General features: G+C 49.2%; 7 protein-coding genes, 3 long non-coding RNA genes and 1 other non-coding gene across 11 annotated transcripts; 2 read left to right on the top strand and 9 right to left on the bottom strand.

The window, feature by feature from the left end:
• Positions 1-485: 485 nt before the first annotated feature.
• On the bottom strand, positions 486-4,421 carry HOXB5 (homeobox B5). The gene is made up of 2 exons (XM_081576013.1): positions 2,393-4,421; positions 486-1,709 (listed from the first exon to the last, which is right to left on the bottom strand). Exons 1-2 carry the CDS (start codon positions 2,952-2,954, stop codon positions 1,462-1,464), a joined length of 810 nt encoding a protein of 269 aa, XP_081432139.1. The 5' UTR covers positions 2,955-4,421; the 3' UTR covers positions 486-1,461.
• Positions 4,422-4,986: 565 nt separating this feature from the next.
• Positions 4,987-10,252, bottom strand: HOXB6 (homeobox B6). The gene is made up of 2 exons (XM_081582446.1): positions 6,898-10,252; positions 4,987-5,867 (listed from the first exon to the last, which is right to left on the bottom strand). The coding sequence occupies exons 1-2, from the start codon at positions 7,310-7,312 to the stop codon at positions 5,608-5,610; spliced, it is 675 nt and encodes a 224-aa protein (XP_081438572.1). The 5' UTR covers positions 7,313-10,252; the 3' UTR covers positions 4,987-5,607.
• Positions 10,253-16,260: 6,008 nt separating this feature from the next.
• Positions 16,261-19,398, bottom strand: HOXB7 (homeobox B7). The gene is made up of 2 exons (XM_081582449.1): positions 18,866-19,398; positions 16,261-17,113 (listed from the first exon to the last, which is right to left on the bottom strand). Exons 1-2 carry the CDS (start codon positions 19,263-19,265, stop codon positions 16,860-16,862), a joined length of 654 nt encoding a protein of 217 aa, XP_081438575.1. The 5' UTR covers positions 19,266-19,398; the 3' UTR covers positions 16,261-16,859.
• Positions 19,399-19,730: 332 nt separating this feature from the next.
• Positions 19,731-27,609, bottom strand: HOXB8 (homeobox B8). Its single transcript, XM_081582448.1, has 6 exons — positions 26,977-27,609; positions 26,609-26,878; positions 26,160-26,323; positions 25,779-25,837; positions 22,638-23,109; positions 19,731-21,854 (listed from the first exon to the last, which is right to left on the bottom strand). The coding sequence occupies exons 5-6, from the start codon at positions 23,059-23,061 to the stop codon at positions 21,547-21,549; spliced, it is 732 nt and encodes a 243-aa protein (XP_081438574.1). The 5' UTR covers positions 23,062-23,109; positions 25,779-25,837; positions 26,160-26,323; positions 26,609-26,878; positions 26,977-27,609; the 3' UTR covers positions 19,731-21,546.
• Positions 27,610-27,797: 188 nt separating this feature from the next.
• Positions 27,798-30,432, top strand: LOC145542825 (uncharacterized). The gene is made up of 5 exons (XR_014080163.1): positions 27,798-27,906; positions 28,092-28,487; positions 28,563-28,749; positions 29,305-29,482; positions 29,879-30,432. It is a non-coding gene; the product is annotated as an uncharacterized LOC145542825 (long non-coding RNA).
• A 765-nt stretch (positions 30,433-31,197) lies between these two features.
• HOXB9 (homeobox B9) lies at positions 31,198-35,294 on the bottom strand. The gene is made up of 2 exons (XM_081582447.1): positions 34,089-35,294; positions 31,198-31,452 (listed from the first exon to the last, which is right to left on the bottom strand). Exons 1-2 carry the CDS (start codon positions 34,603-34,605, stop codon positions 31,217-31,219), a joined length of 753 nt encoding a protein of 250 aa, XP_081438573.1. The 5' UTR covers positions 34,606-35,294; the 3' UTR covers positions 31,198-31,216.
• Positions 35,071-41,900, top strand: LOC145542827 (uncharacterized). The gene is made up of 7 exons (XR_014080164.1): positions 35,071-35,854; positions 37,376-37,475; positions 39,158-39,280; positions 39,458-39,553; positions 40,241-40,316; positions 40,896-41,378; positions 41,474-41,900. It is a non-coding gene; the product is annotated as an uncharacterized LOC145542827 (long non-coding RNA).
• A 1,418-nt stretch (positions 41,901-43,318) lies between these two features.
• Positions 43,319-57,455, bottom strand: LOC145540387 (uncharacterized). The gene is made up of 4 exons (XM_081574956.1): positions 57,427-57,455; positions 55,349-55,456; positions 54,516-54,930; positions 43,319-44,462 (listed from the first exon to the last, which is right to left on the bottom strand). The coding sequence occupies exons 1-4, from the start codon at positions 57,453-57,455 to the stop codon at positions 44,169-44,171; spliced, it is 846 nt and encodes a 281-aa protein (XP_081431082.1). The 3' UTR covers positions 43,319-44,168.
• A 4,768-nt stretch (positions 57,456-62,223) lies between these two features.
• Positions 62,224-62,296, bottom strand: TRNAE-CUC (transfer RNA glutamic acid (anticodon CUC)). Its single transcript has one exon. It is a non-coding gene; the product is annotated as a tRNA-Glu (tRNA).
• A 21,849-nt stretch (positions 62,297-84,145) lies between these two features.
• Positions 84,146-105,203, bottom strand: LOC145540821 (uncharacterized). Its single transcript, XR_014078567.1, has 2 exons — positions 104,756-105,203; positions 84,146-87,203 (listed from the first exon to the last, which is right to left on the bottom strand). It is a non-coding gene; the product is annotated as an uncharacterized LOC145540821 (long non-coding RNA).
• Positions 105,204-109,574: 4,371 nt separating this feature from the next.
• Positions 109,575-111,326, bottom strand: HOXB13 (homeobox B13). The gene is made up of 2 exons (XM_081574957.1): positions 110,735-111,326; positions 109,575-109,828 (listed from the first exon to the last, which is right to left on the bottom strand). The coding sequence occupies exons 1-2, from the start codon at positions 111,324-111,326 to the stop codon at positions 109,575-109,577; spliced, it is 846 nt and encodes a 281-aa protein (XP_081431083.1).
• Positions 111,327-116,360: the final 5,034 nt, after the last annotated feature.

The raw sequence follows: 116,360 nt of genomic DNA on the forward strand, positions 1-116,360 counted from the left end.
ACGGAGGGTGAGAGGAAACCTTTGAAATTGAGCTGATTTTTTTTGGAGGGGGGGTTGCCTACTGGGTGACAGGGTTGAACTGGGATTTAGACTAGGGGACAAGGGGGCTGGGCAGGCCTGTATCTCTTCCAAAAGACCAGGAGCCTCCTGCTCAGGGCTTAGGCCCAAATTACTTTTCCTGAAGAGGTTTCCAGAGACTTTTCTGGCCAGCTGGTGGAAGGCTAGGGTAGAGTCCAGCTCAGCCTTTCCCTCATCCCTTGCTCCAGCTTCAGGTGGGATTTCTGGGCCTCTCAGTCCCCCAGGCATGAAAGCCTGTCCCCTGGCTCAAGTACTGCTGAGTAAGCAGAGACTTAGGAGGCTGAGAGGGGCTGCTGGGGAGCATCCTGCTCTCCCCTCCCCACACCCCAGATCTATCAAGAATGGTCTAGGGTGTGCCTGGTGATGGGAGAGGCAGGCCCCCAGAGAAAAGACAAGTGGAAGGGCAGTGGAGGAGGGGAGACATTTATTTGACTTCAAGGAAAGCTACAAACAAATACCAAAAGCGAATCACTGAGACAGGCCCGGCAAAGACAGATATCACACGTAGCACAGCGTTCACTCGCTCACTACAAATGGTCTTGGAATCGAAATGGGTAGGGAAGAGGGGATAGGTCTGACCCGGACTATCCCCATATTTACAAGCTTTGGGCCCTCTGTGCCAGACCCATGGATTCACAGAGAAATACACAAGACGTTTTACACTGAGGATTATTTTGTTTTCCGAGGCTCCCAGACCAGGCCTTGTGGGGCCTACCCAGGCGGCAGGAACTTAAATCTCACTCTGTACCTTCCCTCTTTTCAACATCACCCCTTTGGTCCCCCTTAGCCCCCTCCCACCTCAGGACCAAGCCTTGGGAGACTTGGGCTTGGGAGTGGGGAGGGAGGAGGAAGAGGAAGGAGGAAAGAGACACAGTCATGGACTCCCGGTCTCCGAGGCCAGCTCAGCTGGGCCCGGCGCTGCGGCACTGTTCCACCTCAACTGCTGCCCCTTTTAGAGAAGTTTCCAGCTGAAACTCAAAATACAGCGATCATCCTTTTATAAATAAGTTATAACACAGATGGGGAGGGGAAAGTTCACATTAAACATGCGAGTTTCTTTTTTTCCTGGGGGAAGGAGTGCAACCACAGACACGAACATTCAGAAACACTGGCGGGTTGGGGGTGAGCGCAGGGGAGTGGGGAGCATGGAGGGAAAATAATAATTATCATTATTATTACAATAATAACAAGATTAACCAGTCCAGGAGAGAGGGAGCCACAGGAAGACCTAAGACCAAACGAAAAATCGTAACACAAGGCCCGGGCTGAGGCAGGCTCGTGGGAACCGGTTCCCAGCGGGCGGCGGCAGGGCGAGGAGGCTTGGAGGGGCCAGGGCTGGGGGAGGCATGAACTCTTGGGCCGCCCGGGCTCCTCCCGGCGGGCTCAGGGCTGGAAGGCGCTGCCGGCTGTAGCCAGGCTCATACTTTTCAGTTTGTTGTCTTTCTTCCACTTCATGCGCCGGTTCTGGAACCAGATCTTGATCTGGCGCTCGGACAGGCAGAGCGCGTGGGCGATCTCGATGCGCCGCCGCCGCGTCAGGTAGCGGTTGAAGTGGAACTCCTTCTCCAGCTCCAGGGTCTGGTAGCGGGTGTACGCGGTTCGGGCCCTTTTCCCGTCCGGCCCGGTCATGTCTGGAGCAGACAGAGCAGAGCGGCGAGGCCGCGTTATTCTGGTTAAGGGAGGGGGCACTGGGTGGGAGGGGGGCGTGGAGCAGGACCCAGGCGTCCCCGGCACCCAGCTCACCGCAGCTCCGATCCTCCCCACCCCAGATGCCCGCATCCGAGCTTGCTTTCTGATGCCCCCTTCTCCTACAGCCCCCACTTCTGCCCGCAGCGAATGCGCCCGGCTTTGTCTCTTGCTCCCTCCCTGTGCCTCACCCTTGGCTGGGCTCAGGCGGCCGCTCACCCCGGGAGGGAGGAGAGCGGTTGCACTTTTGCCCTGGAAAGCTCGTTTTACTGCTCGCCCCTCCTCTGCTAAAAGCAGTCTCAAAATTTCGGGGGCAAGCAGGACCCTTCCCCGTGTTACATAAACCCCATCCTTCATCCTAAAGCTAGTACAGCTGGGCAAATAAAACCCAAGGCGAATCTGGGAACAAATTATTAAAAATACTCCTCTTCAACCCCCCAGCTAAGCCCTCTTTTGGCTCTGTCCCCCCCCCCCAGCTGTGAAGACCCTCTTAGAGTCTTATCCCCCTCCGAAAAAAAGAAATCTATATTTGAGGAAAAGCCAAGCTCTCCTCGCCGACTCCCCCCACCCCCAAACGCGGAGAAGGAAAAGCCGAGAAGACAAAAAGGGGAGCGAGAGCTAGAATTACCATGGCTGATGTGAAGCTTCCTCATCCAGGGGAATATCTGCGGAGTCTGCCCTTCGGGCGCGGCTGTGGAGGTGGCCATGGGCTCTGGCTGCGCCCGAGCTAGGCTTGGGCTGCTTAGCTGGCTCGCCGCTTCCTCAGGCTCCGAGGACGCGCTGGCCTCGTCTATTTCGGTGAAATTGGCGCTGGAGCTGGCCGGGGTAGCCTGGTCGGAGGGGGACGAAGCAGAGGGCTTGGTGCCGTGGCTGTCGCCGTTGGTGCAGGGCAAGGACTCGGGCGAGGATAGGGAGCAGCTCGACGCCGCTTGCCTGAAGCGGGGCTCCTGGGCGGGCGCGGGGAAGGCGCGCGAGCTCTCACCCACCGCCCCAAAGTGGCTGGAGGAGGCCGAGGAGCGGTTGACGCTGAGGTCCATCCCATTGTAATTGTAGCCGTAAGAGCCGGTGTGCATGGCAGCGGGATCCCTGTAAGAGCCGCTCAGAGAGCTGCCACTGCCATAATTTAGCAACTGATAGTCCGGGCCATTTGGATAACGCCCCGAGAAGGAGTTTACAAAGTACGAGCTCATTTGGGTGATTTTGGAGGGCTTGATTTGTGGATCGTGGTCGTTATAACCCTGTGCTTCACGATTTATGATGTATTAATGAATTATAGCGATGCACTGTACTTCGTTTTGCTATGTATGCGGCCAAATATGGGGGGGGTTGGAAGGGGGTGGGGGGGCGTTAGGGAATCACGTGCTTTTGTTGACCAGTCGTAAATTCTCGCTGATGACCTCAAGAGGTAATTCATGCTCTATGGTTACAAATAATGACGATCCGAGAATCGTTAGGGCCGATTCAATGCGAGCCTCCGAGAGAGGGGGAAAAAGGAGAAGGGGGAGAAACAGGGAGAAGGTTGGCGGCGGCCTCTGAGCAGAGCGCGCCACCTCCCGGCGAACGGCGGGAGCGCGGGCCGCCGACCGCCATGGCGGCGACGACTGCCTCCCTGCTGGCTCCGTGCAACAGCCGGGCTAGAAAGAAACCCGGCCTAGGCTCACCCGAAGGGTTGAATCTTTTAGAGGAGAAACCCGATTAAGCCTTTACCCACTTTCTCGTAAGTGGAGTTTGTCTATCGTTCGGTACATCTCCCTGGAGTCGTCGTTATTATTATTTTAACTCAGGATAAGGTGACCAAAGGTTGATTTGCTCTTCCTTTACTCGGGCCTTGCAAGTCTCCGAGTTGGGGGCAGAAATGGGGGAGAGGTTGGAAAATGTGTGTGAAAAACAATTATTGCAAAGGGTTTCCCCTGTGAGCTCGGCCTGGTCTGCTTCCTGACCCGGCTGCAGTGGTCCATCCACAGCATCCAGGCCAAGCCCTTGGGGCAAAGCCGAGGGTTCGAAGGAGAAACTTTCGCTTCTCCTGGTCCCCTTAGAGGTTTGAAATCCTCTTCCTCATCCTTAGCCCAGGACAGAAGGACAGCAGAACAGAATAGGGACCCTAAAGGAAGAGCCCAGCTGGGGCTAAGTGGCTTAGATGGGAGAAAAACGATAGAGGCCACTGCATCAGGGACTGGGGTTTGGCTGTAAACGTGGTCCTGAGATTCTGGGATCAAGGAAGAATCCTTTCCCTTTCTCACCAACTGGCTGCTATTGCCTTGGGAAGCCCTACTTGAGATCCCTTGCTGGCATCTGGGTAGTTTCAGAATTTGCCGGGTGGCTCACGCCTTCCCGGGAAAGGAGTTCGGAGGACCAGCAGCGCCTTGCTGAGCGCGCTTGGCGGCCAGAGACCGCCACAGCTGGGCCCCCTCTGCCAGACGGCTATTTTCTTTAAAAATAAAAAAGGGAAAGGGAGGGAGGAGGAAGAAAGGAAAACAGTCTCATCTTGTCGCCTGGGTGAGGGTGGGGTGGAGTGGGGTGGGGTGGGGTGGGGACAGAATGGATCCGTTATAGTTGATGGGATGTGACCAAACTGCCCCATCACCTGGCTTCCTGCCCTCAGGTCTCCAAAGAGCAGGGGAAAGTCTTGCTCTTCGCCCAGGCGCCTGCCGGCGGCTTCACATCCCCCTACTTGTCTCTGAGCCACTACTTGAGGCAGGAAGGGACGCCTGGAGACTGCAGCTGTGGGCAGGGAGACAGACACCCGGTGGCCCCAATTTAGGCCAGGAGCTGAGGGCCAAGGCCGGCGGAAATCAGGCCATGTGGGCAGGCCAAAGATCACCAGCCTCGGGGATCCTGCGGACAGAACCCAGCGCTGAGGCACTGAAACCCGCCTGGCTCAGTCTCTGCAGGAGCTCCCGGCAAGGGGGCCTCGGTGGCGTTCCCTCCTGCCACGGACAAACGAAGAAAAGCTAGAGAATAATAGGGGAACGACTCTTCTCCGTCCCCCAATTCTGCACCAGAAGAGGCCGTTGTGAGCCTCAGCACCGGCGAGGCGCGGCGTTGGAGCCTGGGCCGGACCGCTGCTGCAGCCTTTATCTCAACTGTAACTTCCGAGTCGCGTCTGGCCCTCTGGGGCCGACGAGAGCTCCGGCCTTCGCTGCAGAGTTTCCGGCACCGGGACGCAGGGGTGGCGGTGGGGGTGGGGGAGTGGCAGGGGAGGAGCAGAGGTGACTGAGCAGCGAGGTTTTATGTCTTTATTATTATTATTAATAATATTAATATTACCGAAGTATTTCACGTCCAGAGCTAAGACACGACTACAAACACAACACATAGAAAATTAATAAAATAGAACTTTGTTTTCTTCTGAGGCTCCTCTTCTTACTTCTAGGTAGTATGTGCTCCTTCCAGTGGCTTTGGGGAGGGGCTGGGAGAGAGGTCTGGGGTCAGGGAGTCTTCGAGGCCCCCGCTGAGGGGACTGCGAATCTACCATTGAACCGTGCACGGGCGACATGGACGAAATGAGACGCGACACGGACAAGAGCATTTTGCTCTGCTTCCAGGAAACATCAAGTGAGTCCGGTCCTCAGTTCTCACGCGGGAGCCTGTTCGGGCTGAGGCGGTTCTGCGGGCATGGAGGCGGCGCTGGGGTGCCGGCTGGGCTCAAGCAGCACGGCCTCCCAGCGCCCAGCGAGCGCTCTGCGGGCGGGGGCGTCCAGGAGAGCGCGGGGCCCCGCCTGTCGCGCTCTGGAGAGCAGGTCCCCAGGCTCCCCCGCCCGCAGAGCCTTCCCCGGAGCTCTCCGCTGCCCTCCGTTCCCCGCAGGCCTCTCCCTTCGCGTCCCCCCGCCCCTTCCAGCGCCTTCATTCGGCCGGTTTTTCTTCTTCCTCCTCGGCACTGAGCTGAGACGCGCTGAGCAGTTTGCTCTCCTTTTTCCACTTCATGCGCCGGTTCTGGAACCAGATCTTGATCTGCCGTTCCGTCAGGCACAGGGCGTGCGCGATCTCAATGCGCCGCCGCCGCGTCAGGTAGCGATTGTAGTGAAACTCCTTCTCCAGCTCCAGCGTCTGGTAGCGCGTGTAGGTCTGGCGGCCGCGCCGGCCGCTGGGGCCAAAGGAGGAACCTGTTACGCAGAGAGGAGATCTTCAGGCCTGGGGTCACCAAGGCCAGAACCTCCCTCCCCCATTCGACCCTCAAACGGGGACTCTAGCCTGTCCCGGGATGCCCTCCACTCTCCCTGGTTCCCTGCCCCCCCCTTTCCTCACTCCTCCAGCGCCCCCTCCAGATTCCCTCCGGGTCTCCTAGGCTTTTGCCTTCTGTCTAGATTCTTGGTGGGGGGATGGGAGGAGCAGTTTTAAATCCCACCTGAGCCTAGGGGGAGGGGCGGGAGAAGCACTGGCCAGGTGTGTCTCTTCCTAGAAGCAGCTTTTCTTTCCATCTGGCTCCCCCACCACCCCGTGATAGATTCCGGCCCTTAATCTGTAATGACGTGGATCGATCCGTAGTCAGCATTAAGGGCTCCTCACTTTCGTGTCCCGTTAATGGACATCAATTTGGGATTTAAGACCGACAAATAATCCAACCCGAGACCCCGGCGCCTGCTTCTCCCTCTCTCCGACTCCGCCCGCTCCCTCTCTTTCTTCCCCTTATTCTCCCCCCCCCTCTGATTACCACCCCTTTCCGGGTGCCTCCTCTTTCCCCAGCCCCTGACCCCCAGGGAAAACCAGTCCGGGACAGACTCAACTCTCCCTCGCCAGCGTCACGCCGCCCCCCTTCCCATGACGTACTCCGTTTTTAATGAACAGTCTTGGGGTGGGGGACCGGGCCAGAGCTGGGGGCGCCAGGGAGAGCCCAGCCAGTGGCTGCGCAGGCTCTGCTTGCCTCCCTGACCCGGATCTCGGCTGCGGCCTGGCCCTCGCAGAGAACCCACTCGCTCCCCCTGGCTCGGAGTGCATCTGGGACTTTGCAAACTTTGCAACTCCTGAGGGCGAGAGGGCAGCGCGGGAGATCGAGGCAGGCGCCCAATCTTCCCTACTCTCCAACCCTAGAGGCTCTCTCCGTGGAAGAAGTGGAGGGGGGGGACTCTCTAGTTCTGACTCTGGGGGAGGGGGGAGCCCGCGGGGGTCGCGGCGGCCGCAACAATTCTCACTCACTGTTGCATGAATTCATCCGTTGCATCCAGGGGTAGACCGGGGTGGAGCACTTCTGCTCCTCGGCCTCGCCGAACACGCTCTTGTCCTGCGCGCAGTCGGACTTCCGCGGCTCCGGGTGGAACGGGGGCGGCTCGTCGGCGCCCGAGAGCGCGCAGGCCGACTCCTTCTCGCGGTAGAAGGCCGGCGCCGGCCCGTAGTCGCAGGGCGCCGCCCGGCCGTAACCGCCGCCGGCCGGTGGGTAATAGGAGGAAGCGGCAAAGCCCTTGTCCTGGCCGGGCCCGGGCCCGTAGGGCGCGGGGTAGTGCCTCAGAGGGTCCGCATAGCCCGACGAGTAGAGCGGGAGCTGGCCCAGGAAGGACTCCTGCCCGCTGGCCAGAGTGACGGGGAAGGTGGAGTTCACGAAATAGGAACTCATTGGGAGGGGAGGCGCGCGCGGCCGCTGCTGCTCCGCCGGGTTTATGATTTGTTGTGTTTTATAGTCCGAGCGCCGCGCCTATTAGTAGTATATCTGAGATTGGGTTTTAGCTGAGGGGGGATGGCGAGGTGCCAGTGAGGGCCAGAAGGAAATACAACCATCTGATCCAACACTGACCAATGGCAGAGGCAGGAATTGTCAAATAGCACCCAGGAGGAGCGCAGCCCGCGCGAGGGACCCGCGCACAAACCTATCAACCTTTTTTTCCTCCTTCTTCTCCTTCTGCTTTCTCTCTCTCTCTCTCCCCAACAGCACAACGCGTCCCCGTTCCACCTACGTAGGATCTGCGAAAGAGGCGTCTGTGCCTTTGAGGGAGGAGGGAGCGCTTGGATTGAGACCACCCCATCCTCCAGTGATTAAATAAATATATCCCTCCCCTCCCCACGCAGAATAGGAAAAAGTTAATTGTGTTTTCAGAAAAGTTAACCCCTGACTTGCTTGAGCCCCATTCCCTCAAGGGAAGGTGAATAAATATCTCCGAATCTCGAATCTCAGTCTCCCTAGAAGAGAACTAAAGGAGAAGGCTGGTTTCTCCGGTTTTGTGTTGGTAGGAGGAGAGAAGAGTTTTCCGTTGATTAGCATCGCTTTCAGAAACCAAGAAGCAAAAGAAGAAACCGTCTCCTTCTCAGGTTTTGAAAACCGTTTTTCCTGTTTCTCAGACCTACTCTGTCTCCTCCAAGCCTGGGCTTATTATTCCTGCTTCTCTACAGCTCTTGTAGTCTGAAATGCAGGCCAGAGGACCCAGAAGACTGGAAATTGGGAGGAGGTTCTGAGCCTAAAAGCTTCTCCCTTTTGCTGTGCGGCTAGGCTAGGAGCTCCTTGGAAGGCTACTGCTACCGCTGCCCAAGATATCTTGCCTGGTTCTAGTATGTACTGCTTGCTCTTGGCACAAGAAGGGGCACTGGGAAGAGGGGGGATCGGGAGAGGAGGGGTGAGAGGCTTGTCTGATCCCTATCCTGCCTGCAACCCTCCCTCCACCCGACTTCTACCCCAAAAGACATTAGAATATCCTGGGCTACAAATTCTTAGGTATCAAAGGTGTCTCAGTAAGTACAGGGAAGAAAATTGTTCCTCCTCCAGTTTCAGGTCCTCAAACCCTCCTGATTTTGGAGACAATCAGAAACCACTGGGAAGAGAGGAGCCATCGTTCCTTTTCCAGGTCTCTCCAGAAGCTGGCAGTTCTTTTTTAATTAATTCTTTCTCAAGACGGTTTTGTTTCGTTTTATAAAGGGGAGGGTTGGGTCCTCCTGGGGCCGCAGCAGGCAGCTTACCACTATCATTCCGTAACCCCTCTCCAGATGCTCACTACCCTTCTGTCTCTCAGCATCTCTACAATCCCTCCCACCTCTCATATTTGTATCACCAGCCTGCTGCCTACAAGCTTTGGTGTGAGAGAGTGTGTACATCTCTGACTTATTTTAGGAAAATGAGCATTGGAACCAGTCTGGAAGACTGAGCCACAGTGTATTTTCAACATTCTAATGTGCATAAAGGATGACAAGCTTTGGACCTGGGGCCAGGAATGGGCCAGAATGTGGGACAAAACCTGATGATGAAGGGACCAGGCTGACCCTTCTCTGACTTGTTCTTTGGACTCCTTTTTGTGGGCCAAATCTGCCCACTGAAGATGGCACAAGACACTAGGAAAAGTGGTAAAGGATTGAGGTTAGTGATCAGGGATGGAACTTGGTTGTTGTAAAGTGGCCCATAGAGCTCCCTGAACTTAGGACAACTTCTTGGCTGTGCCTTCATGGTTAAGTGGCTATTCCTGGCTGGCCCATCAACCACTTCCTAGCCCCTCTTTGGGGGGGGTTTGTTAAGATTTTATAAAATAAACTCTAGCCTCCTAATGATGCAGAGTCATAAGTGCTCAAATCCAGCTATGATTAGGCCAACTCCTGGAAAGGAATGGAGAACATTTGGGCTGGAGGAGCAAGGTGGGGAGAGTGCCTTATGTACCTCCCTCCTCCTTGCTATTGAGGCTGGGCCTTGGGCCTCAGCCTTCCCTGCCTCCTTTCTGGTCACAGTATCCTCAAACTAGGACTGTTTGGTGTGGGCTTTCCCATGAAGCCTGGATAACATAAGACTCAGTGAGAGATGAAGACTTCCCCTATGATAGAAGCACAAAAACAATCGCCTTATCCTTAAGAGTCATAGCCCCAAATTAACCTCACCTCTGCAGGTTGCCTGTCGTGAGATGGAGCCACAAAGGCAGGGCCTGGGCGCCTGGAGTCGGGCATGAAAGGAAATAGCGCCTCATCGCTCTTATCTAAGCCCAGAGGTATTTATGAGCGTTTATTCGTCTGATCCGTTTGTTTGGGAGAAAGAGCAGGCAGGGCTGGGCCTGAGGCTGCCTGACTTCTGGAGTCAGATCTCTATGAATCTGTCTGTGGTTGCATCCACCGTCGTCGGTCTGTCTCCAAAAGGGAACATATAAATACACAATGGGCACAGCCATCTGCTGGTCTGGGGTGTCTCTCCCTGCTCAAGAAGGAGGTGTGTGTACGGAGAGGTGGATGTAAATGTGTCCTAAGTCTTGAGTACACAACAGAAGGATTGTATAGAAATCCCATTGGCAGGACTTATAATTGTAATTTCCTGAGCTGTGAATCTGTGGTCCTGTGGACATACACACATTCCAGCTCCTCGGTTAATGTCGAAGTTGTGTTCAGCTTCAGAGTAGAATTCTCCTGCACGGGTAATCTCAGGGAGGATATTTGCCAGTAGGTGTTTGGAGGGGAGGGGGATTGAGACATTGTCCAGGCTTCCCACTTCCTCTTAGCTGCAAAGCTCCCCCCCACCCCCGGCTCTTAAGAGTTGTGGGCAACTTCCCCCACCCCAATCTGAACTCGGATTGGGGTGGAGTGAATTCAAACATCTCAACCCAATTCTTCCTCTAGATTCCATGATTCTCTGGGTTTGGGGAACATGTATGTTCCCAGAGGAGCAGTGTGGCCTCTCCCAATCTTTGAGAGCAGTTTACAGGGTACACTGCCTTAAAATTGGCTCCTCCAAAGCAAGGTACAAAGACATTTCCATTATGCAAATGAATGGCATCTTCTCTGTTGGAGGGAGGAGCAGTGGCCCTCAGCTCCCTCTCCCCAGGCCCATGGGCACCCTAAGAGCCCTTAAAGGTTTCAACCCACTGTACAGCTGCCTTCCCCTCTCCATCTGTCCTTCCCACTGTCCACAAGAAAAACCTCCGAAGGGCCCAAGACTTTCAGGGAGCACTCCCTTAGGGGCTCCTGCACTGGGCCGGGCATTACAGCCGCCAGAAAGTCACTCTCTGCTGAAGAGCTGAAAGGGCTGCTCCTGCGATGCAGATTCGCAAGGCGCCAGAGGCTCTGGCCGCAGAGACCCCGCGTTTGCCCCTAATACCGCTGGGCCCCTCGACTTCAGCAGCTCCTCCAGCTCCAGACCCCGTAACACCGAGGCCTGCCTGGCACCGGAGGCAATTTCCTGGAGCCCCCTGCCCAGGAACTGAGGCCACAGCACCTTGAAAGGAGCGGCCAGAGCTTCCTCCTGCGGCTTGAAAGCCCGAGCTAATCAGTAACCCGTGAGACGGGCCAATATTCAAACTCGGCGGCAGCGGCGCGTACCCTCGCCCTCGCCACCCCCTCCTGGGAAAGCAGTCAGCTTCAGCGGGTGTGAGGAGTCAGGCAGGAACGGAAATTACAATGGTTTGCTTCCTTAATGATTGATCCCCACTCCCCGCTTTTTCCCAAAGCATGTTTGTGTCGATTTCGCTTGAAATGATCGGGAATGGGGAAGGGGACACACACTTGCAGACACCAACAATTTCCAGAAAGCTCGGAAAAGTCCTTTCACCATACACTGAACCGGCCAAGGAACTGGCAAGACCCACCAGTCAACCCGGAGAATACAGACTCGGTTTGTCTTTTGACAACCGAGTGGAACTGCCCGGGCCGGCGCCTCCCCTGCGGGACCCCTCCCTTGGCCGAAAAGAAAACCAAATAAACCTTGAACAGCCTTGGCCTCGGGTGGATCTCCCTAGCGGCCCTGGTGATCCCCTCTTGAGTTTGGCGGGGACGTCGGGGAGAGGGCTCTCGACTCTGATCCCCCAACCCTTTGATTCAGGGTCCCGTGCCCGCCAGAGGCAGTATTAGTCCTTTTAAAATACGCCCTAGAAAAAAGCCGCTTCCCCCAGCTAGCCGCCAGGTTTGGAGCTGGGATGGGCCTGACGAGAGAGAGGGGATCCTCGTTCTCCAATCCACATGTGGGCAAGCTGGAACCAAGATCCAGCGGAAGGTGATAATCTAGGCCGAAAGTCCCCAGAATCCCGCCGAACCTGAGCGGCTGGGGGCTCCGGGCGTGGGGTCGGGTTCAGGCAGCGTCGCCGGGCTTGCGACGCCGAAGCCGCATGTCTCCAAACGGACGGTAGATGGCAGCAAACCGCATAATTTGGGTCAGAGCGAACTGTCTAAGGGATGATTTATACCCCGCCAAGACTACAGGAGAAAAAGACCTTTAGTCTGGGTAGGTTTGGGAAATTTTTCCTTTGAGAATAGGCTCCGAGTGCCGCGGGTGCTGGCCGAGAACTTCTCTGGCTTTGCAGCCGAGGGGTCCCTTCAGGCACCCATACTGGGCCTGCTTCGAGGGCATCTACCTGTGCCACCACGGGCCCCCGCCCGCGCCACAAGTGGCTCTGTCTGTCTCTTCTCAGCCGAGTATTGAGAAGGCCAATATTCCCCGATGCGAATCCAGACCCTGCAATCCGTGGGCCACCAGAGACCCGAGATTGAAATCTCTGCATCTAGTCCTTAAAAAGAGGAAAGCAATCACCTATTCCTGCAAACCAAACTAAATCACAGTCTCTCCTGCTCTCCGCGCCCTAAGTCCCTTATCTCTCAGCTGGCAGCTTCCCCAGAACCCCTCTCTATTTTTAAGTCTTCACCTAGCGACTGGCGCCTTCTTCAACCAGCTACTCTAGGAATCTCGGCCTCCCGCCCCACGGTTCTTCTCTCGGCTCCCCCCACCCCCCACCCCCCACCCAGGCCTGGCTCGGGAATGGAATCAGGCGCCGCAGGGACAAGACTAGCTGTCTGAGCTCAGTGCCAGGCAGCTTTCTAGTCCAGACACCATCAAATCCCCTAATGGGAATTTCTTTTAATTTTCTTCTCTTTATTTTTCTTTTTTGTTTCCATGCTTAAAACAACAACGTGTTAAGCAGCTTCTTCACAATCACCACATTTGGATCCAGGAAAGTTTGAAACGTTTCCACATCAGACACACATGGCAATTTTCTCCTCCACAGAAATCCACACACCCCGTACCAATAAAACACAAGGTACAGAACCAGTATTACACAGAAGCCAACACGCTGTAACCTACCGCGTTAAAAACCACAAAATTGTCTCCCTGCAGAGCAAGCCTCCCTCCTGCGGGAGTGGCCAACGATCTGAGCATTTTCAGGCAGGCTTCTTGGCAGGAGGGGGTCTCCCTCAATTTGGGTGCCTCCACCCACAGCCCTTTAATTTCAGAAATGTTTCCGAAGGAGATAATAAGTATTTCTCTGTGAATTGTTCTTTCTGTATCTCTCTAGCCGCCTGCTCGCCCTCGCTGGCCTCAGCGGAGATTCCAGGCCCTCCAGAGACCAGGACGTCTCTCAGCGCCACCGCCCCTCGTGCCAACGCTGCTTGCCGGAAAGCCACGGATACCCGTACCCTCACCGGGCAAGAGAACTGCGCCGGGGCAATTGGGGGAGGCCGGAACAAGGGAGAGACGGTGGGAGGGGGAGGGGGCGCAAACCCACAGAGGCCGTAGCAACCGGCTTTATGCCGGCACCCCAAGCCCAGACACCCCCTATCCTTTCTTTCACAGCCCTCTAGCTTAAACCTCTTCTCCCAGCTTAAAAAGGCCACTTAGAGCTCGCCTCCGTGGCCCCTTTTGGTTCCTCCGACCTTCTTCCCTGCCTTGCTTCTCCTCCAGGAAGCAACCACCCCTCTCTCAGCCACCGAATTTCCTAGGCAGCCTCTCCCTGCAGCGCCCAGAGGTGGGGTTCAGCCTTGTCTTGGAAGAGGGGGGAGAGAGACAAACCCAAGCCCCACCCCCTACAAAAACCGATGCAAAAGAATAAGAAGAAAATTGTAGACTCTCCCTTACCTTTGCAGACCTTGGGGTTTCTTTCCTCCGATTGATAGGGGTGAGAGAAAGGGGGGGAAAAAAAGAGCGTTCGGTTTCTTCTTCATCTTCCAGATAATATTGTCCCAACCTGAGAGCCGTTGCTTCCCCTTCTCTGACTTGGGAGAAAGGGTGTTTCGCTTTTCTGATATTTGCATAGAAAATGGAGTAAGTTCTGGCTTTGAAAAATGGTATCAGGCTGCAGTCCTGGGCAGATTGTCCATTTACTCTCCATGATGACTAAAATCCCAGATCAGCAAGCAAATTAACTTAGAAATTAAAATTATTTTTGGTTCTCTCTTTTGTGTAATTCCCACCCCTCCTTCTCTCTCTCTCCTGCTCTCTCTTCTTTTCTCTCCCTCTCCGTTTCCCTCTCTCTCTTTTGCTTTATCGAGCTGATACTGAAGTATAAAAATATCAAGAGGCTGGAGCCCTGAAGGACGACAGTGCTCCGACCTAGGTGTGGTGTCCAAAAGAATGCTGCATTATAACCACCAGGGAAATGATAAAAAGTTCATGTTCACGATCGCCCGGCCACATGACCGGCGCTGGCCAATCGCTGGATTCAACCACTCATAAACTTCTATCACAAAGTTGTAAATTTTCATAAAACAACAAGGAATTTATTGCATTTCTTCATGGCTGCTCCACCAGCAACCCTTTTCTCAGTCGCCATCTTCTTTTCTTCTCCTTCTCGATTTTTGGGGAAACCCCAGTCTGAGAAGGTGTGAGATTTGGGGTGTGGGGAATCAGATAGAAGAAGCGCAAGCATCCATCTGGGAAGGGGGTTCTTTTTGGAACCTCCCTATTCTCACTGGAGCTCTGTCCTTCTTTTCTAGTAAAAATTCACCCCAAAACCTCCACACAGAGTCTTTTCTAAGGCAATTTGGGGGTGAGTTGGGAGCAACAGCCAATGTCCAGAGCTGCCACTAGCCTCTGGGCAAAATGAAAGCGTCAAAGCCCCCTTTCCCCCTCTGAATGCCCCCCTCACTCCCAGCCCTATAGATGGCAGGACCCCACCTGTGAGGGCTTGTAGCACTGCGGGTGTGGGGGCTCTAGATCCCCTAGGGCCTAGCTTTTGCCCCAAGTAAGGTGGCCCTAATGGAGGCCAAGGCAGACACTCTAGCCACCGAATGATTGCCTCTGCACCCCAGGAATTGGAGGAGAGCAAAGCGGGACCGGACACTTGGCTCTCTCGCCCAAACGTGCACTTGCCCAGGTTCCCAAGGACAACTCGCCCTGCTCTCTGCGGGGTGGGGGGGGTGGGGGTGGTGGTCTGCGGTCCTTAATGTGGGTACCGCAGATTTAGGAGCCTTTTACTTACAAATTTAGAATAAACAGATTCTCCTAAACCGTGCTTCCTTCCAATCCTCTTCCCCTTTCAGTCCCCGATGCCTGTTTTTTTAATTTAAATAAGCCAGGATTTATAATCGAATAAATACTAAAAATAAGCTCCGAAGGTCTAGACGGCGTCCTCCGGTATTTCTCTCTCAATCAAGGGGATGTTTTGGAGCCAAACAACCCAAATTCACCCCGTGTTTCCCAGGTCCCCTGATACACGCCAGTATTTTGAATTGAGCTACCAGCACCCAAATTCAGGAAAGGAAATAACCTCCCTCGCAAAATGTTTTTCTTTTTCTCTTTCTCTGTACCCCGGAGAAGGTTTCCAGGTTGTCGGCAACGCGGACAGCGGGCAGAAAAGCGCGGAGGCAGCCGGCGGAGCCCGGGCGGCCCGGCGGCCCGCCGGCCGGGCTCAGAGCGGCCGGGATACGGCCACAAGCAGCCGGGTAACTCGCACTGCTCAGCCTCTCGCCCCCCGGCGCTCATTTTTTTCTCCCCCAATTTTAAGTTTTACTTGGGCCCGTGGGTCAATTTAGAATGAGGTAAATTAAATGAAAGTAAAATAAATTGAAATAAAATAACCGAATAGCTCTTGCGGAAAATATTTGCGGGCTGAGCGGAAAGCCGGGAGCATCTCGAGGTTGGAGGCCTGTCTGGGCAGCCGGGAGGTTTCTGCTTGCCCACCCGGCCTGTGCCCAATGCCGCCTGCCCACCCACCCGCCGGCCGGAGAAGGAGTGGATTTGGGTGGTCACCTTCCCTTTCCTTATGCTCTTCCTTAGCTTGGGGCCTACCACTTTGGGTTTCAGCTCTGTATGTTTGTGCCCCATGGCGGTGCCGAGCCACAGCCTGGTGTGAAGGCTTGGATGAGGAAGGGTCTGTGGAACTCTCGGGTTTGGTTTGGCTTAGTTTTGTGAATGTGTGTGACTGAGCATGTAGACTCAAGGACGTGTTTACTTGGGGGCAAATGTGAGTCTGTGTGTTTATAAGCCAATGTGTGAGTGTTACCCTGGTATGTATAAATGTGTCTGTGAGTGTGAATGTAGGTTTACTTGTGTGAGTGAATGTGAATGCATGTGTTCTGGAAAGGGTTTGGAATGTGTGAATGCTTGTATATTTACTTGTGAACATAATGAATATGGGTGTTTGTGACTCTGTATGACAAGGTATATATTTATCTGCAATGTCAGCCTGAAAATAGGTGTGATTGTGTGTGTGTCAATGTGTGTAAAAAAAAAAAGTAAAGGGACTACATATGTGTGGTATCTGGCCAGAGCAAGGGACACAAGGAAAAAAAGAGCAGATACCAGCACATTAAGAAACAAGCTGCAGCAGAAGTTGGGCACCGGTATGCATGACTATCTCTCACCCACTCCCAGCCTTAGAGAGACAGAAAATAGGACATATGTTTATTTTTAATTTCTTTTATTTCTCCATCTTTCAGATATACATAGAACGGAAAGAGGATCACAGGGCTGGCAGGAGCAAGGAGCAGTGGGAAGACCAGGTGCACAGAGGGGACACTTGAGCTAGTTGGTGGGTCCTTGGGGCTCCCTAAGGCCCCTTCAGTGCCACTACTGGGAAGGCAGGGGGCTCAGAAAGGCAGGGAACCACACACAGTCCAGACCCACAGACCACAAAGACAGCATCCAAGAGGGGGCTTACAAAACAACAAGATTTTACCAAAGACCTTACAATTAGCGACATAAAAAAAGGGGAGGCAAATTCCAGAAAGCTACATAACAGGTAGATGATGTCCTTTCCATATTGTACAAAACAAACCCGACGGACTTTCCTATAGGTAGTATTTTTTTCAGTGTTAAGAAACCAAAATTTCACCTTCTCGCCTTAAAAAAATTTTAACTGCTTTCCATTTAAATAGTTTTGTTGTTTTTTGTTTTTTTTTCTATTTGACTTGAGTTTCCTGGTTCAGTTCCCAGAGCTGAGCTTCTCTGTCTCTTTCTTTCTCTCCCTTTCTCTTCTCTTCCTCTGCCCTTTCTCTGTCCCTCACTCTTCCTCATCCTCCTCCACCTCGGTCTTGTCCTGGCTGGCAGCCCCGGGGCCTGAGGTCTTGTTCTCTTTTTTCCACTTCATACGGCGGTTCTGGAACCAGATCTTGATCTGTCTTTCTGTGAGGCAGAGCGCGTGCGCGATCTCGATGCGCCGCCGCCTCGTCAGGTAGCGATTGTAGTGAAACTCCTTCTCCAGCTCCAGGGTCTGATAGCGGGTGTAGGTCTGGCGTCCTCGCTTGCGGTCGGTTCCTGCGCAGAGTATTTATGGGAGAAAAATCAGTGCGTGCAGAACAAGCCATAACAACGAAAACCATGCAAGTGACCCTGGAGTGCCACTCTAGGCCTGGCTTAAGGGCTTTTCGAAAAAAGAAAAGGAGACAAACCGCCTTACAGGTCCAGTCTACCCCCTCCCCCATCCTGTTATGGAATGAGGAGGAGGTTAGAATTTGCAGATATCCTTGGCGCAGTGGAGTTGGTCTGAGAGCAGTTGCCCTCTGATAACTATTTTCCAATGAGTGGCTGAGGTTCAGGCTGTCCTGCCTGCCTACCTGCCCAGACAACTCAGCCCTCCAAAGCAATCTTTGGGCCTCCGGGAAGGCACAGGGGGAGAGGAGAGACAGAAGCCTGGTTTGGGGTGGAACACTCAGTACCTGGCTGGTGGGGGCAGACGGGCAGGGGAGAGCTTCCCAGGTTAGGCCCCAAACCCTGAGGAGGCTGGAGGGAGGTTGTGCTGGGGGAGGTGCTGGTGCCAGCCCTCCTAGGAAGGAGACTGTGGGAGGAGGGGTTGGGGGCCTAATTTCAAGTCAGATAAAAGCCAAGCTGAAATGTTTATGAGCAGAAAAATTTGGGCTTTAATAAATTAGCTGGAAAGGCAGTTGAATTATGGAGCAGATAATGGGGACTGTGACCACTAATACTGATGGAATAAGAGCTGGGCTTCTCTTGGCCCTCAACCCTGGCTGGACTGGGAGCCTCTGACCACGTATCTTGGGTCTCCTGGATCTTGAGAGAGGCCTCGGAGTCCAGGGCAACACAAAGAAGGCTGTCTGGGACAGCTTGTCAGGAGACCCCCACAGAGCCTCTAGTCTCTTGGGGTTCCTGCAGTAGCTGCCTCAGGGGCCTGCACTCTCTAACTCTTGATTTGACTTCTTGGAGTCCTCCTTTCTCCCCCAAGAGGACATCCATCCTTCTGGAAGGACACTTGCAAACTTGTTGGCCAGTTCTCCAGGGGTGCTAGGAAGGGCACCTGAGGAAGTCAGCTGGCCCTCCCATGAGGCCTCTGCTCCTTTCTCTAGTTCTCCTGCCTCCCCTTCCCAAGTTCACTGGGGGGGTCAGAAGCCTCTCTCTTTTGGCCTCAGTCCCCCTCTCTCCACCTGCCTCTGTGTCCCTGACTGAATTCTCATCTCCTCTCACACCCCCTCCTCCCGCCAGGCCTCTAGAGCCCACCTCTAATCGTCCAGAAGGGAATAATGGGGGAGCGGGTTGGCTGGGAGGAAAGGGGGAGGGGAGAACTGCTCAGAGCTACAGCCCCCTCCCCCATACCTTATCCAAGCTGGGGCTGAGGGGACACACCCAGAGATGAGATCCCCGGCGGGGGAAGGGAGAAGGGAGGGGGGAGACCCTAATGGCTATTCTCTGCAAACCCCAGCCTTCCTCCGCCAAGACAAACGGCCTCGTCTCCAGCCCGTGCCGGCGCGGCTGATAAATATTTAAAGCTAAAAGGCCGGGAGGAAGGGTTGGGGGTGGGCTGGGGGCTCAGAGCGCCGCGGCGTCGGCGAAGAGGGATCCGCCAGGGAAGCAGAGCGAGCCTGAGAGCACCAAGCAAAAATGGGAGGGGGGCGGCGCGCCGTGTCGCGGCTCAGGGGGGGCCGCGTCCCCAGGGCCGATCTCCTACCAGGAGCACTCTGGACGCGAAGAGGGGCGGTTGGCCGGGAAGGGGGCCCCTTCCGGGATATGTGCCCGGGCCACTGCGGCTCGAGACGGCTCGGTGCGCGGCGTTACCTGAGCTTCGCATCCAGGGGTAGATCCGGAAGTTACTCTCGGCCGCCAAGTCCGAGTCCCTCTGCTCCTTGGCACCCGCCGCCTTGGCAGAGTCGCCGGGACACACCCCGGAGAGGTTCTGCTCAAAGGGCGCGCAGTGCATGTTGAAGGAACTCGGCTCGAGCCCGTAGCCGGCCGCGTAGACACCGGCTGCGCTCTGGCCCGCCATGCCCCCCCCGCCGGGGTACAAGCCCTGCATCGAGGCGGCGAAGGAAGCGCCCGAACCGGCTCCATAGCCCGGGCGCTGGGGGTTGGAAGCAAACGCACAAGAAGTTTGTTCGGGGAAGGCTCCGGTAGCGAAAACCGAACTTGCGGCAGGATATTTAGAAAATAAAGCATTCGCATAATACAATGAACTCATAATTTGGCCGGATGATTTGTAGGCAGGGACGTTTTAGTGTCGGTTTTACGAGATTCCTTGATATATTACAGAATTAGAGTCCAGATTTACACCAAAAAGGACCCCCTTTTTCCTCTCTGGACCACGTGACCCCGCCCACGTGACGTCCCCTCAGCCAATGGCCGAGCAGCCTCCCCACGGCTCCCGGTAATGTGGAAAAAATTGTGTGGCGTTGGATTTATAAAATATGATCAATAATGAATGGGAAAGCCAGGCCCTGTGGATTGGGGCTGGGGGGCTCCAGGGCCGCTGTCGACCCCCGTGGGCTGGAGGCAGCTTGCAGGCGAGATTTGGGGGAGGAAGGGATTGAGTGGAAGGGAAAATAAATAACCTCTGAGAGGGATCCGAGTTGTCACCCACCCCCCCACCCCACCCCCAGCCCGTTACCCAGCCAGAAACAAACGCAGGGATTGCACACAACCGGTGGATGGGGGCGGGCAGGCCAGGTCTTTATTAATCTGGAGCGATTCAGCCTGGCTGGCCCTTTGGGGAAACTTGGTCCGGACCTGGTCCGTTTCTCCTGAGGTGAGGCGCAAGGTGAGCCTGGCCTCACGCTTTCTCTGTGTGCGGCCCAGACAGAATGGGCAGGGATGCAGCGAGGTTTCGTGGGTGCTCCCAGCGGTGCGGGATCCAGCCCCAGGGGCGTTGGATGCAGCAGTTTCTGGTGGCTTAAAAAAAAAAAAAACGTTTGAAAATAAAAAAAGGAAGAAGGTGGGGTGGGTGGGAAGAGAAAGGAAGGGAGGAGGGCGGCCCGGTATGCTGCTCTGGTTCTGGGAGGCGGATGCCTCAGTCAAGCGTGGCTGCTGGAGAAGCAGAACGAGAAAAGGAAGGAAGGCGGCGAGCCACCACCTCGGCGCTGGGCGAAGGTAGCCAAGTCCCAGAAAGGGAGAGGCAGGGAAGAGCATCTCCCTTCTCCATCTCCCCCCACCAGAGTACGAGAAAAATACAAATATAAGCCAGTTTAGCAGCTCGGTACTGCACCTCTACCCCTGCGCGCGCGCGCGCACACGCACGCACACACACACACACACACACAGAAGAGAGAAGACGCAAAAACAAAGGGGGAGGTGCGGGAGTTGGGGTGGGATAAAGTCAACAGCCCAGGCGCATCTCTCCAGAGTGGCCTGGGCGCGAGGGTCTCCGGGCCCGCAGCCTCGGAACGCGAAGGGAGGGGGTTTCTCTCGGCTCCCCTCCCTCGTTTCTCTCTCCTCCAATCGCGCGCAGCCGCCTCCCTCACCCCCTGCGCCCCTGGGCCAAGGGACTGCACCACCTGCCTCCAGCCTCCGCCCCCTCCTCTGCGCGGCCGCGCCTGGAGGGCGCTAGAGCCGGTAGATCGGCTCCCCCCGCAAATCTGCAAGGCGCTGGGAGCAAATGAGAAGCGCGGGTCCGGCCAGTCTCGGGTTCTCGCTTGTAAACTTTATTGTAACTCTTCCGCCCTTTTCAGGCGCAGACAACAGAACAAAGTATAGAGGAACAACAAAATATATAATTAGCCCTCCCTCCCCCCCAATAAAGCAATTCACGGATACAGGATACATTCTCTTCACAGTAAACCTAAGAACACTTTTAACAATTGCCCACAGCGCGCATGCTAACTAAAGTAACCTCTTTTGAGAAACACTTAAGACGAAATTGTCAAACCAAAGCGGCGGGCGGGGGGGGGGGGGTGGAGTGGAGGAAAAGAGAGAAGCCAGAGAAAAAGCCAGCGAGCTAGGAAGGACAGCGGGGGGGAGGGGTGGAGTGGGAGGGGAAATGAGGACCAGGCGAGAGAGAGAAAGAGAGAGAAAAGAGAGGGAGGGAGACAGAAAGAATTACGGCGTGAATAGGCAGTTTCATGTTGTTGGGAGAACTTAGCAGAAATCGGTACCTCGGTCATTACAAAGAAGCACGTTCAAAGGAAAAAAAGACCATTGCACAAGGAGGCTTTTTACACGGGGCGGGGGCGTGGGGGGATGCTCAGCCAGGCCGCAGCCGCTCACCCTCGCAGGGCGAGGGAGTCCATGCTTAAAATCCTTTTCTTTCCCCCTGGCCCCCAAGAAAAGGGAAGGAGATCCACGGTAGCTCACACACAGAAGCTATTACGAGATACTACCACTAGCGGGGACTGGCGCGGCGGGGACGCTGCGGTGGGAGGCCAGGCTCCGGGCCCCGCTCGCGGGGCCAGAGCTCTCTCGGCGGGGGCGGGCGACGGTGGCGCGGTCGGGGGACCGGCGGCCGCGGCCCTGGCAGTCCCAGCTGGAGCCTACTTCTTGTCGCCCTTCTGCGCGTCGCCCTCGTCCGCCGCCTCCGGGGCCCGCTCCAGCTTCTGTTTCTCCAGCTCCTCCTGCTCGCATTTGCTGCTGGGGAACTTGTCTTTGTTGTTCTCTTTTTTCCACTTCATCCTCCGGTTCTGGAACCAAATTTTGACCTGTCTCTCTGTCAGTCCCAGCGCATGCGATACCTCGATCCGCCGCTTGCGAGTCAGATAGGGATTAAATAGGAACTCCTTCTCCAGCTCCAGGGTCTGGTAGCGGCTGTAGGTCTGTCGGCCTCGCCTGCGTCCGGCGGCTGCTGGGAATAGGGGAAAGGGCGAGACAGAGGGGAGGGGAGGGTGGGGGAGGGGGCAGAGACGGAGAAGGTTGGAAGATTCGTGAACCAGCCTAGGAGACCAGTATAATAAGGGCAGGGGACCTTCTACCCCGCGCAGGGGCGGGGGCGCTGGGAGGCCGCGGTCAGTGGAGGGGGGGGTGAGGGAGATCAGACACCACTGAATCTAAGGGAGCCAGAAAGGGGTCCCCCCTCCCCTGGTAACCAGCTCCAGAGAGTTGGGCGGGGGTGGTTGAATCTATTAAAAGTGCCATAAACTTTAGAAGGAAGGATGTGAAGGAGGGGGAAAAATAAGAATAAAAAAAGCTGGGATGGGGACGAATGGACCCACCTTGAAAAGCCCCCAGAGCCTCTGCCCCAGAAGAAAAGTTTCTTCAGGGTAATTAAACTATAAAGCAATTGAGAAGTGCAAAAGTTGAGCGCCCCCACTCCCACCACCCTTTCTCCACTACCCCCCATAAAACAGTAAAAGGGGAAAAAAGGAGGGGAAGAAGAAAAGTCAGGCAGGGTGAGGGGTTTATGGATTCAGGAAATGTCGCTTAGCGACCTCCTTCAAGAGAAACAAAAAGAAGAAAAGGAAGGAAAGGGAGGAAGGAAGGAAAGAAGGGGGAGGCTATCTGAAACGGAGCGAGCACGTCTTCCAGGAGCTGGGGACACCGCTGCCCGGCCTGCCCGGCCCCCTGCCCGTCCTGGGCCCCGGGTCTCCCTTCCTCCCCCGCCCCCCGCCGGCCCCCGACGCGAGCTCACCTTGCGGGCGCATCCAGGGGAAGAGCTGTGTGGGCGACGGGCTCTGCTCGGACCCCTCGGCCTCCTCTCCCAGGCCGCTGGCTGCGGCGAGCTTGCAGTCGGCGTACTGCACCAGGTCTGGATCCTGCGCACCGAACAGGCTCTGCCGCTGCAGCGGGTCGTAGCCGTAGAAGTTGCCCGGGTCCCCGTGGCACGCCACAGCGCACGGGTTCTGCTGGTAGGGAGCCGTGGACAGCGAAGACGGCCCGTGGTAGAACTCCTGGATTTGCGACGGGTGCTGGAAGCTACCGCCGCTGCTGGGACCGTACACCACGGTGGGTCGGCCGCCCAGGTCCTGGGCGAAGCCGCAGTCATAATAATTGGGGCGCAGGGACTCCCCGGTTTTGTATTTGGAGAACAGTGAGTTGACGAAATAAGAGCTCATTTTATTGAATTTTGAGGCGGCGGCGGCGGCGGCGGCTGTAGTTGGGGGCTGTTGGGGAGGGGGTGGGGAGGGGGAAAGGGAGGGAGAGAGAGAGAAAAAAACGCGGATTCGCCGGCTCCTAGTCACCCTCGCCAGGAAAGGAGACGGGAAGGGAGGAGGTGGGGGAAAGAAAAGAAAGAAAAGGCGAAGAAGATCTCGAAGCCACCACACTTTTTGTGATTTCCAGGAATAGAAAAGGACAGCGAAGCCTCCAAAAGTCTAAGCTTGCATGGCAGCCGCGGCTTGCTCGCCCTCCCCCCACCCCCCACCCCCCACACAAAAATATACCGCCACTTAAAGAGGTCCTCGCTTTACATTTCGAAGAAGGGATGCCAGTTCATAAACAGTTTTCGGTGATTTACTTCCCTGCAAATGAGTTGTTTCATATTTTGCACTGTCTTTTCATGATCATTTGCATCCATTAGAGACCCCGCATCCTATTGGCTTCTCCGTACTCCTCCCGGACAGAACGCAGAGCGAGGGTGAGAGCGAGAGAGAGCGAGCGAGAGAGAGAGCGAGAGCAGAGAGCGCCAGGGAGTGAGGAGAGAGCGGAAAAAAAAAAAAGGAGGGGAAGAAAAAAAAAACACCCAGGGAGAGAGAGGGGGAGAGGGGGAGAGAGGGGGGAAGGAGAGGGGGGGAGAGAATGAATACGGATTAAATCTGTTTAACTACCTACATTAATGAGATATCTCTTGCCTCACAACAAATCAAATACCTTCGCAGACCACCCCCAAAGACTGATGTGGGGGAGTCACGGAAAAAAACACGCACACACACACACACAACGCGCCAGGCGTAGGCACGCTGTTAATTTCGCGATTTTAACGAGGCAGTTGGAGTCTTTTTAAATGTCAGGGTCGCTTCGGAAAAATGTAAAAGAACACGGTTTAATTGCGCCGAGTTTTAAAAGGTCCTATAAATGTAATTGGTATTTTAATACAAGTTATCAAATCATACAGCTTCCTCTCCTAAACATATTTTCAAACAAACGAGGTAGTCATATTTAAAGCTTTAATGATCAATTTCCTTATTATTGATAAAGGTTTAACTATCGTGTGGAGGGAATTGGCTGGGTAACCGGCCCCCAAAAAAACGGCTGTAAACTCTTTAACAAACTATAAAACGCAATAAAGCCGAGTCTGTTGTTGTTTATGCCGCAGCGCATAAAAGCTGTTAGCATTTTACGAGTTCTTTCCTCTACAGCTATAAAACTGCAGCTTCGATCGCCCCCGCCGCCCGATTGCAGCACGGTGGGGGTGACAAAGCCGAAATGAGAATGATTATGAGGTTTTTTTTTTTTCGGCGCAAACGGTGACTTTTCTGAGATTTTCCACCTCCTTCAGCTGTGGGAGCACCTGCCCCCACTCCCTCTCTGCCCCACCCAGGCCACTCACCAACTTTCCTTCATTAAACAAACAAGGTTTTTCTTTGGAGAAGGGATCCAGGAGGGCTTGAGGAGGCATCTGGAGGAAGAGCTGAAACTTTCTGGCTAATGGGCAGTGGAGAAATCCTGAACAAAGCTCACCCCGCAACTCATTCTGCAGTTTAACACAACCTTGGGTGGCCTGGGAAGGAGGTGCTAGAATGAGGAGGGGGTCTCTAGAAGGCACTGGGGCCCAGTAAGCAAGCCTTTAGGAGACCAACTCTGTGATGGGAGAGGGTCCTGATGCCACCAGCAGGATAACACCAGCTGGGCTGCCCTAGTCCTGCACCCAGGCCTTGGGACCCAGTAACCAAACCCAACTGGCTCCCAACCTTCTCAGGCCAGTTCACTCCACCTTCCACATCACCACTAGGTGAGAGGGCACCACCAGGCCCATCAGCACATCAGAGGGAGGGAAGAGCAACTGAGGCTGCTGTCCTGGGGTCTGGCCTTGGTGCCTGCTGCCCTGTGCCTTCCTTCCTCTGCCCTGGGCAGTGACTGCAGAGGGTGTATGGGGAGGGGCACCTTTTAGCTTTCACTGTCCTTTCAGCCACTGTCACTGCCTCACCTGACCGTGGGGTGGAGGGATTTGGATAGAGCAAGGCCAGAGTCCCCCATGTTCTCTCCTTTCCCCTTGGGCGCCTCTAGTTAAACCTGGCTCTCCCTCCAGACCTAAGGACCTAGGGCCTGAAACACAGAGTGCAGAACCCAGCTGACTGGATGCCACCCTGTCTTGCCAGTTGCCTTTGCCGGCCTACTGGGCCTAGTGACAGTGGTGGCCAAGCTTTAGAAGGCCCCAAGCTGAGGATCCAAACCAATGGCTTCCTAAAGAGGCTCCCTGACCAAGGAAAGCAAAGAAGGAAGGAAGGGAGATAGAAAGACATTTTCTAGTAACAAAGGTGGAGGCTTTACAAATACATTCAGTCTATTGTTTATTCATGAGAGAGTAGCTTGCTTTTGGAGGGGTGTTTTGTGGGGTTCCATTCATCCCCCCTTTGTAAAAAATGAAACCTATTACCTCTTCTAAGGGGAAGGTACCAGTGAGGCCACTTGATCCTTCAAAAGCAAATCTGAAGACTGGAAAGGGGCTGATAGAGAAAGGGAGAAAGGAGAAAGGAAGAGCAAACCAGGGTCTTGAATGTTCAGTGCCAGGCTGAGGGGGTGGTGAGGCAGCGGGAGGCAGAGTTAAGTTGTTGCCGAAGTGAACATTTTTATCAAATGCAGGGGATTTTATGGTCATGATTTGAGGACTCACCGGTGAGGTAGAAATTCAATGGCTTGTTCTAAATCATCCCTACGCCGTGCCAGAAATTCCTGATGGAAGGAAAATGTTTCTATTATAAGAAAAAACGAGAAAGAGCGAGGAGATAATTTATAAACACCCAACGGAGCGCAGATTTATTAGAGAAACTCAAGTTGAGAAACTCCGCTTTCCCCTTCGCACCCGGTCCAGGGGGAGGAGAGGCGAGGCTGCAGAGTGGCTAATTTTAAGGAGAAGGGGGGCATCTATTTCTCGCGCAGGTTTGTCCGAAATGGGGTGCAAGGATCGGGCCGGGCCGGGCCGGGCCGGGTGGAGAGGAAATGGGAGATTTGGAATCTAAGGGGCTACGGCAGGGGCTGACAGCGTGCGGCTCACCGAACGAAAAACGCCTGGAATCCAGGCCTCCAGCTGCTAACTTGAGAAGGGACCGGTGCTCTCCAGGTCTGCCTGGGGCCGGGGCCAGGGCGCACGGAGCCGGAGCTCTCACCTGGAAACCACGGGACTCGGGGAGAACCGAGCCCCTGCTTCCTGCACTGCGCCTGTCCCCACAGCCATGCAGAAAACGCACTCTTTTCTGGCGGCCCAACTTGGCCCAGAACTACTCAGGAAATACCCTAGCCTTTCACACCTCGCCGTCCTGGGGAGCCCCTGCCCCAGCCTGGGTCGCCCGGCGCCGCCCCGCCCAGCCCCGGCCACATACAAAGGCTCTGGAGCCTCGGTCCTCGCCGAGCCGCACCGCTGGCTCTGGGCACCTCCGAATCCCCGCCAAAGCCACGGATCCATTCCCCCCCTAGTGCCCCTATTCCCAACCCGGCCTGGCTCACCCGGTTCCCTCTCCCGCCGATCTTGCAGCAGCCTGGGGCGGCTTCCTCTCCATCCGACCTGCTTCTGCCGGCTCGCCCCTCTCACCTGACCTGCTCACCCGCAACCGCAGGCATTCCTCTCGCCCCCATCCCGGAAAATCTCATTTTTCTGAACCAATCCTCCTCTTTTATTTGGACCCACTGGTCCTATAATTACTATCATTCCCCATTTTCATGCATTTGTTGTCCCACGGAAGATAGAAACTGGGTGAGAAGACCTGAGTCCTCCTTCTAGGGGAAATCAAAAAAAAAAATCATTTGAGGAGAGGAGGTCAATCAACATCACTATATCTGAAATCTATAAAATGGGGGAAACGGCCATAATGTACCCTATTTTTATTCAGGGCAAATAATTCATGACTTTTGGTAGCGCTCAATTCATAGATTTCAGGGCCGACCGAGGTGCGAGGTGCAGCCGCGGGCGCCCGAAGGCGCTGCACCGGGGATTTTCACGTGGAGCAAGGATGCCATCTAGCGGCCGTATTGAGGAAAGGCGCCGCCCTCCTGCCTCTCTGAGAGTCAGCCACCGCGCCAGCAACCCGGAGAAACTTTCAATGTTAGCCTAAAAGGGGAGGAAAACGAGAGCGGGCGAAGGGGAAGGCATCGGAAATCAGGAAATGGTTCATGAAATTGTGCAGTTAAGTTACATATTTAAAAAAGAGAGAGAGGAACAAAGAGAGAGAGGATGGCAAGGGAAAAATAAGTCAGCTTTTCTCTCTCTCACCCCCCCACCTCAAGCCCTTAATTTCGGGCGGAGGCGGCCGAGCAGTGCGCCTTGTATGGCCCCTAAAAGGGGGAGCCGAACACTTTTCAAACCCAAAACGATTGTTTCAAATTCTGAGGGAAAACAATTGGGCTTTCTATGGGGGGAGAGGAGGCCCGAGAGGGTGGGACAAGACTGTAAAAGGATCAAGAGGCTGCTCGCGCCCAGACGTCTGGCCCCGCCGGACCTGCGTGTGTGTGTCTATGTGTATGTCCGCGCGCGTGTGCAGGGGGCTTCTCTTTATGACGCCCGATGGGGGGGGCGCTTACGAAGAACAAAGACTAGAGTCTCAATTGCATTCTGTGAAGCGTTTGCGACAACAAAGTGTTCTTCCCTCGCCCCTCCCTCCTCGCCCCTCTTTGCCCCCTGGGGCCCCCCGGAAACCCCGCGCCCCGCGCTCCGGGCGGGTGTGGGTGGGGGCGGCCGAGCCAGGCCCACCCATTCGCCAGCCAGGCCCGGAGCCCAGGCCCAGCTGTGGCTCTCTCAGCTCCGGAAGGTTTCCCCTCACTGTTTGCTTTGCTGCTGTTTAGTTTCTTAACCTTCAGAAATTTATACGCTATAAACTTTTATAGCGGTCATATTCTTTTATTGCTGCGCACACGGCATTGAATTCCTCTCCCGGCTTCTCTCTGGCTCGCACTCTCCCGGTCCCCCTCTCTGAATCTCTCTCTTTTATTACAGCAGATTTCCCCATCTCCGGCTTCCGAGCCTCTGCATCTTCGCCTTTGTTTGTCTTTAAAGAAGCCACCCGGGGCTGGGGACCCAGACGCTGCCGCCGGAGGCTTCCCGGGGCTCCCTCGCCCCCCTATCCGGCAGCATTCCGTTCAGTTCCTGCCTCACTTTTTGGCGTTTCCTTTTGGCGGAATCTGGCCTTCTCGGCTCCGTCTCTGCTCAGGCTGGCTCCTGGGAGCCCAGGATGGGGAGGGAGCCTAGTCTACGCAAGCTCTAAAGGCAGATTCAGTTGATATACAGACTGGAACCCTCGGAGGAGGAGGCGGGTTGGGGCCCCGGCATACCAGGAGCTTCGCGTTCTCCTGCTTCCGGCTGTCTCTCCGAACTTGCATTCGCTGGAGAGGGGTAGGCCTGGCCTTTTTGCTTCCAGGCCGCTTTCACAAGGGCCAGGCTTTGTCCCCACCTCTATCCCAACCTCAGGGTCTCCGCGGACTGCAGCGCCGCTGGGTGGGCCCGGTGGGAGGCCCCGGCAGGAGTCCGGCGCCCAAGAGCCAGCCCGGCAGAAGCGGAATCCCAGCGCCTGGATGAGAACAGCCTGGCGGCCGACAACAGCGCTCCTCATCTGAGGCTCTGGTGGTGGACGCCGCAGTCTGAGAGGGACAGAAAGGTGCCTTTTGAAACCGAATTTAGATTTGGGGTCCGATTGGGGAAGAGATTCCCATCCCACCCCCACCCCCACCTCCACCTCAACCATTTCTGTTCCACACTCAACTGTCTCTCCCAGCCTGTAGGAGCTCCCTCCCCAGGCCCCCACTACCAAACTCCACCCGCATTACACCAAGGCTGCTACCCCAAGGCTCAGATTGGAGCCTCAGACTCCAGGTGGGGATTGAAAGCCTGGTGTTCACTCTTTTTGAGGGGTGGAAGAAAGGACAGCCTGGCCTTGTGGAGGCCTCTATTTACATCCTGTCCCTCTGCTGCAGGGAACAGCAGAAAGAAGTTACTGCTCTCTTCACTTGCGTGACATTTTAAAGTGGCCAAACCAAGGTGCCTTTCTCAGCCAGCTGAGAGAGGACCTGCTTCCAGGCAGGGCAGGGCAACTTTGCCTTTCCTCTGGCTCTGGAGGTGGTGGGGAAGTCTTCAGTGTAACTTAAGAGGAAGGTCTCATTGCTCCTTGCAGACCCAGACCCCATCGCTAATCTTTCTTTTTCTTTCCCTCCAGTCTCCCAGCCCTCCTGTTGGAAGGTTCTCAGTTTAAGCAGAGGTCTTGGGTCCAGACCAGCTCTCAGCTCCTGCAGGAAGCCCACCCTACAAGGTCTAAGAAGAAATCTCTTGGGCACAGGACTTTCTCTTTTTTTCCAAGCCACCCTCTTGGAACTAGCACCTCTACTTCTGGCCAGGTGAGGAGAGCCAACACAGAATGACACACGAGAGGCTTATTGTCTAGAGTGATATATATTTTTTGTTCTTTTTCTTTTTTTTTTTCTTCCAAAACAATCAGAGCTCTAAGCCCCTCACCCTCCCCACTCCCACCCACAACCCTCCCTTGTAAGCGACAACTGAAAACAGGCGAAACAATCACCCCCAAAGAAATCACAAAACACAGCACAATTTCACGACTGCCACCGACGAAGCAAAAAAAGTTCTACTGAAATGTCCCCTTGCAGGGTCGGGAGAAGCAGGAGCCAGAGTCTGAATTGAGGGGGATTGGTAAGGTGGGGGAGCAGGGAGAGGAAAGGAAGCAGAGAGTAAGCCCTAGTCTAATGCTTAGGTGCGATTTCGGCCTCTTTCCTTAGCAAGCGGGACTGCTCCCCAGAAGCGTGCGCGCGCAGGTCGCCATCCAGGCGGGTCTCTGCGCTTCTGCGCTGAAGCGGCAGCTGCCAAGCCCGAGGCTCCTCCGCAGGGGTCAGACTGGGCAGGACTGAAGGAATAAGTCAAGCTCCGCGAGCCCAGAGTTTTTGCTCCTCCCTGTCCTCCACGACTTGCTCTGGAGAGGAGCCCAGGAATCGATGCACAATAAATTCTCCATCGGGTTCTCCTGACCTGGCTTTCCCGCCTAAGGAGGAGTAGAGCTAGCAAAGGATGGAGGGTGGAGGGGGGGTTTCTACGGGGGCGGCTTGACTCGCTGGTGCAAGGTGGACTGGCCGACCAGAGTTGATTTCAGAGCTGGGGAGGATGCAGAAGAATGCAGCAGGGCCGGTGTCAAGCAAGAGAAGCCACAGTCTCTGTCAAGCAGGGCACAGATGAACGGGAGGATGACATTGTCAAGGCTTATGACCCTCGATCTGACCTCCTTTTGTTGGAAGGATAGGAAAACAACATGCAGAATTAAACATTTCCTGCAGCAAAACGTGTGTATGTGGACTACTTTCATAAAACCTAAGAGACTCTCATAAGACCACCGCTGCCTTTCCTTGCCCTTTCTAGCCCACCAGCTGGGGAACTGAGTTTATCCCATTTGGCCTTGAGTCCATGCCTGGGGATAGTTAAGGATTCCGTGGGGGTGGTGTTGTGATGCTGGGCCCCTTGAACTGCAGTACCTCATTCTGGAATGTGTCTCAAGACATCTTCTTGGTGTGTATTGCATTAGGGGTAGACCCTGGACTTTCCTGATGGTCTAGGGGCTATTCTGCCAGATGCGGGGTGTGATGGCACTTGGGGTGTCACTTTGAGTGTTGACTGTGGGCTTTTCCCATTGTTACTGTGAGCTCCAGGCTTTATGCAGGCGGGTATCTGTTGGGCTGTGTGCAGTTGGAGTGTCCCCGGGTGACTTTGGGATAGGTGTGTGGGAAGGAACAGGCAGGTTGGAAGTGAGGAACTGGGGTTGCCCAGAAAAATTAGGAGGGTTACTAGGGACTCTACTAGGGGTTGTCTTTCCTTGCAGCCCATCACCTTCTTAGGAATCAACTACATCTACCTTCTAAATCAATAAAAACTCCTCCTGAGACCCAGGGAGAAGAGAAGGACAGGTGAGGGCAAAGGAAAGGAGAGAGCCTCTAGATACAGAAAAGGACTTTGAAGAGAAGATCCCCTTCCCCATTCACTTGAGTACATCCCAGACAGCACTGGCTCTGCAGCCATCACTTATAAATAAGTGTGAGATGGAGAAGGGGTGGGGTGGGCTAGGGGAATCTTTACTCTTTGCCCTGTTCCTTATTCATTTTCTTCATTTTCATCCGCCGGTTCTGAAACCAGATTTTGACTTGTCTCTCACTCAGATTGAGGAGTCTGGCCACTTCGTGCCTACGGTCCCTGGTGAGGTACATATTGAACAGAAACTCCTTCTCTAGCTCCAGCGTCTGGTATTTGGTGTAGGGACAGCGCTTTTTCCGGGAAGAGCGAGCGTGCAGCCAGTTGGCGGAGGGGTTGGCTGAAAGAGAAGCAGCGATAGAATCAAAGAAAGGAAAGGGGGTGAAGGGCCCCTGTGTTCTCCTTCCAAGAGGGTGCCCCTTTGGTGTCCACTCCCCATTTTGCGTTAGAGAAAGGGCCACCTGGGCCTTCAGCTCCCAGAAAGGGTCTCAGAGATGGGCCAGGAGTTGCTATAGATACCTCCAGGTGAGAGATTTTTGGACAGGATAGAGCCAAACCTGTGCCAGGCACCCCACAACTTCCAAAGCTTTGCCTGCCCCAGGTCCTCTCTCAGTCTCTTTCTCGGCTTGGGTCAGAACTGGTTAGGGTTCAGGTCAGAGCCCAGCCTGGCTAAAGCCCCCTCCCTACCAGCTCTACAAGACTAACTAGAGGTGACTGGCTGACTGAAGAGTACTGGCTCTAAGTCTGAGGGGTAAGAGAAAAACTGAGCTGGGGGAGAGGAGTGGCTTCTGCTCAGCCAAACTGAGGGACCTCCTGGCCCTCCAGTTGAGTGCACCCTCCTGTCTTGATCACAAGCTTGGGTCTCTTGGCCACATGGCAGCAGGCATATGTGTCTATGTGATATCTCGCCACCCCCCCCAACACCACACACCACAAATATGGTTTGCATTTAGAGACGCAAACATTCAGCACACTCCAATTCACATGCAACCCAATTACAACCATTTATCACCTCCAGCCTGTGGACAAGAGAGCGCTGGGGGCTCACAGATAACTTATGGTTGCAATAGTCTCCGTTTCCGCTCCTGCTCATCTCGCAGTTTGGTTAAAGCAAGTTCAGGGAAATTGGGAAGCAAGATTGCTCCAGTCCCAAGGTGGGGAGCCACGGATCATGTGGGGGTAACAGAAGTCCATCACAGCACACCTAAATCCAACTGGCTCCACCCGGTGAGAGGGAACAGAGAAAGGGGTGATTGAGGGGAAGTGGGGGATAAACAGGAAACAAAATATATACAGACTTCTCTTCTCCTTACCCCTGAACTCAGAAAAGTTGCCAAATAAAGCAGAGTTAATTAAAAATAGCAGCCACCCTCGGCTAGATTCCTTCACCCCAAATGAAAAGCACTGAATATTTTTTTTAAAAGTAGTAATAATCTGGTTCATCCTACACTAAGTACCCTGTCTTACCAATTTGCAGTGCTATTTCCTTAATGTGATTGCCTGGGATGGGACCCGGAGCCACATTAAATATGAAAGAGGAAAAAAAAAAACTGTTAATAATTGATCCTAGCCAAACTGCTGCCTTGCAATAATGGACTTTCCAGGCAGAGTTTGGGGGCCTGGGGTGGGGGGTCTGCTTGGATGTGAGCACGGAGGCTTTGGGAAGAGCCGTGTGTTACCCAGATGTCAGCTCTTGTGATCCCACCTGGCAGGTTGGAAGGGGTGACCTGAGGGAGTAGGGCAGCTCTCTTCCCTCCAGCAGGCAATACACCCCCCAAGGACCTGTGGGCCACTCTGTTGGTGGGAAATCCGGCAGGGAGAGCAGAGACTTAAAAAATCTGACCCTCATTCTTGAAAAAGAGTAAGGGGTGAGGACTTGTCCCCACCAGCCTGCAGGTTATTGTTTGGGGCCTAAGAGCTCCGACCAACTTGCCCTTCTCAGCCTTAAGAAACGAAAAATCCGAGACTCTTTCCGATCCCCTTAGGGAGCAGCACCTCCTGGAAATCAGTCAGACTGGGGTGTCTGGAGGGGGTGCATTTGGAGGGGTTGGAGACTACCTTCCGAGGATAAAGTTCTCCGCCTCTCCGCAAGCCTCTCTTCCCCCCACCCTTCCTCTCCCCAGGGTCCTTTCGGGATCTCTCTCCACGCCGCGGGTCGGCCCTGAAGTTCGGAAGCGATTCCTCGACTCCCCGCGAGGCGGACAGCCCCGGCTGGGGCTAGGGAGCCCTGTGGAGAGCAGCGGGAACCGCAGGAAAGGAAGCGGCAACCCGGGCGAGGATGCCAAAGGAGGGGAGGGGGCGACCGGAGGGAAGGCTCCTGGGGAGGGGCCGGCGCATCCCGGGAGGGGGCTCAGTCTCTGGGTCCGGGGCTTCCCCCGCCCCTCCCGGCGCCGGCTGCGGACCCTGAGCGGCTACTGAGCGAGATCTGCTAGGAACTATCCTCCGCCAAGCTGTTGCATCGCAAATAAAATCCTAATGAGCCCCCTCCCACTTCCCCTTGGCCGGCTTTTACGGTGTGCGCGTGGCGCGGGGAGCCCTGCCAGCCGTGCAGGGCCCGGCTTCCCGGCGCGCTCCCGCCCTGGCCCGCGCGGGCTCTCGGCCTCGCCGGCCGCCTCCCCGGCCCCGCCAGCTCCTCTCCCAGCCGGCGGTCGTCGGCCTCTTCCCGGGCTTTCGGCCTGAGCCTCCGGGGGCGTGGGGGAAGGGAGGCCGAGAGAACCGCGAGCTGGTCCCCGGCTCCCCGGGTTCCCTCTGGACTTGACGGAGACGGAGTGGGGTGGCGCGCCTCCGGCGGCCTCAGTCTCCCTTTCTGGGGCACCCAGCTGCCTCCCTTCCTTCCTCCGTCTTCCCTCCGCCCTCGCCTGCTCTCCGGCCATCGCCGCGGTTTCCCTTCACATTGTCCGCAGTTTATTGCCTCTTCCCTCCCCTCCCCCTCGCCTGGCCTTCGGCCTGGGTATTTCCTTACTTTTTATAACTTACTTTGATCCGGCCTCTCTTTGTCCTCGCTTCCTTCGCAAATTTTATTGTCCCCGTAGCCGGGTCTTTGATTAGACAGGACGGCCTCCCTGCCCGCCGAAGTTTCCAAACTGTACTCGGGCGTGCCCTGCTTGAGCAGCTCCCCAGGCGCGCCCAGCAGCGGCTCCGCCTTCACAGCCGCCTGGCCCTGCCCCGGAGCAGCTTCGCCGCGCGGCGCCGGCTCCAGCCAGGTGCGGAGGTACCTGCTCTCGGCCGGCGGGACGCCCTGGGGCTGGATGTAGGGGTGGTAGACGGACGGCAGGCTTCCGGACGCGTGCGGGCTCAGCGGCGCCCAGGATGCGCCGAACACCGGCGCTTTGGGCTGGAAGCTGCACGAGGGGAACTCCAGGTGCTCCGCGTGGCCCGGCTGCCGGGGGCTCGCGTACTGGCCGGAAGGAAACTTGGCTGGAGGCGCGTCCTCACTCTCGTGACTTATGATCGAGTCGACATAATAGCTGCTAAGCGTCCCAGAAATGGACATTCTCAGACATTATCCGGGCGCTCGCAGGGGGAAGGGAAACGCTCGCGCGCGGCGCTCAAGCAGGGAGAGGTGGCACCCGGACCGGTGTGAGGGCTTTCGGACGCGACCCCCCCCAGCCCCCCACCCTCCCACCCCCACCCCCTGCTCAACTTCTCAGCCAACAAAGTACAGTGGAGCAGCCCGGCTCAGCGCTCCTTGCAAAATGATTGGTCAAAGTTTTTCCGACTGCCTGATAAAGCGTCAGCTCCGACATAAATCAATCGGGCGAGGGGGCTGCGCTCTCGCTGTCATACGTCCGCACCGCATTCCATATCGAGGATGGATTGTTTTATGCTGATGCAATGTGCTATCACGTCAGGGCTCCGGCGGCCACGTAACCTCAGCCCAAGCTGCCGGCCGCCCGCCCCCCACCAACCCCCCGCCCCCCACCAACCCCCCCCTTTTGCAGGAAGGGGGGCAGTTCTCGACGTGGGGCGGCGGGGGCGGAGGAGAGGCGGAGGGAAAGCAGCGGGCTGCCTCGGGAGGGACGCTGGCTGTGGAGCCCTCTCCCCAGGCGGGTCCGAGAGGGAGCGCAGGACACAGGGAGGGAGAGAGCCCCAGCCAGGGGAGCGGCCCGAGAGACCCGGGGCATAATTAAAGAGAGAGGAGGTGGTCCCGGCCCCTTCACAAACACACCTCCACTCCACCCCGCCGGCCCTCGTTTCCTCTCCTCAGTCCCTTGACGCAATATGTTTATTAAACAATAGCGGGCAGCAAGCCACTGGAAATGAAGGAAAGGGGATGGGGGAGAAGTTGGGATTTTATAGGAGGGGACTCTGTAACTAGTTTGGGAGGTTTGTAGGCCTGGGACTTTCTCCTGACCCCTCAGTAGCCGAGGGAGGAGAGAAGGGAATAAAAAGGCCTGAGTGTCCAAAGATCCTGTCCTAAAATCTAGCTGTCTTGAAAGTAGAGCCCGTGTGAGGTTAAAGGGATTCATCAGGCAGGCCCTGGAAAGTTGAGCCTCTGAAAGAGTCTAGTACAACTAGTCAAAGCTCCTTTAAATTTCTTGGGCCTCTCTCTGGCCTTGGTCAGAGGAAAGGGAGGTGCACAGCCCTTTCTCTTTTCCTCCACTGAATAACAGACCCTTCACATTGCCCAGGGGGGAGCCGAACGGGAGAAAGGGTTAAGGGAAGTTCCCTAAGGCGTCAGCAGAGCAGAGCTGTGAGAAGGGGTCCAGAGTTATCTCCCCTTCCACCCAGTGGGGAAGGAGGTGAGTCCGGGAGTTTTCGCCTCTCCTGACCGCTCTTCCCCAGCATTGCCCGCTCCAAAGGATTTTCAAACACGCTGTATTGGGCACCAGCATAGACTGGGAACCTGCGGGGTCAGTCTCCCGCCCTCCCGCTGCTTTTCCTCCTGCAGACTCTTGCAAGGAGCTACCAAATAGCCCACTTGATTGGTATCTACTCAGCGGCCCTGCGCCGGGGCTCCCCCGGGGCCACCGGCTGGCTTCCTGGCCCATCTCCAGCCGTCGCTCCTCCGGCTTCTGCCCTCGGTGCTGTTGCTTCTGGTGGTGTGGTCGCTCAGGGAGGGGCGGCCCCTGGACAGACCCAGACCCGCTTCTCTCCGGTCGGGTTTCAGGCAGGCTGGGGCCGATTTTCTTAGCATTCTCCGACCCTGGGCCCTTGTAAGACAGGCTGTCTCAGTCCTGTCGTTTTAACAAAAGCGGGACCATTCTAATTTGCGGTTTTATCTTTTTGGCCATGCACCCTTCTGCCATGCAGAAGGCTGCGGATCACCTCCACACACGCACAGACACACTCCCGCCCGCTTTTCTTTCCAAATGAAGCCATCTCGTGTCATTACGTGTGAAATACGAGGGCAAAGCGCCATATTTCTTCACATTATGGCGATTTCAAAATGATTTTTTAAAGATCAATGCCGGCGCCCAGCCGGCCCCCTCCTTTTCCACCCGAGCTCTCTGAGGGCGACAGCCCAGCAGATCCGGAACCAAACAGCGTGAAGATCTGCTTTTTCCATGGGACCCAAGTGGGAAAACAGAAATTCGATGCAAATTCTTCTAAGTAGCGTTTGGACGCGTGGGAAAGTCCAGGGAGCTCCCCAGACTCGCTAGCGAAAAAGCTGGGCACGGGGCGAATGAATCAGTTATGGAAAAGCACCTGTTCTCCATTTGCCAGACCTATGCCGTCTGCTGTTGGCTTTACCTGTAATACAGATATTCTTCAGAAAGGGGAAAAAAAAACAAAAAACTCCTCTCCTACTATAAATAATGGTGTTATGAAGCATGGCGGGCTGAGTATATGACTTTCCGTAATATATAAATTAGGGCCCAAAGGACATGAGGGCTCTGGCCAGGGACTTTTTTATTTATGGCAAAGCCACAGCACACTGGGCTGTTCTTAAGACCCAGGCCGTGCCGACGCTGGGCTCTCGCCCTTCTGGTTGCCATTCTGTCCCTGGCTTTGCCGCTGCCTCTCTTTGTGACAAGAGAGAAGTTGAGAGAGTCATTTAGTTTAGGGAAGAAGTTTGAGGAAGAAGAACATTTAGGCTCATGACCTGTGCCCTACAAGGGTGGAGTGTCCCAGCAGACAGGTTGGTGGACTGCTGTCTGTCTGGTGAGTTGCCCCTAACCCCTGGTGGCTCCAGGGTGCTGGGTGAGGAGGGGACTCAGACCTCTTTTCTGAGACGAAAACTTAGCATTTGCTCACAAACAAGCTGGAGGGTGGGAATAATTCCAAAGTGACAGGTTTTGGAGGTCTTGTCATCTTCTCAGGAGAGGTGACTCTGGAGGGAAGAGAATGAACCAGCACTCAAGCCCTGGAGTCTGCACCCCAGCTCGTCTCCTCCAAGTGGGGATCCAGATACACCCAGCAGTAAGTCTCACTTCAGCTAGGCTTTCTAGAAAGCACTCCTGCTCCAAATTGGAGCTCAATTTCAGCTCAGGCAAACGATTAAAGGGTCAGCTGAGAGGAAGCTCCTTGTCTGGGTGCTCTGAGGGCCTGTGAACCGCCCCCCAAAACCTCGTTTTCTCTCCCAGACAATGATACCCACCATGAAGGAGAGAAGCAAATAGGATTGCGGCCCCTGGAGCCCAGCTTCTAGTGCTGCTTAATAAAGTGTTGCTTGAGTGGGGGGTCAGTTCGCCCTGAGAGACCAAACTGCTCCCCACCTCCCCCCAACCCTAAAGAGAAAGAAGGAAAACCCTCTCGAAGCCTCTTGCCATTCCCTGCACTGGAGCTGTGCCTGAACACAGCTGGGGCCAGTAGCTGATAGTTCCGGGAAGGGCAGGGAGGGAAGAGCTGCAGCTTCTGCCCACAGTGGGGCCCAGAGCAGCCAAGAACCAAGAAGGAGGCCGAGGTGAGAAGATGAGAGGCCAACCATGGCCAGGACCAGCCGGTGAGTGCCTGTGGTTTAAGGGCTGTTTTAGAAGGGCCCTTCACTCTGAGAGAGAGAGAAAATCTAGACAGAGGGAAGGAAATAAAAGCAAGGAGAAAAACAAAAAAGAAAAACAGTAAGTGGAAAAGGGGGAAAGTTTTTAATCAATAAGCTAAGCTGAAATCTATGCATGCGTATTTGAATAGATGTGTTTCCTGTACCTATATTTCAAATCAGTATTTCCATATGGGGAACCCAGCGTGCAAATGTGTTGTGCTCTATGCTGTGTACAGAATATGCAATAAATAGATCTGCCCAACTATAATACTAAATGTGCTTGGGCATTTGTATATAAGATCTAATGGTGCATATGTAGATGTGTGTATGATATGGGTTTACAATTCTGCTCACATAAAAAGATCTATAACCCTAAAGCTTGTGTGTACATTTTTATAACCATGACACACTTATAGATAGGGCAAAAGCTTGAGTATTTGTATACTTGAATTGTGACTGTAAAACATTAGCTGATTCAGAAGCTTCACTATATTCAAGCAAAATATCCACAAACATGTGTGACCTAAGTCTGGATTCTTTTACAACTCCATTCTAAAATATTTCTCTGAGAGGTGAAGGAAATGCCTCAAATTGGCCCAGGGCAGGTTGTGAAATTTTGTGACTTTTTTGTCTGACCATGAAATCCTTTACTGCATCTCTTACCCAAAAACCAACAGGGAGAGTGTACATCCTGTGATGCTTATTTCATGGTAGTGATGGACATGGGGATGAAGGCGCAGTTCCTTGTGCACAAGTGTGTCTCACACAAGTGTGAATCTGACCAGTGGTCAGAGATGAGTTGAATGTGAAAGCTCTCAGGTAACTGTAAAGGTCACACAAAAGTACTGCTGTGTACAATGAAATTAGGAAAGTCCTCATGGCACCTGGAGTTTATTTCATCTGACCCACGATCAGAGTCCAGCCCCACTGTTGGAAAGAATGAGGTGTGGGGACACTTGCTCCAGGGGGTGAAATCAAGAACCTTCACCCTTTACACACAACAGCCTCCAAAAGGAGCTGCATCCGATCTGCAAACATGGGTTCAACCCTTAGTGCTTCCACACCCTCCAAGTGGGGATTTTAATTGTAAAGTAACGAAATCTTCTCCCTAACCTCCCTCCAGGTTGTCAGAGGTGAAAAGAAGGACAGACAAAGAGGTCAGTGGCCCAATCACATCCCAGGAATTTCTAACCAGCTACCAGCCACCAGGAACACGGAAGGCCATGGGGTGGCTGACTCTTTGGGAGTGCGTATCCAGGAGGCCAAACGGGGTGGGCGGCAGGCGGGGCGGAAAGGAGTTGAGCAGGTAGAAGGTTATTACGGAATTGCTTCCATAAAACCCGCGACTGTTGTAAAACTCTCTGCTTTCCAAAGACTTTATTTCCTCCTTTCTCTCTAACATCCCCCTTTTTTCTTTTTACAGCACTGTTCCTGGGAGGGGGAGGCCAAGGGACACCAAGGGATGGAAGACAGTTAGGCTCTGAGTGGCTGGGCATGTTCCTGAGAGGCTGAGAAGAAGGTAAGGCAACAGGATGCTCTAGACCATCTTCACCCAGACCCGAGGACGAGGAAATGTCAGGACAGTGGGCTGCATTTCCTCCCAGGCTGAGGGCGGGTCTCCCAAGGACCTCCTCCACCCTAGCAGGGGCCCCTTATTCAGAGACACCCTTCGCCCTCCAAGTCAGCCCGGCGCCAGAGCCCCATCCGGTCGGGGCTCTTCCCCAGACCCCCTTCAGCCTTTCCTCTGCCTCAAGCAGGAGGTATAAAGTTTGGGAACAAAAGTTAGCTTATGCTTTGGACCGTCCCCCTCCTTCCACCAGCACTCGCAGTCACTCCTTTCCTGGGCAGAGAGCCAGCAGCCTGGAGAGGGCTGGGGTCAAAGAGGGTATCACAGCTTTGCCCCTGCCCCCTCCCCATCTCCTGTCACTCCATCAATATGGGCTGAACTGTCCAACAGTCTGGGGTCCCCACTAGCCTGCAAAACAGGCCCCTCTCGGTAGGGGTGGCCCTCCAGACTTGAGATACCCATAGCCCAGCCCAAGGGTCTACAGGGGAGCCCTGGCCACTCAGTGGGAAGAGGCCAGCTGAGGGCCAGGGAAAGGGAAGACTGTTTTGGACACACCTCTGTCTCACTCGGGGGAGGCTAGAAAGGACCCTGGGAGCCTGGAGGCTGAGACTGCAAGAGATCCTGATGTTTCCCTTTCAGAATAGGATAGGCTGAGCCCTATTTAAGGACACCTGAAGCCTCCTGTGGAAGTGGAGCCCTGTCCACCCGGCAAAAGGTTAGAGAGACCTCAAGGTCATCCTGTGTCTCTGTTGAAATCAAGTGCTTGCCAAGTTGGGGAGACTTTCTTTGGAAAGTCTGAATGTAGCCCAAGCAGTTAGTTTGAAGCCCCGACTCAGATCCTTCTGGCTCTGTAGAAGAGCCCAGAAAGGTGCCTTTGGAGAGTGGAACACTCTTCAGTGCCTCTTCCCCTTCCAACACACGTATAAACGAATACATAAGTGGGAAGATACCCTAGGGCAGCCCAGATCTCCTCTCTGGGGAACATTCTTGCTGCTCCTGGATTAGGGACATCATACCTGTTCACGTGTTGCAAGGGTGAGACTAGTTCTGAGTCTGCTTCCCCACCCACCCTCTACTCCTCCAGCTAAGCGAGGAGCAGTAACTGCCGTGAGTCGGGTGGTTTAATGTCGTTGTGTTCAGAAATCCAGGCCCAACAACATGAAACTACCTAATTCACTCAGCAGTTCCAGTTCACGCTCCAGGTCAAGGGCTCACTGGGGACAGGCCCCTGCAGCCATTTTTGTGGGCCCAAAGGGCTGACCAGCTAACTAACTTTTTCTCCACCTCTTCCCAGACAGAACACAGTTGCTAGTAAACAACAAGTCCAGAGAACTGGAGGCAGGACTCCAGGCAAAATCTCTGGAGCTGGTTCTGGCAGCTCAGATTCCAGGAACTTTTGTTCCCTCTCAGGAGCTCTAGTCAGAGGGGACCCTGGGCCCAGCCTGGGCAGGGCCGTGCGGATATACCTGCTTGGTCACTGCCTCTCAGCCTCTGTCTCTGAAGCTGGAGGTCTCCACAGCCAAAAAGATTTCTCTCTCAACTTCAAACTGCTATCAAGGTATGTGTGCGGTCACCATCTGTCTAGCGCCTATCCTCCAGGGTCACCCAAGCTAGCTCTAAGAAGCCGAATCGTCAGGCCCTACATCAGACCCCAACTTTGAAACCGGCACAGACAAGACAGTGGAGAAAAACTGACAGTCGGAGCGGGAGCGGAAAAGCAGAGCGTGAGAACGTCTCAGGAAGACTAGGGCGCAAACACAAGCCCAGGACTGGAAAGGCAAGGGGGTTGACCTGAGCAGCCTCCAGGAAGTTACCCTGCCCGTCTCCGCAGAGGCAGAGCTGTCCCAGGTAAAACCCATTCTGAATTCACAGATGAAACCGGGAAATTCGCTCCTTCCTTCTGGACCTTCAGCCTGGACCCTTCTCTCCCCGGCCCCCACCGATGTCCCCTGCTGCCACTTCCGTCCCTCCGGACCCCGCGCCCTCACAGGTGCCCGGGCGCACACGCCGCACCCGGCGGCGGCCGCGCGGGCCGAGCGGCGGACTTACCTGGGCGGCGGCGGTGGCGGCGGCGGGAGCGGCCGTCGGAAGGGGCGGCAGGCGCGGAGCCAGCGGTCCTGTCCCGCCCGGCCCGGCTCCCTCCCGGCCTCGTCCGGGAGGCCAGGGTCCCGCGGCCACGTGTCAGACGGGGAAGTCCGAGGGGGCGCAGGAGTCTGCGGGGCCGCCCGCTCCCCCTCCTGGGTATAAATCTTGGGGACCGGAAATACAATAAAACTTCACCGTGTTGATGAACTTCAAATGGTTTACATCCCCTCCTGTCCTGAAAAGAAAGACGGCCGGGGGCGGGTTAAAGGAAGGGGAAACAAATTTACGAGCCGCGGAACACCCGCTCGGCCCCTTTCTTTCGCCCGGCGGCCGGTGTCCGCGTGGAGAGAAGCGGTCTGGCCTCGGACTTGGCCCGCGGTCCCCGCCGCCCCGCTCGGCGCTCACGGGGTCTGGAGGCCACCTTCCGCCCGGAAAACGCACCGAGGCCTCCGCTCGCCTCCCCGCTCCTCGCGAGCAGAGCTAGGCGCCGGGCCTCCTGGCTACGGCTCTGACTGCCAGCCACGGCCTGACCTCGGTTCTTTGCATCTTTCCGCCGAAAGCGGGTTTTTTTCCCTTTTTTCGGTCTAGCCGTCAGATCTTTGCCCTGCCCCTCCCTGTTTATTGCCAGGAACTTGCTGGAAAGGAGAAGAGAGTCAGAAGGTCTGAGGGGCTGAGTCGGCAAGGGTACCCAGAGGAGAAACCGAGGGGCCGGTCTTCGCCGGAGTGGCAGTGACGGCCAGCGGCTAATAGTGTCCCAAATCATCTCCTCTCTGGTTTTCTAAAATACTCAAAATCAAACAAAAATGACCACTACCCAGCCCGCCACTAATCCTCTGCACAGTTCTTTTCTGCCCTGGGCCATTTTTTTTGTTTTGTTTTTACAAACTTTGTGGAATCCGGATTTGGAATGGCAGTTCGGCAGTTTGTGAACCAAAACTGAGAAAAATCCCTTTCGCCTTGGGCTCCAGATAACCGGGAGTGAAGTTACTGATTTCTTGCTCACTTTGTCTGATGAAGGGGTCTGGTTAGGTGCGCTTCAGGGTGGGAGAGCAAAGGAATTCTAGCGTGCCCCACTAGTTATTCACAAAACAAAACAAGAGAAAACCACCCAGGATTCGGTTCTAACAGGCTCTGGAGAGGTTTGTGTACCGGATTGAGGCCTGGCTGCAGACGCAGGTGGGGTCTGGTGCACTAATGCTCACCTTCTGGCACAGACACACAGCTGTGACCCTGCATGATCCACCACCTACCCCTTCAGGAAAAGGCCTCAAAGCATTACTGGGGATTTTAAAAAATGGATTAAAGGTGGCATGGACGGGGAAAATATGAGGCCGTGGCTTACAGTTTCCAAATTTTCTGAAAGGCCAACTCTGCTTCAGGCAGTCCCACTCTGCCTCAGCTGGCAAGGGGTGGGGAATGCCCTCTGGCCCCTTCCCCTTCACCAAGAAGGAGGAAGCTGGGAGCTCATTAACAGCTGGAAGACAGGAAGTAACTTGTTTCTATCCCAACATTCATATTCCAGGATATGCATCGGGCGGCCCCTCCACCATGGGCCCCACTTCCCTCTTTTCACTCTTCCTCTTGCTGTACTTTTTTTTTTTTTTTGGCTAAATAATCACTCCTTCTATCAGAGAGGATTTGCCTCTGAGCATTATTAGTGACAGAAGAAGGGCAGACCTGAGGGGCAGTAGTTTCCACACCATTCTAGAGTGGTGTTGCCCACCCCAACCCTCCTAGGTTGTGGGAGTGAGGGGGGGTAGAGACAGGTCAGTGTGCTGGCTCCCTGCCCATTGCTGACCTCAGTCTCTGTGGAATCTGGAAAAACGGAAGGGACCACAGCCTTAGAATGACATACCTGAGCACACACTAATTTTGCACACACTTTTCAGGGGCTTTCTGGTTTCCCTTTACCCCATCCCAGGAACCCAGGCTGTGCATTTCAGTTTAAAAATTAAACTCTGCATGGGGCCTCCAGCACTTAAAACCTTAGATGCTGGGCAGCCTTTTTCATCCCGAGGTCACCTGGCCCCAGAGTCAACTTTCAAATGCTCACCACAGATACCCAGCAACAGGGGAGCTGGTGCCAACAAGCAACCTCCTGAATGTCTCTCATACACTAGTTGATGGTCACTGAGGGAGTAAAGGCCACTTAGGCAATGTTTCTTTTCACCCTCAACAGTTTTCCAAAAGCACGTCCATTTCCAAGTTATTATGAAAGTTGAAAATGTAGATGATCAAGCTGTTAGATTTGGGGGAGACTTTTTCCTACTCCAGTCCCTCCTGGAAGATAAAGCAGAGTTCTAGCATAATTGGTGGAGAGTGGACAATTTGGATGGCGAGATGAGACAGTGTAGACGAGATGCCCAACACCGGATCCTCAAAGGAACAGAAATTGAGACACCACCGCCCCCTCCCATTTAGTGAGAATTACAAGAATAAATATTTTGGGGCCTTCCAGGTCCGCGTGCCTTCCTAGGGTTCATTAAGCGGGGGCTGTCTCAGACAAGTCAAAGGTGCCAGAGGCCGTGCTCCTGAAACCCGAGCTGAATTCGCTCCCTGCCCACCCCAATTTCTGGGTCGGCTGCGGAAGCAGCTCTGAGGTCGCCGGCGGATGGGGCTGTGGCCGCTGCCGACCTCTAGGCGGCGGCCTGGCGTTGAGTCCGCGCTGAAGAAGATCCTCCTCCCGCAGCTTTGTGTCCCGCGCCGGCTTAAGGGGCCTGCAGACGCACTGGGCTTGGCCTGGAGCTGGCCGCCGGCGTGTCGCCTTTGGCGCCCTCTGCCAAGCAAAAGAAACACGATTAAACGAGTGAGGGCTGGGAAAGGAATACACAGCTAATCATGGCTCCATCCGCTCCCAACCCCCTACCCCATCCCCGACTCTAGGGAGCCTTCTACAGCCCAAATCTCCTTTGATCTCTCCGGAAGCCGGCTCAGGGGCAGCGCCAGAAGCTTTAACCCCCTCTCATAACTTGCAAAAGAAGTCACTGAGGCCCGAAGAAATTAAGTGGTTAACCCCAAATCAGAGCAGCTATTTAGAATGGCGAAGGAGGGTTGGAGGACATGTCCTCTACTCCGAATATAATGTTTTTATTCCAAATTATGATGGCCCCAGCAAAAATGTCTTTCTTGTAAGCAAAGTTCATCTCCAGAATAACAGACTTTGGAAGTTGTCTATATTGGAAGTTTGGTATTTCCTGGATTTAAGATTTGGGGGGACACATAGGGAATTGGAGACAGACATAGGAGTGACTCAGCTAGGATCAGAAGCCAAGACAGGTCCTGCCCCTTCTCTTCCAGGACTGGTCAGCTCAAAACTGCTGTCACTTCCCTAGCTGTGTGTGATCATGGGCAAGCGCTTTCAAAGGCCTGGATGAAAATGACCTACTAGACAGGGATATTGTAAGGTATGATCATGTTGTAAAAGAGACCCCATGACTAAGAGAAGATGCCTGATATAAGACTGTCCCATAAACCCCAAAGAGACGGGCTTTCAGAGTAGGCAGTTGGGCCACTCTCCTTGGCTTGAATGGGACCAGTTATAGGGAGTAAGGGAAAAGAGGGGCTTCCCTCATAGCTCAGTTGGTAAAGAATCTGCCTGCAATCCAGGAGACCCTGGTTCGATTTCTGGGCCAGGAAGATTTGCTGGAGAAGGGATAGGCTACCCACTTCAGTATTCTTGGGCTTCCTTTGTGGCTCAGCTGGTAAAGAATCTGCCTGCAATGCAGGAGACCTGGGTTTGATCCCTGGATTGGGAAGATCCCTTGGAGAAGGCAAAGGCTATCCACTCCGGTACTCTGGCCTGGAGAATTCCATAGACTGTATAGTCCATGGGGTCACAAAGAGTTGGACCCGGACCCGACTGAGCGACTTTCACTTACACTTAAACGAAAAGAAGCCTGTTCAGGATCCAGTCCCTCTGAGCCTGAGTTCAGAGACATCCAGAACCTGAGAAGAGGAGCTTGGGAGGAACTGGGGTTGCTCTCTCCCAAAGCAGAGATATCATTTTATACTGCAGAGCCGTCTAAGAGAAGATTCTCCAAAGTTAGTTTTCGGACAGAATTCCCAGAGACTCCCCTGTGGGAAAGGGAGGGAAGAAGAGAGGCGAGGGGGCTGCTGGGGCCACAGCAGCAAAGGGCACTCGCTACCATGGAAGAGACTGCGGGATGCAGCGCCTGCCCAGGTCTGGGCCCAGGGGGACGCTGCTCTCCCAGACAGGCAGGGGTTCTCGCGGACGCCTAATTACTGAGCGCACATCTGGAGCAGCTGCGCCCCACTCAGCCTCGGGCACATTATTCTGCTCCAAATTCTATTTTCATTCCTGAGGCTGAGTCATAAAAGACTCCGGAGGCAGGATAAAGTCGGGTCTGTGTGTGTCAGCATTCGTGTGTCTGTGAGTGTGTGTGTGTGAGTCTGTGCGGGTAGCGTCTGTGCATCTCACTGTGATTGCCCAATCGATTTGCAAAAGTTGGGGGGGGAAATAGAGCAACATCAGGCAAATTCAACTGCGAACATACTGTGGGCCTCATTATCCGCCCATTTCAAGGGGAAGCATTTGGGGCTCGGAATTAGCCAGTTAATTGCAGCACTCCTTTGTTCATTTTAGGGCAGGAGGAACTGCGTTCTATGAAAATATTCCAAGTTTCAAAAACTTTTAAGATCTTTTCATTGTCAGTGTTCTTTATTTCCATCCTCATTATGCCACTTGAGCATTCAGATCTGCCAGTACCACATCAACATTATTTTGCACACACACACACATGCACACGCACACACTTCATGCCTGGAAAAGTAACTCAGTTTCTTTGCATCAGCAAAATCTGGAAGTCTTAACTCTTTGGATTGTTGTAAGGTTTAATTAATGCACAACATGTCTAGGATTTAGCACAATGCCTAATGAAGAAGGAGTAAAGAGGAACTGTTAATAACAGGAGGAAGAGGGAAAGAGGTGGAGGAGAGAGGAACCAGGGAAAGAGGAGGAAGTCTGCTTTGTTCTCAGAGAACCGGTCTAGGTTGGAGGGTGTGCGTCTCAGCCTGTATATGTATAATGTATTCTTTTGACTTACAGCCATGTCCATAAAAGTGAGGCCCCTTGAACCCCTTGGCCTGTAACTACCTCTTCAATAAGGAACAGAGAATTGGGGCAATTATCTGGCTCATTTCAGGTTCAAACTCTTTTTAGCTTGAAGTATCTGGATCTGGTGGGGGAAAGGTCTGGGGAGTGGTGGTATATTCTCATCTGACTTCTCAATGAGCCTTTTCCCGTTGCTGCAGTGAGCAAGACCTACCCTAGAGAATGGGTAGAAAAGAAATAGAGGCCCCAGAAAGCTGAAATTAAAACAGAACATCTGAGAAATGCTTGAGAAAAACCAAGTCTTGCTTGTTTCCTGGGCAGCCAGGAGGCCTTGGAGCTCTCTGATGAACCAGCCTCAGAGGCTCCCCAGACAAGCCACAGACCTTTGCCTGGTGGGAACTTTCATTCCATGTTCAACAAACATTTTCTGAGTGCCCACTGTGTGCCCAGCTCTGGGCTGAGCTCTGGGGCTCCAGTGGGAGCTGCCCCCCAGCAGTTAGCCTTGCTGACTTGCAGCCATCCAGAAGCCTCTGCTCCCAGAAACTAGTCCAGAGGCCTGGAAAGGGGGACGACCCTGCTGGGCAAGAACTTCTGGCCAATGATAGCATTGCCTTTTCAGAGCCAAAGTCCCCATGCAAGGGAGGAGCCGAAGGTCTGGGCATCCCCCTCCCATTGTCTGTCAGAAAGAGGCCAACTCCACGGTGGGGATGGCCTTGTGGGGGGAGGGGTGGGGCAGAGGGGCGTGAAGAGGGGAGGAGAGGAGAGATGACTACAGGCTTCTGACCCTCAGTTGGAAGTTTTTAAGAACACCAATTAGCTTTTTTAATTAGTAAAGGAGAGAACAAAAAGGCATATATTTCTTCTGCTCTGATTAAAAGCATTTAGGTCAGGTGTTCACAGCCAGAATTATTCAGTTTAAGTTGTCCCAAGCAGAAAATGGTTTATTTTTTCTTTTATTTTCAGGCAGGGGTCTGAATACTATTAGCCAACCATTGGCTTCTTGTTCCAGCCCAGAACTGCTGGGCTGGTAGGTGGTGGTTGTGCCATCTCAGAGAGGGGCAACCAGGAGTGGGTTGGGATCTTTCCTGCCCACAGTCACATTTGCTTGAAATGTGTAGGCAGTTGAGGGGTGGAGTGTGTGTGTAGCGGGAGGGTGCAATAAAGTCAATAATTTCCAGTTGCCTTAATTTGTCTGAACATCGTCCAAGAAGGAGGAAGTTTCTTCACCTCCCAGACTCCAAAGAAACCTGAGTTTTCTTCTGGGAGGTATGGTTTGGTCAACTGAAAGGAGTGAAGAGAAGGCCAGGAAGCTTTTACTATTAATAGACTGGAGAGAGAGAATAAAGTCTAAACAAGTCTCAAACATCTATTGAGTTTAGATGAAACTAGGAGGTCTCTGAGGCTTGTCAGGGGCCACCTGCTGCTTGGCTCCTACTAAGGATTACAAAAATATTTGGGAGCAAATGTCTTCCCCTTTTAGCTCAGTGTCCAGTATCCACCACCGGCCTCCCCACCCCCGGCTTCTAACCTTGGCTGTCTCCAGCCCCACAAAGAGTTGGGATATCCAACAAAACCGAATAGGTAGATCAGTAAGGGACACAAAAGGACATTTGCTGGGCTCACAGACAGCATTATCTAGGGGGTTGTTATCAAACAGCCTTCCCTTCCCAGGAGTTCCAGCCTGTTTCTTATTCCCTGGGAGGCTGCTCAAGCCCGGTATCCCTCCAGCAGTTGGTCCCACTCTTGGGGGGTCCAAGATCTGCTTCGCCCCAGCACCCCACCAAAGTTTCTCCACACTTTCTCAAGCATACAGATCCAGGGAGGGAAGAAAGACCAGCTATACTGGGAACCCAGACCCCACCAGTAGTGGTGGGGAGAGAAGCACTGCTGCACGGGTGTTCTTAAAGGTGAAGGCTGGCCTGGAAAACACCAAGACAGCGCCACAGGGGGAAGTGAAGACCTGAGTTAACTGACCGTATTTGGCCTCAGTATTTTCCAGACACTAGCTTCTTTAACTGATCTAAATAGGAGTTCATAACCTGGGGTCCAAAGGGTCTGAAACCCTCTGAAATTGTGGGGTTTGGTGAGTACTACATCAGTGCATTTTTTTCCCGTGGAGAGAAGGAAAGCAACAGCTTTTTTTTTTTTTTTAATCAGATTTTAAAGTATGGGCAAGTGATCCCCAAAATGCTAGGAACTTTTTACTCACTTGTGCTTGTGCTAAATCTCTCAGTCATGTCCAACACTTTGCGATCCATTGGACTTTAGCCCACCAGGCTCCTCTGTCCATGGGATTTTTCAGGCAAGACTACTGGAGTGGCTTGCCATTTCCTTTACTATTCACATACAAATATCACAAATACGATGCTGAGGGATGCAGTGAAATAGACTTGAGTATCTTACAAGATAAATTAAAGGAGCCGACAAACAATTGTGTGTACCAAGGTCACGTGGATAGCCTTCCACAAGAGGTACCTGCTCACAGGGGTTGAGGACCTCAGGACTGAGACAGGCAGCCCACAAGACCCAGTCCCCACCTCTTGTGTGCACCCTTGCCCACGTAGAAGGATGTGCAAGGTCTGTGTGTCTATAATAAAAATGTAATGGAGCTTTACTCCTCTGGAGCCTGGATCTTCAGCCGTTTGCTGCCTTGTCCACACCGAAAGAGAGCCGAAAGTTTCAGGATCTGTTTTCCCTCCACAAATGCCCTCCTCTTGGGGGGATGGGGTCGGGGAGGGGAATATTGTTCAGATCTCCAGCTCCCTCAGCTCCAGCCAGGCCTATAGTGCCCCGTCTGAGACCGGGGAGCCTACACTGCCAGCCCAGCCGCTAGCCGGGGCCACTCGCCATGACCTTAAAGTTCTCTTGGTCCAGGCTGGGCGCGGAGAAGGGCGCGAGATTCAGAAGGACAGGTAGACAGAAGCAGACACAAAGAAAGGGGCCTCGTCTCCTGCATTGCAGGCGGATTCCTTATTGTCTGAGCCACTAGGGAAGGGCCAGAGAGAAGATGGAGAATCACAAAGAGCGAAGTGAAGCAGCCGGGTAGGAAAGCGGGAGCTAGAGCGCGGCGCGCAGGTGGAGAGGCCGAAACCCGGGTGCTGAGAAGGACCCAGAGGGGCCTCGGAGGCGGCCGGGCGCGACTTCTTCCCATCTTTACAGGGAGGTTAATGAGCGGCCCCTCGTTCTAAACCGCCTCTTACAACTCCTAGACCTCCTTAAGGCTCTGATTAATTAATCAGCCGGCTCGAGAGGAGAGAGGTGCCCCTCCGCTGGGACCCGGCAGGTTTCGCAAGTTCGTTTACTAATTGTGGTGAGGAAGGGCAGGGGAGGGGAAATCCCGGGCCAGGAAATAGGGGCAAGTGGCGCGGGCGGCCGGGAGGGAGCAAATGGACTGTTCCTGAGGGGCGGCTGAGCGCGGGGACACAGAGACTAGGACCCACGCCCCCTCGGAGCAGGAGAGCGAGAACACCACTCTCCCTCGGAAAGGGCGCCCCGCCCCAGCCTCCGTCCGTGCGGTCTCCAACAGTCCTCTTAGGGCGAGTCGCTCCCTGAGATGGAGGCTGGACGGAGCCCCCATCCCACCGCGTCTCCTCTCCTTACACCGCGGAGGTTGTGCACCTACAGGCCCTTGGCGTTGCGGCGTCCCGGGGAAGAGGGGGTCATCTTGTAATTGCGACCTCCCTTCGCTCCGAAAATGCCATTTCCGGACGCTTCAGCCGGGTTTGAAAGCCTCATTTCTAATCCTTCAGCCAGGCTCCCGCCTCCAGAGGGTCGAGGCTCGGTGCTAGACCCTCCCAGGATTCCAGATCCCACCCCAGCGGCGCCAACCTGCGACTGGGCGGTCGGCGATGCGCCTGGAGGCGCGCGGAATCCCGAGGTGCCCCTGACCCTCCTCCGGACGCCAACTCTGCGGCTCCGGCTCGGCCGCCTCCCGGCCTGGCGACCTTCCTGTCCTCCTGCCCACAACCGGGCCAGCGCCCTGCACTGAGAGCTCCACCCCGCGCGCAGCCGAGAGGCGAAGGTGCTGATCCCCAGCCGAACACCGCGGGATGCGCGCCGTCGGGGGCCGCCGCGCTGGCCCAGCGCCAGGGAGCCCTAGCTAGGACTTGGTGCGTTCCGCGCAGCCCCAAATACGTTTGGAGTCGGGACCGAGGTGCGTAACGGAGGCAAATCCTTGCACCACGACTTCTCCATCCACCCCAGTCCCCCGGAGACCTGGTCCCACTACAGTGCGCATTCTCTCCCTGGAGCCGCGGCAACTTGTGGAGCCTCATTCCCCCTGGTTCACGTCAGAGTTCAGGATCCAGGCTCACCGGGGCCAAGGAGCTAACGGATTGACGAAGAGGTAAGAGGTTTAACGAGTAGAAATTTGGACCCTCTTCCTTTTTATTGTTTCAAAGGACAAGGTTCCTGGATATTGACTCCTCGCTCCAGAAGAGTTTCGGGCATTCTGACCAGTCCTTTCGAGTCCAATGGGGCGGGGGCTTCCACCGTAGGTTAAGGAGGAACTTTCCAGGATGGTAGAGGCTCAGGAGTTCATGGTTATTTTTCTCATTATTGTTACTTAATATCCAGTTAATTTGGGATTAAGCCCTCACCTCCACTCCTGCAGAGGCAGCCTTGCACAGTAGCCCGAAATGAAAAGGGGGTGACACAGAGCCGCCCCAAGATGCGATGGGGTGGAGGTGCTTTGGCCTTAATTACCCCTGCAAGGTAGAGGCTGTTTTCCTGTAACTCGGGCTGAGGCAGGGACAGAAGGAGGAAGAATGGAAAGTGGGCTGAGGGCAGCCACTTTGGCATCTTCCTAAGAAAGCCCCACTGCCCTTCGTCCTACTCCTTACAGACAGTGGTGAGAGAGGAGCACTAACCTGGGTACTTTCACGGGAGGTGGACCTAGTAAGCACCCAGTTATACGTGAAGACCTAACTGACCATATTTGGTCTCAGAATTTTCCAGATACTAAATTCTCCGATGAGTCCAAATAGGAGTTGTTAACATGATGGTCAAGGACTCTGAAATCCCCTGAAATTGTGGGATTTCACGGCTCTACAAGGAAGCCTTCTCCTGAGAATCTCTGAGAGGAGAAGAATCATGGGGGGCATGGGGAAAGGAGGTGAGAGGCCCCACCCTGCAGTCTAGTGTCCTAGACACTGAGCTCTGGACACCCACCCACATATTGCCAAAACGGAGCATGCAAATTTGCCAGTCAGCCACACAGGCAGATTTTCTTCACTGCTTTCAGGACAGGTCCGGGTGCCTAAGCAGATTACAAATCCGGATGTTTTCCTTTCAGTCATTCTTGGTTTGGGAGCTCTGGGGCCCTTAGGGCAGTAAAGCAGAAGAATTTGTCCCCTAATCTCACCTCCACCTGGTGAACAGTCCAGCATCCCCTGCCAGCTGGGTCAGGGGTCAAACCTGCCCCCACCGTCTCAGTCTGTGTCAGGCTTGGCCCCTCAACCCTCTCAGCTCTGAGGACTCACTTCTCTGTGAGTCCAGGTCTGCTGCCTCCACACCTGGCCACCTGAATAACTACAGCAATTTTCCTTCTTCTTCCTATTTTTTGAAAACTGCAGAAGCCCCAAATCCTTAGTGCCTCTTAAGGAAGATGGTGCCTTTGGATCTTGGGATGAAGGGCACTGTGGAATCAAATTAACCTCCAAAGCATTGCAGGGCAGGGTCTCCTATGAGGACTTGGTGCTTCGGATCAGTTCTGGGTGCTGCCTGGATGGGTCAAATAGTCCCTCTGAGTTCAGAAAACCTATGGATTCTTCTGTTTTTTATGTTTGAGAAGAAAGAGAAGACAAAACTCAAGAGTAAGAGAGTGATGAGGGAGGAGAAAATGAGGGAGAGATTCCAACAGATTAAAATAATCAACCTCTCTTTCTAATCCAACAGCATCTGAAGCCTGATGCTTGTTTTAATCAGGCCAGGAAGAGAAGTTGGAGGCAGGGTGAGTGAGAGACTAAATTCTCAGCTGACTGAGTCATGGGGTCAGTGCCTCTGAGACAGTGAGAAGGCAGGACCACCCTCTGCGGATGGTAGGGGTAGGGGTCTGGGTCTCCTCAACTGCAGTGTGGAAGAGTGTGTGGCTCTTAAGGGTCTCCAAGGTCTCCTGTGGTGCCTTGCCTGGGTCTAGTAGTCTTTCCTTGCATTTCCTCTGCGGCATACTGCTTGTTTGTGGGGTATGGGTGTATTGAGGTAGTGGCTCTAAACCCTGGCAGATAGCTAAGAGCAACTGCCTCCCTGGGAGCCCAGGGCGATATGATTGAGAGTAGAAAGAGGCTTCATTTTTCTAGGCTGAGGGAGTGAGGAAGCCTCTCTGGACTTGGAGCCAAGTGCTCCAGAGTCTAAGGAAATGGAGGAGCTACAGCTCCAAAGGGGGATTTAGAGGAAAGGTCATATCAGGAAAAGCTCTGAACTCCCTATTGACTACAGTGTTATAAAGGAGTTTCCACCAAACTCCCTTCCTCCAAGAATCCGGACTTTCTCTAAGGGAACAACTCCTCCCCATTATTGGTCTTTGTGCTTCTACTAATACTGGAAAGTACGATTCTGTGTCATATGTTTCCACATTTAACATACTTGGAATATGTGAAATATACTGTGTACCATTCTTTTTTGAAGGGGAGGCAAAAATATGAATTTCCTGTCTGCTACCTTTATTGCTGAGCACAGTTGGGAAAACATAATTTCCTGTCTCTTTTGCATGTTTTCATGAATCGTCTATCCTCAACCTTTACAGGATGGCTTAATACTCTGAGAGCACAGCTGCCCTGACCCAGGATTGCTCTCTGACTCCTAAGAGTTACCAATTTCTAGAAGACCTTGAAATACCCACCATGCAGCCCCTTTATGCCTGCTTCTCTCTACATGCCTTTTCAGAGGCGAGTAATTTTGTATTGGTCCAGTCCATACAGATTGAGGTCCTTTCTCTGACTTCTGCCCCCTCCCATAAACAACAAGCCCCCGAACAAAAATGCACACGCATCATTTTGTGAGTGTGAATTTCTAGTAAGATGGCGGCGCCTGGCATCCCTTCATATTCAGACACAGGCTCTCCCAGGCAGAAGGCCCTGGGAGCCTCAGCACAGTCCGGAGAGCAACGAAATCTTGGTCTCCTCCCTACGTGGAAAGAGAGTCTGAAGCAAGACTCTCCCCAAACATTCTCCCTTCATCCCTTCTAGGGGGCTGCTGGAGTGAGAGCTGAGTCTGCATCTTGAGGGCCTGGAGGCTCCCAACCGAAAGCAGCGTTTCAGGCCAATTTCTAATTTCTGTGGAGAAAGAATAACCACTGTCCCTTTCCCAGCGACCCCCACCCACAAGACCGGTCGGGGTCACAGGTCCCTGACTCTGTCTCTCTCCTCTTGGAATCCGGGACTCTGCACCGGGAGACCCCGCGGAGAGGGCCCAAGGCTGCACTCAGCACCCGGCAGCGGGGAGCCGGCTGCGCGCGGGAAGAACGGGAGGCGATTCTCTGCCCCCTTTCACACATCTTTGCCTCGAGAACGAGTCGGGTGGGAGCCAGCGGGGGTTGGGAAGCAGGCGTTGCGGGTACGCCCCAGACCTCACCGGGAGGCTGGATCGGTCCAGAGCTCAAGGTGAGCTGGTGGCCCCGGGTAATCTACCCCCGCCGCGGCCTCTCGGCCTTCAAAGTGCGGCCGGGGGCTGCCCATCCCCAGAGGGCTCTTTGCGCCGCCGCTCCGAGCTGCGTGATCCCGGCCCCCGGCGGCCGGTGGGAGGCGAGGAGCGTCTACCTACCTCTCCGGACTGCGCCGTCCTCCGCGCGTCTTCCAGGGCTGCAGGAACCCGGGACGTGGCCACGACCGAGCCTGGGGACGGAGGTGACGGCGCCGGGGCCTGGGGTGAGGGTGCTGCCAGTCGCCGCCCCCTCCCCCGCCCTGGGAGGCCTCTGGGAGCAGCGTCTAGGTTTGGGGCGGCGGCGCCGACGGCGCGGGGACGCGAAGGGACCCGTGCGTTCTGGTTCCCCTGGCGCCAGCGAGTGTAGCCGGGGTGCGGTGGGGGGCGGCGAGGACGGGGCCGGGGCGGCGGGTCCGCGCGGGTGCCACCTTCCTCCGCGTCCGCCCGGGCCGGGCTCCCGCTGGTCTCACCTGCCCCTCCCTGGGGCGCCGTCGGATCGCAGTGCGGCGGTTCCCAGAATGGGCCTTGCCTGCTTCTGGAAGGGCAGGGCCTCAGAGGAAAGGCGACGAGATGGCCGGCAGAGAAAAGAGAGGGTGTGAGAGTGTGTGTGTGTGTGTGTGTGTGTATGTGTGTGGAGAGAGAGAGGGAGGCAAAGGCGAGGTGGGGCTGGGGGGTGGGGAGCGTATTACAGACTATAGGGAAGAGAATTCGAGGAAAGCTTCCCAGAGAAGCGGTCAAACGCAGAAATAGACAAAAGAAGTGAGAGAAAGCAAAGTCGGGGGGACAGAAAGAAGCCCTGGGCTTCTGAAGTGAGCGACAAGTTGTCTTAGGGAGTTGGGAATGTGAGCGGGAGGGGCGAGGCCGGAGGAGTCTGAGAAGAGGAGGGGGCGCCCTGATCTCGGCAGGAGGCGACAGACACAGGCGGAGGACCCCTCCTCCGACCCCACCCCCACCTCACCCAGTCCCTCGCCAGGTTGCAGCGCTTCTCTCGCTGGTGCGGTGGCCGGGGCGACTTCCCGCGCTCCCCTCCTGCGGCTTCGGCCGCCTGGGGCTCAGACCGCCTGGGGGTCGGCACCAGACTGAGTGCTGCCCTTCTACCCGCCTTCTTTCTTCAGTTCCCTGGGCCTTAAATGGGACCTTCCCCCATTGAATGAACGGGACAGGCGAGGCCAGAGGGAACGACCTTGGCCAAGGTCAAAGGAAGAGCTTGTAAGTTTCACTTTCCATCCCAGCCCTTAGGACTCCTTTGTGTTTAGTTCTTTCGGGTTGCTGAAGCGCCTTCCTGAAACCACAGGCTCTTTTTATTTTTCTCTCAGACCCCAGTAGAGGTTTCAACTTAACCTATTCTCTGTGAAAACTGCCACAATTTGAGTTCTAACCTTCCTAACTCCCAATTGGTTGGTCTCCAAGAACTGCCCTTGTTTGCCAGGCCTCAGACTGTAAGCCTTCCTCCACAGCCAGCATGGGGCTGGTTAGTTAGTGTTAGTCGTCGCTCAGTCATGTCTGACTCTGCGACCCCATGGACTGTAGCCTGCCAGCCTTTTCTGTCTGTGAAATTCTCCAGGCAAAAATACTGGAATGGGTTGCCATTCCCTTCTCCAGGGGATCTTTCTGACCCAGGGATTGAACCCCTGGTCTCCTGCATTACAGGCAGATAGTTTACTCTCTGAACCACCAGGGAAGCATGGGGGCTAGGGATCCAGTCAGAATCCAGCCTCTTCTGCAAATGGTTGGTGGTGGAGGGCAGGTATGATGCACCTCAGATCTGAGTTCTAGGCCTGGCCTCTGCCACTAACTTAAGCCCTTGCCACCTACTCCACTTTGGACTCAGTTTGTTTCCCTGTAAAATGGGGGAGCAGGCGAGATGAATTGTTTTGCCTCTGCCTTTCCACTGGTTCACAGGTTCTGGTTAGCTTATACTGAAAAGGCATCCAAATGATGATTTTATTCTGAAGCCACTTAAATATGAGCATAGAAATATGACAACATTTAAGTTTGCTGAGTGAATGAGTCTATTTTCCTGAATGAGTCTATTATCCTGATAATGCAGCAAAACTGCTAATGTTAAGTGTGTGGCTCCATGTATTTTTGCCTATGTATGCATGTACCTAAATCAAGACATTTCCAACCTTCCCTTATAACATTGTAGTCAATAACCCTCAGAAGGAACCATAATTCTGTCTTCTATCACCATAGATAAGTTTTGTCTGTCCTTGAACTTCATATATATGAAGTCATGATATGTGATCTTTCATATTTGGCTTCATCTGCTCAATATTATGTGTGTGAGATTTATCCATGTCACTGTGTTACAGTAGCTCATTCTTTTTTATGGCCTTATTCCATTTAATGCCATATTCCATTGTTTGAATATATACCAATATATTTATTTATTCTTTTCTTTGTGGACATTTGAGTTGTTTACAGCAGTATAAAAAAGCCACTATGAATATGAGCATTTGTGTCCATGTGTTGTTTGATGGACACCTACGCTTAAGAGACTCAGGAGTGGAAAGGCTGGGTCATAGGGTAGGGGTATGTTTATCTTCGATAGAAACTGACAGTTTTCCAAAGTGGTCGACTAATTTATATACCTACCAGCAATGTATGAGAGATCCATATCCCTTCCAATACCTGGCATTATCTGTATTGTTCATTTTAGTTATTTTGAGGATATATAATGATGTTGCGATGTATGTATATGTGTGCATGCATTTTTAAAAAGTGGTAAAATCAATAACTTTTATAAAATTTATAACATAATGTATCCACTGATCAACAGCTCCCCCTTTCACCATCCTACTTTCTGTTTCTATGAGTTTGACTACTTTAGATAGCTCATGTACATAGAATCATACATATAGTATTTGTCTTTTTGTGACTGCCTCATTTAATATCTTCAGGGTTCATCTGTGTTGCAACATATGACAGGATTTCCTTATTTTTTTAAGCTGAATAATATCCCATTGTATGTATATACCACATTTTCTTTATTCATTCATCTGTTGATGGACATCTGGGTTTCTTTTACCTTTCCACTATTGCGATTAATGCTGCCATGAATATGGGTGTGCAAATATCTCTTTAAGATCCTACTTTTCAATTCTTTTGTGTATATACTCAGAAATGGGATTGCTGGATAGTTCTATTTATAATTTTTTGAGGAACTTCTATACTATTTTCCATAGGGGCTGCACCATTTTTACATTCCCACCAACAGTGCGTGGGACATTAATTTTTCCACATCCTCAACACTTGTTATTTCCTGGTTTGTTTTATTTTAAATAGCTTTCATTCTAATGGGTAAGAGGTGATTTTAATGTGCATTTCTTTGAAGATTAGTGAGGTTGAGCACTTTTTCATATGTTTATTGGCAGTTTGAGTATCTGTTTCTGTGAGAGTCTTTTCATTAAAGAATACATTCATTCACACAGAGAGAATCAAGTCAAATGGCCAACAGCTCTGAATTCCTCACCATGTAAGGAAAGCCATTCTGGACATGCCAACCATCATGGAGCTCCAGCCAACACCATGGGAAGCACAGGGATTCCCTCAGCACCCCCACGGAACCATGAGAAATAATTTAGGTCATTGCATTTGCCATGGTTTGTTTTTCAGCAGCAGATAATTGAAATAAGGTTTGTGTTTTTTAAAGATTCATTCAGAAAACATTAACTGCTAAGCACTGAGAAGTAGAGTGATGACTACGATTTAGGCAGATCCTGGGGTCAGGGGGCCACACATTCCAGAGGCGAAAACAGAGAGGAGGCCAGAAGCCATCATACAAAGTGTCAGAAAACAGGCCCCTGGACCCTGCAGAGGGCCCTTACCTGAGTGAGGGGCAGGAGAGGGCAGTTTTCTGTTCATTTAAAATATATTTACTCTTGGACTTCCCTAGTGATACAGCAGTTAAGAATCCACTTGCAGGGGACATGGGTTCAATTCTTGGTCTGGGAAGATTCCACATGCTGTGGGGCAACTAAGCTCACGCACCACAACTCTAGAGCCCATGAGCCACAACTGCTGAGCCTGTACACTGCAATTAGAGAAAGCCTGAGTGCATCAGCGAAGACCCAACACAGCCAAAAATAGAAATAAATAAATAATAAAACTTTAACATATATAGCTACTCTTAACAGATACATACTACTATTTATAAAATAAATAATATAAACATATATAAATAATATAAAATAGATAAGGAAGGACCTATATAGCACAGGGAACTATATTCAATATCTTGTAATAACCTATAATGGAGAAGAATATGAAAATGTATATATATGTATGAATCACTGTGCTGTACACCTGAAACTAACACAACATTTTAAATCAACTATACCTCAGTTAGAAAAATATATTTATTCTTCAACCCAGATTTATGAGTCAAACACTGTGCTTTTTTAAAGTTTATGTCTGTGTTTTATGATATCCTTCACTTGTTTTTCCCCAAATTATATAAATTGAGTTTATAATAATACAAACTAATGTTGTATTTTTCCATACTTTTCTCTGTTGCTTTTAGAAACATAAATATACACATAGAACTTTATTTATTTGTGTTTTTAATGAGATAGGGAGGGACACACACACACACACATATATATATATAACTTTTCAGCCAGCTTGCTTTTAGGAGATGGTCAAAGAGTATGTATATTTCAATAGCTGTTACCAGTCAACTTTCTTTAAAACCTACATTAACTCTCATTTCCACCAATAGTGTTTTTATCCTTTATCATGTGTGCCAGTATGATAGAGGAAAGTTATCTCCTTTATTGCATTTGCTTTAACTGAATATTGGCGAGGCTGTCCATCTTTTCTCCTGTCTATTGACCATTTGGATGTACTCTTTGTGTATTTTCTTTTTTAAAACTTTTTAAAAACTGTCAGTTATCAGCATTGCAACTATTTCCCCAATTTACTGTCAATTTCATTTATGGTATTTTTTTCATATGTTTTAAAAAATAAGGTCAAAGATGCATATCTTTTTAAAATAGAAATTGAGGTATCTGGCTTTATTTAGAGAGTTCTCTGCATTCCACAAGGTGTTCAGGTAGGCACTCCACCAGGTGTTCAGGTAGACACCTGTATTAGTTTTTTATTACTACCATAAAAAACTTCTCACTAAGTTGTCATCTTACAATTTGTAATAGGTCAGAAGTCACACACACAGAGGTTTCCCCAGGCTGAAATCAAGGCATTGTGAGTGCTGCATTCCTTTCTGGAGGCTCTGGGGAGAATCTGTTTCCTTGCTCAGTTGAGTGGTTGGCAGAATTTACTTTCTTGCACTGCAGGACCTCCATTTCCTTGTCGGTTTTCCACGGAGGGATGTTCTCAGCTTCTAGAGGTCAACCACATTCCTTGCCTCTCTCCTTTCTTCATCTTCAAAGCCATCACTGGCCTGTCAGGTCCTTCTAATGTTCACAGTTCCTCCACCTTCTTCTCTGGTCTTCATCTCTCTAATTCAACCAAGAAAGATTCTTCAGTTTTCAAGATCTGTGTGATTGGTCCTACCTGGATAATATGGGATAATTTCCCTCAAGGACCTCAAGGTCCTTAATCATATCTCTGAAGTCCTTTTACTGTGTGAGATAACATATTTATAGGTTCCAGGAATTAGGGTGTAGACATCTTTGAGGGGGTCATTATTCTTTCTACCACATCTAAATGTTATTTTTCTTTATTTTTTAAATATACCTGAGATTTATTTGTACATATGGTGTGAGAGTACAAGCTTGTTAATAGGTTTGATCATCTTTTCATGTGATTATTGGTTCTTCTGTAAATTGCCTGTTTAAAACCTAAGCTCATCTTAAGCATTAACCTAATGTCATTTCATTGTCTTTTAGTGAGAGCTCTTCGTTGCAGGTAAATATTAATCTTCAGCCTTTTATCTGTCTATCACGATAAAAATAGCCTTTTGTGAACAAAAATAGGCACAATTTCTAACCTCATGAAATTTACATTCATGGGGAGCATAGATGTTAAATTTAGAAGTGAACAGTTAATTACAGAGTCACATAAAGTGCTTGAAAAAAGAACAAGCCAGGCTCTATGATAGAGAATTTGGAAGAAATTGATGGAAGTTGTCTGTAAGGTTCACAGAAGTTGTCTTATAAGGACATGATATTGCAACTAAGACCTGAAAGACAGGTAAAGAGTTATCTAGCAGAAGCATAGAAGACAAGGGTGTTCCTGGCAACTCTCTGCTTGTCTCCACCATCCTGTGTGTGGTTGAATTTGCTCCTTGTCATGCCTTTTCACAAGACTTTCAGGATCAAGTGATTCCTGGTCATGAAACAAAAGAATCATCCCATTCTTCAATGGATTTGAATGAGAAGGGTAATAAAATCAGGTACAACTCCAAGAGAAGACATAGAAGAAGAACAAGGCTGGATCTATAAGGAACCTCGCCTATGAAGTGACGGTGTCAAGGTTACTTACCTTTTACCATATCACTCTGAGAATATCACTACTGTCTGAACAGTTGGATATGTTTCCCCGGAAGATGATTTTTCTCTTTCTGTTGGTGTTTCTTCTTCACTAGTGTGTTGGTTTAGTAATAAATCCAGGGATTGGTGGGGAAAAAAAGCGTTCCTAGCAGAGACAGTAGTGCAAAGATCCTGAGATAGTGTATAGGGCTAATTAAAGACTAATTTTCTGTAAATCTGAAGCTATTTTTATAACAGGCTATTTGTATAGATTAAAGAGACTCAAGTTCATAGAAAGTGGGACTTTTTTCCTTCAGTATTTTTTGTCAGCTTTATGGAATTATACTTTATATATAATTTACCATTTCAGAGTTTATAATCCAATAATTTTTAATAAACGTTTATAGTCCCGTAACTATTTCTATCCCCACAAAAATTTCCTGATGCCGCTTTGAAGTCAGTCTGCTCCCTACCCATCCCCAAGCAACTGTTGAACTATAATCTTGTCGCTATTAACTTGATTTTTTTTTTATTATTAACTTGATTTTTGTAGACTTTCATCTAAGTGTAATTATTCAGAAAGTAGTATTTTTGTCCAGCTTCTGTCATTTAGCATGCTAACTTTGAGATTTTTTTCATATTGTATGTTTCAGTAATTGGTTTCCTTTTATCACTGAGTGTATTTATTCCTTTTTATAGGTATACAACATTTACGTATCAGTTTACTCAATGTTGGACATTGGGATTGTTTCCAATTTGGCGCTGTTATAAATGAAGTTGCCATGAACATTAACTACAAATACTCATGTGGATAGATGTCTTCATTTCTCTTAGTAAAATCCCTAGGAGTGGGATTGCTGGGTTATATAGTTGGTATATATTTCACTTGTATTCTTAATTGTAAGAATTCTTAACTTGTATTGTTAATATCTCTTATTTGCTATAGTGGGAGTCTTTAAAGTAGATTTCTTAGGATTTTCAACATAGATGGTCTGTGAATAAAGACAGTTTTATTTGTTTCCAATCTATATGCCTCTTATTTCTCTTGCCTATTTCACTGCATAGGACCCACAGTTCAGTGTTAGCGGTGAGAGCAGATAACCTTGTCTTGCCCTGATCTCATGGAGAAGCATTCATTCTTTCAGTATTAGGTACACTGACAGGTATAAGTTTTATTAGTTACTCCTTATCAAATTGAGGAATTTCCCTTTTGTTCCTAATTTGTTGAGAATTTTTGTCATGAATGGATGGTAAATTTCATTAAGTAGTTTTTATGTCTCTTTTTTAGTTTTTTGATATAGTGAACTGAATTACATTGGTTGTGTGTGTGTGTGTGTGTGTGTGTGTGTGTGTGTGTGTGTGTGTGCCGTGCTGCGCGGCTTGTGGGACTTAAGTTCCCAGACCAGGGATTGAACCTGGGCCCTCAGCAGTGAGAGTTTGGAGTCCTAACCACTGGACCACCAAGGAATTCCCTACATTTATTTTTCAAATGTTAAACTAACTTTGTATTCTCAGGATGAACCCCACTTGATCTTGGTATATCAGCCTTTTTATTTACTATTGCACTCAATTTGCTTAAATGTTAAGCCTTTTTGTATCTAAGTTCATGAAGATTATTGATTTGTAGTTTTTGTTTGTTTGATTTGGTTTTTAATTGTTTTTTTTTTTTTCTCATTTGGGTATCAGGGTAATGCTGGCCTCATAAAATAAGTTGGAAGAATTGCCTCCACTTGTATTTTCTAGAAAAGTTTGTGTAGAATTGTGTAGATACTCTTTCCAAAATGTTTGGTAGAATTCACCACTGAGGCCATCTAGACCTGTAGTTTTCTTTGTGGGATTTTTTTTTAACCACAAGTTCCATTTCTTTATGAACATAAAGACTATTCAGGTTATATATTCCTTCTTGAGCAAGCTTTGAAAGTTTGTGTCTCTTAGGGAATTTTAAAGGAATTCTATGTTGTTGAATGTACTGGCACAAAGTTGTTCCTAATATTCCCCGAGGGTGAGATGGTTGGATGGCATCACTCAATGGACATGAGTTTGAGCAAACTCCAGGAGACAATGAAGAACAGGGAAGCCTGGAGTGCTGTAGTTCATGGGGTTGCAAAGAGTCAGACATGACTTAGCAACTGAACAACAATATTCCCTAATGTTCTTTGAATGTCTATAGGATCTGTAGATGTTTCCTCATTCATTTCTAATCATGGTAACTTATGTCATCTCAGGTTTTCTTTTTTCTTTTCCTAACCAGTCTGCCTACTGCCTAGAGGTTGATCAGTTACATTATTCTTTTTAAAAAGTGTTTGGTTTCATTGATTTTTCTCTATTGTTTCTGTGTGTGTGCGCGCTCAGTCGTGTCTGACTGTGACCCCATGGACTGTAGCCTGCCAGGCTCCTCTGTCCATGGCATTTTTCAGGCAAGAATACTGGAGCAGGTTGCCATTTCCTACTCCAGGGGATCTTCCCAACCCAGGGATGGAATCGGAATCTCTTGCATCTCCTGCACTGACAAGTGGATTCTTTACCACTAGCAACACCTGGGAAGCCCTTCTGTAGTTTATGCATTTTCTATTTCATTGATTTCCACTCTTTATTATTTCCTTCTGCTTACTACGGGTTTAACTTGTTCTTTCATTTTTTTTCTAATTTCTAAGGTACAAGTTTAGAGTATTGCTGTTAGACCTTTCTGCTTCCTTAAAAAAAAATAATTTATAATTTATGTTTATTTTAATTTCTTTATATTTATTTTTGGCTGTGCTGAGTCTTCGTTACTGCATGTGGGCTTTTCTCCAGTTGCAGCGAGCAGGGGTTACTCTTTCTTGCCATGTGCAAGCTTTTCATTGTGATGGTTTCTCTTGTTGTAGAGCATAGACTCTAGGTACATGAGCTTCAGTAATTGCAGCAAGTGGATTCAGTAGTTGTGGCACATAGGCTTAGTTACTCCTCAGCATGTAGGATCTTCCCAGACCAAGGATTGAACCTGTGTCCCCTGCATTGGCATGCAGATTCTTAACCACGGGACCACCAGGAAAGTCCAGGACCTTTCTTCTTTTCTAAGGTAAGAATTTAATGCTATTATTTTCCTTTAAGCACTGCCTTAGCTGTGCATTGTGATAAATTGTACTATTAAATTTCATTCAGGTCAAGATATTTTCTAATTTCCTTTGTGATTTCTCATAAGATCTGTGAGTTATGCTTAATTTCCAGAAATTTTGATGATTTGTCATCTCTGTTGTTGCTGATTTTTGGTTTAATTCTGTTTTGGTCAGAGGACATACTTTGTAAATTTGAATCCTTTTAAATATATTAAGAATTACTTTTTTGGTCAGATTCAGTTCAGTTCAGTCACTCAGTCGTGTCCGACTCTTTGCAACCCCATGAACTGCAGCACGCCAGGCCTCCCTGTCCATTACCAACTCCCAGAGTCCACCCAAACCCATGTCCATAGAGTCGGTGATGCCATCCAACCATCTCATCCTCTATCGTCCCCTTCTCCTCCTGCCCTCAATCTTTCCCAGCATCAGGGTCTTTTCTAATGAGTCAGCTCTTCGCATCAGGTGGCCAAAGTATTGGAGTTTGGTGACTATGAGCCAATAATCACATGAAAAGATGATCAAGCCATTATCATACCTGGACCCTATTAAAATTCACCCCCAATGTTTGACTCATAACTAAAATGTGTCATTTCATTTAATTAAATTTGAACTTGTTTAAGTCAGTCATTATGGTGCTCAATGAGGCCTACAACCAGAAGCCAGTAATGGAGGTGAAAGTTCTATTGAATGCCTTGTCCAAGAGTTCAGTACTGTGTATTTTTAGAAGTGAAATGAATGTCTTGGTCGTTCTCACTGTCAGAAACTCTGAAAGGGATAAAGAGTATCTTGGTGAGGCCTTGTATTGTGGCTCTAGCATGTACAGTGATATGTCTGATTTTGATTTGTTTTGAGCCATCTGTGAAGCCAGAACATTCCCAGAGTTCTTTATCCCAAAAGAGGTGACCTTGAATAAAGAGTTGTTGTTGCTGCCATTGGTTGGACCAAATGGTTAGACCACTGACTATGGCCTAAATGTCTGAAAAAATGTGAAGAAGGGACCAATTGGTGGCTGAGACACCCTTTATTGCTAAGACAACTGCCAACATTTGGCAAATTGTGTGGACCCTCAGGTCCTATCCTTTATCAGAGATGTCTGGTAAGGAATGGAGGCAAAGAGAGAAAGCAGACCTCATCAGGGCTGATGGTGGCACTGTCATCCTTCAAGCATTTGAACTGTTCACTCAACTCATCCTCGGGGGCTGCCCAAGTGACCAAGGGATGTGGGGGAGGGATGACCTCCTCCACACTGTGGTGGCCACCCTCCTTCAGGAGGGATATGCTGCAGGACCAGGTTTGGCTCTGTCCTCTAGATACCATTTTCATCTATCTAGATGACATCAACAACCATGCCAAGTTTGTGGGTGATTTATTATGTACCAATAGATCGCCAGAAGAAATAAGGGCCAATGTTTATTGAGCACTAACCACTACACCATTCTGACTCTTTTATGGCTGTGATTTTTTTTTCTATTTTTAAATTCACTTTGCTTCTGTGATCCAGGAAAAGGTCAGGCATTCTCTGCTTAGAGTGGTGAAGGGCAAGGTCTTTGTAGACAGACAGACCAAAGCTTGACTCTTGGCTCTGCCTACACTCACTGTCTTAACTTAGGCACCTTAATCTTCCCTTAACTTGGAAACTCAGCTAATAAGTCTTGAGACAAGTACATGAGATAATATATGGAAGTAGTTTAACATAGTAGCTGTCATGTAGTGAGACTTCAGTAAGTGTTAATGATAATTTTACTACCCAATTTGCATCTCAGCTGTTCACTCTCTGTGAACCAACCTGAACCTCAGTTTCTTCCTCTGCTATATGAGGATAATAATAAGCATCTCAGAGTTGTTTTGAGACTAATCCAGTGTCTCACACTACAACACATTTACTCTCAGTGTAACAGAGCAGAACAAACACCAAAGATCCACCTCCAAACGCAATGTCATAGGACCGCCAACACTCTGGAACTCAAACATTTCTGTAATGTAGCAGCTCCTACAATACAGCTCAACACACATTCTTGTCTATGCAGTTCATCTGCATCCCAGACATCATGTTTGTGATCTCAGCCCTGGATGCTGGGGCGGGGGTGGTATTTCTTTTGCATGACATAGTGGTTGAAAGCTTGCTGTCCTGGAGTCAAATCCTAGGTCTTCCTCTTACTAGCTGTGTGAACCGAGATAAGTTATTTAACTTCCCCAAAAGTCAAATATAAATTAAGGCTAGTTAATGTCTATCATTTCTCGATGTAACTCCAACCTCTGAGGTTTAGAGGAAAAAACAATATGGGATAAGCAAATTAGATTTTTTAAATAAACTTACTGTTTTAATCTTCACGACCCAGATAATCACGATGGTGTGATCACTCACCTAGAGCCAGACATCCTGGAATGTGAAGTCAAGTGGGCCTTAGAAAGCATCACTACGAACAAAGCTAGTGGAGGTGATGGAATTCCAGTTGAGCTATTTCAAATCCTCAAAGGTGATGCTGTGAAAGTGCTGCACTCGATATGCCAGCAAATTTGGAAAACTCAGCAGTGGCCACAGGACTGGAAAAGGTCAGTTTTCGTTCCAATCCCAAAGAAAGGCAATACCAAAGAATGCTCAAACTACCACACAATTGCACTCATCTCACATGCTAGTAAAGTAATGCTCAAAATTCTCCAAGCCAGGCTTCAGCAATACATGAACCGTGAACTTGCAGATGTTCAAGCTGGTTTTAGAAAAGGCAGAGGAACCAGAGATCAAATTGCCAACATCCGATGGATCATCGAAAAAGCAAGAGAGTTCCAGAAAAACATCTATTTCTGCTTTATTGACTATGCCAAAGCCTTTGACTGTGTGGATCACAATCAACTGTGGAAAATTCTGAAAGAGATGGGAATACCAGACCATCTGACCTGTCTCTTGAGAAACCTGTATGCAGGTCAGGAAGCAACAGTTAGAACTGGACATGGAACAACAGACTGGTTCCAAATAGGAAAAGGAGTACGTCAAGGCTGTATATTGTCACCCTGCTTATTTAACTTACATGCAGAGTACATCATGAGAAACGCTGGGCTGGAAGAAGCACAAGCTGGAATCAAGATTGCCGGGAGAAATATCAATAACCTCAGATATGCGGATGACACCACCCTTATGGCAGAAAGTGAAAAAGAACTAAAGAGCCTCTTGATGAAGATGAAAGAGGAGAGTGAAAAAGTTGGCTTAAAGCTCAACGTTCAGAAAACTAAGATCATGGCATCTGGTCCCATCACTTCATGGGAAATAGATGGGGAAACAGTGGAAACAGTGTCAGACTTTATTTTTTTGGGCTCCAGAATCACTGCTGATGGTGACTGCAGCCATGAAATTAAAAGACGCTTACTCCTTGGAAGGAAGGTTATGGCCAACCTAGATAGCTTATTTAAAAGCAGAGACATTACTTTGCCAATGAAAGTCCTTCTAGTCAAGGCTATGGTTTTTCCAGTGGTCATGTATGGATGTGAGAGTTGGACGGTGAAGAAAGCTGAGCGCCGAAGAATTGATGCTTTTGAACTGTGGTGTTGGAGAAGACTCTTGAGAGTCCCTTGGACTGCAAGGAGATCCAATCAATCCGTCCTAAAAGAGATCAATCCTGGGTGTTCATTGGAAGGTCTGATATTGAAGCTGAAACTCCAATACTTTAGCCACCTCATGCGAAGGGTTGACTCACTGGAAAAGACCCTAATGCTGGGTAGGATTGGGGGTGGGAGGAGAAGGGGACGACAGAGGATGAGATGGTTGGATGGCATCACCGACTCGATGGACATGGGTTTGGGTAGACTCCGGGAGTTGGTGATGGACAGAGAGGCCTGGCGTGCTGCAGTTCATGGGGTCACAAAGAGTCGGACACGACTGAGCGACTGAACTGAACTGAACTGTTTTAATCACAGGTTCTGTCACAAAAAGAAGAAATCTCAATTCTTGGCTCCAAAAAATGGAGAGGGATGGGTATAGCATGAAGAATTTAATTTAGACCTGAGATGACATTCTCAGCAGCATGGGTCACTCAAAGAAAAGTAATGACTAAGAGGAGGGAAAAGAGGCAGAAGCCACATTAATAGGATCTCAAAAACAAAAGGCAGCTTCACCCAGATGAAATGATTTGACTATAGTCTTGGGCAGGCAGAAAAGATAGCTAGATCAGTGGTTTCCAAATGTTTCTGATCAGTCCTGTAGGTTTATATTATATATATATATATATATATATGTATATATAGTACATAAAGTACAATTGTACATAAAGTAAAATTCTCTCAAGTAAATAGGAGAAAGTTGACTAGAACTATCTTTTGATTGCCTGGAGTTATTGCTTCTCTTTGACAGTAAACCAAAAAATGAAGTATGGTTATGAAGTGTATATATAGTGCGTGTGTGTTGATACATATTATGTGTGCAATACGGAGAGAGAGAAAGAGAGAATATGTACTGGGTCTTTGTGTAGTCTAATGTTTAACTGATCTATTGTATTTCAGTTTTTAAAGTGCTGGTCACAATCCACTAAATTTTTTACACCACGCATGCATGAGCCATAACTCACAATTTGAAAAGCCTAGACTAGATGATTTCTTTCTATCCATTTTAATATGAGCCCAAGAGAGGCTTATTCTCACTCCATACTTGATGTTTCAACATAAATCTTATGGATTTACATAAAGTACAATTCTCTCAAGTAAACAGGAGAAATTTGCCTAGAATTATCTTTGGATTGCCTGCAGTTATCGCTTCTCTTTGACAGTAAGCCAAAAAAATGAAGCATGGTTATGAAGTCTGATGGCTTGGGTTGAATTCTGGCTCTGCCTCTATCTGGCTGTCTCACCTGCCTCAGTTTCTTCATCTGTATAACAGAAATAATAATAATAATAAATAATAGTAAAAGTAGTCATAGTAGCAGTAGTACCTGCCTCCTGAGTAACCAGTAAGACAACACAGGCTTGGGACATAGTTACTGCCCCCAAATATTGGCAACTGTATTATTTATTATTTTTGAATATTCAGTGTTGTTGTCTTGCAGCGGAGACCTGAAGACAGCTTAGCCATAAGCAACACTAAACTAAGTAAAGAAACTGCGGGCAGTAAATTGGCATCTTTGGAAAGTTTCCCATTGGACCTGCCTTACCCTGGACAGACACTAGAGGGTGCTCCACGCTCAGAAAGCCACATATTTCCAGGCCCAGAGACCTCTGCCACTGACGGCTTGCATGAAGCTAACTTTCCCTTTGAGTCTGGTGATTAACTGTGAAGGAGCAGCTGCACTGGTTCTAAAACAAAGAAATTTGGAGGAATTAGGAGGCACAGCAGTCAGTTGTATCAGGCAGAAATTTAGCTCCCTCAAAATTTCACCAGTTGGCTTTTAGCTGGGCTGTGACTTTCTGGAAAACTGGGGCAGCATCTTACTCAACCACAAGCCCCAGGGTCTACCACACATAGCATCTGAAATATTGTGATCACTTTGTAAATATCAGGGCTTCTCTCGTGGCTCAGATAGTAGAGAATCTGCCCGCAAAGCAGGAGCCCTGAGTTTGATCCCTGGGTCAGGAAGATCCCCTGGAGAAGGGAATGGCTACCCACTCCAGTATTCTTGCCTGGAGAATTCCTTGGACAGAGGAGCTGGTGGGCTACAGTACATGGGGTTGCAAAGAGTCATACATGACTGACTGACACTTTCATACTTTGTAAATATCTGTGAAAGGGAACCATCCGAGACCTAAATAATTATAATTACAAATTGGCAAGTGCTAGTATATGACCACTGAGCATTATGAAAGCCCCCAGAAGGCTGTGATTGGGGCAGGTTAGCTGGAATACTTTCCTTAAATTCAGGGGTCCTGGTCCTCTCTAGAGTACAAAGAAATTCTCTTCCACCGTTGGCTTTTGATATTGAAAAACAGCTTTGTGCTTCATTTCCTTCATGTCTTTCATGTGGAATGATTTCCAGGTTTCTTACCAAGTTGATCACTCCCTGCAGAATTGTAGGAAGCAAATAATAGTTTAGGGTCTACTGGGTTCAATAACCTCCTGCTATTCTATATATCATTTAATTATATCTGTATCTCATTTAATTTTCACAACAATCCTATGAGACTAAGGTTATTATCCATATGCTACAGATTAGGCTATGGCAGGATTTCATAACTAGCCCAAGATCTCACTATTAGGGAGTAGCAGGGCCAGTGTTTGAACCCTGATAATCTAGCTTTAAAAAGATGCTTCCTCAAGGAATTCCCTGGCAGTCCACTGGTTAAGACTTGGCACTTTCACTGTTGTAGGCCTGAGTTTGATCCCTGGTCAAGGAACTAAGATCCCATAAGCAGCATGGTGTGGCCAAAAAAAAAAAAAAAAAAAATGTTCTTTACACTGTGAATCAACTATATTTCAATTTAAAAATTTTAAAGATGCTTGTTTACAATTTCACATAAAAGAATAACAACAATAGCTAACAATATAGAGGGTGCCACATACTCTTCCAAGTGGTTTACATTCATTGACTCATTTAAGTAATTTATTCATCACACATATTCAGCTGTCACCCATCTTATTAGTACAAAAATCTTAACACAGAAAACTAAAGAGAATAATATGATAAATAGCATGCACTTACCACCTGGAATGAAAAAAAAAGTTAATATTAATGCTAATATTGTCTAGCCAAAGCAATCTTGAAAAATAACGAAGTTGGAGGGCTTACACTTCCCAATTTCAAAAGTTACAGTAATCAAGGCAATGTGGTCCTGGCAAAAGGATAGATATATAGATCAATGGACTAGAACTGAGAGTCCAGAAATAAACCCATATACCTATGGTCAAGATGTCGAGACCATCCAATAAGGAAAGATCCTTTTTTTCAACAATGGTGCTGGAACAAGTGGATATTCACTTGTTCAAAGTGCAAAGGAATGAATTTGGATCCCTAAATTCCCCATTCATTCTATAAAAATTTGCTCAAAATGGATCCAAAACCTAAACATAAGCGCTGAAGTATAAAACGCTTAGGAGACACAGGTGTATATCTTTTTGATTAAGCAGTGGTTTCTAGATATGACACCAAAAGCACAAGAAGAAAAAAATAAACTGGGCTTAATGAAAATTTAAAACTTGTGTGGACTGAGGCACTATCAAGAAAGTTAAAAGACAAACCACAGCATGGAAAAAAAATTTGCTAATCATAGCTCTGATAAGGGTCTTGTATCCAGAATATATGAAGAGCTCTTACCATTTAACAATGAAAAGACAAATAACCTAATTTAAGATTGGGCAAATGATTAGACATTTCTCCATAGAAGATATACAAATGGCCAATAAGCATATGAAAAGACAGTATCATTAGTCATCAGAGAAAGGCAAATCACAATCACACTGAGGTACTACTTCAAACTCAGAAGCATGGCTCTAAACAAAAAGACAATAAATGGTTAGCAAGGATGCAGGGAAATTGGAACCCTCATATATTGCTGGTGGGAACATAAAATGGTAGAACTACTGTGGAAAACATTTCAACATGTTCTCAAATGGGTGCTACAAGACCCAGAAATTCCACTCCTAGGTGTATGCCCCAGACATTGAAAACATAAGATTTATATAAAGAGTTCATATATGAATGTTCATAGCAGCATGATTCATAATAGCCAGCAAGTGGGAACAACTCATATGTCTATCAACTGATGACCAAATAAACACAATATGGAATATCATGCGAAGGGATATATAATTCTACCATGAAAAGGAATAAAGTGCAGATACATACTAGCACATGGATGAACCTTGAAAGAAGTAAAAGAATGCTGCCCCAGAAGCCAGATGCCATGTATTGTGAGATTTTGTTATATTAAATGACCAGATAGGCAAATTCATTGAGATTTGTGATATCCAGGGGCGAAGGAGAGGCAGCAATGGGAAGTGACTGCTAATGCACACAGGATTTCTTTACGAGAATGATGAAAATGTTTTGAAATTAGACAGTGGTGATGGTTGAACAACCTTGTGAATATACTGAAAATCACTTAATTTTACACTTTAAAAATGGTGAATTTTATGGTATGTAAATTATATCTGAATAAGAAAAAAAGAGAAAAGTCTATATTTTCATCTCTAGCTCAGTTGTACTCAAACATTGTGGTCACAAACCCCTCTATATTCTTAACAATTATTGTGGGCCCCCAATAGCTTTTGTTTACGGGTTTTGTTTTCAGTTTTGTTTATGTGTCTATGTTAAATACCCATTGACATTCACCATTAAAACTGAGAAATTTTTAAATATTTGTGCATTCATCTAAAGTATCATTAATAAACTGTATACATATTATTATGAGTAATGGCTTTTGAAAAATATATTTTCTGAACCAAAAAAATTAGCAAGAAGAGTGGCATTGTTTTTGCATTTTGGCAAATCTCTTTAATATCTAGCTTAATATAAAGCAGGCAGACTCTCATATCTGTTTCTGCTTTCAATCTGTTTTGGTATGTTGTTTGGGTTGAAATATATGAAAAAAACCCCTCCAATTTTACAGATATGTCGTTAGGAGGAGGAGGATTTTATAGACTTTTAAATAATTGTAGCCATTTTTCTTAGATATCATACCCAAACTGGTCAAGCAGTAGTTTCTTGGAGGTCAGTTGCAGTGTGGAATCTGAAATCATATCAACAAACTTTTCATTCTGTTACATTAAAATGCTGACACATTTCATGATTCAGTACCAAAATTTCACATTCATTGATATCAACACCAAGCTCATTAGAAAAGTCTAGGTTTGAGGAAGCTATAAGCTCTGGGTGGTAGATCTAAGTTTTCCAAAATATCAGTATTTGTTTTAAAACTTGAATCTCATAATTAGCAATGAAAGCTGCCAGTTGTTTTCCTTAAAAGCGAAAGCTCACTTTCTTTAAAAAAAAAAAAAATCGAGGCTTTCCTGGTTGCTCAGTGGTAAAGAATCTGCCTGCCAATGCAGGAGACATGGGTTTGATCCCTGATCTGGGAAGATCTCACATGCCGAAACTAAGCCTGTTCATCACAGCTATTGAGCCTGTGCTCTAGAGCCCAGGAGCCACAACTACTGAAGCCCACGTGCCCTAGAGCCCGTGCTCAGCATCAAGAGAAGCCACTGCAAAGACAGGCCCACTCACTGAAACTAGAGCGTCACCCCCACTTCCCACAACTAGAGCAAAGTCTGTGCGACAACGAAGACCCAGCACAGCCAAAAATAAAACACAGGTAAATAAAACTATTTTTAAATATCTGTCAATACCGAGGTCTGAATTAGCATAGATTTCTTTTTCTGTCAGTTACTCTTGCAAGGAACAATGGTGTTCCTTTTTTTAAAAGCAGCTTGGTTAGCTCACAAACCAAAACAAGTGTTTTTCCTCAAGACAACCACTGTCCTTCTATGTGCAGAAGTACAACTACTTATTTCATGTACTCAGGGGATTGAGTTTTAATAAAACTAATCATTTTTATTGCTTCATCAAGCACATCCTTAAGTGAAAGTGGCTTTTGTTTTGTCTCGTCCTTACTGTCAGTTTGTGGTGGTGAAGAATGCATGACTTTCTGTATAATTTGGTGCCATGGCAGCTTTTCCATCATTGTAACTGATGTCGATGTCAGTGTGGGGAGAAGACAAATTATGACTCACTGTTTGACTTTGTGAGGCCCCTGAAAGTGTCTGGAGTTCCCCCAGGAGTCTGCGGACTAGACTTTGAGAACCACTGCTCCTGTTCATTCTTTTGTTCAAACGTTTTAATGGAGCGCTTGGTATGTGCTAGGCCCTAGGGCCACAGAGGGACACAAGCCAAGGCCTTGCATTCTCACGGGGAGACCGATAAATAAACAAGAAATGTTCAGGTGATGGTAACACAAACATGAAAGAGCATCCTTGAGGAAGGGGACAATACTAGACAAATGAAGGAAGACCTCTCTGGGGTGACATTTGAGTGGTGACCTAATTGGTCACGAGTGTCTGGGTGTCCTTGTCAGAATGCAGTGCTCAAGGGGCAGAAGACGCAGCACTTGCATTGCTCTAATCCTGTAGAGTAAAGCCATCGCCCCTCTGCGTCTGCACATCACACTTTACTAAGAAAGCATCCCACCCAAGACACTGGGTTGGAAAGGATCAAAAACCTGTGTTCTGATCCCGTCTTCTTCTTTTGCCAGGGATCAAACCCATCCTCCTGCAGTGGAAGCTGGAAGCACAGAGTCAACCTCTGGACCGCCAGGGAAGTCTGCTGTTCCCATCTTCATCAAGCTCTTCTCTTCACCTCTTTGAGCTTCACATTCCAAGTCCTTACTTGAAAATAGCATGGTAGTAACTCCCCAGCCCACCTTATTACTATATGGTGGTAGTAGTTGTTTAGTTGTGTCCGACTCTTTGCGATCCCATGGACTGTAGCCTGCCAGCCTCCTCTGTCCGTGGATTTCCCAGGAAAGAATACTGGAGTGGGTTGCCATTTCCTCTCCAGGGGATCTTCCCAAAATAGGGATCAAACCCAAGTCTCGTGGATTTCCTGCTTGGCAGGCAGATTCTTTACCACTGAGTCACCTGGGAAGCCACACCTTATAGTAAGAGTGGAATTCAAATGACCTAAGAATGTACTGGACAGTTCTTTATCCAGTGTATTGAAAAATGTGTTGCCTGCTCCGTCAGACTCAGTTACCTTCACCTGCAGGGAGTGGGACTGCAGGTTCTAACCCTGAGCACAGGTCAGCTCGGTCCCCTCCTCCCCTGGTGGCCTCTCCTTTTTCACGGGAATCTTAGTTGAGTCATATCTCTTCCATTCCAAATGGAAATTCTTTTTTTTTTTATATTTACTTTTATTTATTTGTTTGGCTGCACTGGGTCTTAGTTGTGGCATGAGAACTCGTAGTTGTGGCATGTGGAATCTAGTTCCCTGACCAGGGATTGAACTGGAGCGCCCTGCATTGGGAGCGAGGAGTCTTAACCACTGGACCACCAGGGAAGTCCCCAAATGGGGATTCTTTCTTTGGAGAGAATCCAATAAAAGACCTGACATCAATCCTAATTTTTGAAAACATCTCATTCCTTTCTACAGGTAATCCTGGCTTGTTGAAATCTTATAAAATTTTGCCTCCTAAGTCAGTAGATTTGTCTTGCTAACAAGCCTGTCTTCTTTGTTTTTATTCAAGTCATGCAATAAAATGCCGAGCCTTGCATAGGACTCTTAAGACCCTCCCCAGCAACACCGTACACACATACACACACACATACACACATACACACCCCTCGCCCTCCAGATTGCTACTGAGCTGGTGTTCTGTTGTTTTACCAACTTCACATTATTATGTGGCCATATGTCATATCTCGGGGCTTCCCCAGTGGTGCAGTGGTTAAGAGTGGTAAAGAGCTCCTGCAGGAGCCACAGGAGATGCGAGTTCGATCCCTGTATCAGGAAGATCCCCTGGAGGAGGGCAGGAAACCCACTCCAGTATTCTTGTCTGGAGAATCCCATGGACAGAGGACCCTGGTGGGCTACAGTCCATAGGATCACAAAGAGTTGGGCACGACTGAAGTGACCTAGCACGCATGCACATGTCTTATCTCCAGCTGGTTCCCTGGCTGTGTATGATATTTGGCTGCCTTGCAAACAAGGTCTCCTGCAGATTGCTCTCCCAAGGGCTTCTCTTAGGTAAAGAAATGCATGTGACTCTATTAAGATACGCTGTTTACCTGGGTTCTTAAGGTGTTTAGCTCACTTCATTGTGCACAGAGCGAACGGAGGTGCGGAGCCACAAAGGGATTAAAGCTGAGAATACTAAAACTTTTTACTCATTGTGTAGCCGTTCCGGCCAAGGAAAGCGGAGAGCCGGAGGCAGAGGGTGGGATGAAGTAGGGAGGAGCCGGATCCCCCACCTGGCGACCTGCAGGCCGGAGGAGCGGTCAGTACCCTCGCTCTGCAGGATTAACCTCTTCCGGCCCGCACCGGGGGCTGCGCGGGCGATGCTTGGAGGGGGACAAGAGGCGGCTGCCACCAGAGTGTCCCTCAGACGAAGAGCAAGTAGGGTTTGGTCCGGAGGCTCGGGTTCATCCCTAGGGGCGTCCCAGGCCCAGACGCCCGGCATCTTAAGCGGGGCGCTGCGGGCTACTCCAAGCCCCCAAACAGAATGGGGAGCTACGAGTCAAAGTGAGGCTCCGGGGAGGCCCGGGGTGGCGGTTCTTTCCCAAGGCAGGGAATATCCTTAGCTCTGACCCCTTTTGGTCAAAAGCTGAGTGAGCGAAGGGGGCGATGCGACGTCACCTAGGGGACCCAGGCCGGCACAGAGGTCCCGGGGTGCCGCCGCTTCTTCAGCCTGCTGCGTTGTTCCGAGAAAGGCGGCGTGGTCCCCGGGGCTTCTTCCTGTGCAGTGAGCGCCCTTCAGTTCAGTTCAGTTCAGTCGCTCAGTTGTGTCCGACTCTTTGCGACGCCATGGACTGCAGGTCGCCAGGCCTCCCTATCCAGCGCCCTTCGGGTGGTTGCAACCGCAGGCTCCGGGAGCTGAGCCGCTGGCCTCCGTCCCTCGGGCGGCCGGCAGGGGGCGGTGTTTGGCCGCAGGTGAGCAGACCCAGCCAGACACTGAACGTGGTTCCTCTGGTTGGGTCTTGCCGCTACCGGTCTGTCCGGACTCGCTCACCGACGATTATCTGGGTTCTTGCCTACCCAGACCCCATATCTCTCCTGGTTCTCCCAGGCTGCCCACCCTCCCCCCCCGCCCCAAGTAATGATGCCTGCACCCCTCCAGAAACGTATTAACACTCGCTCCACGGATAATTCTTCTTGGTCTCATGTCAGTTCAGTTCAGTTCAGTCGCTCAGTCGTGTCCAACTCTTTGGGACCCCATGAACGCAGCACGCCAGGCCTCCCCGTCCATCACCAACTCCCAGAGTTCACCCAAACCCATGTCCATTGAGTCGGTGGTGCCATCCAGCCATCTCATCCTCTGTCGTCCCCTTCTTCTCCTGCCCTCAATCTTTCCCAGCATCAGGGTCTTTTCAAATGAGTCAGCTCTTCACATCAGGTGGCCAAAGTATTGGAGTCTCAGCTTCAACATCAGTCCTTCCAATGAACACCCAGGACTGATCTTTAGGATGGACCGGTTGGATCTCCTTGCAGTCCAAGGGACTCTCAGGAGTCTCCTCTAACACCACAGTTCAAAAGCATCAATTCTTCGGCACTCAGCTTTCTTTATAGTCCAACTCTCACATCCATACATGACCACTGGAAAAACCATAGCCTTGACTAGACAGACCTTTGTTGACAAAGTAATGTCTCTGCTTTTTAATATGCTGTCTAGGTTGGTCATAACTTTCCTTCCAAGGAGCAAGTGTCTTTTAATTTCATGGCTGCAATCACCATCTGCAGTGATTTTGGAGCCCAGAAAAATAAAGTCAGCCACTGTTCCAACTGTTTCGCCATCTATTTGCCATGAAGTGGTGGGACTGGATGCCATGATCTTAGTTTTTCAAATGTTGAGCTTTAAGCCAACTTTTTCACTCTCCTCCTTCACTTTCACCAGGAGGCGCTTTAGTTCTCCTTCACTTTCTGCCATAAGGGTGGTGTCATCTGCATATATGAGGTTATTGATATTTCTCCTGGCAATCTTGATTCCAGCTTGTGCTTCCTCCAGCCCAGCGTTTCTCATGATGTACTCTGCATATAAGTTAAATAAGCAGGGTGACAATATACAGCCTTGACGTACTCTTTTTCCTGTTTAGAACCAGTCTGTTGGTCCATGTCCAGTTCTAACTGTTGTTTCCTGACCTGCATACAGGTTTCTCAAGAGGCAGGTCAGGTGGTCTGGTATTCCCATCTCTTTCAGAATTTTCCAGTATATTGTGATCCACACAGTCAAAGGCTTTGGCATAGTCAATAAAGCAGAAATAGATGTTTTTCTGGAACTCTCTTGCTTTTTCGATGATCCATCGGATGTTGGCAATTTGATCTCTGGTTCCTCTGCCTTTTCTAAAACCAGCTTGAACATCTGGAAGTTCACGGTTCATGTATTGCTGAAGCCTGGCTTGGAGAATTTTGAGCATTACTTTACTAGCGTGTGAGATGAGTGCAATAGTGCGGTAGTTTGAGCATTCTTTGGCATTGCCTTTCTTTGAGATTGGAATGAAAAGTGACCTTTTCCAGTCCTGCAGCCACTGCTGAGTTTTCCAAATTTTCTGGCATATCGAGTGCAGCACTTTCACAGCATCATCTTTCAGGATTAGAAATAGTTCAAGTGGAATTCTATCACCTACACTAACTTTATTCGTAGTCATGCTTCCTAAGGCCCACTTGACTTCACATTCCACGATGTCTGGCTCTAGGTTAGTGTGAGTGATCACACCATCATGATTATCTGGGTTGTGAAGATCTTTTTTGTACAGTTCTGTGTATTCTTGCCACCTCTTCTTAATATCTTCTGCTTCTGTTAGGTCTATATCATTTCTTTCCTTTAGTGAGCCCATCTTTCCATGAAATGGTCCCTTGGTATCTCTAATTTTCTTGAAGAGATCTCTAGTCTTTCTCATTCTATTGTTTTCCTCTATTTCTTTGCATTGATCGCTGAGAAAAGCTTTCTTATTTCTCCTTGCTATTCTTTGGAACTCTGCATTCAAGTGGATATATCTTTCCTTTTCTCCTTTGCTTTTCACTTCTCTTTTCACAGCATTTGTAAGGCCTCCTCTCATGTCAGACAGTGGTCTAAATTAGAAAGAGGAGGTGGCCTGGTTCAACTTTCTGATCTGCGAATTGTCAGCTGTGTGACCTTGGACAAATTACTTTCCCTCTCTGGGTCAAGTTTCTCATCCTCAAAAACAGACTAATAACAATAGTAATATCTGCTGTGCAATCTGCCAATGACTTATATGCCATGTTGTTGTTGTTCAGTCACTAAGTTGTGTCTGACTCTTTGCGACCCCATGGGCTGCAGCATACCAGGCTTCCCTGCCCTTCACCATCTCCCAGAGCTTGCTCAGACTCATGTCCATTGAGTTGGTGATACCATCCAACCATTTTGCCCTCTGTCGTCCCCTTCTTCTCCTGCCTTCAGTCTTTTACAGCATCAGGGTCTTTTCTAATGAGTCAGCTCTTCACATCAGGTGGCCGAAGTATTGAAGCTTCTGCTTCAGCATCAGTCCTTCCAATGAATTCTAACCACTGATTTCCTTTAGGATTGACTAGTTTGATCTCCTTGCAGGCCAAGGGACTCTCAAGAGTCTTCTCCAGCATCACAATTCAAAAGCATCAAGCTTCAGTGCTCAGCCTTCTTTATGATCCACTTCTCACATCCATACATGACTACTGGAAAAACCATAGCTTGGACTGTACAGACCTTGTTGACAAAGTAATGTCTCTGCTTTTTAATATGCTGTCTAGGTTTGTCATAGCTTTTCTTCCAAGGAGCAAACATCTTTAAATTTCATAGCTGCAGTCACCATCTGCAATGATTTTGGAGCCCAAGAAAATATAAAGTCTGTCACTGCTTTCATTGTTTCCCCATCTATTTGCCATGAAGTGATGGGATCAGATGCCATGATCTTAGTTTTCTGAATGTTGAGGTTTTTACCCAGCTTTTTCACTCTCCTCTTTCACTTTCATCAAGAGGCTCTTTAGTTCCTCTTCGCTTTCTGCCATATGGGTGGTGACATCTGCATATCTGAAGTTATTGATATTTCTCCTGGCAATGTTGATTCCAGCTTGTGCCTCATCCAGCCTGGCATTTTGCATGATGTACTTGGCATATAAGTTAAATAAGCAGGGTGACAATATACAGCCTTGATGTACTCCTTTTCCAATTTGGGACCATCCATTGTTCCATGTCTGCTTTTAACTGCTGCTTCTTGACCTGCATATAGGTTTCTCAAGAGACAAGTAAGGTGGTCTGGTATTCCCATCTCTCCACACAGTCAAAAGCTTTGGCGTAGTCAATAAAGCAGAAGTAGATGTTTTTCTGGAACTCTCTTGCTTTTTCTGTGATCCAATGGATGTTGGCAATTTGGTCTCTGGTTCCTCTACCTTTTCTAAATCCAGCTTGAGCATCTGGAAGTTCATGGTTCACGTGCTGTTGAAGCCTGACTTGGAGAATTTTGAGCATTACTTTGCTAATGTGTGAAATGAATGCAATTGTGCAGTAATTTGAACATTCTTCAGTATTGCCTTTCTTTGGGATTAGAATGAAAACTGATCTTTTCCAGTCCTGTGGCCACTGCTGAGTTTTCCAAATTTTCTGGCATATTGAGTGCAGCACTTTCACAGCATCATCTTTTAGGATTTAAAATAGCTCGGCTGGAATCCCATCACCTCCACTAGCTTTGTTCGTAGTGATGCTTCCTAAGGCCCACTTGACTTCACACTCCAGAATGTCTGGCTCTAGGTGAGTGATCACACCATTGTGGTCATCTGGGTCATGAAGATCTTTTTTGTATAGTTCTTCTGTGTGTTCTTGCCACGTCTTCTTAATATCTTCTGCTTCTGTTATGTCCATACCATTTCTGTCCTTTATTGTGCCCATCTTTGCATGAAATGTTCCCTTGGTGTCTCTAATTTTCTTGACGAGATCTCTAGTCTTTCTCATTCTATTGTTTTCCTCTATTTCTTTGCACTGTTCACTGAAGAAGGCTTTCGTATCTCTCCTTGCTATTCTTTGCAACTCTGCATTCAGATGGGTAATATCTTTGCCTTTTGCCTGTCTTCTTTTCTCAGCTATTTGTAAGGCCCCCTCAGACAACTATTTTACCTTTTTGCATTTCTTTTTCTTGCCATATGCTATGTATATTATCAGCTCGGGGATTAAGATGAGAATCTGTGATTCTGAGAGGAAGCTACAGGAGTAGCAGAGCTGTCATTTGAACCCAGATCTTGCCCTTTCTACCATGTTACCCTGCCTTGCAGGGCTGCAATGAGAATTCAAATGTGAAAATGTTATTATTATTTTCTTCTGACAGTTTGGCCTGGATCCTGGTGGGTGTTCTGTAGGTAGGTTTCCCTTACTAAGAAGGGAAGTAGGGAAAGGCATTTTTGAAGTGTTAGACATGTCCCAGTTAGTGGGCTTGTGAAACCAAGCCGACTAGAATATGAGTTCCAGAAGGATAGGGCCCTCATCTGTCTTGCTCACTGCTCTGAGTCTGTTCTCAACGTACTTCCTGATGCATAGTAAATGCACAATAAATGTCAGTTTAGTTCAGTCGCTCAGTCGTGTTCGACTCTTTGCAACCCCATGAACCTCAGCACGCCAGGCCTCCCTGTCCATCACCAACTCCCGGAGTCCACCCAAACCCCATGTCCATCGAGTTGATGATGCCATCCAACCATCTCATCCTCTGTCGTCCTCTTGTCCTCCTGCCCTCAATCTTTCCCAGCATCAAGGTCTTTTCCAATGAGTCAGCCCTTTGCATCAAGTGGCCAAAGTATTGGAGTTTCAGCTTCAACATCAGTCCTTCCAATGAACACCCAGGACTGATCTCTTTTAGGATGGACTGGTTGGATCTCTTTGCAGTCCAAGGGACTCTCAAGAGTGTTCTCCAACACCACAGTTCAAAAGCATGAATTCTGCGGTGCTCAGCTTTCTTTACCATCCAACTCTCACATCCATACATGACCGCTGGAAAAACTATAGCCTTGACTAGACGGACCTTTGTTGGCAAAGTAATGTCTCTGCTTTTTAATATGCTGTCTAGGTTGGTCATAACTTTCCTTCCAAGGAGTAAGCGGCTTTTCATTTCATTGCTGCAATCACCATCTGCAGTGATTTTGGAGCCCAGAAAAATAAAGTCAGCCACTGTTTCCACTGTTTCCCCATCTATCTGCCATGAAGTGATAGGACCAGATGCCAATAAATGTGAAAAAATATAAAAAGTTGTATACTTCCCACATTGATTCCAAGACGGATCCTGACATGGAGCCATTTTTCACACCAACCATTCATTTACCAGGTAAGTGACACTAATTACTAGCTCTAATGGCCACTGTCTAATTTAATTAAAGAGGATTATTGGATCTCCTGAAACTCCTGTCATCCTCCCATTATCTAAGTCGTGGGGATTCAATAAGTCTTCTTATTAGTGTGTTCACAAGAGAAATTAAGTGAATCAGCTTAATGATCCACCTTAGTGTCTTATGACACGGAGAACAGGTGTGGGGAAATAGCATGTGATAACTGAAGTCTCTGAGAAATTGTGGTGGGCTTGTGGCTCCCATTGTCCCAGGAATACTCTCCTACGTGGCTCCAGGCCTTCAGCCACCCTCCACCCTCAGCCTGGTCTCCATCCTCCCTCTGCTTCAACAGTCTACTTGCCTGGCCCAAAGCATTTTTGAGGAACTTCATGCTCTTGGTGCTGATCAGGCCCTTAGGCCTCAAGTACCAAATCCTAGGACAGATCTGTGAATACTGACCAACAATATGGCAACAGCAAGTGGCGAAAGCAGAGGTAGACTTCATTCCAAAATCAGGCTCAGGGGGACTTCACTGATCTTAGTCTGGTGGTTACAAATTTGCCTTCCAGTGTAAGGGATGCAGGTTCAATTCCTGGTTGGGGAACTAAGATCCCACATGCCACAGGGGAACTAAGCCCATGTGCTGCAACTACTGAGCCCAGGCGCCTCAAGTAGAGAGCCCATGTGCCAATCCTGCCTGTTGCAACCAAGAACCCCTCTCATGATGCAGCCAAAAATACATAAATAAATATTAAAAAAATATAAACAAATAGTCACAGGCTCTGAGAAAGAAAGTAAAACAAGTTGTCTACACTGACTCTTTTAAATTTCATTAAAAAAAAAAGAAAAACAGGGACTTCCCTGGTGGTCCAGTGATTAGGAATCAGCCTTCCAATGTGGGGGATACAAGTTCAATCCCTGGTCAGGGAACTAAGATCCCACATGCTGCGAGGCAACTAAGCCCATGCATGCCAGCAACTAAGACCTGATACAGCCAAAAAATAATACAAAGAAATAAATTTTAAACAACAATATAGAATAATCAAAATCCGTAGGACTTTCTGGCAGTGATATAGTAGAAAGAACAAAGACTTGGATTTGAGTCGTGAATCAAATTAGCCTCTCACCTCCAGTTATCTCAGCTTTAAATGAGGGCATGAGATATATAATCAGAAATATATATTTGGTCTTCTGGCACAAAGCTCCTAAAGCTTTTGGAATTTCCTGTAATGAGAGCAAGAGAGAGACTATTTGTTATGTTAATGAGGTGACTTTTGGTCCTCACTCCAGGATGGGGCTGATTGCAGAAGTTTGGATTTTTCAGTCCCATCCCCCGACCTCCAGGAAGGGGAGAGGGGTTTGAGATTGAGTTCAATCAGCAGTACTGAATCAATCTTGCCTATGTAATGAAGGCCTCCATAAAAACCCCAAAAAGACTGGATTCAGAGAGCTTCCAGGTTGGTGACCATGTGGAGATGTGAGGAGAATGGCACGTTCAGAGCACTGTGCCCTTTCCCCATGCCATCCTCTGGCTGTTCCTGAGTTATACCCTTTTGTAATAAACCTGTGATCTAGTAGGTAAAGTGCTTCTTTGAGTTCTGTGAGCCACTCTCAAAAGTTAATCGAACACAAAGAGAGGGTCATGTAAACCATTGATTAATAAACTGTGGGTCAGAGACACAGGTGACAACCTGGGTTTTCAACTCTTGTCTGAGTTGTAGGGGATCCCGGTGTGAACCCTTAACTGTGGAATCTCTTGCTGTCTCTAAGTTCAGTTCAGTTCAGTCACTCAGTCGTGTCTAACTCTTTGCAACCTCATGGACTGCAGCACACCAGGCCTCCCTGTCCATCACCAACTCCCAGAGCCTAACCAAACTCATGTCCATTGAGTCGGTGATGCCCTCCAACCATCTCATCCTCTGTTGTCCCCTTCTCCTCCTGCCCTCAATCTTTTCCAGCATCAGGGGCTTTTCCAATGAGTCAGCTCTTCACATCAGGTGGCCAAAGTATCGGAGTTTCAGCTTCAGCATCAGTCCTTCCAATGAATATTCAGGACTGATTTCCTTTAGGATGGACTGGTTGGATCTCCTTGCAGTCAAAGGGACTCCAAGTACAGAGTGTCAAAATTCAGTTGAATGCTAGATCACCCAGCTGGTATCCTGAGAATTGCGTGGTTGTTTGGGGGAAATTCCACACACACAATTGGAATTGGGTTCAGAATTCAAAATAGGGCAGTATTTTCTCCTTATATTCTTCCTACTTCTCTGAACTTCCTTTTATTTCAGTCATAAGTCTTCTTCTTTTGCTCTCTCCTTAACCTTTGGTAGATTCCATCCCCAGCCTTCTTTCTTCCCTTACACCCTCTTATTGCAAAGTGTTGCTGTTGTTCAGTCTCCAAGTCATGCCTGACTCTTTGTGACCCTATGGATTGCAGCGAGACAGGCTTCCCTGTCCTTCACTATCTCCTGGAGTTTGCTCAGACTCATGTCCATTGAGTTGGTGTCCAACCATTTCACCCTCTGTCACTCCCTTCTCCTCCTGCCCTCAATCTTTCCCAGCTCAGAGTCTTTTCCAATGAATTGGCTCTTCACATCAGGTGGCCAAAGTATTGGAGGTTCAGCTTCAGCATCAATCTTTCTAATGAATATTCAGAGTTGATCTTTAGAATTGACTGGTTTGATCTCCTTGCAGTCCAAGGGACTCTCAAGAGTCTTCTCCAGCACCACAGTTTGAAAGCATCAATTCTTTGGCACTCACCCTTCTTTATGGTCCAACTCTCACATCCATACATGGCTACTGGAAAAACCATGTGTGTGTTAGTGGCTCAGTCGTGTCTGTCTCTTTGCGACCCCATGGACTGTAGTCAGCCATGGGATCTCCCAGGCAAGAATACTGGAATGGGTTGCCATTTCCTTCTCCAGGAGATCTTTTCTACCCAGGGATCGAACCTGGGTCTTCTACATTGTAGACAGATTCTTTACCATCTGAGCCACCAGGAAAGCCCAGATAAACCATAGCTTTTGACTATACAGACCTTTGAAAGCAAAGTGATGTCTCTACTTTTTAATATGCTGTCTAGGTTTGTCACAGCTTTCCTTCCAAAGAGCGAGCATCTTTTAATTTCTTGGCTGCAATTATCATCTGCAGTCATTTTGGAACCCAAGAAAATAAAATCTGTCACTGTTTCCACTTTTTCCCTTTCTGTTTGCCATGAAGTGATGGGACTGAAGCCATGATCTGCTTTTTGAATGTTGAGTTTTAACCCAGCTTTTTCACTCTCCTCTTTCACCTTCAAGAAGCTCTTTAGTTCCTCTTCATTTTCTGTCATTTGGGTGGTGTCATCTACATATCTGAGGTTGTTGATTGTTCTCCCGGCAATCTTGATTCCAGCTTGTGATTCATCCAGCCTGGCATTTCACATGATGTACTCTGCATATAAGTTAAATAAGCAAGGTGACGATATACAGCCTTGATGTACTCCTTTCCCAATTTGGGACCAGTCCATGGTTCCATGTCTGGTTCTAACTGTTGCTTCTTGACCTGCATACAGGTTTCTTAGGAGGAAGTCTCATTCATTCTTGGATCTAATCGCTACCTATATGGGGTGATTCCCAGATTTATTACCAGTCCTGTCTTCAATATTAAAAAAAAAAAAAAACTTAAAAAAGAACTTTGGGCCATGCCTCCATCTTTGACCAATCAAATGTATTTGACTGGTGGTGTCTATGAACAGAAAAACTATTAGCATCACAGAGGTGGAGTAGGCAAAGGAGGCTTTACCAGGGGAAGTCTAGAGTCGAGTGCTGGGCAGACAACACTTACAGCTACCAGTTGAGGACCTTCTGATTCGAATACTCCTATTGGTATTTCCTCATCTTCCCCTAGAAACCTGAATATCCTCCTGTTCTTCTAACCTCAGTGAATGGAGCCACCATTCACCAAGTCACCCCAGATATAGCTCTGAGTGTCATTCTAGAATTCTCCTTTCTCTGTCACCAACCCCAGTACATCTAATCACTCACCAAGTCTGATTCTACCTTCTGAATATTTCACTTCTCCATCCTACTACCACTTTCTGGGCTCAGGTCCTCCTCCTCCATCTGACCTATTGCAATAATTTCTTAGTTGGTCTCTGCTCCTAGCCTTGCTCCCCATTCATTCAACTCTCCTTATTGATAGCCTTTGTTTTCCTGAATGAAATAGATTATTTTCTGATTATATTAAAAGTTTATGGGGACTTACCTGGTGGTTACTTACTTAACTTCAGTGGTTAAGACTTTGCCTTCCAGTATAAGAGTTACCGGTTCGATTCCTGATAGGGGAGTTAAAATCTCACATGCCTCTCAGCCAAAAAACCAAAACATAAAAAAGAGGCAATATCGTAGCAAATTCAATAAAAACTTTAGAAATGGTCCACATAAAAAAAAAAGTTAAAAAAAATTTTTTTAAAGTATGATCATTTAAAGTAGCAATCAATACAGAATAATGTAAATATTGCCTGAAATTTGACTGCCATAACTATGCTATTATGTTGGTAATCATTATTTTTTGCATTCCTTTATTCATTTAAATATATATTCAATACTTTTGATCTATGAGATGTATATCATTTATGAGATATATATGTCACAGGCCACATCCTGCCTTGAACACTATGCTTTATAAATAGGGACTTGTTTATAGTCTCCTTGCACATACCATGTTGTTCCATCTCTCTGTCTTTGTGCCCTAAACCCTAAACCCTATGCTAATTTCCTAGGGCTAGAGTCACAAAGCACCACAAACTGGGTGGCTTGAAAGAATAGAAAATTTATTCTATTACAGTCCTGAAAGCTGGAAGTCTTAAATCAAGGTGTTGGCAGGCCATCATTCTTCCAAAACCTCTAGGAGAGAATCTTTCCTTGCCTCTTTCAGCTTCTGGATGGCCCCAGGCTTTCCTTGGCTTGTACGGCATAATCCAGTCATTGTCTTTGCCTTCATGCGGCCGTCTTCCCCTGTGTTTGTGTGTCCATGTCCTCACGTGGTGTTCACCCTGTGTGTCTTGTCAATGTGTCCAATTCCCCTCCTTTCAAGAGGCTCCCTTACTCTAGCATGACCTCATCTTAACTAAGTACAGCTACAATGACTGTTTCCAAATAAGGTCATACTCTGAAGTACTGGGGGTTAGGACTTTAATATTCCTCTCAGGATGACACAATTCAGCCCATAACATACCTTTTTCCATTTTTTTACCTGAACAACTTCTCTTTGACCTTCATACTTCAGCCGAGGCATTATCTTTCTGAGAAAGTTTTCCCCGAAGCCCCTAGGTGGGCGTGTGTGTTTCCATATCAGCATGGCACATTTTATGAGAATTATCTGTAAATGAATGATTTTCCTTACTTAAACTAGAACCCCCTTGAGAGTAGGGACTATAGCTTCCATCTTTACTTTATATGCCCAACATTTGTCTCTCACATTAATTAGTTCAAGACTAAGTGGGCTGGAGGCTCAAAAATTAGTTATTTAAAGAAGAATAGAAGTTTATTCCTCTATTCACCAAATGAGAATGTTTTTCTCATTTTAATGGCTCATCTGCATTCCAGCTTGCAGGAGAGGAGGAAAGAAACTATGGCAAAGCACAAGCCCAGGGTCTTAAAGTTCAGACCCCAAGTGGCTCGCCTAACTTGTACTCACATTCCGTTAGAACTTAGTCACACATGGCCACACTTACTTAAAAAGGGGTCTAGAAATATGTCTTCAGTGGAGCAACTGTGAATTACTTTTCAACTCTGTTATAGTTCCACGACCCCTTATCTGCAAGTTCTGGAATCTCAGCAAGTTCTGAAAAATCAAAAGCTTTTACTGAAGTTTCATGGAAACTCATTTGGTGGCAAAATCTGACTTGAAATGACATGAGGCATCTATAGAGACAAGTTATAGGCTTTATTTAACTCATCTAGAATGAATATTAATGGGTTTTGTTGCAGAAGTGTCAGTATATTTGATTAAGTTCTGTTTCCCCAGCCCCCAAATGAATTGGCCACAGGTATACATATGCCCCCACATCCTGGATCCCCCTCCCGCCTCCCTCTCCACCCTATTCCTCTGAGTTGTCCCAGAGCACTGGCTTTAGGTGCCCTGCTTCATGCAATGAATAGATGGCCATGCAGGATCTTTAGTTGTAGCACTTCGAATCTAGTTCCCTGACCAGGGACCAAACCTAGGCCCCCTGTATCGGGAGCTCCAAGTCTTAGCCATTGGACCACCAGGGAAATCCCTGTTAGTTGGTTTTTATAGGTGTTCATTATCAAGTTGAGAATATTCCCTTTTACTCCTATTTTTCTAAGAAGTTTTTGCTTAATTATAAAATGGATGTTGGAATTTTGCCAAACGTTTTTTCGGCATCAATTGATAAGGTCATGTGGTTTTTATTCTTTATACTGTTAAGATGGTGGATTACATTGTTTGATTTTTGAATATTGAATCAGCCTCCCATCCCTGAAATAAACTTCTCTTGTTCTGTTGTATATTTCTATTTTGCTGGATACTATTTGCTAATATTTTGTTAAAGATTTATGCATTTATATTAGTTAGGGACTTTGATCTATAGCTCTGTGTGTGTGTTTGGGTACTGTCTTTATCTTAGTATTAGGGTAATATTAACTTCATAAAATGAATTGGTAAGTAGTCTTCCTCTTCTGTTTTCTGGAAGAGACTATGTAGAATATAATTCTTCTTTAAATGTTTGGTAGAATTCTCCAACAAAACTATATAGGCCTAGAAATGGAGGAAGTAGGGGGTTTTGATTATAAATTCAGTTTTCTTAATAGTTATAGAATTATTAAAACAAACAACCTCTTTCATACCAGATGAGTTGCAGTAGTTAGCGTTTTTTGAGGAATTGGTCCATTTCATTTAAATTGTCAAATTTGTGTGTGTAGAGTTGTTCGTACTGTATTTGTTTCCTATGACTGCTGTAACAAATTAATATAACATAATGGCTTAAAACAATAGAGATTTATAATCTCACATGTCTGAAGTCCAGAAATTCAAAACAGTATTAATGAAGTGAAATCAAGGTGTTGGAAAGACTATGCTTCCTCCAGGGAAGCATCCATTCCTTGCCTTTTCCACCTTCCAGTGGCAGCCAGTATTCCTTGTTTGTGGTCACAATGCTTCAACATCTCCTTCCAATGTTACATTACCTTCTTCTCTTCATTATATGTCAAATCTCCCTCTGCCTCTCTCTTATAAGGACACTCGTGATTGCACTTAGGGCCTACCATGGTAATTCCCTCATCTCAAAATCCTTACTTAATCATACTCACGTATTTTCTAAATGAAGTAATATTTTCAGGTTCCTAATATCTTCGTACGGAGAAGGCAATGGCACCCCACTCCAGTACTCTTGCCTGGCAAATCCCATGGACAAAGGAGCCTGGTAGGCTGCAGTCCATGGGGTTGCTAAGAGTCGGACACGACTGAGTGACTTCACTCTCACTTTTCACTTTCATGCATTGGAGAAGGAAATGGCAACCCACTCCAGTGTTCTTGCCTAAAGAATCCCAGGGACGGGGGAGCCTGGTGGGCTGCCGTTTATGGGGTGGCATAGAGTCGGACACGACTGAAGCGACTTAGCAGCAGCAATATTTTCATAGGCCATTATTCAGCCTACTGCATACTATCCTTTCATTATTCTTTTCAGGTCTACCAGGGTCTGAAGTGATATCTCCTGTTTCATTCTTAATATATGTTTCTTCCCTCTTTTAAATTTGTTGATTGTGCTAGAGGCTTATTGATCTTTTTTAATAATCAGCTCCTTGTCACATTGGTTTTCTTTTTCTTTTGTTTTCTGTTACTGTCTTCTTTTTTGTTTTCAATTTTATGAATTTATGCTCTTTGTTATTTCCACTTGCTTTGGATTAATTTTACTCTTCCTTTTTTCCCCTAGGTTCTTGAGTTGAGAGCTTTGATTATTGATTTGAGACTTTTCCTCTAATTTTACACTAAAAAATATATTCATTTAGTGTTACAAACTTCTTTCTCAGTGGTGCTTTAGCCACAAATTTTGATACTGTATTTTCATTTTCACTCAGTTCATTATACTTTTAAATTTCACCTGAGAATTCTCTCTTTGACTCATATATTATTTAGAAGTATGTTGTTCAGTTTCCAAGTATTTTGAGATTTTGCTGTTACCTTTTTGTTGTTGATTTCTATTTTGGTTCCATTATGGTCAGAGAACACATTCAGTATGATTTTAATTTTTTAAATTTATTGAAATTTGTTTTATGGCCAATAATGTAATTTATCTTGGTATATATTCCATGGACACTCAAAAACAATGAGGATCTGCTGTTATTCCATGGAAGTTTCTGTTAATAGGGCTTCCCAAGTGGTGCTAGCAGTAAAGAAACTGCCTGCCAATGCAGGAGACATAAGAGATGTGGGTTCAATCCCTGAGTTGGGAAGATCCCCTGAAGAAGGGCATGGCAACCCACTCCAGTATTCCAGTATTCTTGCCTAGCCTGGCGGGCTACAGTCCATTGGGTTGCAAAGAGTCAGACACGACTTAAGCGACTTAGCACGCTTCTGTTGATATCTATTAGGTCCTACTGGTTGATGGTGGTATTGAATTCTTCCATACTTTTGTTGATTTTCTGTCTAGTTGAAGCCTGTGGTGCCGGAGTCCAGCTCCAGCAGGTCCAGGGGTTCCCTCAGGAAGGACGGCGTTGGCGATATGAATGAGAAGACACAGCGAGTCTCGGTGTTTCCAAGTGTCTTCCAACTTTATTGTTTTTTTTAAGACAGCTTTTATATTTTTAGTGGTATATAGAAACAAATGTGAAGTATAGAGTCATACCAATTCAGCTTAAGGGACATACCAATTCAGCTTAATGGGTATATCTTAATGGGCCTATCAATTTAGCTTAATGGGCCAGCAGTTTCAACCCTCATCGAAGCCGTTTACATGTCTTTAGTTACAAAAAGCCTCATTTTGTTTACATCATCTTCTGGCCTGGTGGCCTGCTAACACCTTGTGACTCTCCATTGATAAGGGTTGATCAGTCAGAACACTTTTGTATCGGGCACATCAGGAGAGAATTCATCAACAGGAAGTTTTAAGGTAAAACCTGTTTTTGGTAATTTACTCTATGCCTTGAGCTTAACAGAAAAGAATGTGATTCCATAAAGTCATAGAACAGCAAGCTGAAGTTCAGCTCTAAGTAAGAATCATCAGTTAAATCAACAATTGTCTTATTATTTGTATTAAAGCTAAACTTCTATTTATATAAATCTCTAACTATTATGCTTTCATTATATAGGCTAAATACGTTAAGAGTAAAAACATAGTGAGTAAATATAGATTAAGTAATAGTTTCACAAAGCAATATTTTTTATATTTCCTAACAAGCCTTTTTTCCTGCGAAGGGTTTTGTACCCATAGGGGCTTTCTGTGCGGAGGCTTTCAATGCTGTTTATTACTAGGGAGCAGTTATGCACATTAGCTCCAAAGGCACAGGTACATTTATTAAACAAACCAATATGTTAGCAAGAGGAGTTTAGATTAAAATACTCTATATCATAGATAATCTTATAAGGTGCCACTGTTTGGGGGCTCTGTCAATTAAGGTTTCAGATTGATCTATTTAGGAAGAGATCAGGAAAGGCCTTTTACCTAAGTCACAGAAAATAAGAAGAGGTTTATTATAGCAAGCGTCAGAAAGAGAGATATCATCTTTAAGGTGAGCGCTGAGGCAGCCTTCCGAGAATCCCTGAGGCCTGAGTTGCTCTGCTCGTCAGTCCTCCTCATGACTCTGTCATGGGTGGGATCTCGTGAGCTGGCTCCCGGCACTGTGGATAGGACTTTAAATAAGAGAAATAGATAAAATAGGGGGATAGAAATCAGGCACAGGAAAAGGAAGTGACTCACGCAGGTAGTAGGCCACGGAATAGAACATCCTCACCCAGCTGTTTTTAGTTAGGAAAGATACCCTGGAAAAAAAGAATGCAGCTTTTCTCCCCCTTTTACAAGATGCTATTAAATTCCTTTCTTTTGTAGATGTCTTGCCAGTGACGTGGAAGCAGTTCAGAGTGGGGGAGAGAGCATCATCGTGTTGGAATTGGACATCTATACCCTCATATCTGGCTGGATTTGTGGGTTCACAGTGAAACTCAAGGTCAGAGTTTCTCCACCACTAGCTTCAACTCCTGCTCTAACCTCCTCCATCCCTTTCCAGAACCCTCCCCACTTAGGAATGGGGAATCTGAATCAAGGCTGCACCAGCCACTCCTCCCCAAGTTGTTAAGGAGGGAAACTGAAGCTGGACGCTGGGCTGTCTCACAAGAGCAGAACAGACGGGTTCCCCTCAGACTACATTATCCCCAGAGGTTGCACAATTCAGGCTGTCGGGGATACCCACCCTTGGGTATTCCGATTCTGGAGGTAAATGGGTATTTGCCCTGGAAAGATCCAAGGAAGCCTGGAAAACCACTTCCTCCCATCGCTTCACGCTGTGGAGGTGGTGTACACACTGAGAGGGGAGGCCAGGACCAAACCTCTGATGAAATTCTCTGCTCCAGGAACATGGAGCCTCCTGGTCTCACACCGTAGCAGGCCCCTGACGGCATGGCTTGGTCTCGCCTGGTGCACAAGCCCTTTGCTGGCCTGGTTTGGGAGTTCCCCTCCAAGCCTCTCCCAGGCACATACCCTCTCTGCCTCTCTCTGTCTCTCTCTTTCTGGCTTTCACTCTGTCTCCTTTTTTCTATCTTTTAAAATCTGCTTTCTTTCTCCTTTCTGGTATCCTCCATCCTTTTCCTGCCTCTTCTCTTTCTTTAGCTCTCTCCCATATTTTGCTCTGTTCTCTCTCTCCCCCCTCCTATTCCCTCATTTTCCTATGATCGCCAAAACACATAGTTTCTTCTCAGAGCTGATTCTCTTTGACAAATGAGGCGTTGGTCCAGTGGAGTAACTGTTCGGGTGACCTGAAATTTGCATTGCTAGTGGTCAGTTAAATTCTTCCTGCAAAAGACTTCTATATATTCCTTCTAGATTTTCATTTAAAATTTTTGTACATAATGCAAACACGCCTTAAGTAAAACAGAGTTGCCATTTGTTGGTTGAAAAGAAAATCCCTTTTTTTATCCTTTTTTTTCTTTTTTGGGGGGAGGCTCATCTGGGATATGAACTATCCCTTTTTTTTCTTCTTCCCACCCTCCCACCCCGGCCTTCCATATATCAAGTGGAGTTTTATAACCTTCTGCAGGGCAGCCCTGCCACTGGCCCTAGAGGTGATGGGCTGATGACAGCTTGTGGATGTTGTCACCTCATCAGTGTAGGGACAGAATCAGGAATAGTCCCCAGTGGCTAAATCATTTCAGCAACCTTTCTGATTTTTAAGAGAAATACATTCACATGGTTTTTTAAAAAACTATAAAAATGTATAAAGTGAAAAATCTCCCTCCCACAGTGTCTCCATCTTCCCATTCTCACCGTAGCCCTGTCCCCTTAGAGGAAACCGCTGTGATGATCTCTTATGTGTCCTTCCAGATTGTGTTTATGCAAATGAAAATTTCCATGGTAATATAGTCTTATTTACTCCCTTTTTGGACAATAATATAAAAATCATGATTTTACTAATAAGTGTTTATTGAGTGATTATCAGGGGCCAGACAACGTGCCGGGCTCTTAGGGGACATAAAACAGGTGAGTAAGACCCACCCCTGTATTCAAGGATCTTGCCACTTTAGTGATGCAGCCTGGCAGACTCATCCACAAATAACCACACTGTGCTTTAGATTAGGTTGCTGAAGTGTATTTTAAACAGCCACACTGTACTTTAAAGCTGAATGTTTAAAATCAGCAAAGTCAGGGGCAATGAGAGCATAAAGGAGTGAGGAGACTAAACATAACCTGACCACTCAGGGGAGAGGGAGAATCTGAGCTGAACTTTGAAAAGTGGACACAGTTAAGGGTGGGGTTCCATGCAGTCCAAGATCAGACACGGAAAAGGAAGTAAAATGTAGCAGCTTAGGGGGCTGGGAGAGGTAGTGTATTCATGGGAAGCATAGAGAATGTGGGCTCAACAACTTGGGTTCAAGTCCTGACTCTGTCACTGGGAGCTAATAGGTTCTTCATCTGTAAGGTGGGAATAAAAAGTATTATCTCCCAGCAAGATTATAAGGATTAAATGAGGCAACATTAGTGAGAATGCTGTAAAAAATTAAGGACTATACAGTGTGAATTGTTATGGCTGCAATGGTAAACAGGAATTTGATCTTAAATGAACTGAGGAGGAGACAGGGCATAAGGCGGAATTTGGCTTTATTCCGAAGACCTTAAAAAAGGGAACACTGAAGAGTTTGGGATGAAGAAGTGACTTCCAGGAGTGAGGAAAAAAAGAGCAACAGTGGCAGACAGGCATTCCATTAAGTGCTGCGAGGTGGGGTCAAAATCTTCTCTCTGTTACCAATGAAAGGCAACCACATATCAAATGAGGTTTTACTTAATTATAAAGATAGTTTGAGCAAACTCTGGGAGATGATGAAAGACAGGGAAGCCTGGCATGCTGCAGTCCATGGAGTCGCAAAGAGTCGGACGCAACTGAGCGGCTGAACAACAGTTTTACTTTTGAATGCAGAGTCCGTTGTATGATGTGTAACTGTGATAGTGTCCTTGAATATATTGATTTATTCATTCCTGGTATATTTATTCATTCAACCAACACTCATCCAGCGCCTACCAAGAGTCGGGACTTGTGACTCTGAAGTCAAGTTATCAGGCTATGCTGTGAGAAGCGAGTGAAGAGGGTCTGAGTTCCACAACCTCTCAGTTCTGTCCCACTGTCTCTCTGGAACATCGTGGAAGGGAAGGCAAACCCAGAACCTGAAAGAAGCCATCCTCTTCCTTGAATCTCAAGGTCAACAGCACTCACATCTTTCTCGAATTTCTAGCTTCCTGCAGCCAGAAAGTATCAACCAAAGCAGGACTTAGGACCGAAGTGTCAGGTTGAGAGGGTGAAGTGATGGTGCCAACAGCATCAGTTCAGTTCAGTTCAGTTGCTCAGTTGTGTCCAACTCCTTGCGACCCCATGGACTGCAGCACACCAGGCTTCACTGTCCATCACCAATTCCTGGGGTTTGCTCAAACTCATGTCCATCGAGTTGGTGATGCCATCCAACTATCTCATCATCCCCTTCTCCTCCTGCCTTCAATCTTTCCCAGTATCAGGGTCTTTTCCAGTGAGTCAGTTCTTTGCATCAGGTGGTCAAATTACTGGAGTTTCAGCTTCAGCATCAGTCCTTCCAATGAATATTCAGGACTGATTTTAGATCGTAAGATTAGCCAAGAGAAGCCCAGGACAGAGAATTCTTTTCCAGGTAATTGGGATTTGGTGATGTATCAATACCTGGTTCTCCCTTTGAAGATTCAAGACTAGGGGGAATGCCTCATTCCCACTTTCTTTCTCCCCAGATGCTCCGGCAGCTTTGCAGTTTCCGGCTTTTACAGATCAGAAGATGTGGTTTGAGGTGTGGTACAAAACGCAGGGCAAACCTCATCAGCCTCTTTAATGAATCAGGGTGGCAGAGGTGGCCCCCTTCAGCACTACCACTAGAAAACCCCTTGGCAACGTGGTGGCAGACTTCCCAGCTTGGAGTCACACTTTCACCTAAGAACTTTGCCAAAAATTTTGGGGCCACAGAAACATTCAGTAAAATAGTAAATGAGGCATATTGAGACACTTCCAAGGAAACCTTCTCAAGGACAAAATGTTTTTGTTGGAGAAGAGCTTATATTGATCATCTAAATCATCTCTAAAATGCAACAGCAATCAGGCTCTTTGGTTACTGACAATTGGGTTAAAGGAGAAGCTCCCCCAGGGAAACGATTGTTTTGCACATGAATGGGGAATCTTTTATTTTAAAGCCAAGGCTTAATGTCCAGGAATGTGCCATTAGGAAGGGAGACAGCTGATTCCTAGGTCCAAGGCTTAGGAAGTAGTTCTGTCTGTAAGGCCAAGAATGCCCCATCTTGGACCATGCTGACAAGGAGATGAAATTGGTTTTGATTGTCACCTATGCACACACTTCACAAGAGTCTGCGGTGGCAAGTTTTCAGATCTCCCATGCCTCAGACCACATGGCCCCAGACATGCGATGAAAAATTTAATTAGACACAATGGCATCATTTTCCCTCAGGTCCTGAGATGTTAAAACAACAGAAAATTTAGATGTGTTCATTTTGAAGGAATCTGAAGAAAATAAGGTCGTCTCAGGTTGAATGTCAAAGTAAGAAGAGACAGAAAGATGGACGCAGCGTGTGCCCCCCAAATTCCCAGAGGAACAAAACTCTGGAGCAGTTTTATATAAGTGATGTAAATTGTGACACTACATGAAATCAGCCACAAAGAGTTGTAAACATCTATTTCATGGTAACTATGCAAAATTCATGTTAGTTGTTAAGATAGAAACCAAAACTCAGAAAATTTTTTTATATTTTGCAGCTGAAAATGAACCTTCAACTTCACCTCTGGGGGAGATCCCTCCCATGTCAAAGTACCAGGTCCCCCAACCCCCATGCCCCTAACTCCAAACATTTAGATGAGCTCTCTTCTGGCAGGCTGTCCTATACAAGTAACTGTACTTTCACTTCATGGCTAATTCTTGACCATCCAGACCATGTCCTTAAGTGTCCCTTTCACTTGGCCAGAGCACACCCGGAGAAGGCAATGGCACCCCACTCCAGTATTCTTGCCTGGCAAATCCCATGGATGGAGGAGCCTGGTAGGCTGCAGTCCATGGGGTCGCTAAGAGTCGGACATGACTGAGCGACTTCACTTTCACTTTTCACTTTCATGCATTGGAGAAGGAAATGGCAACCTACTCCAGTGCTCTTGCCTGGAGAATCCCAGGGACAGGGGAGCCTGGTGGGCTACCGTCTGTGGGGTCGCACAGAGTCGGGCACGACTGAAGCGACTTAGCAGCAGCAGCAGCAGCCCAGGTCTGCATGAGAGAAAGTTCATTGATAACTGGATAGCTCAGTCAGGAAGATCATCCAGGATATTGGATGGGGGTAGAGAAACTCTGGGGGGACATAAAAACTGGCTCAACCCTGAGAGATCACTGTGAAATATCTCCCCTTCTGCCATTCAAATTTCTCAGAGTTGTTCTCAAAGCTGCACAGGAGAGGGACTTCCCTGGGGTCCAATGGTAAGACTCTGTGCTTCCACGGCAGGGAAGCCTGAGTTCAATCCCTGGTTGGAGAACTAAGATCCCATATGTGTGGTCAGGCAAAAATTAAAAAAAAAAAAAGAAAGAAAGAAAAGCTGCACAAGACAAAGTTAGAGGAAAATGCCAACAAGTAGAGGTTCCTCTCACCTCCAAAAACAACAAGTGCTGCCTCCAGGGTATTCATTTACCTCCTCTGTAAAATGGGCAGATTTTTTCCCTCTCCTTGTACATCACTGAACCACATGAGATAAAAGATGTGAATGTACACAAGTACTTGGAAGAATTAAAAAGCGCCTTATAAACGTAAGAGGCCTTGTTCCTCTACCACAGCTGGGACTTGAATCCAGCCCACTGACTGGAAATCCAGTGCTCACTCCACTCTACCACAGCCGCTGAGCATCAAGGTAAGCTCTGTCTCGAGGCCACGACAGGGCCATCCCAAGGCAGTAGGTGAGAGCCTATGAGCTGTGTTGACCTGCTGGGATGGGGGCATGTGATCCAGGAAATACAGGCAGATCCTCACGCTCTCAGATCCTGGGCTCAGGGTGTCGCTGCAGATATAGTGCTGGGTTTCCTTTCTTTCTAATATTAATATGTCTTACAGTGTTCTCTTCATGCCCCAGATTAGGATGTGGAGCTGGAAATTAGCATTCCATTCCAACACTCTGTGGCACGTTCACTTTGGGGGTTGAAATAATGGTTTTTAATAAGCTAGCTCTGGGCACCTGTCACCAGTAATGGAAGTTCTGCCTGGGAAGATAGATTGCTTCTTGTTAAAAGACCACAGGGCTGTAAATTTCCCAAGTCATAACTCAGCATCTAAATCAGGACTCAAGAGAATCACTTCCATCTTCTAGCACTAACCCCTGGCCGTGCTGATCCTGACCATTGACCTCAGTCATAGTTCTTTGCCCTGACTCACTGCACTTGCATTTGGGGGGAGTTTGTTGACATCCACGTAGGCATAACTTGCAGATGTGACTGGATCAGTGGAGGGAGGCTACAGGAAGAACCAGAGCCGTGAGTTCTGATGCTCTGCTGTCCCAAGTATCCAGGTCATCAAGACTTCAAAATAAGCTCTTTCTAGAAATTCAGCAAAAGTAATCATATCCACTCCATTAATGTTAGGTTTTCTTGCTCTTAAATCTGACCGCTTGTACTTGTTGTTGTTTAGTCGCTAAGTCCTACTCTTTTGCCACCCATAGTTCACCAGGACCCTCTGTCCATGGAATTTTCCAGGCAAGAATAACGGAGTGGGTCGCCATTTCCTTTTCCAGGGATCTTCCTGACCCAGGGATCAAATCCGGGTCTCCTGCACTGGCAGGTGGATTCTTTACCACTGAGCCACCTGGGAAGCCCCACTACTGGTACTAGTTGTGGGGAATTGGGACTGGTCCATGGATGAAGTGATGTGAAGTGAAAGTTGCTCAGTTGTGTCCGACTCTTTGTGACCCCATGGACTATATGGTCCGTGGAATTCTCCAGGAATTCTCCAGGCACTCCGTGGAATACTGGAGTGGGTAGCCTTTCCCTTCTTCAGGGGATCTTCCCAACCCAGGGATGGAACCCAGGTCTCCTGCATTGCAGGTGGATTCTTTTCCAGCTGAGCTACAAGGGAAGCCTGGTCCATGGATAATTTAATTTTATTTATTTGTTTGGCTGCGCTGTGTGGCTTGCAGGATCTTAGTTCCCCCACCTTCGCCCTCAGCAATGAAAGCACAGAGTCCTAATTGCTGGACCACCGGGAATTCCCAATAATTTGATTTTTTAAAATACCACATAGCTGGTAAATTTAAACATATACCTACTCTGTAGTCCAGAAATTCTATAGGAAATGAATCAATTTATCCACCAAAAGATCTGTTCAAGAATATTCATAATAGCCCCAAATAGAAACAACTCAAATGTCCATCAAGAGGTGAATGAAATGGAATGGCATAGAGCAATGTAAAAGAATAAACTGCTGATACACACTACAACACACATTAATTGCACAGACATTTTGTTGAATGACATAAACCAGACACAAAAGAGGTCTGTACTCTGTACTGTATGCCTCTTTATGCGAAGTTCAAGAACAGGCAAAACTAATCCGTAGCACAAAAACCAGAATGGCAACTATCTCTGGAATATTATACTGGAAAGGGGCAGGAGGGAACCCACAGAGGTGCCAAAAATGTTCTATATCTTGTTCTGAACAGTGATTACTTGGGTAATTATTCCCTGAGCAACACACTTAAGATTAAAGCACTTTACTGAATTATGCTATACCTCAAAAAACCAGGGAAAGCCAAAACACCCACAATGTATTCCTCTAACATGAAAAAATATCTGTGATGTTTTTCTTCATCGGATATTAAAAATCCAACTTTATCCCAAGTGAAAAAACAGTTAAAAAAATTAAAATCACTGCTGAACAGTGTGCAGTGATTGTAGTACTCTCCTAGCTGAAGCACACAGGAAGCAACTGTGGTGACAAATAGTTTGAAGGGTTTTTTTCTTCTCCTCTAGCATCCCAAGGATGAAGCATATGTTCCAGCCAACACACAGCATCACACAAGATCGTGCCAATAAAACCCGACCAGACACCAGACACCACTCCACTCCCTCTCAGATCCTCCCTGGGGAAGCAGTTGTCCCTGCCGCCTCCAAGTTCAGCTTGCTATCTTTCTTTTAAAGTGCAAATGTGGGTTACAAAATAGATCCAAAATGAATCTTTCTGAAATTCAACTTTTTATTTCATTATATGTAAAGCACCCCACTTCTATTTCACGTGACCATGTTAGCCAAGTCAGTTATTTATGCATTAATTTTAACTGCCTTTATAAACCTTTTCTAGCCTATTTTTATTAGTACCTTCTATTTGCTAGGAAAATTCAAAGCCACATGAGTTAAGTGTAATTGAAAAGTCTTTACCTAACATGGGGTGGGGGGAAGGGCCAGGTTCTTTTTTTGTTTGTTTTCTCCTCATCACTAGCTTTTCAATATTGACTTCATGTTTCTATGAACTAAAGAAAATATCCCAGCACAGGGTGAACAGCGCCAGTTTGGGTTGGTCCCCACTCCTTTCTCACTTCCTCCACCTATCTATTTTCTGCGTTGTTCCTTTTCTATGTAAATAGATATAGGCTCTCAGGAGTGGGGGGAAATGTTAAAATTAAAAAGTAAATTGCACAAATCCTAAATGCTCAGCCAAATGATGTTTTTCACATGAATACACACCTGTGGAACATCCTAATCAAAACAATATTTCCAGCTCTCTAGCAGGCCCGGTTTCATTCCCTCTCACCTGATACCTAGGAGGGGGAAATTTTAACCTAAAATTTTTGAAACACTCTATTCAAGGGAGATTCAACTCTTATCTTCCTACCAAACACACATAGGGTCATACCAGTGTTCTCTTTCTTATGAATTATTTTAAACAGTAAACATGGAGATGATCAATAATTAGAGAAATGCTTATCTAAATGATGGTGCACTGGATACTATGTGATCATTAAAATGATGTTTTTGAAGAATGGTTAATGACACTGGGAAATGTTCTTCTAATATTAAGTTAAAAGGCAAAGTTCAATAATGTTCACAAGGAATCTGAATTTTGAAATTACACATTTGCAAGAAAAAAACAACTAAAGAAAATACAACAAAAGATTCACTTTGGTAAATTTTGGATAGTAGGATTTGGGGTGGTTTTATTTTCTTTATACTATTTTTTAAATATTTAAAAAATTCTTGACAATGAAAATCTGTTACTTTTCTAACCAGGAAAAAAAAAAATAGTTTTCTTTTTAAATATGGGGACAACCTAAATGACCAGCACTAGGGAAATGCTAAATGATGACAACTCATTTCGTTTCATGTTATGCATTTTAAGTGGCATTTAGAAGACTGCAATAACTTGGGAAATTGCTTGTAACATAGCTTCTAACAGTGTGTTTTTAGACTCAAGAGAGAATATATATATATCTAAGTTAGGGAGTGGAAAGACAAAAGTAAGGAGTCACAGTGGTTGCAAAATATAAAACATGAGATCTGGAATGCAGAATGAGGAAAAATTCAGAGGGTTATTAGAAGTTTTTAGAGTTTGTATTTAAAGCCTTATGTTCTATTTTCTGCTATCTGAATACGGTTTTTTTATTTTCCACTTCGAGGTTTTTTCTTTTTTTTAAGGGCTGCAATGTTGGGGGTAATTATTTCAATGTGTTTAATCTGAAGCTTTGGGGGCGCAGTGTAGATGTGGCTTCTTTTACTTTAAATCAGATTTCGAAAAAAAGGTTGTACCAAATAAACACTGTAAACCCTTCACTTTCATAAATGCCGGAAACGAACTAACGAAAAACTACCCAAGTGCCAAAGACTTAAGACCATTCTGAGAAGCACACTCCATGAGGCTTTCGCATTTATTTTTTCCAAATAAACGGCTTCCTTTCAGATGGAGCTGTTTTTCCTCTACAGAGCTGAGGGGATGGGCGGGCGGGCATGTGAGAACCGAACAGCAGACTAAAGACCAAAAGGCCTTCTGGAAGCTTCGCCCCCTGCACTCCCCACCCCCCACCCCCAATCCTGACTGCTTAGGATCCTCCTGATCCGGATGACAGCGGTGGCCCCACTTGCCCTAAGAGACGCCTGCCAGATCCGTGAACTTGACCGAGGCGCCCACGCCTCTTTCCCCCAAAGGTCAGACAAAGGGAGAGGGGTTGGCTGAGTTCCCTTCAGGGCCCCGTAGACCTAGGGATCGAAGGCTGGGGAGGAGAATGAGACAAAAACCCTCCTCAGTCCGAGTCCTCCGACAGGTTAAAGCCAAGTGGGGAAGGGGGCGAGTTGGGGGGAGCTGCGGTTGAACGCGGAGAGCAGTGTTCTGACAGCTCTCTCAGGCCCCTTTTCCGGTTTGTCGGTGAGGACCTGCCTCCGAGCACTTAATCTGGCTCGGAGGCCGGGAGTTTGTCGTAGGCTCGCCCGGGTTTGGTGCCTTCTCTGCCGCTCGCCGAGCTGCCTCGGGTCCTCGGGGGGAGGGAAGCCCAGAGCCGCCCCGCCTCTCCTGCCCGCCCAGCGCGCCCAGTACCCCTTACATAGGGTTTTTCTGAGCCAGGAAAAAACCCCGGGATCGCGTCTTTTATCCTCCCTCGTTTAGGGATCCTGGATTCTTTTGAAAAAGAGGAAACAAAAACACTAGTACGTCTCAGCAAGCCGCTCTGCGCAGCCTCCGCCAGCGCCAGGGAAGCACGCGCCAGGAGTCCTGGGTCCCTCGGACAGCTCCCCAGGCCAAGGATGGGGGGTCGCCCCATTTACCAAAGCTTTACCTAAGCTTCCGGATCGTGGGAGGACACAGGGCCCAGCGGGGCTCGTCGGCCGCCGGCTGGAGTTGTGCTGCCCAAGAAGGGGCGCTTTTAAAATATAGAGGGGATAGCCTAGGGATGACCTACTTCAGTCTTTTCTAATAATTTCTCTGCTGTAGCTCTTCGTTTGCTCTTTACGCATTTGCTTTTCCACGTCATTTTTTTTAAAGTGTGGGGAATTTTACTGTCAAAAATGAGAGCGTATGAATTATGCATGAATGAAAATCAAAACTAACATTTCGTTGATTCTGACTAAAGTATTGGTCTAACTTGCCATAAGGCCTCAATAATCAGATTTTTTAAATGCAGATATGGCGAAGTTGCCGCGGAACACAAAAAGCCGAAACCCGTGGCTAAAGCAATGCAGGCTTGGGTGGGAGAAAGCCGGGTCTCCCGCGTTCCGGATCCTTCCACAATCCTCTTCCGCCACCTTTGCCTCCACCCCCTCCCCGTCCCGGTCCCGCTCCCAGAGGGGTGAAGGAATGTTTATGGCCTGGCTCGAGTTCAACGACAGAACTCTGCCTGGAGGGGGAAGGGCGTCGAACTTAACCAGACAAAGACCGAGGTAAGGTCTCAGGCGGGGGCGACAGGCTGAACCCATTTAAAATGGGGCGCTGAGAGTCCACGCCGGCTACCTATTTCTCTCTTCGAGAGCTGGCTCGGCTTGGGGCCTGCGCTGTGCGGCCCGTAGCTCCGGCGCGAACACTCGGTGCGTGCGCGCCTGGGTGGGAGCCGGGCGCTCACAGTCTGAATGGGCACCGCACAGGCTTCACCTAGCGTCCAGGACCCAGTGAGGACGCCCTTGCTCTCTTCCCTCCCAGCTCTACCCCAACCAAAGCCGAGGTCCAGACCTCTCTCCCTCAGAGACCTGCCTCTTCTGCCCCCTCTCCCGAGTTTTGCTCACATCTTCCCACCCGGATTTGGTATTCTAAACATCTTTTAGGTCCTTCTCCAGCAAACGTTGTTTCGGAAAGCCTCTCCATATGCCCTGAGGGTGAATCGTTCTCGGTCTCCGTTCCCCCTGAGTAGGCGTTTGACCCACCTTACAATGTCAGAGATCACAGAATACAGTCCCCCGGCTTCAGGTCACATAGGAAGAAACTACAGACCCAAGATCTGCCAGCGAGTGAGAGGCAGAGCGCCAGAGAGCGATCGGTAGGAAGGGAGATAGTATTTCCACTGTATCTCCTCCAGCCTTCCACTTCAAGGGATAGTTTTGCTGCAGCAGGCACTCGATACATGAGTGATGGATTGAATTAAATTTCCACTTGTGTTTAATCCCCTGTGGTTGCACTTATCCAAATTGGGGGGTTCGAGTGCAGCTCGGTGACCTCAAAGGATGGCTCCAGATAGAAACAGTTTGTGTCTAGAGAGACCTTGTGAGAAGAGGTATGTTGGGAGTGGGGGAGAGGCTTGGCTTCCTGTTCTCTTGCGCTGATGACCACAGAGCTTAGCCCTTAGAACTCCTGCTTTGGGGGCTCTGCTTAGACAGTGACGCTCATCAAGTAACTAAGGCTTAGCCTCAACGTCCTCATTTTATAAAGTGGGTTTTGTCTGTGTGGGGGCAGTAGCTCTGAGAGGGCATGGGCAGGAACCAGCGGGGGCAGGGAGAGTTAGGTGAGTCCGGAGTGCGGCTGTAGATTACCTGTTCCCCGCCCACTCCCCCAAGACCAATAAGCTAGCAGTGTCAGTGACCGAGGACATGGGCATGTGGCCCCCTGCTGCTTGTGTGCAAGTTCTGAGTCCCTGGGCAGAAATGCCAGACATGGACAACCCCTCTAGTTGCTCCTCAGATCCCAGAACTCAAAGAGTTCATCAGGGCATAAGAATGGCAGAAGGAAGGCAGCCATGCGAGACTAAGCTGATTTAGTTTTAAAGGGCCAGAGCCTCTCCCTTAAGGGTACATTAATAAATCATTATCATCAGGGTTAATTTTCACCCAGTTTTCAAAGTAAATGTTTTGTAAAGTATCACAGTTTAAATAAGAACAACATTAACAATAATATTAATTTCGTCTGTACCAAGATTCCATCCAGTCGGAGACAAACACAAGGTCCTAAGGGCGGGCCTTGCTCTCCCAAGCCAGACTCCGCCCCACCCCCCCTGAGGCCGCGCTTGAGTCCCGCGTGCTGCGAAGCTGCTTTCTTGGTCCCTTTTTGCCCAGGCGCCTGCTAGCCTTTTTAGGAAACAACGAGGAGGCGCCCAGCTGAATGGCCTCTTCGAGAGCCTGATACCCACCCTTCCTTGCCCGCTGTGACCGCGGAGTCCGGGGACGAACTCCTCTTCCCCAACGGCTCCCTCAGCGGGTCCCCAGACCAAAAGAGCTTAGGGTCCTTGGCCCACACGAATCAGCGGGTTTACCTTTTTATAGAGAAGCGCATTCTTGAAAGTAGCAAAATGAGTGGGTCTTGCTCTGAGAAATGGTAGTATAACACTCTTGCTCTCTCTGCCAAGGCCAGGGCTGGAATTCGGTGGGCTCCAAGGCTCGGAGCTAGGCCGGCGCCGACCTCCAAGTGGCGCAGGGCTCTGCTCGCGCACCTTGGGCTAGAGGAAGAAGGATCGCAGCGCCGCACAAGGGGCCCCCTCCCAGCACAGTCTGGGGCGGGGCTCAAGGAGAGGGCGCACAGCCCCCGGCTCCCCACCTCGTAGCTGGAGTGCCCACTCGCCGCTGCAGCCTCCTCGCCTCCCCAACCCGGCGTCTCGAGACAGTCTTCCGGTCGCTTTGGCTCTGCCAGCGCCGCTTGGCCTCCTTCCTCCTTCCCAAGGCCAGAAATGGGACCCCTTCCCTCACCTTCCTCCATCTTCCCATAAAGAGTTGAGGAGAGTGGGGGTAGGGGCGGCGGGAACCACTGGCCAGAAACTTCAAGTTCAACGGCCGAGTCTGCCGGCAGACGCGGCCTTTCCCTCCCCATCGTCCCGAGGGTGATTGAACGCTGGCCTCTCCGTCATTTTGGAGGCATTTAGGGGAGGTCGACCCGTGGTGGAACTTGTTTTTCTCCGTTTGCTCCAACCACCCCCACCCGCTTTCTACACAAAAGTAACTGGTAGCCGAGAAAGGAAGAAAGGCTGGCATCAGTTCCGCATTGGATGTTTCCAAATCTCTCCCCGGGCCCAGGCCAGCGCCTGGGGGGAGGGGCGGGCTGGCCCCGCCGGGTGAGCGGCCGAGGGCGGCCCCACCGCTTTCTTCCCCTTTTCCCCGAGAGGGAGTATTCAGGTGGGTGAGAATGTACTATAAATTTCTTTCAAAATCAACGGAAACTCTCCTTTCGCCCCTTCCGCAGCAGTTGCCTCCGCGCTTTATTGCCAGTTTACGGTAACAGGTTCGTGTAAATCACGTTTGAAGCTCTGGTGTTTCTATTAGACCGGAAGGGGGCACGGGCACAGAGGGTTCCTCTGGAAGGAAACCTAATTCAAGTGCAGCACTTAGGACCTTGAGTAAAACGTTAATGAAGGGGAGCAATGGGGCTGGAGGAGCGGAGGGCCGTCAGCTCTGCGTTGGAGGAGGGGGGCCGCGCCGTTCGGAGAACTGGGGGGTCTTGATTTGGGCCTTTCTTCTGCCGCAGGGCAGCTACTGGTCCTCGAACCACTCAGAGCAGGGGTGGCTAGCTGGAGAAGGAAGGGGAACTAGGGGGAGGGCGGCTGGGACGGGGGTCACGGCGGTGCCAACAGACGCCGGCTGCGGCCTCGCGAGTTCTAGGGTGGCGGTGAGCGTTTGCCCGCTTGCCAGTGAGGGACCCCGGAGCTGGGGCCCCGGGTTCGCTGTCCGCTGGGCTACTTCGAGAACCTAGATTCGAAAAGAGTTTCCCGAGGTCCTGTCAACGCTCTTTTCCACCATTACTGCCTAATCCGTTCTCTCGAGGCCTGATAAAATCCGCCTGATTTGGAATTGGAAGTAATTTCGGTCCTGGAGCGGCGTAGACGCCACCCTCCGACCCTATTTCGACGTTTGCTGAGACTGAGCCGGCGAAGTTCCGCTCAGAGAAAGGGAGAGGGCGCAGAGGGCGGCCCGGAGTAAAATCACGCCTCGTTGGTGAAAAGACACACGGTGTGTTTCCCGGAGTGTGTCTGTGCGCCTCTGCGTTTATTTGTCCATGAAAATGTCTGAATTTATCTATTTGAGAACGTTGTATTCACTCATTTCAATCTAAATTTTAGCGAAACACTCTTTCTTGTATTAATAGCTGAAAATGGCCCTATTTAAAAAGCAAATAGCTGCAGGTAAGTAAATGTAGATATATGGATTTTGTTGTAGTTTAGACACAAATTAGTGAAAGATTTTTAAATAGTCTTGGTGGAAGGGGATATAATTCGCCTCGGTAGTAACATCGGTGTTTGGAAAGAGCTTCCATAAAAGGGTTTAACACAAAGCGAAATTGCACAGATTACATACAAGTAAATGACTCGGGGCGGGGGGAAGCGGAGGAGATGGGTTCGCCCCGAATTGTTCTGGCGAGGAAGATAAATAAAATACTCCAGTGGAATGAAGACCTGGACCGAGAGCTGACGGCGCCGCAGCCTTGCTCCGGGTGCCCTGGCCACCCTGTTTTTTCTCTATTAGAAATCTCTTGTGCTGCCTTCCTAGCCTTCCTCCTGGGTCTCTCCGCCGCTGGGTTGATACATTTGCCAGTACCCTGACCCAATTTCAGGCGACTCCGGGTCCGGGCGCTCTGACACGCGGCTACGAATTCCCCAACCCCGGAGGCCCGAGTCCCCAGGCTTTCGGAAGTCGGAGGCTCAGTTGAGGGGTTAAAAAGCCGAGCCAACCCGCAAGTTTCTCTGAAATGGCGAGATTCTGCCGGAAGGGGGCGCCCTCGTCTTTTTAATAGGCCAAACACGTTGGTAGAGAAATAAATCTAAAATTCCACATCTTTTGTTTGTTCTAAAATTGTTGCGAGAGCATAACAGAGGAGCCCCGAAACTGTAAGTCCTTGATAACGGAATGGAGGCATTAGAGCCCCGGGAGTCCAGAGTCTCGAGGCCCCTGACTGCAGGCCTCCTGAAGTCACCTCGGGAAGTCCGAGTGGTAATCTAAAACCTTTCCCCTCCCTCTGTAGGCAGCAAGCACCACGGCGGTCTCCCCCATTTGTCCCACACGCCACCTACCCATAGGCCTATCTGTCCTGAAGCCTCTCAATTTCTGAAGCATTAAAGGAGGGGGGCTGCACCCACTAATCTTCAGAGTCCGCGGTATTAAAAATTACTAAAGATTGGGACTTCGCTTGAAGGAGAACGTGGAAAGCAGAAAGGAACTTTCTCTGGGCGAGGCGCGATACCAGGGAGCTTAAACTGGGCCACGGGGGTTGGAAAGATTGTTTAAATCACGAAATTGACACCTTCCCCTTCCCCAAGCACACCCACTATCTAAGAAGACCCAGGGAGGGAGGGTCACTACCATTCGGGGCCTTTTTCCCCCTCAGCTTTAGAATCCTCTTTGGTAAAAAAGAAAAAAAAAAAAATCTGGAAGACTTACAAGAGTCTTCCTTCCGAGAAGAGCCGGGATTGGGATGCCACCCGACTCGAACTGCTCGGCTCCGGCGGCCAACTCAGGGTTTCCTGGAAAAGGAGGAGTCCGCTCTGAGATGGAGCGGCCGTCGAGACGTGGCCGGGGACCCTTCCGGATGCTCGCCTCCCAACTGCCCGCTGCGGGGAGGCTCGGAACGTGGGTCTGGAGGCCGCCCTCTCCACTTCACTCCTGTGCGCTTGATCGCCGGAAGACTGCCAGAACCCGCCAGCCTGGGCTGCGGGAAGATCCAGCTCAGCCCCGCTGATGTTCCGCGCAGACAAGGTCGCGTCTGGTCCCGGCCTAGGTACACGACTTCAGGTTCCCCGGCTCTGCGAACAGCCGGTCTGCCCCAGGTTTCTGGAACTCCGCACAATTCGCATATTGTCTACGTGGTTGTGGAAAACAGGGTTGGCGCCAAACTGCCCTCCACTCCCCCAGAATCAGTGTATGTGGACTGAACCAGCAGAAAGTGAAAGGCAACAAGTCTGTGCCCACTATTGCCCCGACGGCCTGCGGTTCCCCATCCTGACACTGGCTTTTGGGGGCTTCTGCCACCACTGGTTCTTTCACTCGGTAAAGAACCCGCCTGAGACTCCAAGGCCTGAGCCTCGGAAGCTCCTTGGTGTCACCGGCAGGCAAGCAGAGGAGAAATGGGTAGTGAATGAGCCATACTCTTTTTTTTCTCCTTCTAGGCTATACAAGTGTGCTTGGGATGTGCCTGCCAGCGATAGGCTACTATTCCCCTCATCCTGCAATCGTTTGTGCCTGAGAGGGGCTCTGTCTACAAGGCCACAAATGTCTGTTTCATGCAGCTCCCAAATGTCCAATGAACTATGACCTACCTCCTTCGGTCAGAACCACCAGAAACATTAAGGGAAGGTTTGGGAAGGTTTGGAAAGTTTTGGAAAGGAAGTGGTAAATTATCCAGGCACTTTCTCAAACCCCATTTCTCTGGAGGAAAGAACAGACCCTGGAGGGCAGTCCACTGGCTTCATTTTCACACAGAGCCAAAACTGAAGAGTTAGGCATGTGGACTTCTGAGACCAGTGGGTACAGTCTAGGGGATGGACAGGGAGGGAGGGAGAGGCACCCTCCAGCATTGGCCATCGTGCCTAGCTGTCATCTTAGAAAAAAAGCTAAAGAGGCAACGGGAAACGTAATTACAGGGGTAAATCTGCCATTTCTTGTCTCCTCTGCCTTCACTGGGATGGGGACAGGCTTTGGAAATGGAAGAGGCTCCAGAGGAAGCTGTCCTGTCTTCGGTCTCCTTCCAAGTTTATTCATGATCAGCTCAATCCACAAAAGCAGTTTCTAAAAGTGCTCTACAGAGCTCTAGATTGAAAATATGATGCTAATTATCATGGCAACTAGTACTGGTTATGGTGATTATTGCAACTGCCAGAATGAATGATTATGACTGGGACAAGGTCATTTGGGTAGTATTACCTGGTGGACTGGGCTGTAACTCTGGGCCTTGCTGGCTCTCTGGGATCCATGGGGTATCGAGACTGTCCCTGAAGAACAGCCCAGGAACATTGGCCTGGGAAGAGTGTCACTTCTGCTGAATGTCACTCTCAGCAGAGTCCTGGGCCCCAGCTTGGCTGTGGCAGGCTCCTGGTCTCACCAGGATACCCCAACTTCCCCCTTCCCCCTCCCAGCCAGAGCCAGGAAGCTCCCTCACAGAGTACCACTGGTTTTGAGCTTGGCGAGGACCTTCTTCTCCTTGACCCGGCGATTCTGAAACCAGATGGTGATCTGGCGCTCTGAGAGGCTGGTGGCAGCCGAGATCTTGCGCCTCTTGTCCTTGGTGATGAACTTGTTAGCCGAATATTCGCGCTCCAGTTCCCGCAACTGTCCCTTGCTGTAGGGAATGCGCTTCTTGCGGCCTCGGCGGAAGGCACAGCCGTCAGGAGGATGCTGCACGCTTGAGTCTATGCAGGAGAGGGAGGGAGAGAGACATGCTCAGACCATGGCCTGGCACAAGCCCAGGGTCTGACCCAGGCCCCACAACCTAAGTCATCCTACAGGAGCACTCAGGTTACCATACAGGCATTTGTGCACTGCCATTTCCCCAAAGCACAAGAGGACACCTCCACTTCTGGCTGGTTGGTTCCCTGATCCACCCAGCCTTGGAAAGAGGAGATTTCTGCAGGCTATCCTCACTCATCACTGCCTTCACGCCTGCAGTCTGCAAACACACCCATCACATATGGCCAGACCTTTGCCCACCGTCTATATATGTCCACCCTCATATGCATTTTCCAACTCTTGGCCACTCTTACAGATACTACAAGCAAATTCTATACAGGAGGGAACACATTTCTGCCCCTACTCACAACACACATGCACCAATGCACACACCTAAGTCATGGCTGCAGGAAATCTACACTTCCCTTTGGAAACTGAAAAACTCATCTGAAAGAAAGTAAGGGGTTGTATTCTTTACAGAACAACCAATTTCTCTGTCCCCATGCAGCTGCACCCCCACACTCAATGAATTGAGAAGAATTAAACTGGGGTCCTGCTCGGCAGGAACACCCTAAGTCCCAAACAACAGCAAAGAGAGTCAAGCACTCCGACATATTCAAAGGCTGGTCCCAAGGCCTCCGGGGGAAATCAGGGACCTGGTGGGCCTCAGGCTTCAAATAGCACCCAGCTCAGGCCCCTCACACTGATCCTCTGGGGCCTTCACCCGGGCTCTCTAACTGCCTGGACCCTCCTTCAGAGCCCTAATAGGCAACCAAGGAGAACCAAGCTCCTCCTCACCAGCTCCAAGACCCATCCAGGCAGGGTCTACAAGGCTACATTCAGCACCGAAGGCATCCAAAGCAGCTTACCTGCAAATGCTGCCTTGCAGAAAGAACCTGGGGGGTTCTGTTCTCCCTGGCAACACATCTGGCTGTTCCAGCCACTGGTCAGGGCCCAGGACTGGTAACTGTCCACAGGCAGCAGGGAGTCGCGGCGAGGCTCCCCCGGGGCGCCCAAGGTCTGCACCACCGACACATCCAGGTAACTGGCCACAGGCTGGTAGGGTCCTGAGTATCCCGGATAGAAGGCAAACTCGGTGGGGCGGATGGGGTACTCCTCCCCCGATGCGGGAGTCTCCGCAGGGTAGGCGCCCAGGGTGGCCGCCTGGGCACAGGGCTTCAGCGAGCTTCGGGACACTCGGCAGGAGTAGTACCCGCCTCCAAAGTAGCCGTAAGGGGACGCCCCCTGGGGCACCCCGGGGCACGGGTGGCACTGCTTTGGGGGTTCCGCAGAGCCTGGCAGATCCAGGGGGGCGTAGTTGACAGCAGGCATCAGCGTAGGCGCCGCCGCTGGGTGGCTGGTCAGTGGGGAGTGGGTGACCAGGTTCCGACTCCCTCCGGCTCCCAGCAAGCCTTCGATCTCCTTGGTGCCGTCCAAAGTGGTATAATTGCCGGGCTCCATGGGGCCGAGGATCGGCTCATGAGGCGCTGGGGGTGGGGGATACAAGGAGCACCCAGCTCGCTCTCCCCACCCAGGCCCGGGGAATCCAAAGCGTTTTAAATCGCTGGCAGCTCGCTGGGCGCCTGCATTCGCTCAGCCCGGCTGTCGTGACGCAGGAGCCGCAGGTGCCCGGGCACGCGGGCTGATTGGCTGCGGTCTAGCGGAGAGAAACTCATAAAATCTTCACTGCAGAAATTGCGAAAATACTTTACCCCCGCTTTCTCTCTTTTCCTCCCTCACCCTCCCTCGGTCCCTTGCTCACTCCCTCCTCCTTCCTTCCTTCTCTCCCCGCCTTCCTCCTTCTCACTCTCCTCTCTCCTTTCTCTCGGCTTTTACTTTTTTTAAATTGCATTTGAAAGCAAGAGAAAAGAGACGGGAAGTCTTCCCGCTGCTTTCCAGTTTGGAACAACCCAGCTACGTCAGGGGTGGGGAGGGGGGAGAGGAGAGACGAAGCCAGCCCCACCTCGGTCGCCTCCTCTCCCTCCCTGGCTCTCTGTCTCCTGTGCTTTGGCAGGTTTAACGAGAGAATAAAAAGCTCTCCCTATAAAGTGTCCATCTCGTGGGGGGAAGGGGAGTAGAGGGTGGGGCCTGGAGGCCACTCTGAGCCTGAAAGGAAAAACCCGAGAATGTGCCTGAGCCAGAAGGGGCTAGAAAATGGGAGTTAAGGGGTATTTCTGGAAGCTCCTTGCTTTGGGGTCCCAGTACTAGCATCCCAGTTCACTCCAGGTTTCCCTCTCATTCTGGGTGCGCAGTAATAAGCTACTCCTGGACCTCGGGAAGTGCCTAGGACGCCTCTTCCCCAGAGACCCTAGCTACCGCCCATAGCCTTATAAAGCTCCGGATTCGAAGAGGGGTAGAAAGGAGAGGGAGCCGGACACGGACTCCGAAGAAGGAGACATGAGAACTGGAGACGCTAACGGTTCAGACCTGAAGTGGAAATGGAGCTTCTGGACCTGGCCTGTAAAAGGGGGTCTGGATTTCCGTTTTAGGATGGGGAAAGAGATATGGAAAGATGTCACATACGACCTGTATATTCAGAGAGAGGTAGAGAAAGACAGGAAAATGAGATCCAGAGACACACACTAAGGGAGAGAAGTTGAAGGACGGGTTTGAGAGAGAATGTTATAAAATCCTGAAATACTAGTCAGAAAAGATAAACCCTTTCCCCCCTTTTCTGGGATCTAAGATTATTTCCAGAAAACCAGGCCTGGCTAACTGGCAAAGAACTAGTTTCAGGGGATCTGGACCCCAAGAATACAGAAGCCTGGCCTTTATGAAATACCCAGTCTCTCTGCCCTCCAGTCCTCTCCTACATTCCATGGGGCCCAGAAAACTCACCCTGGTCTTGGCACACTCCTACCCAAGCCTAGGACCAGAAAACCCAGGACCCCTATCTGCTTCCTCCAGACTTTCCTTTTCCTAAGAAGGAGAAAAGGGCATAGGAGAGGGAATCTCAACCACTGGAGGAATTATCTGAGGCCCATCTGTTGGAAACTATTGTGCAATGCAAGACAGAAACCATTTTTTTCACAGATCGGTCTTCAGAGATTTTCTGTTTCCATCACTACCTCTCCCAAATCAAATCTTCTGGGTTCACTTTTTCTAGAACTCACAGGTTTTCTGGAGAAGACAGAAAACTTTTGCATTCTACACCGAGGTCATGGCAATTTTATAGAACAGACTACTCTGCACTCTAGGTGGGCTTGGCCATACCCCCTCACCAACCTGAGTCTGAACTTGAGCTATCTTTCAGGAAAGGGCCCATGCAACCAGATTTGCTCCAAGTTGCAGGACTGTAGTGAAGAGTATAGCTCACTTTCAGTGACCATTGCTGATAATTGAAGACACCAAGCACGAAATCCTCACTGGATTTTGTCGTATTTGAAAACAACAGGAGAGAAATGGGAGGTGATGTCTCTTTGATGCTTTCCAGTTTCTTACTATAGCCTCTTGCTTGTCTGATTATGAAAGGCAGAAATACCGAGATTTTTACCTAATAACTAAGAATTTTTCTACTGCTTTTTGCTTGTAGATGACAGCACAGGCATGAATAGATCCCTAAATTTTATAAATAGATAAATCAATTCCATTCCTGTGAATATACCCAACAGAAAAGAACGTTTATATCCATCAATAGGCAAGTACTAAAATATCTAAAGCATCTTTATTTATTGTAGCTCAAAAATAGAAACAACCCAAATGTTCATCAATAGTGCTGCACAGCAATTTTAAAAAACACTGCTACACACAACATAGATAAATTGCACAGATAGCTGGGTAAAAGAAGCTACACAAAAGAGTAAATTTTGTATGATTCTATTTCTATGCAGTTCAGTCAAGAATAGCCAAAATCAAATCTATGGTGATAGAGGTCAGAAGAGATCGCCCTGGGGAGGGGAGTTTCTGACTAGGAGGTGACATAAGGCTGGAAATGTTCTGGATCTCAGATCTCAAATCTATATGCTAGTTACATGGGTATGTTCACTGTAAAAATTCAAGATGTACATGGGGTATTTCTTCACATTACATCAGCTTGTCTCTATTTTTTAGAAGGAAAATAATTAAATACAAAATTTTCAAGATTCATAGTAATGTTGCCTGCCATTGTGCTTTTTGGATATTAATATTCTTATCTATGTCTTACGGAAATAAGCAGCTGAATGCATGTAACTCTGCATCATTGTAGAATGCAGAGACGATCAACTCAAACCTTGTCCTGGAGAAGCTCACCAACTGTGCTGGAGACCTGTATGTAAACAGATACAATTCAATATAAATAAATACTATGGGGGGAGTGTTTCTGTTTTACTCTACAATTTATTTAGCATCTAGTAGATTCTAGGGAACAGTTCTGAATATCATATTAACATATGTGCGTGTGCTCCCATTTTCTGTATATGTTTATGTATTTGCAAACATCTATGACCTGTCATAGACCTCAACTGGAGTCAAGAAAGGCAGAGTAAGTCTCCTTATCTGTAAAATTATGTCTTCTCAAAGGCACAGTAATTTCTACCCCTCAGGAATGCTGTGAAGATTTTTTGCACATGAAAGCATTTCATAAACTGAATAAATGGGTTCTATTTGTGTTTCTGTATGTGTCTCTGTTTCTAATGAACTACAAGCCACCTGTTTTTATTTGAAAAAAGAACAGTTTCTCTTATGGTCCCTTCTTACTTGCCTTTTTCAGCTTTGAGTAAGCCTGCAGTTCCCACGTACAGAACCTGAGGTTCAGTATCCTCCCTGAGCGCTAGAGTTGAGGGCGGAATTGAAAACAACCACGGCATTCTGACCTCCCCACCAGCATGGGCTGAGCCAGCCCTTCCCCCAGCCCCACAGATTCTTTTTTGTCCTGCTGGGAGCCTCCAGACAGACCCTCAGGACCCCTGAGCTTCCCCGACCCCCAACCCCGTTTACTGACCCAGCCAAACTCGTAGAAAAGCCTCAGCTGCTCCTTTACATACCGGCCAGACACCTCCAGGAAGGTCAAGGCCAAGTTGAAAGTTAAGAGTCTATTTACCTCCGGGAGCCCATTCAGCGCGGCCCCACAGACCGCCTATGACCTTTACAGCCAGGCCTTTGAGCGCGGCCGCAGCGCCCCCGGGGAATTCCGGCCACCGGGACTTGGCACCTCCTTGTCAGCGCCCGCGGAGCCGGGGCTCCGGACAGCCGACTAGAGGGGAGGGGACGAGAGAAGCCCACCCGTCCCGCTTGGGGCATTTGTTAAATTATGGTTTATATTTTGTAAAACTAAGTGTCTTCGTTCTCCCACCGGGAGAAATGTACGCGGTCGCGCGGCTTTCAGGTCGGTCGTGATGAAAAATGAGAATTCGCAGCGTCTCTGGAAAGGTCGGGGCTCCTCTGGCCGGCTAGACTGCGCGGGCCTGGCCGAACTGCCTGAGGAGGTTGATTATTTCTCTTGATTTCATGAAAATGGGCTAACCGGGTGCATGCCTTTCTTTGGGCTTTTCTTCCATCCTTTCTTTCTGTTTCTATGTTCTTTCATCTGTCTTTAGTCTTTCAGTATCTTTCTTTCTTTTTTTTATATTTGTGTTCTTCTTTCTGCCTTTCTCTCCTTCAATTTTGGTTATCTTGCTTTGGGGACATTCTTATTTTCTTTCTTTCCGTCTTTACTGCTTACTTTCTCCCCACCCTTATCGCCGATTACCTTTATTTTTCCCTTGGTTCCTTTCTTGCTCTCCGTCTCGCGTACACTGCTTTTCTTTTGTTTGCTTCTTCATCCTCTCGCTTTTCTTTCTTTCATTTTCTCCTTTTTCCTTCCCTCCTCCTTTTCTGTCTTTCTCTCTCTATTTTATTTTTTTCTATTTCTTTCCCTCTTATTTCCCTTTTCACTTTTCTCTACCCCTTTCCTGGCCCTCTCAATTTTCCATTGTTCTCCAAGGTCGGCATAGAGCCTGCCGGGGGCTCCCCACCGCGAGTCTGACCTTGGCGGGCACCTTGCAGGATGGTCCTGGAGCCCGATCGCCAGCCAGCCTGAACAACGGGGCCTGTTTGGGAATGACAGGCCACCGGGGCCCTTCTCTGTGAAATCAGGCAGGCTCTGGCCAGGCCTCACCGGAAAATTTTTTGGACAAAATGACGGCAGAGTCTGGGAGCTACAAGAACAGAGAGTGGAGGCCTGGCTGGTCAGGAGGAGGCCACTCTCACCTCCATGTCCCTCTCACCCTGTCAGCCCTGCAACATCCTTGGGATTAGGACCCTCCCAGGACAAACGCAAGTGCTTCAGAGGCGAGGCTGAGGATCCAGAAATTAGAGCCTATAAGGCCTTCACCATCCAGCAAGTGGATCTGAGGAGCAATCAAAGACTGTCTGCAAAGGGGAGAAGCTAGTGCCAGCCACGTCGCTGCCACAGTCCTGATGGCGCCCAGAAACCAGAGAAGCATTGAGCCGGGGAAACGTGAGTGGGGCCCAGAGCCAAGGGAGGGAGGCGAAGAAACCAGAGAAGTATTGAGCTGGGGAAACGTGAGTGGGGCC

Source organism: Giraffa tippelskirchi, chromosome 3 (assembly GCF_054371585.1).
Source record: "Giraffa tippelskirchi isolate mGirTip1 chromosome 3, T2T-mGirTip1v1.2.pri, whole genome shotgun sequence".
Lineage (NCBI taxonomy): Eukaryota > Metazoa > Chordata > Mammalia > Artiodactyla > Giraffidae > Giraffa > Giraffa tippelskirchi.

What these genes read in the sequence shown, in the direction of transcription:
- HOXB8 (XM_081582448.1), bottom strand. Translation starts at nt 23,061, where the DNA reads ATGAGCTCTTATTTCGTCAACTCACTGTTCTCCAAATACAAAACCGGG. An exon ending in CCCCTGGATGCGCCCGCAAG is followed by an intron (nt 21,855 to 22,637) that starts GTGAGCTCGCGT and finishes CCCTATTCCCAG; the next exon opens with CAGCCGCCGGACGCAGGCGA.
- HOXB7 (XM_081582449.1), bottom strand. Translation starts at nt 19,265, where the DNA reads ATGAGTTCATTGTATTATGCGAATGCTTTATTTTCTAAATATCCTGCC. An exon ending in CCCCTGGATGCGAAGCTCAG is followed by an intron (nt 17,114 to 18,865) that starts GTAACGCCGCGC and finishes TACTCTGCGCAG; the next exon opens with GAACCGACCGCAAGCGAGGA.
- HOXB9 (XM_081582447.1), bottom strand. Translation starts at nt 34,605, where the DNA reads ATGTCCATTTCTGGGACGCTTAGCAGCTATTATGTCGACTCGATCATA. An exon ending in CAAAGAGAGGCCGGATCAAA is followed by an intron (nt 31,453 to 34,088) that starts GTAAGTTATAAA and finishes CTTCTCTTTCAG; the next exon opens with CCAACCCCTCCGCCAACTGG.
- HOXB5 (XM_081576013.1), bottom strand. Translation starts at nt 2,954, where the DNA reads ATGAGCTCGTACTTTGTAAACTCCTTCTCGGGGCGTTATCCAAATGGC. An exon ending in GAAGCTTCACATCAGCCATG is followed by an intron (nt 1,710 to 2,392) that starts GTAATTCTAGCT and finishes TGTCTGCTCCAG; the next exon opens with ACATGACCGGGCCGGACGGG.
- LOC145540387 (XM_081574956.1), bottom strand. Translation starts at nt 57,455, where the DNA reads ATGGCAGCATTAATCGCAATAGTGGAAAG. An exon ending in CTGGCGAGGGACTGGGTGAG is followed by an intron (nt 54,931 to 55,348) that starts GTGGGGGTGGGG and finishes CTGCCCTTCCAG; the next exon opens with AAGCAGGCAAGGCCCATTCT. An exon ending in GGACGGCGCAGTCCGGAGAG is followed by an intron (nt 44,463 to 54,515) that starts GTAGGTAGACGC and finishes TTTGCTTGGCAG; the next exon opens with AGGGCGCCAAAGGCGACACG.
- HOXB6 (XM_081582446.1), bottom strand. Translation starts at nt 7,312, where the DNA reads ATGAGTTCCTATTTCGTGAACTCCACCTTCCCCGTCACTCTGGCCAGC. An exon ending in ACGGATGAATTCATGCAACA is followed by an intron (nt 5,868 to 6,897) that starts GTGAGTGAGAAT and finishes TCTGCGTAACAG; the next exon opens with GTTCCTCCTTTGGCCCCAGC.
- HOXB13 (XM_081574957.1), bottom strand. Translation starts at nt 111,326, where the DNA reads ATGGAGCCCGGCAATTATACCACTTTGGACGGCACCAAGGAGATCGAA. An exon ending in CTGCAAGGCAGCATTTGCAG is followed by an intron (nt 109,829 to 110,734) that starts GTAAGCTGCTTT and finishes TCTCCTGCATAG; the next exon opens with ACTCAAGCGTGCAGCATCCT.